Source organism: Epinephelus lanceolatus, chromosome 12, assembly GCF_041903045.1.
Source record: "Epinephelus lanceolatus isolate andai-2023 chromosome 12, ASM4190304v1, whole genome shotgun sequence".
NCBI classification, from domain to species: domain Eukaryota; kingdom Metazoa; phylum Chordata; class Actinopteri; order Perciformes; family Serranidae; genus Epinephelus; species Epinephelus lanceolatus.
In genome coordinates, this window is record NC_135745.1 from 36,286,575 (window position 1) to 36,430,753 (window position 144,179).

Below are 144,179 nucleotides of genomic sequence, written 5' to 3' on the forward strand. Positions count from 1 at the left end.
CTGCCCGGTTTCACCAAGGACTGGCCAGGCTCTTAGCAGCATTGAGTGCCACATGCATTGAGGTTATGTTCAGGCGACGACACCGCAGAGGATCAGCCAGGCTAAGTTATCTCTGAACAAGCCATCCATTCTGCTGCTTTCTGATGGAAGAATACTTGGGGGCTGTGTAATTATATTGCTTTAAATGAACCCCTGAGAACGCCCCTGCCAAAGCGCCCACAAAGTCTCACACTTGGGCGAGTGTCAGAAACACATCGCTTGTGTATGCACTCATGTGTGTAGCTGCGTGTGTGTGTTTTGCTGCTTAGGCTGGCGTTAAAAAGGGAGGCCGCAGTGGTTCTGATACGCCTCACAAGTGAATTTAATTAAATCATAAATATGAGCTGGAGGCCGCCACCCAATTTAATGTAATGGATGATGTGGGCCAGTCCATCTCTGGCAAAGCAAAGTTCTGGACCCGTTCAAATGCCCTTGAAGCTTATTAAAAGTGCCTGGCACGGGGAGATGCTAGCAAAGTTGTTTAATGGATGCCCAGCTTGCATTCAGTATGACAGTTAATGTTGGGCCGTACCATCTCTGCCTTGGACGAGGGGTTGCGCCGCCATTGTGGAAGCCTGTCACTGCAAGAGGCCCTGTCCATTCCTCATCTGATCCTCATTATAGTAATTTAATAAAAGCTAACAGATGACAGACAACATGCGCATTTGATGTTATGCTTTGAATAAGAAAATTGAATAAGACAAGCTTCAGAAACCCCGGTTACACATATGTATTGTAAAATACCGTGTGATCATTTTCTGTGACAAATGGGCTTTAATATTATCACCCAGAGGGGTCACATTTCTTTTTTTATATACTGCACATAATAGATCACAACTGTATATATAAGAAATTACTGTGCTTCTCTTATTTATGTTTGATATGCATGCAATATATGATGTTACGCCGTATTTTATATATACAGTATATAATAAAATACAGTATCTGCTGTGTGTTTACAGCTAGAGTTCACAGTCATTTGTTCTCACAGTATAACCTAGTTACAATGAGCTGCAGCACTGAGCCTTTTCAAAACAAAACTGAAAGCTTCAACAAATGTTATGCTGCTCGCGTGTCACTGTTGATGAATCATTCGCCGGGACAGACAGATGTTGTAGCATGGGTTTTGTCCCATCCGGCAAAGACAGAAGAATCTTTTCCTCGGTCTCCCGGAGCGCTGGAGGCTCCCTAAATAGACCTAGCGCAAGGGTGTGTAGAATGGGACCGCACAGGGTGATGGGTAATGGAGTCATTAATAACACAGACCTCCCTTAAGATGCTCAGATGTTTGTTAGCGAGCGCCACGAGGGAGTGGGGAAAAATAGGATGCAATTTGATACAATGAGAAAAAGCAGTGTAAGCTTTTGATGATGATCGTGTTTATGCTGTCATAGGTCTTGTCTGATGGGTTAATTGTGCTCACCAACACACGGCTACGCGAGTATTTTATAATGAAGGGACAATGAAGCCATTTCCTCATACAGTTTTTAATATTTCCATCACATGTGCAACACAAAAAAATGAGCTCTGCCAAATACAGAACTCCATATTTGTACAATACATTTTAATAACATCGGAGATAACTGTCCTTTTGCTGCAGGAGATGGTGATTTCCTGTAAACTGTGTACGAACAATTCTCAATCAAAATGTCAAAACATTAAAGTTTTATACAAAAGTGCATCTCAGGTTCAATGAATGCAAAACATTTACATAACATGATGGTTGTAAAGTTTTGTATGATGCCACAGTGGCTTCCAGCTTGAGCAGAGAGCAACGGGACACTGCAAAGAAACAAGAGGGAGTACTCGGGCACTCTCCAGGAGAGCCAGGGACGGAGTTTTGGAACTACGGTACATCCCCAAAAACAGACTGAAATTATGTTCAGCCTTCATGACCCCAAATACAAATGGATTTACTCCCCCGCTGCGGAAAAATATGTATAGATAACAAAACATGAAGAGAAAAAAAAATTCCAGTAATCTCCAGGCTTCAACGAGCAGTAAACATTGACAACAGAAATGTACAGGTTGAGTCGGTGGGCTGGAGATTTCCCCATGCTCTGAGAGCCACATGGGAGCTTCACGCCTCTGTTCACGAGCCAACCAGAGGAACTAGCCTTTTCCAAATCTGTGTCACTGCGTTTGCATATATCAGCATCCTGTCCTGTTTTTCTGTTCTCTGTGTTGTTTTTTCTTTTTTTTTTTTTAAATTTTGCCTCTCGTCTGAACTCCAGCGCAGGTAGTGCAGATTAGTCGCACCGCCGTTCTAAGCTGGTCCTCTGGCAGCCATGTTACGACGGACACACAGACAAGATCTCAGCCTATGCTGGTGAATCAAGCTTTTCTACCCCGTAATGATTGACCATGTTAGGATACAGAGTGACATACTGCGCAGTAGGAGTGGTGCTGATGAAAAGAGTCCTCCTGACGACACTCTCTGGTTCCTACAGCTTCCTACGCTCTCAGTGGCACCCTGTTTCTCCTTTACACAACTGGTTGAGTCCCATCTGGTCTGATTGACAATGTCATTGATATTTTTTTTTTTACCCCCCTTCTCTTTTTTTGGACAAACATTTTGAACTGTACATTGGCAAATACTGTATAAGATTGCAATATAGCTGTAGTTAAGCAACACATGAAGAATTCTATGTACAAACAAGTTGGCTTTTTCTTTATTTTTGAAATAATGGTTAGTAAAGAACGGAGAGGGTTTTCTTTTATGTTCTTTCCCCCTCTTTCTTTTATTTTCTTTGCTTTGCTTTTCTTTTTTCTGGCTGTGGCATGGTTCCTTGCGGTGAAACTGAATCGAAAGTTCAGTGCGAGACAGTCGGTGGGAAACTGCACTGGCGGTAATTGGCGGTCAGCACATTATTCTCTGCGTCATGTGATCCTTGTTCTCGGCCACGGCGCTGATCTTTGCCATGTTAGCTGCTGTGCTGAGTCAACGCGTGGTTCTGCAAGGACACAAAAAGAAACAGAGGAAGCATTATGATCACATACAACAAATGGACCTTTCATTTTCCTACGCTTTCATTAGAAGGACATCGGGAACATGTTTCATCTCCCATACTAAGGACACTACACGCTGAAATGTGCTTTAAATGTTATGATTGACACACACTGACTTTTGATTACCTTGACATTTCATTATCCTGATCCAATTAGCTTGCACAGGAGTCAAATCTGTGTGTGGATCAATGGTCGTTGGCTTTGAGATTAAGCATAGTTAAGTCGTGGTCTAACACAAAGGCGCAAGACCACTGACAGATAACATCCCATTCCTCAGAAATCCTGCCTCCTGATCAAAGCCTGTGTCCATGGAAACAAATCCATAACAAGGCACTGACACACCTGATGGAATATCATCCTTGGGGTCTTGTTTATCCAGCGCATACATGTATTGAATGTGCTGCAAACGTATAGTGCAGGAAAAAAAAGGAAGTAGAGAAATGCTTAATGTGCAGGTGAGGCCGTAGACAATTTGATCCTCCACGCTGCTGTAAATATGTAACGGTGCACAATTCACTATGACAGGATAACGAGCTGACAATATCGCTCTGTTTTGCCGTGTCTCCCAAATTTATGCAGGCACACACACAGATCGTTGAGAGTGGTTGTAGTGGGGCAGCTGTGCCAGGTTCTTTAAAGGGAGTGTGGACCAGGGGGTGTGTAACTGGTGTCCCTGGTGGGCTGAATCCAGGTCATCTTTTGAAGTGACTGCTAATCCCTTTAATGCAAACTACATGCCCCACTTGCTGCGCTCTGTTTAAAACACGGCCTTGGACTCTTGAAACTGGCATGGACTAGACACACCTGTCACAGAGTCGTCAGCACGCATGCATGCATACACAAATACACTCACACCTCAGTGCACACATACATTTTGTTCTGCACATAGGCACAGGAATAAGTGTAGGTGAAATGACATTTTTACCGCCTAACTAGTGTTAAAGTGAAATAGTGAGGAGGAGATCTAACATGATTACTGCAACCTCAGTGAGGAGGTTTACCAAAGCAGTCACCTTCAGTCCTGTTGGTGCAGAGTCCCTTGGGCAGCGCTGGGAGACGACTATTAGCCCCCCTTGCATTCATTCCTTCCCTCTTTACCCTTTCAGCTGCCTCCATATAAAGCATTTAAACACCTCGACAGCTTTCCTTTCAGCTAGGGCGATTACTTCCCGACAGGTGGGGTAATAAGCTGTTTGACGGGGAGCAGGAGTGTGACCCCTGTAAGGGTTAGCGTGGCTCGCCTGGGCCCTGCTCTCCCTTTTTTAAAGAGGCGGCCCCGGACAGCTCCTCTGCTTCCCTCTCTCCTCTCTTGCTGAAATAAAGCTCCTTTAAGTGAGTCTGGGAGGAGACTCCCCACGGGACGCTCTCCCTCTTTCTCTCTCACTCCCGCCCCACCTCACCTCCTCCCCCTCCTCACACTCCACCAACCCCCTACCCCCCGGTGAAGACATCCTTGGCGTTGCTGAGGAGGGACAGGAGCACGGCAACCTTATTAATGAATGCGGCCCATTACCCGTCAGCCTGGCTCCTCGGCGACTCCCAGAAGCCCCTGCAGTACGTGACTTCAAATGGCAGGATATTGACACGAGGAGAGCAAAGCGGCTAGGACTGAGTGTGTGTGCCCGTTTGTGTGTGTGCGTGTGTGTGTGTGGAAGAGAGAGAAACAGAGAGAGAAAAATTGTGCTCAACTGAGTGTGCATGCCTTTGTGTGAGTGTGCCAGTGCGTCTAGGTGTGTGTGTGTATGTGTGTGTGTGTGTGGACCCCAAAGGAACGTAGCTCCTTGGATATAATGTAGGGCTCGTAACAGCTATTAGAGGGGAAAATAACCCCTCTGGGGAATGGCTCCCCCCTCTGCATGTCCCAGCTCTGTCTGACACACACTGCATTCTACCTTTTCCTTAAACATGCCAGGAGTTTTCTCACTGAGGGCTTTCTCAAGGACGGTGTTAAACGACTTCAGTGGCTGTGGCAGCCATGCAGACTAAAGGGAAATAGAGGAAAAGAGGGGGGAAAAAAAACGTTGAAAGAAAATGAAACTGATACCTTTATCTCTGTGGATACTGAACTCCGCAGAGTAGCTATAAACTGTTCTGTGTATGAGTATGGAAGGTGGAAGGGAGGGAAGAGGGAGGGGGTGAAATTCACTTTCCAATCTTCATCCTTGTCAAGTTCTTCAAGTACCTCTGCACCGGCGCTGTGTAAGTTAAATACTTACAGAACCAAACCACAAATGTCAAATTAGATGTGAAACTCATAATTCACATCTTGTGCAGGAAAATGACCAAAATGTCCACTGCCCCGGCAAGGAGGATGTCACTAATGGTGTCACACCAGAATCGCTGCAATTTAGGATTAGATGCCCTCCATTAAGCCTTTTAGCTCTCATCCTAACTCCCTCCTTCAATGCCATCCTATTCCCCCTGAAACTCTGCCATTCCTCTTATCATCCATTTCCTTCCCTTCTATCCAACCCTTAATCTCCTCCTCGATCCTTTCAACCACCTGCTGGCCACACAGGCCTGCTGCAGGGCCCAGTTACCAGCAGTGTTCAGGTAAACCATAGCAGTCAATTCTCCACTAAATTAAATTTTGCTCTGATCAATAATGCGCACCCGCTTCTCCCTTATGAAGACTGGCTGCATTGGCTCGGAGCGAGCCTCTTCCTCCTCTTCTATTCTCTCACCGGCTCTGTGCCACCGTTAAAACCACCACTTTCATCTGATTACATCACCCTGCTGCAACGCCCTCAGGGGTAGAAGAAGAGGAGGGGGGGAACATCCGGCGGGGGTCTTGTGTACCCATGCAAACAGGTGCAACATGTCTTAGGAATTTAACACTGCTGCAGAGGAGGGAGAGGGTGAGAAAAAAAAGGGGAACGATTGGGGAAGAGCAGAGAGCGAGAAAGAGCAAGTAGGCTGGGGAGTTGATTTATTAACTAATCATTCTTTATGTCGTTCCCCATTGCTCTGGTCTCCATCGATAGCACCCGGTCTCCAGTGAGGCAACAGAGGTGCATCTCTTACATCAGCTCTGCAAGGAAGTCCAGCAGACCAGCAGACACTTTCTCTCTTTCATCTGATCCCGCTGCATTAAAGACAATCCTCACATTGTCCAACATCACAGAGAGAAGATGTAAAGCTTAGTCACAACGCTAACAATGTTTGATTAGCATAATGTTAATACCTGCAGAGCACATGTTAAGCACATTGTGTCTGCTCTTGTACCTGGCGTTGTGCGGTGTGTACCATTAAACCCATTCTTTATCGAGTGGTTGGAGAGCTGAGTGAGCAGTAATGACTTTTTAAGCCATGGCCTTTTCAAGGCTTCTCTAACAAACAAAGAAGTGTGCAACTTGAAACTTGAAAAGAACAGAATCTGTCGCATTATGTTGCCCTCAAATTCTGGGTGCTGTGCCTTTAAATTCTCAGAATTTCTTGACAATTATATATCTTATATGTTGCGTAGAAATGTTACAACAATTAAAATTAGTGCACAAACTAACACTTATGGTAATAAAAGCATAAATAAATGCGTTAATGTTGACAAAGCTGTTGATTAGCACAGCTGAAAATACTGCAATTATAACATTTTACAGTCTGTCAATGTCATGTAATGCAAAAACAAACAGAAAAACAATATGTCACTGATCTATAATCAATTTTCTTGATGCATACAGGGAATAAGAGGCACAAAAAGCCAACAGTGAGGCATAAAAAAACTGCAACTACAGGCCAGCTTGTTAATATTTTCTGAGAATTTTGTAACTGCAAATTTCTGACAAAAGAAACCATGATACAAAGTGTAAAAAATAATTCACATTTTGCATTAGTAAATGATTATTTAAGTCATTTCTTTGTGTCTGTTGACATGCTAGTTGAACCAAGGATGTATGGGGGGGGGCAGAAAATGTTGAGCATCAAACACTTAATTTTCTGCACTCTGGTGAATTTCTATGCACCAAATTGTGCCTTTTCTGCATCAACTTAAGGTGTAAATATCTTTAATTTTTTCAAATAAAAGTCCTCTGCTACTTTTATGACTTTATAGGGGGGGTAACAAATGAACATGTTCTAAATATTGAGGGGTATGTGTCCCCTGCGTCCTCCCTGAAATATACTCCTATGAGTCAAACAGTAAAGTATAGCTTTGCTAGTAAGTCTTAGTTACAGTAAAAACGACTCATTAAAGAAACTATTTAATTAGAAGAGTTAAGCACCTTCATTTTAACCCCTGCAGCTAAAGTGTCTTATTCAGTTTATCTATAATCAAAAAATTTGAAGGAACAGTCAAAACTGTAAACATCCCCCTCTAAGCTCTGATTAAAAGTCTTATCAGTCTGTGCTGAGTTTCTCTCTCACCCTGCATGGCTGACATACGGCAAGCCTGCATAGCTGCATCTGGAGCACGGGGAGTGTGCACAAAACCACTGAGACCTGTGCATACCCGTAGTCATCACTCAGGAATTTAATTAACGCATAAGAGAACGTCATCAAATGATACTAAAACAAAGAACCTGTGGTCTTTTCTTTCAAACTGCGGGGCGACTTTAAGCAACGACGCGGGTATTTAAGCTCGTTCATGTTTGTGTAATGATCGAAAGACGGACAGTTATGACCCCGTTGTGTAAAAGTTGTGCCACTGTGTGAAGTGTTTTCTTATCGCTCAAAACTGCTGTGGAGAAAGACCGGAGTGCTGCATTCTGCCTTGATCTTTAATGGTGTGTTGAACTCGGTCCAGTATTGACTCAGTCCTCCCTTTGTGCATTCCCTACTGTTGACCAGTCCACTGAGGGAGTAATCCTTTCCTGCTCTGACCTCAGGCCAGGCTTACTGCTGGCTAGTTTAGCCAATGAAGAACACAATCAAATAAATAAATAATACAGCAGTTGGCATTCTCCACAGTCATCACTTATCAGGCCGTAGGGAGGGTTGACCCCAAACACTGTTGTGCCACAACCGGCCTGGTCTCCTTGGTAACAGACTGTCTTGTTTGAAGTGAGGTGCCCGGGGAGTCGTGGTCATACAGTAACAGCACCAAGCCGGGGTGGAGTTGACAACGGCGATGGATTTCAATGTCTTCCATGTGTGTCATTTTGCGTCCAGTGATATTCACACTGAATGCTTGTAAAAATATATAATAAATCCATAATGTTTCTTTGATTAGATGTCTAACTACCCCGACCAAATGCTTCTGAGGTGTAACCGGAGATGACGGACCACCCTTTTTGTGGGCTGGTGCTTTGTAGCTCCAAATGATACTCATTACCCTGTCTAAGTAGACAAGTGAATGGTACTAGAAACACACTATGCAGTGATCCCGCTGTTTGACTGAGGTAGCAAAACAACTGCACAACTGCTGTGTTATTATGGGGCCTCATTAAGTGAGGAGAGAGTGGGAGACGGGGAGAGGGAGAGAGGGAAAGCAATAGAGAGAGGGCCGGCGAGAGGGAGAGAGAGAAAAAAAAGAGAGAGGTAGAAAAAAGAAACACAAGAGAGCGATACAAACTGTATTCTGAGGTGATAGCAACACACAGATGCCTTTCCAGCCAAAATGAAGACTATGACTAAAGAACCCAATTAAGGGCTTTCTTAGGGGAGCCATCTTGGGAGGGGGATGGGTCTTCCTGGGACATGAGCCCTGGGCTACATCCTCTAATTAGACAGAGCGAGGGGGGAGGATCTCTGCCTGTCACTGGGAGGGAGATGGGGTCCATGGGGTTCCACATGTCAGTCCCAGAAACAAAACACAATTACTCTCACATTTAACCACTTCAGTCAGGGACAGACTTTGACTAGGGATGCTACACAGCGTCTAGCCCCCCCTTTCCCTCCCTCTCCTATGCTGCTAGATATGCCACTTCACAAATGCGGAGATTTTTGAGGACTAAATTTTCTCCTGCATTTCCACGCTTCTGTGGGAAGGCGAGTGTCGATGTGCACTCTCATGTTTTCCCACCGAAATGGAGGCGTGAATCAGAAAATTAGTTTTTAATTGACCGGTGTCGTTCAACGTCCTTTTCGAAAACTGAAGAGTTAAATTACTTTGGTGTTGCGGCGTGTGAATATGAAATTCGAGAGGGAATAATTGTTCTAATGCTGTTTATTTTGGCCTCTGCTGCATTTTGTTAACATCAACAGCATAATAGACACTCGAAACATCAAATCACTACAGGCAGTAAATTAAGCCTGTAGTGAATTTTCCTGAGAAGCGCTTAAAATGGCATTTATCAAAGTTGTTGAAAAAGTCAACTAAGAAAAGTAAAGGAGACATGTTTGAGGGAGAGATCCGGTGATGGATTCTAGCACAGTACACCAAGCGTCTCCTCTTTGTTTGGATTTAACTTTCCCCAGTGGTGCAACACAGGAAAAAGAAAAAAAAGAACAGCTCAAAGGCTTCTGGGAGTTTTTGTCATGTCTCCCTCCAGACAATGTGTTTGCATGCACATATCAGACCCTGGGAGAGACAGACTCAAAGACAAATACATACAGCACGCACACAGATGTATACACACACACACACACACACACACGCACACACACGCACACACACGCACTGAGAAAGAGAATATCCTCCCAGGATCATTAGGTCTGTCATGCTGTCTAATTCTGATCCACCTACAAAACTAGAACACCACTATTGTGATACATCACTCGTCATCTAAGGGTGTTTATGTCCCCGTTTACAGTGTGTGTACAGTGTTGTACATAATTATAAATAATCTTAAATATTAATGATGGCGCCTCACAAGCAGCTGTTTTTTTTCCTACTCCTTTCTAATTCATTGTTCTTTTATTTTGTAGTGCAACTTTTTTGAAATGGTGACAGAATTCTGAGCACCTGGGGTGATGAAGAAGAAAACAAGTTGTCATATAAAAGGAAAAAAATATATATACAACTTTCAAAAGCGTGAAGAGCTGTCATACTTGGCAGATCAAGATATTCAAGGAAAATGGGGTGTTTGAGAGCCGCTTGGGGACAAACACATGAAGCTTTGCTTTTGTGCGACACTTTTGGGACGCGGGGCAGTTGGGGCGTTTCTGGGGGCATATTTTAAAATTCATAAAAAAAAAAGAGGAAAATATAAAACTTCTGGGGAATTAAGTCTCTGTGCTTCACGCTGAAGAGTGCCAAGAAAGAGGGGGGAAAGAAAGGCCTAAAATGTTGTTTTGAAGAGCCATCATTCATAGAATCAACTTCAGGTATTTCATGCGTTATAATATCATAAATATGCAGCTCACTGGATAAACACTTGTACATTTAACCCTTTTCATGCACTTGTTTCCTCTGCTCTCTTCCCTACTCCCTCCTCTGTCTCCAATTGTCCATCTCTCATTTTTTCTCCCTATTTTCTCTTAGACGGACGTTATGACATGCATAGCTGTTTACACCTGGTGACCGTGAAGCCTATAAATATGCTTAATTAAAACAGTGGAATTGGTCACAGCTTGGCAATAATGGCTATCACACAGGGAGAGGAGAATCTCATTTGTGTGGGGAAGTAGAACATGATGCAGATGTGCTCTTGTCACTTTCAGCACTCATTAAGGCCAGGGAGCTTTGGATTGTCTTTGAAGGAATCCTTTTAAAAGACACTCCAATTAAGGTACGTGTCCTGCGGGCGTCTGAGGAGAGGGAGAAGTCATACAGTAACCCAGTCCTTCCACTCCTCCGTCGATCGCGGCACGACTTAACACACGACTTACAATCTCGTGTCACTTCCAAGGAATGATAATGAAATTGGAGGATGGAGGGGACACAAAAAAAAAATAAAAAGACAGCCCAGCTTAAAAGGACCGAGGGAATCTCGCGCAGAAAATGTCATCTTCGCTGTTGTGTAACTTCAATCTCATTGTCTCGTCTTTGGAGGAATTGGGATCATTGGGAGAGGAGCCTCTGATTGCAGCCCTCCAGTACGCCGCATCGCTGGAGGAACTGAACTTGTGTGTTTCTTCACAAATGAACTGCACTCAGAGAAATGTCAGATTTAAGCTGTGGCTAATACTGCGCATCCATCAGTTAATGAATCTGGCTAATTAATCCAGCCTAGCAGCATTGTCAGTGGCTCAGTTCTGTTCGCACTACTGTATCTGAAGCCAACGCGAAGGGAGAAGGAAGTTTATTATCAAGTTTCACATTGCAATGTGGCCTTTGCTAGAACCCAGGGACATTTTTTTCCCCTCATAAGGGAGCTGCTGCTTTTAAAATGACAGGACAGTGAGTCTTATTTGGAAGAGAGGATGCAGTGAAGCCATGTCTGCTAGCTGCTCGAGGGGTGGGCAGTAGTTGAGGGTCAGTGAGAGCACTGCACAGCCAGCCCGCTTGCCCTCCCCATAAGCACCTCATGAAATATCTAGACTTTGCTCCATATTTTAATGGGGTGAGGGAGAGGGATGCGCAGGGTGGAGGCTGTGTGAGCATGTGTGATGGTGGAGGGGAGTCCTCTGGAGAGTTTCGAGGGGAATGGTGGTCTGTGCATCTCAGTGCTTATTTTTTTGTCTGTGAAAGAAAGAGGAAAGAGGGAGAGAGAGGGAGAGCAAGAGAGATTATTCTCCTTTGGAATCTGGATTCTGGGGCACACAGGCCCAGGAGTCAGTCAATCTGGCCAGTCTGAGGGGGGCGGCCGGGCGGGGGGTCCTAGGAGGGCTGATTAGACGGATGCTCTCCCATCATCCATCTCGACAGGCTGGCGAAAATTGGCTAGCCCCTCGCAGGGTAGAGTTCACGGGGGGAGGCGGTGGGGGAGGATGTGGAGCGGTGCACTGGATACCTGTCACAGCCTTTGGTCTGTTTCAGGATCTCAGCAGCAAATTAATAAAATATCGTTCCTGCTTCCCTTTACCTGCCGTGGCAGCTCTCCCTCTCGCCGTTCCTTCTCCCAGCTTGCACTGGCCCTTTGACCCCTCCGACTACTGCGAGAGATGAGGAGCCCAGGCAGCCTGTGAGTGGGCCAGGGTGTCAGGGAGAAATAGGGAGAAACTCCAAACTCTAGACCCGGCAAAGAGAGAGAGCTTCCACTTCTCTCGCTGCTGGAAGACAGCTCCACTTCAGACAGACTGACAAACGACTGCCCCATGTCAGTGAGACATTTTGAAGTGTGATGCATGGGAAATGGCAACTGCAAACAAACAACAACTAAAAACAAGACTCCAACCTGCACTGTTTGTTGGAGGCTTTACTGTAAGTATAGACAGTCGAAAGCAAATCTAACATCCACCATTACTAAGTTCAGGAGTTGCATTTAAAGATGAAGAAAAAACACTTAAAGTCTCAGTGAAATGTAACTTACTGCTTCTTTAGCTTTGTCACTGTCAGGCCGTCCTAATGCATTGTTCGTACGAATATCTACAAATAGTAATGTACCACAAATCATATATAACCCTCCTAATCATGACCCACTAATTTGTGTATAACCCACATTGGAAGGGCTGTGTGTACGTGACCAATGCACTGACAGGAGTAAAGAAAGGAATTAGTCCCAGTAAGGAGGCAGGCTGGGGTGGTGGATGGGTCACAAAACACAGGACTTTCCCCAGGAGACTGGTGTTTAGAGCCATGTGAACTTTGAGTTATTTTAAGGCATGTTGTCATCATTTTTCTTTTCCTACAGCCAGCCAGAATAACTTAACTTGCCTGAATATAACCAAAGTAACTTTGCTTTTCTTAAGCTAAAGGCACCCAACCATGTTTCTTTTCCTAAAACTACCCTTCATAACTTCATTTGGAAAGACCTAAAGATGCCCAACCATGTTTCCTGTCCTAAACCTAATCTTTGTAACTTTTACTTTACTTTACTTAACCTGAGTAACTTTAGTTGCCTAAACTTAACCCTTTCCTAAACCTAATCAAAGTAACTTTTCTTGCCGAATCCTAACCTTCGTAACTTCATGAAAACGCCCAACAGTGTTTCTATTCCTAAACCTAACCAGAGTAACTTTACTTGCCTAAACCTAAAGATGCCCAACCATATTTCTATTCCTAACCCTAACCCTTCGTAACTTATACTTTCCTTAACCTAAGCTGAGTAACTTTAGTTGCCTAAACTTAACCCTTGTAACTTTACTTGCCCAAATCTAAATACACCCAACCATGTTTCTTTTCCTAAACCTAACCTTCGTAACTTTTACTTTCCTTAAACTAACCTAAATAACTTTAGTTGCCTAAACTCAACCCTCTTGACTTAACTTGCCCAAATCTAAAGACGCCCAACCAAGTTTCTTTTTGTGAACCTAACCTGTAACTTAACTTGTCTGAACCTAATCAAACTAACTTTTCTTGTCGAATCCTAACCTTCATAACTTACGAAGATGCCCAACAATGTTTCTATTCCTAAACCTAACCAAAGTAATTTCACTTTCCCTAACCTAACCTAAGTAACTTTAGTTGCCTACACTTAACCCTTGTAACTTAACTTGCCAAAATCTACAGATACCCAGTCATGTTTCTTTTCCTACACCTAACCTTCGTAACTTTAGTTACCTAAACCTAATCAAAGTAATTTTTCTTGTCGAAACCTAACCTTTGTATCTTCATGAACACGGCCAACAATGTCTCTGTTCCTTACCCTAACCAGACTAATTTTACTTGCCTAAACCTAACTTATGATAACTGTATGTTACGTACATAATGTCATTCGTGGAGTGCTAATTCGTTAGACATCATACAAACTATTGTATGAGGATATGTTGGTACTGTTAGAAAATTCCCAGGGATACGGAATATTTAAGTGGTGTACAGTTACAAGAGGGATTTAAAACAAATCCTTGTGTGTGGTCTTAAAGTTTTGGGTGATATGGAGCTACAATGAAGTGGACTGTTGACCCCACACACACCTCCTTCACCGTTAAATCAGGAGGACAAGGGAGAGGTGAATGAATTAGACCTCCATTGCATAGTTTTGGAAATAAAAACAAAGGTTTTGCCCATTGAAATCTACACACACACACATCTCTTTTTATATCTCTCCATACTGGTCTGTTAGCTACTACACCCCACAAATGGTGAGGTGGGGTTTTATATGACCGGTGTGGCTCGCTAGTCGCCCAAAGTCTCATTTGAATGGATCAACTTCTGTAAGTGCCCCTCAATGCAGGATGAGTCATCAAACATTTGAAACCATTTCACCTGGTTTTACAGAAAGAGCAAAGACATATTTGTTGTTAAAATACTCAGATGCTGTTTTCTTTTTTGATAAATATTTCTCAAAAGTAACAAGAGATAAGTGAGCAATTAACACGGGGACATGGGATTAAAATTGGGAAATGTATTTTTCATTTCACTGGGTCTTTAAGAAAGCTTTGGTCACAGTATAAATAAACTCTGACACTGTGTATTTTTATGTATGAAGGTGATAAGAAACAGCACGCATGCACACATCTATAAGAGCTACATATGTGTTTGAGAGAGTGCAAGCATGCACTCACAAGGGACTGCCTTTAGAGCATGGCACAGGTTGAGCGTAATGATCGTCTTATCCCCCAAGCTCATTGCTGCTCTCCTTTCATAACCCCCTGTTTCACAACAAAGTGCCATAGGTCTTTCATGTTCTGCTCTTGTCTTTTCACACACAGTGTAAAACAATATAATCATGCATGAAACAACACCTCCGGGAGGGGGAGATCACTTCATTCCAAAAAATGTCAAACAAAAAAAAGTAGGAAAACATCCCCAGGTTATTTGAGATTGTTTACAGGTACCTGCAACAACCTTTGCTATATAGAGAATGCTCGTACCAATGAGAGATGAAAATGTGATAAACAGGAGGCCTTGGCATGAATGAAAAGACTCCACGTTGGCAGTTTGGTGGAGCACGAGGCTTGTTAAATAACCTTCTCTGTGGTGGAGTTGCGTGTAGGTGGATCAGGACTTGTTTTATTCATGGTTGCGGTGCTCAAATGACCAGCAGATAATGATCACATTCACCTTCCTCCTGGCAGACACACGCCTCTGTGTTTACAACCTGAATCTCAATATGAAAATCGTTGCCGATCAATGGGCAGCCAAGCCCTGGATACTTCCTCTGGCTACCCGCTAATACATGGTGCAGCTAATCCAAGTTTCAGATAGATGTGGTCAGGAGCTTTTGGTTTCTATCTGTGCTTTAAGGTGAATTAAGAATAATTTCAGTGATTGGACTGAACGCGGTTATAGACTACTCATATTTTAATGATTCAGTTTCAAAAGGTAATAGAAAAGGATCTGGATATGAGAAGTGTGCCATGTGTATGGTGGAGAATCCCCCAAACAAAACAGAGCTGCTTGAAAACACCACCACAGTGAAATAATATAATAAGGTCTGTTTCATTTTTTCAGGTTCTCCAAGGACCAGAGAAAAAGATTGCTAGAAAATGGATTATCTCTCTAACGTTGCCAGTTCATAAGTCCAACTACTAACTTTGTTGAAGGGCAGATACGAGTCTCCCAGAGGACAAAGCTCATATTTAGCCATGAGGCCTCCTCTGTGATTAGGAGGGGAGATGCAGGCATATTGACTCAACTGTGTTTTTGCCTCTGCACTGTATGTAATTACCTCTTCAAAAACGAACATTCCACTAATCCTCTAATTCCAGATATTTTAGTGCTCTGCTGGTCTAATAAGCAAATCAAATCATATCTGCACATCACAAATGAGTTTTGGAAACGGACTGAAATAATTCCTTCTGAGTCTCTCATCCCAGCCGGGATGGAGGGGATAGCCGGAGTGTGGTGAGCGGTGTTTAGTGTTTGTTAAGCTGTCATGTGTGATTAGCGGTCGCAGCTTCGGCTGGTGGCCCTTTTTTTTTTTTTTTTGCTGCGCCGGCCTGAGGCTCACCTGTAACTCTGTCTGGAAGAAGAACTTCTGCGGGCACTGCGAGCAGTCGTAGATCTTATCCTCCTGGCCGTGTGCAGAGAAGATGTGCTGCTGGAGCTTATTGGCCTGGACAAACACTGCTCACACATAGGGAAAGGAGAGGAGAGAAGAGAAGAAAGTGCACATTTTAAAGACTCTCCAAGTGTTGCACATACAAATCATCGCTGTAAGATGCTCCTACTCTTTGTAAATTAGAGTAGAGCCTGGTTGCCTGCATTAAGGGAACAAAGGCAACATCCTAATTGCATCTGCCTGAATAAAAATTGAAGACAGGCTATGTCAAATGGCAAGGAAAATTACTTAATTACAAACAAATGAATGCACTATCAACAACAGTAAAAAAAACACATTGTTATGGGCTATATAATTGAAAAAAAAAAAACAATGAACAATTTAGATGTTAACAGTGAAGCTAGAGTGGTCATATTCATGGCACTAGTGAATGCATAATGTTTTGGGAATAATGATGCTCTTTATTTAGCACTACTGTGGGGACAACAAGCCAGAAAATAAACAACCACAAAAAATTGGCATGGCTTCAAGTGCAAAACATGGCCTCCATTAGTCTACATCGCTAATTATATTGACAATATAAATATTCATGGGGTTGCACTACTTATTCATGCAGACTCAGACTACATTCGCCATCATATAAACACACAACTCGCTGGCACTTAAAACATATACCATACATTTGTGCTTTAATTAAGCCATAGTCCACGTCGGAAAGCTAAGGGGGAGACAACTGTGTGTGTCTTGAGTGAATGTGTCTTGCATGTGTGTGTGTGTGTGTGTGTGTGTGTGTGTGTGTGTGTCTTTGCATTCTCCAAGGAGCACTTCAAACATGCCGTTTGTTATCCCAGACCCTTGTGCTTTAAGGATGGCTGTCTAATCTCAAAGGTCTGGATGCTCTGGAAAAGTTAGCATGTGGGGGCTTCATTTGAATTTCTTACAGCTCAAAATAACTTTTCTTCTAATGCATGCACCGTGGGGCCACAAGGAGAGGGAGGGGAAAAAAAAAAAACACACACACAGCCACAAAAGGTGAGGTGTCTGTCGGAGATGGCTTTGGGGTCGCTGCAGCCCCGTGGCGGGGCTCTGCAACATTAACGTGTCCCAATTTGAGCTCACCTGGGAGAGCGGTTATTAATTATTGAGCTGCGTACACTTGAGACGCACTCGGCTTCATTGAATGTCACACTCCTGACCTGGGAAATAAAAGTTTAGATTCAAAGCAGACACACTGTGGCGATGCTTTCAGACTGCTAATGCCTGGGTGACAGCTGTCTGTGGAACATGGCAGCATGTTAACCAGAAATGAACAAACCTCCGCTAATGAACAAACAACAACTCCATGGTCCATTTCTGAAACTAATGACCACAACAATATGAAGACAAACATAATTGCAGATAGATGGCTGGTTTTACAGTCGGTTACAAAACATTGCCGCTCAAGGTTAAGGCCTCTGCTATCGCGCACGTTCTGTGCCTCTGCTATGCTCCAAAAACGATGACAATTTTCTTTGTGGGGAATACATGCTCTGAAAGACAAAATGCGCTGATAAACAATAGCCTTTTTCTTTAGCTGTGTTTTGTCTGCATATACTGTACAGAAGCAGGTCACAGCAGCTGCAGGAAGCCTTCATTATGTCTTTGGCTAGCGGAGGAAAAAGTCAATACAGCAAAAATAAAAATGGATTCGAGACTTGGGGGGCCTTCAAATACTGTACAATAGGGCCAAACACAACTGAGATGTCAAGTTAGCTGATGCTCGCTGTTTACATGCATATCTGGTCCGGTTCCAGTAAGAGACACATTTAATCAGCTATGCATTTATCAGTTTATAGCTCTGCATTCATTCATATGCAAGCGGATAATGACAGCTGATTTAAAGTGCCAGAGCCTAAAATGCACTAATGGCACTTACAAGTCTCCTGCAAGAACAATAAATACTAAATGGACTTAGGACGTTTAGGGCAAAGATGTAAATGGAAGCTCAACAACTTTTTAGCTAATTCATATAATTCTGTTTTGACATGTTTACAGGCCTGGGTTGTATTTACGATGGCTAAAGATGATTGGGAAACACAGAGTTTGCCTGTATCAACTGTGGTAACCATTTAATTAGTGGTAAGAGTTGAAATGAAGACTCTTTCTTTGTCTTCATTATCAAATTAGCATGGAACATGTAATAAAGGGATAAGCTGAAATGAGGGGACATTGTATTGGTATTTGGCAAATATGAAATATGCCACTGCAATGCCCATTTAGAGGAGGAACAGAGGCATGTCTTCCTAGAGGGTTAAAATGAGGACATAGAGAAACGGGAAAGAAATAATCCAAAACCACATCCAAACAGGATCAGTGGCTGGCCATTGTGTCTCTCCCTGCTGAGACTGAGAGAGAATAAGGGAGGGAGAGGGAGGGAAAGAGAGAGAGAACTTTGTGGAGTTTGTTGGCCGTGGAGCCAGAGCAGAGCGGAGCCGAACAGAGCGCTGAGCCGGGTTGGGCGTCAGGGGTGTCAGGGCTGAGGGGGCTGAGGGGCCAAGGTCTCCTCGCTGTGGGGGATATTAAGCCCTCTGATTAGATCTCAGGGGCCGCCCATGGCAGACGTCTCCTTTACTACAGGCCCCAGCTCATCTTTATTTTGGCAGGGTGGTGCTCTCTGCAGGCTGCACTGCACCAATACTAAGCTGTTTGTGCAGGGAGGGAAAAAAAGTTTATCCTTTTTTCCCCCTTTCTCCTTTTCATTTATTTATTCGTCTAGCCTACATGTGTTCGTTTCTGCTTAATCCAAGAGTTCACAATGCAGAGGCTGATCCAAGTGTTCTGAGGCAACACAAACAAGTCGGCTGTGTAAGTTGATTTGGCGCTATAAGCTGATAACTACTAATTTTTGAGTTGAAGCTAAGCCCATGTCGTTGTTTTTCAGGATGTAAGATGTCATAATTCTCACATCACGCACCAGCAGAACGTGGGCAGCAACTAAACAAAAAGCCAATTAAACTACTGTATTTGTCAGACTCTTGCGGATTTGCATCCTGTAGTTTTTCAAGTTTGTACTTCACGCTGTGACATAAGTAAAAAGAAAAGCGCACACACACGCGCACGCATACACACACGTACGACTTTCATCAGGCACACTTTCTTCTGTTTTGTTTGTCTTAAGCACATATTCCCAATCACAATTTCCACACCAGCCCTCACTACTGCTCCTAAGGGTGCAGGCAGACACTTCTAGCTGCAGGCTCCCCCACTTCTGAAACCTGTCAAATCTGTCCTGGGAGAGTCAGCCTCTCTCTCATCATCCAGGGGCTTATGGACCTCTCTCCATTTACCCTCCCTCCCCTACACAGTTCTCTTTTCCTCCTTCTCTTCCCCCCTTTCATCTCACATCCAAACTTGCCAGTTGCAACCTTCTCAGCTTCCTCCAAGTTTTGTCTCCTTTTCTCCTCTATTTTGTCTCCCCTCATCTGCCATCTATACGACTTACTTTTCCCCATTCTTTCCTCCGGTCTGTTTTGTGGTATGGTTTGTCCTCTCTCTGCGTTCCCTTCGGTGCGGGTTGAGGATAATCAGGTGTGTCAAAGAATGACAATCGCTCCCTGCCTCCCACTGAGTTTTTGGGTCGCAAGGGGGTGGATCAAACTAAAACATGGGCATCAAGTGGGGATGATCTTTTGAACAAAGAGTAACCTTGTAAATCGAATGAGCTCAGTGACCCAGGCACTATTACTAGCACCACCTAGTTTGATCAAAGTTTTGCTTTTATGTTCAGACTCGTCATGTTTGTAGTAGTGATCCTTTGTAAGTTGTGAATAAACTTTTTGGAATAGTGACTCATCGACAGCATCTCGTTCACACTGACTAAACAAAATGTGAATTCTGATCTTCAAAGTGGGCTGCTTTGTGTCCAGGGACGAAAAGGAACTATTATAGTAGTACCTGCACTTTACATTACTTTCTATCTAGAATTCAGAGAGAAATATTGTACTTTTTTCACAACATTTACACTCCACTACAAAATATCACTACGTGGTGAGTAATGCTGTGTAATGAGTTGTTTTATTTGTGTAATTTTATACTCACAATACTCAGTATTTACATGTTTTCTTCAACCCTGTCTTCTAAAAAATTATGTTTATATGCTACTAATCTGTTTCACCATGTGTGGTAATGGTTTACGCAACAAAACCACTTAGGTTAGGGTTAATTAAAGATCGTGGTTTTGGATAAATGCGACTAAGCTAAACACAGTTTGCTCCAAGTCACTGTTGACTTTAACAACAGTTATCCGAGGCCATAATCATTCCCTTACCTTAACTAAGTGCTGTGAGTGCCTAAACATAACCGTAAGAGGGTAATCATGCTTTAATTGCTGATGTGGTTGGAAAACAAATTAAATACTGTGTCGGTGAAGATTTTTCTGAATCGCTCAGTATTATTTATGTTTACATTTCCTTCAAAACAGGTTTGCTTTTAAAATAGTAGTAAAAAATGTAAAATAGTAGTAAAAATAGTAGTAAAAAATGTAAATTTTTAAGACAGGTACGTGTAAAATTGTGAATAAAGGTGCTAGTTTCACTTAATTAAAGCTCTCAGTACATCGTCCACAACTGTTTATGTCTTAAAACCAACAATAAAGTCAGAAACATACTTAAAATAAGCCTGCTAACACTATATAAATTTATCTAACAAGATCCTCTAAGTATAGTTTATGTTAGGGTGCAAAAGTAGTCTCTTTTCTCGACTTTATGCCAGCCTCAACTTGAAGAAATATATTCAAGGACAGCTGTCAGCCAAACTTTCAGTTCCTCCTTTTCCTCCGAGTGCTCTGACTTCACTGTGCCTGTCCCCTGCATCCCCAACAGAGGGAGGCCTTTCAGTCCATACATACTCTCCTCAGCCTGCCTTCCCTACCACCATAGGCCTTCGCCCATCTGTCTGTCTGCTCTGCGACCACTGTCCTGAGGGTCTACTCTGTCTCCCCCTCCTCCCCGCTCCCTCCCAGCATCCCTCTCTCTCTCATGCACCGTGATCGATATGGACGCGGAGGGAGAGGGGGGACCTGTCTGTCAAAGCCGGCGGTGGAAAATGAAGGCTCAGATGAAGGAGGCATGCTCTGTATATTAAATGCCCAGACCCCTGTGAGTGGTGGAGGGGGGTTCGGGGTGGGGATATATCAATAGGCTTCTGCTAAAAGAGAGATAAGGCCAAAACAGCAATGAGAGAAGTAGAGTGGAGGAGAGGGAGGGGAGGAGGAGGGAAAGAGAGATGTGGAAAATGAATAAGGAGCTGAGTAGCAAGGTGGATGAAGAGGTAAGAAATGTGAGAAAAAGATATTTGAGCAAAATGTGAGCTAATGATGTTAATTGGTGTAACAAGTGGAGGAGAGACAAATGAGTTTTTTAGGGAGACGAGTGGATAAGGAGGAGGGGGGTGGTGGGGTTGGGGTGCAGGAAGCGCAAAAGAGGGAAATGAGCTGAGGACCCAAAAAGTGTGAGGAAGAGTAAAGAGCTGAGAAGGGAGAAAGAGTGAAGAGCTGAAGTTAACGACTTTGCAGATTTCATTATAGAGATAGTTAACCCTGTTGACACTGAAGGAGGGCGCTATCCTCTCAGGAGGAGTCCGGTCCTTCCACCTCCACGCACAGAGACAGATGAGATCATTACAGCTATCAGCACCACTGCCATCCACAATTAGCACATCTCCTTTTCTTTCCCCACTCCTCCATCCCCCATCTCCCCTCAGCTCACACAGTCTTCCCCCCTGCTCTCTTTCTCCCCCCCCCCCCCCCCTCACCTCGTGACACTTCTTTGGCCTTGATTTGGAGGCAATTTGACTAAATAAAAAGCCACATGCAGCAAACTGTTCTCAGCTTTAGCCAGCCTGCTTGCTTGACCTTTCCCAACTCATTTAGAACCTATTTGCCTTTTCAGCCTAAAAAAAAAAAAAGACACGGAAATGCAAATCTTTGCATATAAGGAATGTAAATGTCTCTAAAATCAAATCTATCGTTCTAATCTTTCTATCATTCCGCTGGGTTGAAAATCCACGATACACACACTCTCATGCACACAAACGCGCTCACAATAATGCGTACCTGTAAAGCAGACCGGACACTTGAAGGTTCCTCCCATGCCCTCAAAGCTGTGCTCAATCAGGTGGCATTGAAGCTTCGCCGGTGAGTCGAATGACTGACTACAGAGCTTGCATTCATGGTTCAATCCTTCCTCTGCAGAGAAGAAACAACAACAAAAACACAGGAAATCATAAGACGCAAAATAAGCAGAGCATGAATGGCAGAGATCTCACTCTGCTTTGTTTTATTCTTTCTTTTCTTCTTTCACATGAAATTTAAATTTAACAAAATTTGCAGCAAAGACCCCTGCCTGTGATTTTCATGAGACGGGAAATAATATAAAGTGTGATCTGCTCCCATCAGGCATAAATTAGGTGACCAGCCGGGTTTCTAATCGCCCAGACGAGGCCTTGCACTTTGAACATGGCGAGCGTCGTCTTTTTGATTAACTTGCATGCAAAATCATTTATTTTTAGCAAATTAAAACAGATTTTAAAAGAGTGCTGTTCACAGTCATTTGTGCTCTGGAAGGTGAATCAAAAATAAATAACAGAAGAAAGAACAGTTAAATAGTCTCATTTCAGATGTGCAGAGTGTCAATACTTTCACTGCAAATTTTTTTTTTATGTCACCAAATAATCTCGTCACGTCTACAGTGTACATACACTGACTGTCAGGGCTGCCAAAACAACTCTCCTTTACAACATACTGACATGTCAACATTTTTAATACAGTGATACGACAGTTATTTCAAGAGCACGACAGATTCCCAGTTTATCTGCTTGGCATTAGAAATCCCTCCACGTCTATCTAAACATTACGCCACCTCAGCCAAGGCCACTGATAGCTTAAATAAATGTCGTTCAGACTGTGAACCTGAACACTCATTTGCAGCACCACGATGTGCTGACTCAGGCTTCCAGAGAACTGCCCATCTCCAGTGCGTCAATAAAAGGCCCATACACTCTGCCATGGGGCCGGACTAGTGCTCTATCAAACTCCTGCCAACCCTGACATTAGGCCAGCTACTGCAAGGGGGGGTGGGGTGGATACACCGGGGACTCATCTAGGGTTTATCCCCAGGTCTCTACAGCCCAGTGCCCACTGCATGGGCCCTGGGTACCAGAAGCATGAATACACAATCCACCTAACCAGCTGTGCCCAGCTCGAGCCCTGGAGGATCCAAGTAGAGGGTTAATCGAAGGTGCTTTAGGCAAATCTGGCAAAACATGCCTGCTGAAACACAGTGCTGTACAATAAAATAGTAGCCTGCACTTCAAAATGTGTTCACCAGCAAATCTGTTTGGGGGAAGGTTTTTATATCTTTTCTTTGTTCACTATCACCTTCGTATTCTCCTGTTTTATTTTAACTTAAAGCTCACCTGATATGTGGATATATAAAAAAAGGTAATATCTCAGTGTCTGCACCGATTGATTCTGACCAGCAGTGACAACTGCAACCCTATTTCCAGGCAGACAGGGGAATGGAAACATCTCCTGCAGTGCCAAAAGAAACAGAGTATACATATTGAACTTTTTACTGTAACATATTTCCACATGTCCTTTTACAACTTTTCTCAATAACATAAACATATGGCATTGCATACTGCATAAGGCGGTGGTGTCCGCAGCAGAAAAAAACAAACCATACAGTAAACTGTGCATCAGCACAAGCTGACAGACTGTGTTCCCTCAGCAAAAGGTAGAGGCCGATCAAAGCAGCTCACGGTGCTTTAAAAGGGACGAGTTGATGATGTGTTCTGCAATCATGCATTTGACAGATGAGATATTCTGTAGCCTACATATGCGTCTGAGTGTAGCAGCAGGCATCAGCAAAAGAGGGGGAGGGAGAGAGGGAGGGAGGGTGGCACGAGTGCATCCACGCAGCCGTGCAAGAGGATCACTGCCCTCTTTGATCACCATTCAGTTTGCTTGTCTGTGTGAGGGTGTACACTAAGGTCAAGCTTGCTGCAGGGTTCATAGATCTGTTCTCCTGCCATATGCGCAGCCCTCATTTGACCCTGGTGCACAACGCTGTCCCTTTGGAGACCTGGCCTGCTTCATTATGCAGATAACTCTGCACCTGCCTGACTGACCTTGTGTGCGTGCATGTGTGTGTTTATGTCTGTGAGCAGGTGCATCAAGGGAAAATGGCAGAGAGATATTTACACAGCGTGCTTCAAAATTCTAAGAATAAGGCCCTGGTGTTATTCTATATTTTTCTTATTGCCAACAAATACCATTAACGGATTAAAACCAACAGTGTGTTAGTCTGTCTCTGCTCTGTCTGTGGCTCTTGGGCCCAAGCCTGCTCGTTCCCAGTGAAGAAGTACACCTTTAAAAACAAGTCACAAATATATAATTTCATTTTTAAAAGAGGCTCAGTAATTCCCTAAAACAACTGGGCATTGTAGCTTTTAAATCGTGCTTTTGCTGGGAACCATTTTTCATGGATTAATACACATATGGTGCGCAGGCAGGATAGTGTATTTGGGATCGACTCAAAATAAACTACAGTGCCCATGTTCAGTCGTAATGTAGGAACACAGGTGTGGCTCATTGATGTGTTCTAATAGTTTCTGGACAATAATAGAGGTCTACGGCACAGAGCAGCGAGCAGTACAGTGTGTATTTGGCTGCACACACAGTACTTATTAGAAGGATTAATTCACTGTTGGGTCTGGTGTTTTAATGGGATTTTGTTGAGAGTTAAAGAGAGCTGTATATATGTGTTTCAGCTCCATTCTCCATGTTTATATACAATAATAATCTGGAAGGATGCTACGTAATACCCTGTATAGCTAGATATAGACAGATGGAAAGAGACAAGAGGTTGAGAGAGCAATAGATGTGTGACGGAGTCTGTTATGAGTACACAGTGCTCTGTTAGCCCCTGTAATGCAGCCTGTGTAGGGCTGGGTTTGTATTCAGCAGTGTTACAGGGGTTGAATCAAGCTGGCAGCCTGTTTCTTAGTGAGAGCCAAGGGAGGAAGTCAGCTCGATCGCCCCTATAGCTGCCTCATTGGGCTGAGGTCACTTCCTGTCGCTCCCTCAGCCCTTCTCCAGGGCTGCCCAATCAGCATGGCCCTGCGTGGGCCCCCACCCCTCGCTATGCACTGAGCAGACTCTGGATATAGTTACAGGGCCACAGGGGACTGTCAGCCCTCTCCCTCTATCCTCATCTCTGTCTCTCTCCCTCCTCCGACTCTCTGTTTCCGAGTCTCCCGAGTGTTCTCCACTGCCACCACCCTGTCCCTCTGCACTCCTAAGAAAATCCTTTAGATGAGAACTGCTCCTGTGCCTGCTCCCTCTAAGCATCCCTGACACCAGCAAAGTAAGCCCATCTGCATATCCACAGGGTCTCGCGTTCCTGTGGCTCATGGTTTATGTATTTCACAGCTCCTTAAAACACAAACGCCTAATATCTCTCCCATGTGGAGGACAGGAGAGGGAGAGGGAGAGAGGAAAAACTACTCTCAAAAAGAATGGTCTTTATTTCTCCGCGCTGTTTACTTTTTTATCCGGGCTGAAGTTCATGTGCTGTTGAAGGTTGTTTGGGACACTGGGGCTTGCAGGTCTGGCTCGCATAGTTTAGTGAACTATTTATGTAATAACCACACAGCTGCAGCATATTGAATTCTGTATGTTTAAGGCAGCGTAAAGAGGTGTGTGTGGATTTGATTGAGACATCTTGGTCTGAGCGTATGTCATGCACAGCCATCAGCTGACAGTGAGTAAAAGAGGGAAACTAAAGTAACTAAAGACAGTCTAACTTTCTGATAATAGTGTGTAGTTAAGTATAATGCAGGGCATTGCTTAATTAAAAACTCAGCTTATTCCGTTCCAGCACCACCACTCCCCCACCACCACCACCACTACTGCCCCTTCCTCTATTTAAACAATTCTGCTGAGGAGCAGTTTGAATTGGAGGGGAATTCAGGATCACTTTTAGCGTTTGGCTTTGGAAAAGAAAAATCTGATACTTAGATTTACACTCCTCTCTGGGGCATAGTGAACAGTTCTCTGAAGCTCACTCTTAGAGGGACCCATGCTGCTTGTGTCGCCAAAGCAGCGCACTCTAACAAATGATATTAAGGACATCAATCAAGGCACTTCTTTGCTGAAAGTAATGAGTAAACAAGTGGAAGAACAAATTGAGAATATTTAGTAGGCAGGAATGGGCTGTTGTGGAAAGGCTGGAGACGGAGCTACCATAGCAAGCAAAGTTGGGAGAGTCAGACTGATAGGTCAATGCACTACCAAATCTCCAAACTGCTAAACCCTGCCATTAAGGCAGAAATAACCTGCTCGGAGCAATCTTGTTTATGAGGAATTTCACCTTTAGCAAGAGTTTGCTTTCCGTTCTACCATCTGTTTCGCAATATTCAGCCTGATGTTGGAGTTGTATGTTAATAAACCAAGAAGATTTGGTTTTCAGCGGACTCACTGCTGTATATACAACCCACTGCGGGATTGTGGATGGTAGCAGAGTAGACAGCTTCAGGCCTGTAAACAGTAGGTGGGTTTACTTCTCTCTTCTCTCCGCGGGAACTATCCATTAACAGATAATGGGGGGAAAATCAGAGTGATTAAGGCCCAGGGAATTATGGGTGAATACAAATTGACTCCACCTCCGTGTGGTGTGCTCTCTTGAGGTGGAAGCACTGCTCATAAGGAACAAACTCATTTCAGAAGTACTACAAGGCCCATTAAGGCCTGGAGAATGCTGCAGATGGGGGTAGGAAGGTGGTAGGTGGGAGCGCAAAGGGATGGACTCCCCCTGGACCAAAGCTGATTGGAGAACTGGCGCCTGGGGGGAACATTACTAATATCTATTTCCTGCCTCCGCAGTTTGAGAAGGACAGAGCGAATCAAGTGCAAAATGTCAAAATTAAAGTACAAGATTTAATCATGGCACCTTGAAAATTCACCCCATTCTATCAAAGAGTTAATGTATTACACGAACAGTGATGGAAATGTGGTCGAGTGCTAGCTAATAAAATCAAAGAGATTGGAAAACTACCGCAGCATGAAAGGGGAAGCTTCACTCCAGTTTGCCTGTGGGGAAGTGGGCATGTAAAAGACACAGTCTGTGTCTGCAAAGAGAAAAGTGCAAAGTGAAAGATAGAGCTAAGCGAGGTACCAAAGCTCTCATGTCAGGGTCCAAAGTTCGGTGCGTGCCTAATGCTGTTTTCCAACCTCCAGCGAGAGAAGGAGGGGTGAGGTGTTGGCTGTGACATGTCAGTGGTGGTGACGCCCTCGCACAGCGAGAGCAAAGGATTCTGGGGGAACATGTCTCTGGGAGAATGTCAGCTCTGATGCATGGCAGCTCGTTGGAGGTGCTAATCAGAGCAGGGCTAGGCTCCTGCTAGGATCAGCCACTCTGCGCCTACATTAACCGCCTCACAGCTCCCCTGGCTACTGAGCCAGAGGTAGAAAACACCAAACTGACAGGTTTTTGTGTCGAGATAAACATGCGTAACGCTTGAATGGATGTTACAAAAGGTTTAGCAGACTAGAACACCTTTTGGAGTTCACAAAACATGGGGGACAAAAACATAAGGACGCTCCTTTTTCTCCCTAACATAAACGCACTGAGCAGACATTTCCACTCGAGTTATTTGCCAAGAGCCCCTGTGCGTGTGTTTAGCTTACTGAGATTTTTTACTCCGTCGCAGCAAATAAAGAAACTGAAGCCAAAAGTCATTGTTGAAGCATCAATATCAGAGACATGAGACAAAAAGGGCACAGCTTTACAATGCATTATTATTATTACATGTTAAATAATTTTATGCCAAACCTGAGGCCGGATGTACAAATGACAAAATAAATCCATGTGCCACTTTGTACACGGAGGTATTTATAAAGAACATGCTATGCCTTGTGTTTCTCTATGCACGGCTTACATTAAGCGTTTATAAGCTTTTATGACTCAGCTATGGCAGCATGGCAAACAGTGGCAGAATATCACAGAGGAAATAAATTTTTATCTTTCACATCAGTCACATTTCATTGAATAACATTTAGAGATTATATGTTGACATTTTTCATTCTGCAAGTGCATTTTTTTTATTGTAAGTAAGCGTGCACAGTGTCACTCAAATCCTGTCGTAAAGGAGTCAGAAAAACACACGAGTCAGTCCTGCACAAGATGTCAAGATATGAGCTGTCTGAAATTTTAGAGAGCCCTGGCCAAAGGATTTTATTTATTATCACCTCAGATTTGGTGCATATATGTATTTTTAGACTTGAAACTGCACTGAATGTAAAATATCACCCTGGAGCTCGGTAAAGGGAAACGAGCTGGTAAAACCAGATGAGGCTGGTGTTTCAGCAGGACTTGGCGCTGCTTTGAAGGATACTCTGCCATTTTGTATTTCGCCTGGACCACATTACCAGCTATTCTTACTGCTGAAACCCACAATGGCTAAAACTCGGTCAAATGAACAGTGTGTAGGTCACAGAGGCAGAAGAAAAAGCAAAAAAAGAGAAGGGAGAAATCCACAACAACAAAGGCGAGAGCCGAATACTTGTTAACGAATGATGTGTAGGCGCTGCAGCTGCAGGCAGGTATGGAGGTCCGTTGGGGACAAACAGTGCAGGCTGCTGAGATGGATTGCATGGGAGCGCCGGACCCCCTGCAGCCACACAAACACCATTCTGCACTGAAATGCTCTAATTTACTCTATACATGCCTATTCTAAACTGCTGGGCTTTTTTCTTGTTAGAAGGAAATAAAGGTCAAGTGACTACGCCCTGACTTTCCAAGACTCTTGTGCTCAATGGAAGTTGCTGTGCAAAGTGAGAAAAAAAAATTAACAAACAAGCAAAGAAAAAGTAAATTAGGCAAAGAAAAACTTTCTGGCAAGCAGAGAGGAGAGAAGAAATGAAGTGTGAATCTAACCAGAATCTCTTTCAGGTCTCAAAAGAGTGAGTGGCCTGAATGTAAAAAGTTAATTACGGGCACATGCCCGGCTTTTTTTGCAAGCCTCACTGTGGCATTGTCAGGCTGAGGTATGTGGCTCTATGGGGTCTGTGGTCCACACAAAGGAGCAGGGAAAGAGAGCGTTGCGGAGAGGCCCCTTGGCTGGGCTCACGGCATGGAACACTGTACAATTAGCCAGCCCCTGCGTTCTGCCGGCTTATAATTATCAGTGCTTGCCTTAATTGACTCCCTTAGCCTGCTGCAGAGGGACCCCCCCCCCCCCTTATACCCCCTTCCCCCCTGCTCGACGCAGGCCGCCGAGTGCCACGCCGGGCTCTCCAAAGTCATTTAGAAAAGCGCTCATATTTTCGACACAAAAAAGGGGGAACATTTGGTGAGAGAGAATTCATCATCAGGTGTCTAGAGGTTTTCCTTAATAGAAAAGCTGAGTCCCACTGAGTGCGCTCCGTGTAGCGGCCAGCCACGCATGCTCAGGACCAGCAAGCCGCCATTCGCAGCGGGCCACGACACATTAGCATAATTTTATATAACACAGGCACCCGCGCTGGAAATTTAATACATCTCAGCAAATACGAGACAGGCGTTTTGCATAATTTTTTTTCTCATTCTCCACCTAGCTTCCTCTCTCCCTTCTATCTTTCTGTCCTCGCTCCATGTCTCTCTCCTGTCTCGTCTTCGTCTTGCCTCGCTCCCTCTCTCTCACTCTCTTGTGCTGCCACTCTCCTTTGCCCCCGCCCCCCCCCCCCCCCCCCCTTCTACACAACCACCCCTCTCTCCTCGCCCCATGGTGCTGCTCTCACTAGGAGAGGGGAAGTTCATTACCTCAGCTAAATCAGAATTAGTCCCTTCATTTTGACGGGGCGAACTTCATTAGAAAGGCCCTTCCTTAATCCAGCAGGGAGAACTGATGAATCTACATGGGGGCAATAATTTGCTTCACACAGCACATTCAGCCACTTCCTCCACACTGTTTCCCCCTTCCTTTTCTCCGTCTATCTGGCTTTATGTACTTATGGTTACATTTTTATTAGATCTACAGCAAAAAAAACCTGAGAAAGGAAAACACCTGCATATAATTAACTAATGGCAGCAGAGAGGGTGTAAAGAATGAGTTATGCTGTTTGGAATGTCCCGTCTCCCCAACAGGCTTCGGGGCCTCTGGAGCAGCCATGGCTGACTTGGCCAGCGCTCAAACACAGGCTGAGTGAGCATGGCCGACAGCAGAGGTAACTATTCAAGATGATTTTACAATGCCATGATTGTGTTCAAGTGTTTCAGGATACACAAATCATTCCTGCATGAAGACAGAATTAAAAAACAGGCATCAGGTAAATTGCTGTTCTGAAAGTTAAAGTCTTGTATCTTTTTCTTTGTTAGTTTTCTTTCTCTACAACACAACACGCAGTTGTGCAAGGATCTCCAAAGAGACGGAGCTTCAGCAGTTGTCCAGATCCTTAGAACAAACTGGAGAGCGAAGAGATGTGAATCAGGACAGACAGCCCCTGACTGCCATACCACAGCGCCTGGTGTCAAACAGATGTGCAGCTTGGCAGCTACGCTCCCCAGAAAACAGAGAGCCTACGGATTCCAGGGTGGCGTTGAGTCGTGCTGCCCTCCCCCTCTCCCACCGCTCCCCCGTCCCCCAACAGTCCCAACTACCCCACACTGTGCCCCTGCAGTCTCCCTCCCTCATCACCTCCACACAGGGGTCCCCTGACTGGTAATCTCGTCCCTCGAATGTGAAATCTCCGACAGCGATGCCCCGCGCTTTTACCCCCTACCTCCATGGCTGATGGGTAAATTGGAATGGCGCACCCTGCTGGCGCCGAGAGCTCTGAACAGACAGCAGTACACACATGCTGAGGCACCCCTCACACGCTCTGTCTAATATAGTGGACATGCACACTCTCTCAAGGCTGCAATATCCATGCACAGACACACGTCCACGCACGGATGTACACACGGGAACAAACACACGCAGTCGCACGTTCACAATAAGCTTCAGGTAAATCGCAGCCTCGTAAACACACACAGATGCAAGATAAGTGTTCCATGCATGATCTGTTCGCCCTCATCTGCATAAAGATTGAATATACGATAAATAAACAGATACTAGGAGCTGAGTCAATATATGTTCAAATTTAAATGTGCATCATCTGGAAAGGCTCAGCTTGGGTCCTTGTGCAGAAACCGCACCTGACGTCTGTTGCCATAGTTTCTATTATGTTTACAATATAAGACTAAACACACATAACAGAAAAACTGTGCAAACCGCAGAGTAAAAAAGCAGCTAGGTCCACAGCGTGTGTAATAAGCACGGCCAACTTGGTGTTTTTCAATACTGTAAAACTAATAAATACAATCAGTGCAGAGGCTATCTGTTTTTTTTTTTTTTTTTTAAATGTGGCCAGGCATCAGGGTAGGATTTCCCAGAGGGCTGGTTTAGCTGTCTGAGGCTTCCACTCCATCTATCTGTCTATTTTTCCTCCTCAGTCGATGCTCTGAAGCATGCGTGAACGGTTGAGTCCACCCTCAAATCGCAGGGACGTCCTGAAATAGTCAATGGGACCTGAAGGGGCTAAAGATCACTGCAGAAGAAGCCACAGAGGCCTTCCTGTCAAAGGCAGTGCTTTCAGGGGGCCAGGGGTGAGGGGGAGCCAGAGGGAGAGAGCCAGAGACATGACACACATTTCATTACACTTAAACCAACTGTGGGTTCAACTTAGAGCCCTGGATTTCCAATGGCGTCTCAAAGGATGGAGTAAGTGGAGGTATAAGAGAATGGTTTTTACAAAGAACACAATGGGTAGGTGGACAAAGGCAGGCAGCTGGACTAATTGCTTGGGGGCTTGTAGGAATATTTTTCTAAGTACTTCTGTTTAAAGCTCAATTTAGTGGCGTGCGTCACTCTGGTGAACATTAAATGTAAATCTCTTCACTCCAGCTGCAATTAGAAAGGATATTATGATTAAGAGTTATGTTTCACAGTGTTTGCATATATTTGTAATTTATCTTTTAATAGCTAAATATGTTTTGCTCTAATTACAACTACTGTAACACATTGCTTTAACAATTTTATAAATTCTCCCGCTCCTGTTATTCACCTTAAGGTAAGCATCAGAGGAATCTCCTCTCCTCTGTGTTCGCTGCCGCCTGTGTTTAATTTCTACCCATAAACACAACCTTAGATGGGCCTTAGACGAGAGCGGAGAAAACAGTACTTATCCCAGACATGCCCAGAGTGGTCTTTTCAGTGAGAGCTCTCCTGGCCTTGTAGAGAGACTACTTGTCCATTAAGACTGTCAGAGGATGCTCTCAGAAATGAGAGGCCGTATCTCTGGAGAGGTCTGCAGGGAGCATGCCCAGACGGGGGCTGGGGTTAAGGAAGAGTGAGCTGGATGGGCGTAGCGCAGCGGGTAATTCTGCACAGGGTGAGGGGAATCTGCGCAAAGTTTCTTCACTCTCCTCGCTGTGGTGTACATTCTCTCTCAGTGTCGTACTGTAACACTTCCCGTCATCATTGCTACATTATGGAAAACATAATTTGCAGTCTAACCTACTTTGCTTTACAAAGAAACGTCTATTTAAAATTCCTTGGAGTATTATCAAAAGGGCTATAGAATTACAAAACGCTATTATTATTGCTCGCTTGGGGGGAGCCCTCGCTCATTAAGCTTCTAAGATGTCGTGGGTTTTGATTATTCTATCAGCTTCATTCTCTTATTATAGTGACAAACTCCTGCTATTTTGTTGCCAATCTCCTTCCAGCTGTCATATCCTTTGAAAGATCAACAAAAACCTTCAAACACACTTGTGATATGTCTTCAAATTCACCAGACATCGCTTGATTCCCCCATTGAATTTGTAGGATTAACTTGAGGAAGAAATGTCTCATATTTCTTAACTGGTTGCTACGTCTGACATCAGAGTGTATGAGATTCTAGCATACTGGTATTGTCCAGGGGAGGGAACCCTCACTCTAACCGTCAGCGCTCCTCCAAGTGGGACAGAGATGATTAAAACACACCATGGCTGTGACTGACAGACTCCCCACCGCTTCTAGAAGATGACATGTCTCCAAGTCACACAGAAAAGCAACTCCTCTAATTTTAACTCTGACTACAACACCGACCCCCTCTGTCAAAACCCACAAAAAAAAACAGCCATGCTGAGATTCTTAACCACAATAAAAGTGATAACAACTAAACAGAGAAATAAGTTTAAAAACAACAATGGGGAGGGTGGAGACAAAAGGGGTGAGAAGGCGCCATTTCCCTCAGGTGCACACAAACAGCAGGAACCTGTGAGCTTGTGACAACACCTTCAAACATTTCTGTTACTTTCACAGAAATATCTGATGCTGATGCTCCAATGTGATGCTTCCGCAGCAGTCTTGTCCCAGCGCACATTCGACTTGGCAAGCTCTTGGTTACCAAAAAGAAAAAACACTCTCCTAACGGACTGTGTTTGACATTTGTCATGACAGGAATACAGTGAGAGGGAAAAAAGAAAAGAGGAGCGAGAGGTGGGAGGGGAAGAGGAAAAATGGAGGAGTGGCAGAGGGGTGATCGATGTGTGAAATTGTACGTGTGAAAAAAATAATTCGGCATTCTTTGGGTTTGTTGCAATTTTCATTTTTCAAAGATAGGGAGGACAGAGGGGGGTTTCCTGTTATTGTCACGTTGTGTAGAGAGCTCAGGGTCGCGTACTAAATGATTCACAGAAAACGGAATCTTTTACATTGGCGTCAGCAATTCAGCCAGGCGCCCTTGTGGGGGAATTCTTTTTGTGTGTTTTTATTGAAGTCTGCACTGAGCGCGCCCAAAAGCTCTGACAGGGGGCCCCCGAGGGCGCTTGTCTTCACCTCCAAATCATAAGATGGAGAGACGAAGCTCCCTCTGTGCTCTCAATTATACCCCTCAACACCCCCCTCTCGCACACAGACTCGCAAACCTGCCCTCCCCACCCAAAAAATAAAACAGAGGCAGAGAAGAAAAGCCTTCAGTAATACAGTCCCAGCGGAGGGCTCCACGATCGCTCTGCGCTGCTGGAACAGCTGACAGGCTCGATGCGGCGGGTCCATTCCCTGCGGTCTGTCAGAGTTGGTGCTACAGCATGACGGTTAGTACTTCTCCGGGGATGTGCCTCCTTTGCTTGCCCCTACGTGCCCCTCGCATGACAGGCCCCTGCTCTGACCCATGGAAGCACCGTGGCTTTGCCCCAATTACTGCTGCAGATAGGTGTAACTCTGGGTTACGTACCCCCTCATGTCTCTTCACCTTTCCCATTCTCCCCGGTGAATGGGAGACCCATCTGAGGCTCCTGGCACATTCAGAGGAGGTTGGGGGGGCAGAAGGAGGCGTGGGTGTTGCAAGAGGGTTGGTGTAATTTGATCAGAGGGCACAGCTGCATAAACAGGGGTATCGAGGAATTTCTGTCTGCTTGATGGAATTGACTTTGCATGAATGGCCCCTCTTTTCCCCCCAAAATGGGCCATTTTCCACATGTCTCAATGAATATGACAACAGCTTCAGCAATATGAGCGTAATACTGGAACTGCAACGCCGGCTAGGGGTAGCTTGAGTCTTTTCTCGAGCTGTGAAATTCTCCCTCTCTGGCTGTCTTTGCTAAAGACCTCATCCAAGTCCTGCTGCCTGACCTGTCAAAAGCAGCCCCATCCTCTCTAAAATGCCCAAACAAAATAAACCAACAACCGCTGGCAGGGTCAGAGGGCAGCTGCTCTGGGTGCCTGGACTCTGGCGGGCTCTCTGATTGGTGGAAAGGGCAGTGAGTAAAAGGGAATCTTTTCAAAGTGAAATCTCCAGCTGATGGCTTAGAGCTCCACACCCCACAGTTTGTTTCTCTTGCTGCTGTCAGGAGTTTTGCCCGAGCCATTTGGAAGGATTAGAAAAAGTGGGGGAAGAAAAAACTCAACTGGGCAGATCGTGTGTACGGTTGGGTCTGAGTGATGGCTCCAGGACCCCTCGGAGAGTGATAAACCTTTGACCTTGACAGCCCCCTGTGGTGACCCCTGACCTCTGGCTTTGTGCCACAGACTCGGTGAGACAGGTGCAGGTAGGAGAGTGACCACACCCCCACTGTCCAGGCAAAAATCTCCCTCATCTGACCTACCTGTCCTGATGGTCTGGACTCTCAAACTATGTCAGGAAAAAAATCTATCACCGACCGGAGGAACAACAGCTGATTTGGCTGAGTAAACCAGCATTTGCATGGGAAGCATGCACATATTAGATTGTAACAAAAATGCTGTTTAGCAGAAAACAATCACACTGCATTTACTAAATCAGTGCAGCAAAATCTATATCAATAGATTAATATATGAAACAGCTAAAAGGGAAATGGAAGAGACAGGCAGAGACTCAGGTACTGGCTCTAAATGGAAGCTGAGGAAGATTTTCAAATGGATTCACTTCCTTTTTAGAAAAGCACTTTGTAAAATGATACTCAATGTTACGTAAGAAATAAAAATGTGAATATTATCAAATTTGAGGTGCGTGGTGAGTGGAGGCACGGTGACACGTCACGCGGCCTCCTTTTTCTGCTCCGCAGCGGGCACTAGCTCCAAGGTCGCGCCAGTCCGCGCCAGCCTTTCTGCAGATCCATTTCCTCTCCCTAGGCACTTCCCTCATGTTGTTGGCCCAGTGATTCAGTGCCTTGCATTAAGAGCAATTCACCTGCCTCCGGCGTCCCAGCGGCACAGGTCCCCTGGGGAAACCAGGTGGAGCATAAAAAAGTTCCACATATGGTAAAGTCAAGCTGCTCGGAGGCTGCCGAGTGTCTGCTGTGGGGATAGAGGCTCCTAAAAGGCCCAGCTGGTACTTGGAAAAGGGCTTCTGCATTACTACACCTCAGTGTCTGTTTGGGCTCCCCTTTGGAAAGTGTTGGCCGGCGCACATGACCAGCCATTTTAGATTTCTCCCTCTACCCTGCCTCATCCCTCGCTCCCTCCCGCCTTCCAACTGGTTCTGTATCCAATTGAACATTTGGTCCTCCACTGCTGGTTAATCAAATTCCTCCATCTGGCCCCCCTATCCCTGTGGAACACAAAAGGTGCAGCCTGAGCCCGGGTCCAAGTGCATATTGGGAGGGAGGAGGGGGATGGAGACAGGGACTGCCTACCTAACTTACACAGCCCAGTCAACTAGATCAGGTAGAGAGCACGAGGCCAGGCCTGATCGTTTTGGGCAAACAGGAACAGCTTGGGACTAAGTATCAGAGCCCTGCTGTTCATATAGAGCTCAGGGACGGCAGTGGGTTCATATGACAGTAGGAGGGTTTTATGAGCTAATACCTCCACATACACTGTAGAATACAGAATAGAGTGGAGCGTAAGTACTACTGGCTACAACAGAAGGGAAGCACTGCCCTGACACTCTGATGTTATTGAGTCTCCGTGGCAGTAGAGGGCACTGCTCTTAGAAAAAAACACACTGCCTAGGAACAAAGACAAAAGGGAGAGAAAAGGGAATAAAGACATTTATGTTAAAATTTGATTGTTGTCTTCCTACACTGCTTCCTTGAGTTCAAAGTGTGTCAGTAACTAAGCAGTGTCTAAGCCTGTACTCTGATCAAAAAGAGCTATCTTAAGATATCACACAAAGCCAGCAGTGATCTTTTAATCCCCCAGAGAGACTGTGTAGCCTTCACAAAATATCTCCTTAACTACATATTTATTAGAAGAGACCTTTCAAAAAGCAGTCCTGCCGCACAAAGTTAAACAGGATTTTAAAGAGCAGTCACTTTCACAAAATGCTTCCCTCACAACAGTGACATATCCAGCTGATCACGTCTGCTCTCTGCTCTGATTCAGCAGGAGAACCTGAGGCGAGGTGAAGACGGGGACATGAAATGAGTCACGGATACGGAAACACATGGCATCTCAAGTGCTAGCTCTACCCGTCCGTAACATCTATTGTATGATTTCTATTCATGTCCAACCATCCTTTCCCCTGCCAGGTGGCAAAACATGTGTCAATAATTAAACTGCTTTTACATAACAGGATACAGGAACACAATGCAATTTGCTCCCCATATTTCATTGGGCCTTTATGAAAGCACATGAGAGAGTGTAATTAATCAAACCACTGGAATATGTGAACGGCAATTTCCACTTAATGGCACTTACAGGGATTGGGTCCCTTAAGCACCACGTTCTGTCTACCAAACGAGCGGGATTCATTTTCATCTTCATAGTTCAGACAATAAAACCTGGCGTGGATGTTAAACAACACCCATTTGACATTAGGAAGTCTGAAAAACAACATCAGATTGGGTCCGTGTGGCCTGGTCTCGTGCTTTTGGACACACCATAACTGCAATATGCTTAGCTCAAGTTAAAGGGATGCTTTGCCAATTTTCAACCAGCTTTGCATCATTATAACGTGGGTAGTACGTGTAAATGACCTATGGTAAACTCCCCTCCATCTTACTCACGGCCAGATCTCCCTACTCATGTGTCAGCTCAGATTTAATCACACAAAACGCTGGCTCTAGGGTTCTAGCTACAGATTGTATTACGTATCATTGTATGCCTGCCACCACCGACACAAAGATGATAGAGAATAGGCAACGACGTCATGGCGCGTTGCATTCTGAGTGGTAGCAGCCATACTTTAGGACACGCTTCTTCAACAGAGGCAAAAAACAAGAATGGACCAGTCAACATTCCCTACGGAGAGAAGCTAAACATGGAAGCAATTTTGCAAAATGAATTGAAATAATCAGCCTCAATCCGTACGAACACAAGAAGTGGTCAGACGATCGCAACAAGCTACCAAATGTATCGTTTCTGGACGTGTTTTCCTACGCCATTTGTGATGTGAGTGCTTACACATTAGTGGGCCTGCAGATTTTTAGATTTGTATGAAAGTAGGTAACCTAATCACGACTCACTACACACATCTCGCTGTGTTGCCACTTTAAAATAAAGAAAACAACATCTTTTCCCAAGGCCAACACGGCATCACATCTGGTCGTTAGAGTTCGTCCTTCACTTAGGTCACATTTTGGTTACCGTTAAGTTCGTTACTATGCGTACTTTCTAGCCAAAGTGGTGTTCATGGTGGTGTTGTTGCTGCTGCCAATGCTGATGTTCTTTCTACACTGTTTTGGACTAGTTTCTGTCACGATGATTAATGTTAGCTGTAAACATTTGAGGCTATTTTAATTGTTTGCTATTTTTAATCATTTTATAGTTATGTCAATATTATTTATGTCTTAGGTACAACCCCAACCAAAGCAAACTGTGTGAGTTGAAGCCCAAACCTAGTCTGTCAGAGATCATCACATAAAATACTGAGCCCGAGCCTGACCGAACCTGACCCCACCAAAAAGCACTGGTCGGCTTCTGCTGTGCGTCTCTCGCAGGAAATGGACTAGCTTGGTGGATCACCGTCTCTCCACACAGTATTTTCTCGCTAGAGAAGCTCCCTGCTCTGGCCAGGAGAAAGGACAGAGAGCCCAGTACAGAGCCTTGCTGCATTAGATCAGCCACCAGCAAGAGCATTTATTGGCCTAGGTTGTGATGTAGGTTTTCTACCTCTTGAGCAAAGCAAATGCCACACCCCTTTTCCTCTGTTCCCTCTCATCATGTAGCACCAATTTCATAAGTATTTGCATCTTCCTGCTGCATAGACAGCATAGTTTTATGTACAGACCATCTTTCCAGCAGTGAAATGCTTCCTTGAGGATGAATTGATACAGTCATACGTACGACTGTCATACTTGGGCGTCAGAAATTAATATTCTTTTTAATGATCTTGCTTTGACCTCAAACCAGAGTGTATGTTCTGTATTCACTTAACCACAGGAGGCTAACCGCCTCCCAGCCAGGGACAGGAAGAGGATCATTCACTGCTTTTAGTGGCTTTCTGTGAGAAGATGGTCCTAGTCTAAATGGCACCCATGTCCCTAAAAGTGTTTCTCTCTCCCCCACATCTCTTTCTCTCTCCCTCTGCCTCTCCAAAGACTCCTCTAAGTGCAGCATCTTGTTTCAGTAATTCAGCCAGGGCAGAGACAGTGGAGAGAGGAAAGTAATCGATTTCTCTCTCATTTGGTTCCTCCTAGACTTGCTGTAAGGCCTCTTGGGGAGTTCTGGACTATTGGACAGGACAATGTTATGGGAAAGAGTGTCATTGCGTTTAAGGTCATCGTTACACCAAGGTTTCATTTTGAGTGCGTTTTTATTGGTGTGCGGAACAAAGTAGACAAACAAACAATGCTGCTGCCATTTCCAGGATGGCAGACATCAAGATATGCCCTCCCTTTTCATAACGACGGCATCGCCATTCTGAATGATAGAGAGAGATATCATGCACTACAGCAATATGATCCACTGCAGGGATACACTCGGAAAACTGCTGCTGTGTACCAAGCTTTTAGTAAGGTCCATAGGTAAACCATGTGTCTATAAAAAGACACCATTACTAAATAATTTAAAGGAAATGCCTTTACTGTATGATTACTATTTCTGCTTCATGCTTCACAACATCTCTCCAAAAGAAGGAGTGAAGAAAATGAGAGGAGGGTGGAAAGAGAAAAAGCCAAATGACATGGAAGATTGAGGGTGGAATAATATTGTGCTCTGAGTTTCACTGCAATAATAGACATCGACCATTTGAAATGAATTTCACCTATTTTTCTCCCATATTGAATACTAACATTAAGGTCCAGCACATCATACATTACTACCGAACGTGTTTGTATTACTGTAACATGGCTGCTTATAAAATCACTTATTTTCTAAGGAACAAGTGTATGTTTTTCCTAATGAAGTGTGTATAGCTTTTTTTTAAATGAAACCTTTAAGCAGGTATATGTATAACATATTTACTATGCTATGATATTATACAATATATATATGTATAACATACTATAAACAGTGTTTGGAAATGCTGTAACTTGCTGTAATCCATTACAATTACTTAGAAGAATATGCATATATCAATATATCAAATTACAGCTGCCAGTCAAAACTCACAAAGGGGTTACATCTGAATACCGTGCAACTTCAATTAAAAGCCTAGTCCCAATTAAACACCCAGTCCCTATTACTAGCCCGGTGTAGCTACACATTTTGACAAATAAAGGCCTGTCTCAATCAGAGGCCTGGTCTGGTTGCCAAGCATCTCTTCGGATGTATAAAAGCCAGTTGTTGGCTACCTCAAATTATGTGTCCATTCCCCGATTACCCTGTAAGTTATTCATATTCCTTTAGTACGTAAGAGTCCTCAGATCAAAAGAATCAAAATTATTTCAAGTTGTGCGTATTGTTTTAACAGGATTAAGTGGTGTTGTGTCTGTTTGTCGGATCTACATCAAATGAATGATTCATAATTAATTTATTATCTGAAGCCTAATGTTTAAATAAGTAATATTCATACTGGTTTAAATAAACAATTTGATTATATTTCCCATCTTTGCTGAGCAACACTTTTGTGTGAAAAGAATTAAAGGCCTGTCCCAAATATAGGCCTGTTGATTCCAGTGATTTAAGCAAACAATAGCCCGGGCTATTAATTGAACTTTTACAGTATATTCTTCCCGGTAAAGAGCTTATATGTACAAAGCGTTGGGAGGGTTACTTGTGAAATGTAATAAGTTACAGATAACTACTTACTCTGTTGAAAATGAAATCAGTAAAGTAACTATTATAATTACTTCATCAAGCTAATGTAACTGATTATGTTGGATTACTTTTCCAAGAAACATTTTAAACTGGGCGGTGCCAAAAGAAGGTATTCCCACACAGCCAAAAGATGCAAAGAAAAGTGAATGGTATTTTCTACATACAGAGTATTTACACAAAAGAATATATTCAGATGTTAGCATCAACATTTTAATAACTGTAATTTAATGACATTTTTCTCGGTAACTGTAACTGATTACAATTATTGTAAAACATAATTACATGTTACATGCTTCATACCACATTCAGTTGTTCTGCATCTTTTCACCATGCAGGACCGCCTTCTTTCGGCATATTTCTGGACAAGGTGGGTCAGCAAGGCTGGGACAAATTTGAGTGCATCACCACTAAGGTTGTAATGACTTAGAAGGAGCTGTCTCTACATCCAGACAGGGTCCATTCATTTGACAGTAGGTGCTAAAAATTTTGAGCGTTTTGGATTGATTCTCTCGTTTGACTTTGCACCTCCTCTTGTCTAAGCATTTTGTGTCTGTCCATGCCTGCAATCAGACAACCACATCAAGGTGGGTGACTGTGTTGTCAGACCAAAACAATGCTAAAAATTCAACAGTATTTTCCTTCTGGAATCAGAAAAGGCCTCTAAGATTACTGTATGGTTTTAAGCTTGCTTACCAGCGGTGAAAATGCTCATTGCAAAACCTTCAGCTATTGCCCAGTTTCAAACGTTTATTAGAAAAGTAATCAAAAAGTAATTAAATGTAATATATCACATTACTTTGTTGATTTTATTAAACATTACTTATTAGACAATTAACAAGGTAACTAGCAATCAGTAACCCATTACATTTTAAAAGTAACCGTCCCCACACTGATGATATATTTATAATGTATAATATGATCTAAATAGTCTACATGGGCAGTATGGTGAGTCATTCTGTATGTACTGTGTGTCAACAGTAAACACTCCAGCTGAAAACAGCAGGGAGAACACAGCCCGTCTGCCCTGTAAGACTTCGCATTATTGGGCAGTGCCAGTCAAGCCTTTGCTGAGCTTTCCAGCCTCCCTACCTGCCTCATCAACAGGTCTGCGGTGGGTTTCGCCCCTGTCTCCAGTTTGCATCTCCTCTGTATTTGGGTCCCTTTATGGTTTCTAATCATTCATTCTGTGTTTCAACTTGCCAACGCCAGCCTGCTAAATTCTTAATAACAGTCAGTAACTCTCAGGTTGAGCTTCCATTCATTTACATCTGATTGAGATATTCTTGCACAAACCAATTAAAAATGCAATACAACTACCTGCAGATCTTGGCATGTATTATTTTCAAAATAGAGATCAATCTCGTGTGTCATTAAGAGTGCGGCAGCTGCAATACAAACAAGACAAATCTATCTATTGTTTATTACCTCCTCAGGCTTTTTACCCAGAGGGCAGAATAAGAGAGGGAGGGGCAGAGGTCAGCATAATTACCATTCACTCCCTCCTTGGAGTCAGACAGTGCTAAGACATGCATTGGCAAATTCCATGGCAGCATCGTATATCACATTACCATAAAGCCCCAAAGAGCTAACCTTTGTTCAATTCCATTTGATTCTAAGAGAGGAAAACAGTCTCACTGACAGCCTCATCCACCCTCCGTGTTTCATGAGTTCACTTGTTTGTCTTTCAGTCTTGTGACTGCTCTTGCTAAAGATGTGCTATTCCAAAAATAAAGCGTCAGGGGACATGGGGGATCATTGAATCATCCTGGGTAGAATATCACATCATCTGGAGAGCTTCAAGGTTCAATCTCAAACTGTGCCTGGGAAAAAAAAAGACTGAAATGTCTTGGAAATAATATGCCATGTTTAGCTCCAAGTCACTATATATACATAGTCTGATTCAATAAATATGCATTTCTATGGTTGCTCACATTCTGATTAACAACTGCATTGATTAATTTTGTTTTTTTTCTGTGACACCCTTGTAGTGTGCCCCTGGTATTACAGAATTCACCTGGAAGCTCTCTCCATTTTGGCTTCTGTTGACGAACAACAAAGCACTTGCATTTGCAGCATCAATACACTCTAATATGCCTGTTGACTGAAAATGAGAGCACCAGTGCTGACAGAATGTGAAATACTGTTACTGAGCAGAGGAGGCTTAGTGGCGATGTCTTCAGTCAAGCTTAAAACCAATGGCTTTGGCTCTCTGTGGCAATCTTTAGGCGGCATGGAAGGACAAATGCTACTATAGAGGATGAAAGAAATGTAAAGATGAGAAGGGGCAAAATAGTAAGCAGACACATAGAGGGGGACGCGCAGACGGGAGAATTGTAGACAACATAAACGAAAGAAATAAAAAAAGGGGTGGGCAAAGAGAGCAAAAGAGAGGCAAAGTGGAACGATAGAAAAAGAAAAAGAAAGAAAGAAAGAAAAAGAGATCTGTGAATTTCCCCTTCCTCCCCTGAGACCTCCCTTGATGCCAAGCATTCATCATCCAGCCTCTAATATCAGTTATTCTGTGGCTCCTCTGCTTACAGCAGAATTAATTTCTGCTTTAATTACTCTCATCGGCGGAATGCTGATGAAGGAGAGGGACGAGGCATTCTGGGACTCGGGCCTCATTCCACCGCTTTAATTTGAATGAATTCCACCCGGAGACTCTGGCAAACAACTGGCAGCCGAGCCCCGGGAGCCACTCTGGGACTGCGCAGAAGAGCTGCAGCCATGGCCCCCACCAACCTAGCTACCTTGTGTGTGCGTGCCTGTGTGTGTTTTACTTGCTTGTGCGCATTACGTGGAGCACGTTGATTGTGCGCGAGGCTGAGCGTTGGAGTGAAAAGGTAGGGAGAGAGAACACACAAGACGAGCGAAAAGAGAAAAGGGAGAAAAAAAATGGATTGATGGATTGAGTGATGAGTGTGTGTACAGTGTGTTTACGGTGTTTGTGTGTGGGTGTGCGTGTGCCTCAGTGCGCAGTGTTTGCATTCATATGAATGTACTCAGGGATACGGGGTGAGAAAGTAGAGCTGTAAACGATTTGGTACAGGGAGAGACAGTGAGAACAGATCCATATGGACATGAAACATATGAAATATGAACAACATCACTGACTGCAGCCCACTGTGTAACACAAGTGTTGGTTTGAGAGCAAAAATCATTAATACTTAATTTGATTATTCCAGATATGGCACATCATACTCCCCAACAAACCCCCAGTCTGTGTATCATACAAGAACGAGCAGTATAAAAAGGAAATGACTGTATGAATAGGAGAAGGCTGTACGTGTGAGATACACCATGTTTGCATAATGAAAACAACTGCAGAAACAGTATAATATCACAGCAACCCCGGCAGAGGAGCAGAGAGAGGGGCCATAATTGACTTTTCTCCAAGCCAGCTTGGTAGTTACAGAATGTAGCATATTGGATAAGGATTGTGATTGATTATGTGGGTCTGCCATACCGATTCGTTTGATTAAATGTAACCATGGGTTTCTTTTCCAAGCCCTAATGAAGCAGCAATTTGAAACTGAGAGACTGGAGGAGGCTGAGCCAGGTTGCCTTCAGCCCCACGCCGTCTATCTGTGTGTGTGTATATATGAGGCTTCGAAACAGGAGTCATCACACAACATCCTGCCACTGTACCTCTTTTAGAATACAAGACGGTGAAGTCATTTGATGAAATCAATTATGAAAACTAAACAACTTATTTACAAAAATCTGATTTAATGCCAAAAAACTCTGGTATTAGTGTTCCGCTGCCTGAAATAATAGCAAGATTGAAATTCACTGAATAATTATGTGGCACGAATCTCTGCAGGGACAACACACATTTCCCCTCACAGCAGAGTAACATAACTATAATTAATATGTATGGTGATACTGTATATGAGGACGGCGCGTACGATCTGGGGTTTAAAATATCACTCCAATTCACTCAGTGGCGCTTTTTAACTTCAACCCGCATGACACAATTCATCTCCTCCAATTTTATGTTTCCGAGCCATCCCTCCTCCAGTTCAGCAGAGGGCAGGGAGGTAGGTGGGTGTGACCTCCACTGACCCTGAAACCTCTGGACAGGTGGGCGGTGGCCTACGTGCACTGTCCGTTTTGGCAGCAGCTCTCTTCCACTCCCCGGCAGGGAGCTCAGGCCATGATGAGCAGCTGGGTCGCAAACACTAAGCACATTAATATCTTCTTAATGATAATAATCATTATGGCATAAGCACCTTCCCCCAAAGTGGGAAGGCTCGCAGAATGTGCCAGAGTAGCATCGTCGTTAAGGTACAAAAAAACGGAGATGAAATGACTCTTTTAATGGGCAGCAACTTACAGCCACCAGTATAATGCAGACGCTAATGTAATAATGTGATAATGAGATACACCGAAGACATTAGGGAGACCAAAAACTCAATGAAACCCGTGAATGAATAAATAAAATCTGTACTTGAAACTGGGGTTGACACAATCACCACTGCAGATACACCTTATATGATATATAATGCATCTTAATATAAACTGTATTATAGATATATGTTTTAATTAGTGTCGCTAAGATTTCCTCAAGCTTAAAGTCTGGAGTTACTGGAGTACTTCACCACCTTGTGTCCCCGTGCCTTTGAATCCATGAAGTGCTACAGCATTTCCCATATACTCGCCTCATTTAATATAACTGTCAGTATTCACCTATCATAGGCCATTATCTGTCTCATCCGCGTTCATTATTGAAGCTAATGATCTGTTGTCCTCTCTGCTCCCCATTGAAGGAGGACTACATTAAAAGTCTCTTACTAACTTAATTAGTAATTATAAATGTTAAAGATTAATCAGAGAGTGAGTGGCTTAAGGTTTGCGTCTCTAGGCAGCGGTGGGACAAATGGAGAGACAAAGAGGCCATGTCGCTTCAGTGTTCACACTCCAGCGTCACGCTGGAAATGGAACGAGACACACAGAAGGGTGAAAGTGTGACCATTTTACCTCCGATGAATGTGTGTTTTAGCACTGTGAAAAGACACACATAAAAATATTACTTCAATTTTAAAAATGTCCTCTTCTTTGAGATGAAAGTCTTTCAGCCAAATATAAATTGTTTCCTTTCTATAATCTACAAGCACTACTGTAGTGGATATAATGCTGTTACAGGAAGCAGCATTTAATACGGTAACCTATGATGCATGCAGTACTCACATTATCTCTTTCTAACAAGATGGAAATAGATCCCCTTAATTAAATCCTGGGTGTACACTAATTCCTTACTAAATCTGCACCTCTCTGACAATTCCACATCAGCAGCACCGTGCACTCCAGTAAACATATAAGCACTGATATCAACATTAAACCTTAATAACTAATAAAGCTTTCATCCAGGGAGTTCCTGTGTGATTTCCATTAATGTGGGGGGAATCGCCCAGGACCATCTCCCTGTTTTCCGGAGCATGTTGACGCTTGAGCCGGGGGGGAGGTGGGCCGGTATTCTCAGTGCAGGAGGGAAAACAAGGAGGAACTTTAAGCTGTGCTGAGTTGTGGGATGGAAGAGATGCAAACTGCATTTCTGCCCGAACTTCAACCATATGTGTAAGAGAAATTTGGAGGAGATGTACAAGGCTCGAAGTAAAGAAAAGAGGACTACTACAACAACTCGTAGAGATGAGCAAAGACTTTACAGTAAACAACGATGGGTATCCATTTCGTAACTCTGCCCTCTCTCTCTCTCTCTCTCTCTTAGAGGAGAAATGGCGGTGCTTTGACTGTTGAGCAGGGAGTCCTATCACACAAGACACACAGAGTGGGGTGATGGCGGGGGGCTGGCCGGTGGCCCGCAGCACCTGAAACCTATTAGAGAGCTTTGGAACATTCCACAGGGTTCTTCCACTTTGGCCAGAGGGCATCGTAAAGGTCCTCGCAGAGAGGGTCGCTGCGACTCAGACACCGACAAACAGCCAGCAAGGTGAAACACTAAAACTAGAGTCTGATATGGCAGAGTGTGACATGTGAATACAAAGAGAGACAGTACTTATTGTGGATGTAGATTTCGGGGGGAATGCAGGGGACACATTTCCCTCAATACTTAGAACATGTGCATCTGTCCACGATAAATACATGATACTTGACAAAATTAGAGATGTTTGCTTAAAAATCACTAGAATGCAGGATATTAGGTGTTTGCTGCTCAGATTTTTTGGCGGAGGACCCCCAAACCCCCCATTTTATGTGCCCCCGCTAATGTAGAAACAAAACCCTCATCCTTGGTATCTGTAACAGAGGTGTTCTATCGTTGTTAGGAAGAAAACGTTGCTTCCACCAGGTCTGTAACTTGCCTGTCGTCCCTGCTGAAATGAAAAATGTGCTCTAAAGTCAATGATAACATTTCCTGCACTTAGATTCATAAGGAGTTTGTCTTCATAAAGGAGCACTATGATTAAAACATTTACCGTTGGCAAGCCAAGCAAAACTTTTATCAACTTTTTATCAAATGGTTTGCCATCTGGACTTAAAACAGTAGGGGCCCAATAGTGCGCTGACACTAAAAACAAACATGCATAAACACACACAACCTGCTGCCAAATTTCTTGGAGATAGCCTTATCTTCTCCGCTATGTGTGTGAGTGTGTGTGTGTGTGTGTGTGTGTGTGTATATATGTGTTTTAGTGGTACCAAGGCCCATCTCTTTGGCTGGATCTGTGTCCATGCCTCAGTGTTATGCTCACTGGGTTTAGCTCTATGGGTGTCTGTGGCCTCTCCTCTGGCCGCCCGTGTCCATTTGCTCTGCGGGTATGGCAGGCCTGAGCTGACAGATGGCCGCCCCTCTCCATTCCGCTCCAGAGTAACACAGTAACTGGTTTTTCCTCCGCCGTTGACCTTGCCACAGCCAGCCAGCAATCCAGGCTGGCACTCGGCCTGTCGAACAGGAGGGTAATGAAGTCCAGCGCTGCTCACATGATTATTAAGGCTTTGACGCTGGGGGGCCTTTCAGAACCCTATCCCCCTCCCCTCTCCTCCCCTGTCTGCCATTCACACAGCCAAAGTTCGATGAGGATAGTAATTCGTTACATGGTACTTTGTAAAACCACCATTGTGCGTCATAAAGAGAGCTAAAACTTTTTTGGGGTACTCTTTTGGAGTCTGTTTGTATTCTAAAACAAACCTCTCTCCACCTATGAAGCGTACTTAACAACAATTTGGAGAACAACATTGAGGCTCTGTCCTATTCAGTAGCATATGATAGCTACTGGCGTCCCAGCGTGCATGTCATTCCAAAAACACACCAAGTAAGAGCCACTACACAAAGTTAGATCAAATTTGTCACACTCCTATTGGTGCTGACAACCGCTAAAAGCAATGCAGTTCAGCAGTAGCGCACCACTTCACTCTCACTGCCATTCTCCCTTACCACAAGCATCTCTAGGCACGCTTGGAACCCCGGTCCCATCAGGGCCAGGCTGGGATTTGAGAGGTGTAGGTTGCAGCTCTGACCTTTACTAAGGCAGGACTGTCTGTTTGCACTTCTCCCATAAGCCCCCCTCCAGTCAGACTGCTAAGCAACCCCATCAGACCAGGGGTGCGCATGCACCTACGGCCTTGGTGACATCTCAGAGACCATGGGGAGGTGGAGTAATGCAGAGGTTAATTCTGATCATCCAGTATTTATGGGCTTCACTTCAGAACAAGGGTTGGCATTAACACTCTAAAGGAGACATCCCTCCTGTATATCAATAAAACATAGCCAGAAGCACAGGAAGAACCTCCCTTTATTCAGTCCCTGACTAGACTTGCATAGGAGGTTTCTAAAAGCATACCAGTGATTCCTTCATTAGTCGATGTCTTTAAATTCACAGAAAAAAATGTAGGATTTATACAAATCTGCATGACTGTATCTATTTGCGCTTTAGAGTGATAACTCAACAAATGAGCACAGTTCGGCCAATCACTGCTGTGAATTTGCCCCCAAATCACCATGGTGACATCAACCTACCAATTGCAATGCAGTAAGGGGCAGCAAGTCTTCGCTCGGAGTTTGTACAAACAGGCTGTATGAACTGAGAGCATCAGATATTTTCTCACATGTTGGCCTAGTCTGTGAAGTGTGGGGAAATGTCAGGAAAATCAATAGATAAGGACCACATCAGCCTGAGCTTGTCTGGCCTAGCAACAGAGCATCCCCATGGTGATGTCAATTACCTCTGCTTTACAACAAAAACACCAGGAAGAGCAAAACAGTCTCTGCAATGCTGTAAAACTTTTAATGCAGTCTCCTGGTTACATTGAGGAATTTGTAAGAAACTTCTTTTTTTTTTTTTTTTGTTTTCAATCCAGACAGGTAGGTAACACAGCGAATGTGAGAATCTTATTGATAGCTTTTTTCTTGCAGCTCACTCTGTTTTCTATTCTCCTCATGGACGCCACATTAGTCAGGGAGAGGTATAATGTAACGAGCAGTAAGGTGCGCATAATTGCATATTAGCAGCAACACACTTGGCTGCACGGGAGGTGACTGCGCTAACGAACAGAGAGGCGTTATTAATCACCAATTAATAAAAGCAGGCAGATATCACACTCAGTATATGGCACGCATGGTTTCCTTTGTTTCCACTGGCTGGTCCAAGCCTGTTCTCTTATTTATTTCATAAGATTGATCCTGTTCCTGTGCCGTGTTGTCTATTGAGTTCTGACTCTGATCCAGCCCCCTAGGAGTCAAATGAGGAGTGTTTGGCCATGTTTGTTAGCAGATTACATGTGTGTGTGCTCTATGAATGAGTCCCAGAAACTGAGGGAACACCAACAGACATGCCTAATCAAAGAGGATTATAGGAAAAGAAACAAAGAATGGAAATACTAAATTCTGTTTATGCACCGGGAGGAAAAAGAAGCACTTAATGGAGTAGTAAATGTGTTGCCACCAGGGCAGAGACAGTGATGGAGACCATGTAATCAACATACACTGGCCAAGTTGCTCCAGGGGCTCAAGACAAGAGGATATGTGTCAAGGATAATTTGCGGCCCTTAGCAAGAAACAAAACAAGCCTTCCAGCTTCAAATACTGTTACAGTGTGCCTCCTGTCTGTTCCCCCACTGACAGCCAACGCAGTATGTTTTGCCAGGTTGGAGCATGGTTTATATGAAAATGTGAGTGCTAGATAGTGAGACAGAGGAAAATGGAGAGATAGTGGACTGAGAGAGGGGGGAAAGGAGAAAGAGAGAACAGAGAGGAGGAGGAGAAGCTAGAGGAGAGCTAAAGGCCTCTCACTCGCTCTCCTCTCCAGCTCTGTAACGGCCCACAGTGCCTGCTTCACACAGAGCGGCCAGCTGTACAGCAAATGTGCCTTTCCCTCTCCGCCCCCGAACCTTTCCACCCCTCCAGTGCCCCCCTCTGCCTGGGCCGACCAGGCCACCGGCTCCTCTCTGTGAGAGAAGGCTCCTCCCTGACTTGGCTTCGAGCTCAGTGCTGTCACCGACCCAAAAAATCCGTAGAGGTGACCCCAAAAAACACTTTTCTGGGATGTGGTTTGGTTTGTTTGTTTACAATTGTCCTTCTGAGCGCTGCCACCTTGGCAGTAGCTGCTTGGAATGGACAGGAGTGAGATGAGAATTGGATTGAGAGCAGATATAACAGGAAAGCAAAAACCCTTTTCACCTTTAAAACCCTTTAAGACAGAGCCCATGCTTCAAAACATGTCAGGGCTCTGAAAATCCACACAGGGACATTTGAAACAGTGCGATAAATGGGCCAAACGTGCCCCCCATGAGGCTCCAAATGTCATAGTTTACAGTGGGGTCAAAGTGAAGCAATGGGGTGGCATGATGGCATGCTGATAAAACCAAACAGGCTTTTGTGTCAATGAAAGACCTTCAAAGGTCCTCTTAAAAAAAAAAAGCAAACGACTTTGTGAGAGCACTGTGATGTTAAATATTTTTTTTACATTGCAATTACTTCAGATCAAGATGGCAAATTAAAATGCACGACAGATTTGTTTTCTAATCTCAAAGAAAAATAGAAATAAAAGGTTTGATAGTGACTGCAGCAGCTGAAAGCTGTATAAATCTGTGTGTCTCTAGAGAAAAATCGGACACCCTCAATTCTGTAAGTGAGCCATGCCAAAAAAACTCTAAACTAAAGAGTGGCCAGCTGTCTTCTGGCCTGCTATTAAATTGCTCCTTGGATGGTGGCGATATCATTTTTTTCTCCATAGGAGTATCACACCAGGTCCCCAAACAGAGCGACCAGCTGTACAGCAAATGTGTACTGATCCATCTGGGCCCTAGCAGGCTGCGGCCTCCATCTTAAAACACGTGGGGCCGTTCACAGGCTTGGCTGGGGCTGGTCTGCAACACACCCCTCTGCACCCATGGCCACCTCCTTCCCTTTCATTTACCTCTATTATCATAGTAAATGTTGAGTAGCTGGGCACCAGAGCTGCGCTTTATGTCTGAAGCAGGACCGTCATCGTCTGAGTGTAATATCCATGCATCAAAATGTGCTGGCAGGCGTACAGAAGAGGCAGCCACGAGCACTTTGGACCGATGGGAGGAGGTGAGGGTGGAGGCTGAGTGGTTCGGGGAGACGATTGTATTACAAAGGCAGCTAATATGGACTTGTCTGGGTGAGACAGGCTCAGGTTTTGTTGTTCCATACACTTAGCACTATGGTTATGTCACGGCACATCACTATATATAGAGTTATCAGTGTGAACTGACACCATGGAGCGGGGCATGGATGAAAACAACACCCCTATGAATCCAGCGTCTGCTCCATTACCTACGCTAATAACGCTGACAGCTGAGCGGAGATGACCCCAGCCCCCTGTTTCCCCTCTCCTGTGCAGATGGCCATTAAAAGGAGAAAGTGTCCCCTTTTCAGTAGAGAAGGTATTTAGAGCTTTTCCAAATGAGTATTTTTTTTCCTGTGTTTTTGGCCCAAATTGGCTTTGCAGTGATTACAGCCTGGTTTGAATTTAACCCCATTCTACATAAAAAGGTAGATGATATATAAAACCAAGAGATCAACATTATGTTGTTACACAACTAACCTGATGCATAAGTTTCGCTGTATACCTCTTTGGTCAAATATATTTTCTTTTATTTGATTCCTTTTTGTTTGTTTGTTTTACAAAAATGCAGTCCCTTCTCGACGACTTCATCTTTCTACCAATTTTCATTACAATGAGTTTTGTTTTCTCCATATTTTAGAGATCACAAAGCAAATACATCTAACAGAAACCCTTTTGAGGAGTCTGATGAAACCCGTGATCATGTTGAATACAAAGCAACGGCATATCAGAGAAGTAAGACATCAGACAATAACCCAATCACCTATCCTCCTGTTATCTTAAGCTGTCTGAATTCCACTATTATGGGGGAACTGTGTGCTTGTGCGGCTGACAGACATAAAATAACCAGTAGGGGGGTTTGTTTTCTACCCTCCCAGTGTGCTCCGTGCCTGCCTTTGCGAGAGAAAGGACTAATGCTGGCATGGTACTGTATTAGGCACCCCCAGTAGAATAGTGGGTGAGCAGATCGCAAAGATGAATACAAAATACACACCTACACACTCTCAGCTCGTCTCTCTCCTTTGCAAATACACCGAAGCATCAAAATCACAAATCACATGCTTCTGATTGTTTATGCACAAACAGTGGGTCCCTGATAGAATTGCCTACCGGTCCTGATAGAATTGCCCACCGTGTTTAAATTCACCTGCGCCTAGAAGCGTGTCCCAAACAGAGAGGCGGTTTGGTTCCAGATCAATGAGTCTCTCTCCCACTGAAGACAACAGATAATGCAGTGTAATGAAAGAGCCGCCAAACGAGCTGAATAAATGAATGAATAAAGGAACGTGAGACCGGAATTCAGACGCCTACTTACTGCAGGCAAGAAAACCTGTTTTCCAATTGTCTGTTCTCTACAAATTATTCTGCCTGCATACAAATGACTACCAAAAGTAAAGACATTTTGAAAATGTGGAGGGTTAGTCTTACACCAGCACTCTTTGTTTAGGAATCTTGTGAAGAGCAAAGGAGAAATTTGGAATAATTTTGTGATGCACAATGTAATAAAATCAAATATCCATTTTTTCAGTTGATTTGACGTCATTAAATGCAGAGAGCATGACAGTATTTTACCAAATGTTGTATTCAGATCTCAGTCATCTGAACAGACTACTTAAGTGAGGAGGCACAATAAACAAACAAACAAATTAATGTACAGCAGCAATGTGGAGATTTTTTCAAATACTGTGGAATAATATTTGGAATTTTTTTAAGAGTTTGAATAAAATCTGTTTTGGTATTTAATATTTCAATCATCTGTATATTTCCACTACTTCAAACGACCTCCATAAAGTACAGAGTGGTTTGAAGTGGAGAGATTCTGCTCCACAGGCATGCACACGTACTATATTATACCATTCACATGCATGGGGGAATGAGGATGATGGGTTTATAAATGCACAACACTGGGGATGCAGTTGATGGTCAAAATATTAAAATAATTCCACCTATTTGGTGATGTGATCCAGATACTTGTGAGCCTGAATGAGACAGGGTCAAATATTTTATTACATATATCACATCAGTCCTGAGTATGTGATTCACCTTTTAAAAAACTATAAAAAGACTGTCTGAAATCTATTTAAAAAGATCAAATACTTGTGAAATTTGGTGAATTTTTCTAAACGATTTGTATATTGCATCGATGGCGGTCACACAAAATCATTCCCTCTAACATTTAAATCGCCCACCTTAAAGCCACATTGATTAAATTTATGCTACATCGTAGAAAACATATTTACATAGATATTACACAAGCACTGTTTTTATGACTTTGTTCCAGGAGTGCAACAGAGACCATAATGAATGAAATAAAAAGAGTTATCTCCTACCCAGCATGTGGTTGGCCACATGGACTTGGATGTCCCATTCGCTGTAGAACACCATCTGACATTTGATGCACTGGTATGTCTTCTTCTGAAAATTAGACAAAGAGATGAAGAATTATTCTGATCAACTTAAATTAAAAATGATCCTGAATACTAGAAATCACTTTGGTTTTAACACTTTAACATACCAACACCAAACAATGTGAATTATTCAAGCTCATTGGTGTGTGACAATACCTCTTCAGTTTGTGAGGGACTGGCTCTGGGCATGGGGGACACCTGTGGAGTCTTGAGCTGCCCGCCGTTGCTGTCCCCAGCCTGCTCCCGGTGCACTGTCTGGATGTGGTTTTGCAGTTCTGCTTCAGACTCAAACTTCACATTACAGCTGGAGCATCGTGTCTTGGCAGCGGATGATGAGGATGTGGAAGAGGATGAAGATGATGAAGAGACGGCTTTGCCTTTCCCGTCTCCGGGGCTGAGACTCTCCCCTTGGATCCACGTGGCTGTAGTTGTTGCTGGAGTGGTGGCTCCACCGTGCTGCTGCTGTTGCCTTCCTCCGTTCACCGTTGGACTGGAGCTCTTGGAGCCAGCTGCTGTCACGCAGGATGCACAGAGTCCGTAAGGCAGCCCGTTGATGTCCAGCTTCACCAGATCTTGTTTGGACCGGAAATCTTTCAGGCAAGAGGCGCACTTAAAAGGTTTTTGGGTGTGGTGTTGCTGCTGGTTGTGAGAGATGATATTGCTGCGGACAGTGGGTTGGTGGTTGCCAGACATCGTGCCTGTCTTTTGCATGTGGAAGGTACCATGGATCTTGAGCTCCAATGTGGAGGTGACTGTCTGCATGCACACCACACAGCGGAAACCTGTCAGGGAGTTCCTCAGGTCAGGGTGCATCTGGCAATGTTCCAGGAAGTCCTCCTCACTTTGCAGTGGCATCTTACAAATGCGGCAGCTGCCTGTGTCCAGACTCTTGCTATGGGTGACCTTGTGCTCAGTCAGGGTGAGCAAGGAAGGGAAGCGCTCCCCACAGATAGGGCACATATAGTGTTTGACAGGCCCAAGGTGGGTCTGCATATGTTCCCTCAGCCCAGCCTCAGAGAAGAAGGTGCGAGAGCAGACATTGCACTTGTGGTTGCCCTTGATCATCTCAGCTTTCCTTTTCATCATGGCACTCTCACCTGGGCGTATATTGTGGTCCCTCAGCTGATGGTTAGTGAGGAGTGACTCCATGGTGTACGATGCTCCACAGATGTCACACCCATACATGGGCTCTGCAGTGTCCACCTCCTCCTCACTTCCATCATGGCTATTCTGGGACTCCACCACAGATCCTACTGCTGTTCCCGGACCATGGCTGTTAGTCAGGAGACCATGTAGCTCGGCATCTTCTTTAGGCTGGCCATCCCCGCCACCTACAGTAGAGCCATTAGCACCACAGTTCTGTGCCTTTCCCTCAAACACACAGTGTTTCTCCCTCAAATGCTTCTCCAGAAGGACAATAGCATGAAAGGCCTTACTGCAGAAGCGACAGTTATACTTCTTGCTGTGGGTAGTGATGTGGCACTGCAGCTCCACCTCTGTGCCGAAGGACTCCCCACAAAAAATGCAGCGGTGGGCACGGCCCTGGTTTTCCAGGTGGCTGTGTTTGACATGTAGCTGTAGGTCAGTCTCATGCCTGAAGTCCCAGTTGCAGGAGGTGCAGCGATACACCTTTTTCTCATTGCTGTGCTTGACAGCCAGGTGGAGCTGGGTAGACACCTTTGAGTCAAACACCTCCTGACACAGAGTGCAGCGAAAGAATACAAAGGTATGCATGTCGAGAAGGTGCTTCTGCAGGTCATCCACCGAAGTGAACTGCTTGTCACAGCTCTCACAGATGTAATAAGTGGAGGTAATCGTAAAGTGAATTGTCACGTGCTTCAACAGGGACTCCTGGTTGGGGAACTCTTTGTTACACTGCGGGCAGGTGAGTTGAGGCTGCAGGCCATCCAGATGAGTTTTTAGGTGAGTCTGGAAAAGGTCTAGACTTGTATACTTGGCTCCACACTGGTTACATATGAACTCACTGGTAGTGCGTGAGGCTGAGCTGCCTTGTTTCAACATGGTCTGTTCCACAGAAATTGGAGATGAGGGGCTGAGAGTGCGCAGGGATTTCTTTCCATTGTTGATGTAGTTCAGTGCCAGTGGAATGTTCTTGTGATTCTCCTTGATGTGCTTGTTGAGCTTCAGAACACTGTTGAATATGGGGGAATTGGTGCAGTACGAGCAGGAGTACACCTCTACTATAGACTCCTTGGGGGTTACAGCCAAGGGGGAGTCAAAGCGCAGGCTTCCCCCATCACAGTGAGTCTGACGAACATGCTCCTCCAGGGTCGCCTCTGTCAGGAACCCCATGAAGCACTGGGGGCAGAAGAAGGCATTGCTCTCCTTTGCCACAGGGCTGGGAAAGCCGTGGGAGCAGCGAATGTGTTCCTGGAGGGCGTTGAGGTCACTCAATACCTCAGGGCAGAAGTTACACTGAAGGAGGGCATCAGGCAAGCTGGCTAACAGGGCAGCATGGTCTTCTGCATTGTGGACCTGCTTAAGATGTTCATTGAGATTTAGTAAAGAGGGCAGAACCTCCAAACAAAATTGGCATGTGTGAGCCTGCTCTGGTTTATCCAGATGCATTGTTCGCAGGTGGATCTGAAGCACAGCCAAACTGGAAAATACTTGCTTGTTGCAGTAGATGCAACTGTAGGAGACTTTAGGCTGTTTGGAGGAACGTCCTCCGATGTCTGATGTGTTCTGAGCAGCCCTCTTTCTCCGCCCCCTTGTCTTGGGCACAGGCGGTGCTGTCTCCACCATTGTGGAGCTGTCGACAGAGAGGTTTGAGTCAGGAGTGGTGCTGGAGACAGAGGTGTAACCCACAGTTAGCAAAGAAGGGCTGTTGCTATGGTTACTAGATTCGGGGAGCTGGTGGATGTCCATGTGAGCATAGAGGTCCTCGACAGACAGAAAGTGCTCGGAGCAGATAGCACAGGTGTGGCCCTTCCTGTCTCGGCTGTGGGCCTGGTCAATGTGGGTCAGCAGGGTGCCCTCATCACTGAAGGGCTCATGGCAGTAAATGCACTGCAGGGTAGCACCCAGGGCTCCATCCTCTGAAGGAGAGCACTCAGGGTGGCACTCGGCGATGTGCCTCTGAAGCTCCTCTGGGACATCAAAGCCCTCCTCACAACGGCTGCACTTGCGAGTTTCTTTCAGTTTCCACTCATCAGCTCGAGAAAGGCTTGAGCTGCTGCCATCTTTGCCCCTTTCATGTACTTGCATGTGGCCGTGGAGAGAGCTGGAGGAAAGGAAGCCTCGACGGCACACAGGGCACTTGTGGGGTTTGTTAGAGGCGTGAGTTTTCATGTGGATTTTGAGGTGATCGCTGCGGGAAAAGGCAGAGTCACACTCTCCACAGTGGTACTTCTTGTCACCGGTGTGTAGCTTCACGTGTCGATCTCGACTGCGCTTGTGCTTAAACAAGCGGCTGCAGAAGGTGCAGCTGAAAGGGAGTTTATCGCCGTGGCTCTGTTCGTGGCGCTTGAGGAAGCTTAAGCGGCTGAAGGACTTGTCACAGAACTGGCATGGGTACGGCAGGCCGGGGCCCCCTTCATCCTCCCCAAAATCATAGTCCTCGCAGTGTCCTGGAGAGGTCTGATCCTTACTGGAGGGAGATGATGCCGGCCAAGAACATGATGGGTCATCCTCAAGATCAGCACCGTCTGGAGAAGAAGACAGAGAGAAGGAAAAAGAGAAAAGAGGGTATGTGGGGTAAGTCAGAGGAAAAAAGATGGAGAGAGGAGGAGAGTGTGAGTCAGGGAGGTGTTTTGTAAGACTGTATTAGCAACTCATTCGTCTCACTCTTTCGAATACAAAAGGTGGGCCACCGTGGTGTTATTTGTCATAGTAATTATAAGGTTGTGGTGTATGAATTTAGAATTCTTTGCAACTTAGACCATTTTTTTTTCTTTCACAGGAAACAATACCTCTCCTTAGGTGTTATCTAAAAAGTTACACTTAAATATGCAATTTAAAATATAATTAGTGAAGAGAATAAGTGGAAATACTTTTACCACAATTAACCTTGTATGTGGCCATGTAATGGCTTAGCCCACTGTGACTCAAAACACAGTCTCTCTGACATTTAAAGCCAACACAAGACAATGGGTGTACTTTAGGATGTAAGCCCGGCATGAGGTAAATTAGAACATTTCTATTATTCCTGAACAATTACTAGAATATTTTTGAAAAACAAGAGCCCTTGAAATGACCTTAAGACAAGAGAGAGGAGAAAAAAAACAGGGAAAAGCAGTTCTCAAGAGTGAAAGAGAAGATTAAATGTGCAATTTAGACCGCAGCTATGCATAGCCTTTAGGAAGCCTCCACTGCAAAACAGATGATTTTCATGAAACATAGGCCTTTCAGAACATCAGTCAATAGATATCAGATTATAGAATATGCATTATTATCATATTCGTCTGCTTGATCTGCGCTTAGCCGTGAGGCAACTGATACAGGATGGATGAATGTACCATGTGCTGATGCAGAGGGGGGGTAAGGAGGGGACTGGGAAACGGATAGGGGAAGACAACCGAATGGCTAACTCTTTCACCCAAGGACAAGCAGGTGCAGAGAGTGACCAGGGAACACCAGTCAACTGACAATGCAGCCCCCATTTGTTTTGCAATTACTTTAATGTGTCCCTTTTCAGATCGCTTCTTTGCTGACATTCCATTCCCCTGGTTCACTGTACAGTGATATGAATGGAAAACACAGAGCACCACTTTCCAAAAGTTCAAAAGGTTACAGACCACTTCTTCCCGCTGCCGAATTCTAAGTGCTGTGAACTTCCTTACCTAAATAAAACAACGTAATCCCAACCCCTTCAGAAAAAAAACTGTGTCAAAAGGCCAAAACTTGGAATGGGAAAAACAAGAGGAAACTGCAAAGATTTATGAGAGGGACGAAGGAAAAGCACGAGCTCTTTCCAGGATCCAACCTCTGTACTCTCCTTCAGCTGACAAATCTAAGTCTCCCTCTCTCTCTCCCTCTCCCCCTTTCTGTTGTTTTTGCTGGGAGATCTGCCCTTTGTCAGGATATCATGCCCTCTCTGAGCACTTACCCCCATCAGGGCCTATCTTCAGGAAACAGATGGGGTCGGAGGCCATTCCCTTGCCCCTCCAAACTGCTGAAAGCGGCACATTGAGAGCCCACCTCCACACCGTGGCCCTCCCGGAAACCTCCCACCCCTGGCAAGGCGCCCACTCTGCACACACATCTCACTCAAGGAGCAAACCTTGCCTGATTTACTTGCTTTATCTCTCATACACGTCTCAATGTTTTCTCTCTCTCTCTCTCTCTCTCTCTCTCTCTCTCTGGTTTGAGGGAGGATGGGTGACTCAGTGCTATGCCCTCCTCCACAGAGGGGGCGGATCTGCCCTCACTCATACTGCCTCCCAGGGTATAGGAGAAGAAGACAGTGCAAGAAGAATGACCCCAGCCAATGCCTTACAGTCAAACATATTGGCTTGGAGACAATAGTATAAAACAAACAAATAAATGGGCCTGTATACAAGGCTAAATTAAATTCTACTGTCTTAAATGAGCATGTGTTTGCCTTGAGACATTACGATGCTGTCAGGACAACCTCATTCCATTTTTTTCTTTTTGGTTTGTTTACTTAATGTATATTATTTATCTAGTACCTTAGCTCCAATAACACACATACATGAAGCCGTATCTATGGGGACACGTGGGAGACGCAAACATTGCTTTAGTCCTACTAGCAGCTAACATGTTTAGATGGGCAAATTGCTATGTTAATATTAGGTTTGGGGAATGTTACAGAAGCTGCTGTACACTAAAACAATACTATACAGATTAATAATCTTATTAATTTGCTACTACTAAAATGATTATTATACTGGTGTCATTTTAATATGCTGTGTGTGTGTCAGAGTGTCTGAATTCAGCCATAGGTGTAGATTTTAGGTAGAGACGCAGTGGACATGTCCCCATCAATACTGGTTTGGTAAAAGCATGAAAGTAGCAGATGAGTTTGATTTTGACAAAATTAAAGACATTTACACCATAAATTGATGCAGCAAAGCCACAAATTGGTGCATGAAATTCACCAGAGTACAGGAAATCAGCTAGTTGATGCTAGGAATTTCCTTGCAGGCGATCCCCATTCTCTCATTTCATGTGTCACCCCAACATTAAAATGAAACCTATCAATGCTTTCAGCAGTCCTTTGTCTCACTATGTTGACGATCAAAAAGAAGAAGATTGCATCTGTTTCGAAGACATTTAGAGCTGAAACTGTCCATTTCGGGCACAACTGTCCTCCGTAGTGAGACTTACTATAGTTTTACTTTCTCACACATACACTCAGTAATATACACACAAGAGAGCATCAGTGCACACACTGCACACACACTGGCAGTAACAAACATATAGATGTGCAGACATACATGTACACATAGAAGACACAAATACAAGCGCAATGGCCGAAACAAGTGTGTGAACAACTGTAGATGAAAGAGCAATCTTCCTCAGGAGACCTCAAGAGGAAACAGAGAGAGAGACTTGTTTTTTTCCTTCTTCACCCAGACAAGAAATGCCCAGGCCTCAGCAGCAGCCTGAGTAAATAAAAGAGCGGGCCTTACTTCCCTGTCTCTCGGGCCGGGGGCCTGTGCACGCCAGCACTCTCTGTGCTGCTGCCAAAGGGGATGCTGGGGCCTGAAAAACTACACCCTGCAGCTGAAGGGCTGTCTTTGTTGGTCTGCCAAGGCCTTCCTGAGCATCCTCCAGCCAACAGCCTGTCACGTCCTGGGAGGAAGACCTCCATCTTAAGGCCTGTCCCTCTCTGGGAGTTCTGTCCCTACCCCCCCTCCCTCTTTCTCTTTTAAATGTCTCCTATATGGAACAAAACAACCTCATTTGGAGAGCGCCTATAGGGGATGGCATAAAATGTGCCATAGCCATATTTACTACTAACATATAAAATCTGCCTCGGGCTGCAGCACATGAAAACTTTTTTGGGAATTTAAAGAAAAAAAAAAGTGTAGCCTGTAAAGCTCAAGGAGTCCATTTGGTTAATAAAGACATTTTTAACACCTTTATACAAATTAGTGTTTCTTTTCTTTCTTTTACTGCAAAAGCAACCTCTAAAAATCCCCCTTCACACGCAAGTCTCAGTTTCCTCTAAGCCAGTCTGAACTGCTCTTTGTGCACCACTTCCTCTATGTTCATTTATAGCACCCTTTCCCAGAGTAAATACTCCTGTTCAAATAAAATCCTTAATGCTGGGAACAGGTAGGTTTGCCGTTTCTGCACACAGCGGCAGCAGCTTTCAAAACCCCCGAAGAATGTTTTGATTTATGCAATTAATGTATTTGAGAATTAGCAAGATATATGAATGTATTTCTAAGAGAGTAAGTCATTAATTTTCCTGATGACATTGTTTCCCTTTGGACTACAATACATATGGTGGAAAATACTGTCTCCAAATTTTAAATGCTAAATAATATGCATAATTTGAAAAGAATTAGTGTAATTTTATTCGTGGCGGACAGATAACACTCTGTCATAGTGTGAGCCATGCGCAAGTTTAGAGGGAATATGATTTTAGTGCTAATTGTGTGTGCAACACAAATGCATCTGAGAGTTTGGTTTGTGGAGCAATTTCTTTAGTAATGGAATTAGAGAAAACCTTAATACCTACTTTTCTCTGATTTTGTGCCACAAATGAAAAAGACAGACAAAAGAGGTGGAATTAATTCTCAGCTTAAACGTTTTGGGGATGTGGTGGAGAAAATACAAAGCTTAAAACAGAAATGGTCTTTTGCCAAAATACCGTATTTGCACAGTGAAGGACGTAGGTTTTGTTTCAGGGTCGACCACCATAATATTTTGAGCATCAAACACTTAATTTTCTGCATTCAGGTGAATTTCTATGCACCAATTTGGACCTTTTCTGCATCAGTTTATAATGTAAATGCCTTTAATTCTGTCAAGATAAAAGTTTTACTAGGGGGGACAAATGCACAGGTTCTAAATATGGAGGTTGACGAAATCTACTCCGGTGTGTTCAGTGCTTAGCAGGGGTATTGTGTAAATTTCTAACTCAGACACAGCTCTATCTTGCCATTTTAAAATGTTGTAAAATGTCTTTACAACCACCAGCTCTACACACTGATATCCTCAAACCAAAATAAAAGAATTTCCATTGCAGTATAAATTTTAGATTCTCAACCGGAATGCCTTGGCTTTTTATTTTTTTTTTAAATTGTAAGGAAACACTTACATAAATAAATAAAGTTTTATTTTCATCATTATTTACTTACTTACTTTATTTCTTATCAGATATTTTGACATTTGTTAGCAAGTTTTGCCCTGAGCTCACTCAAACACACACAGTGCCTCCTAAACAGACATTTGTTATTCTATTGTTTTTTATTTAGTAATACACCCTCCTGAAACCTTTCAGGGACCATGGTTTGGGAATTACTCACTGCTGGTGCCCAGACCTTTCGTGTCTGAGGTCCTGGAAGCAGTTCAAGATGGCTTATCACTGCCTGACAGCAACAGAGTACACCTCTTCTATTTAGGAAGCCAAACTCTTATCCAGGTCCAGGACCTTATCTTATCAGAAAAGTGTTTTTGCTATCACTCATCTGCCACTTCTATAGCAGAGCTAGACTTTGTTCAAAAGCCATTCTAGTGAAGCAAAGCATGGCCGTGCTTTCAGCCGCCAAACCTTATCTTCCAGTGTGTTGTACCAGAGATCTGTACGTAGTGGTTGTCATAAGAGATGTGTTTGTGTGAGTGTATTTGTGGCACATTGGGGATTGGGGATTCAATGAATAAACAAAAAGCTGACAACTTGTCTGATGTAACACCGTGACCCCACTTCATATTCAGAGAGGGGATCTTTTTACAGTTACTGGGAAAAGTAGTGAGCCTCTCCCATGAGACAATGCATGTGTCATCTCAACGCTTTTCCTGTTCTGATGCCCAAATAGCAATGTGTGTCTGAACAACACACTATCATGTACGGCCCTGTTTGTGACACAACCACTTAAGATCTAATAGAGGAGGTGGTGAGAGAATTTTTTACATTAGCTAAGCCTCCAATCTCTCTGACTGAGTGAGAGAGAGGGGGAGAGAAAGAGAGAGAGAGGGGTGGTCGATTTTTTGGGACTAATTCCAGTCAGATGAACGAATCACTCAGTTGATTCAGGACTGAGAGCTCAGAGGACGCAGAGCTGTTGGAAGAGGCCCAGGGCTGGGCTTTACTCACAGTAGTCCTGCTACATCCCTGTTTTAAGACATCAAATCCAGTCAAAATGAAACACTGATAATTCCCAGTAGCTGTCAACAAAAGTGCCAGGTGGCTAGACGTGGCTTTTTGCACTGTGCAGCTGATTAACACACACAAATACGCACAAGTAGAGGTATTTAAAGGAGCAGCTATTTGCCGCTCAACCTCAGACATAGTGTTGTCTGTGCGTGTGTGGGTGTGTGCGTTGTGTGTATACTAAGCCTGTCTCCCTCTTTTCCTCTTTTTTTCCTTAGCAAACACAATATATTTTTTACACATCACTGAGAAATGTCAGGTCCCCCCACCCCCCCCTTGCTACAGATCAATCAAATCCACTATGCTACAGGATGAGAAGGAGGGGTTGTGACTGTGAGGAGCAACGAACAAGGATGCTATCTTTTACTGAACAAGGTAGCAAAACAGTAGATGAAATAAGGATTCACTTCCCGGGGTTTCATCAGTGCCGTAGCATCGAGTTACTCTGGCCTAACATCATGTACACAACGCATTTCCACACACATTCTCTTGAAGGAGAAATGCACACACCCCCAAAACTGCAGTCAATGGGGATTTTTTTCACACAGGGCCTGACACAAAGAGCTGGAACATCAAGCGCTGTCCTGACTCTGTGGTCTGGGTGTCCATTATTCTGGCCCTCATGGCTCTGTCTCTCAACCATGGGGAAGCGGCAAACTGTCAACTACTTTGTCCACATTACCCACGTCCCCCAGCTCAGACAGGAGCACTTGGTCACTGTCCCAGAAATCACAGTGCCCCAGTGGCGTCCCAGGAAAGTTAGACAAATGGGAGGCCAGAGGAGGAAAAGTAGGGCGGCCAGTCATCCTTTACTAGGCTTTTTCTTTCCATGATAGTGAGACACAATGAAAAGTGGAATTCCATTACTTATCGCAGAGATGTGTCCCTGCTACACTGATGTCTTTCCACCAACACGGACAAACTGAAATCAATACTAATGATGACAATCAATAATAATGTTTCTTGAGATAATGCCGTGCCTCTAAAATGACGGAGGATGTTTGTGCTTTGGGCAGGGTCTGCCTCTTTTTTTTCCTCCTGTGAAAATCTGCATCATGTAACAATCCATAACCGCAGTGTTTGAACTCTGAGAGCATGACTTACTGCCGATTAACAGATTTCTTATCCTCCATAACAACTACATACTATTACAACATATGAATGCCACACAGTGGATGACCAGACCTTTAACGATGCTGTTAATCAAATATTTGACTGTTTTAGAAATATCAACATTTCATTTGAACAAAGGCATCAAAAGTGGTGGATTGTACAACTTGTATGGAGGTTGTCTTGTGTTATTACGTTTTGCCAGTGGTCAGTTTTTACTGCCTGCATGCCTTAAGGTAAGAATCTCTTACAGTAGTGTAATGATAACCATAATTGGCTTATATAATGATAAGTCAAGCTTTGGACTGTTAATTAGCCTGATAAGGTTGAGTTGTTTTGATTTAGCGACTGCTAGTCATCACTATTTGGAGGTAACGTTAGGTGTTAACAAGACAATCTCACTCCCAACTCGTCAAATACTGACACTGATACTTGATCAGTGACCCTACACGTCAAACTATGACGCTCTAGCTATCCCTCCTGCGTCAGTTTTGGATGCTCAGGGATGGGGTGTTGATTTACGGCTGTAACATGCATTGTGTCTTTTTAAAATAAACATCCATTTTCACAGGGAATGTACACTTTCTGCTTGTTAAAACATACAGTCTCTTTCCAAAATAAAATTAATGTAAGTTACGTTACCTTTGAGCAACAAAAGCATGGGGTTAGGTTAAGAAAAGACGTCACGGTTTGCCTTAAAATAAGTATTTTTGTTGCATATGTGACATATGTCTTATTATGTCTGGTGAAGTACCTCACTAGCGTAGCACATATTGAATAACTCGACTGACTCTTGGTTTCAATCAGGAAACAAACAGCAGTTTTAGAGGTGAAAGTCCAGACCCATCCTCCACATGTGTGGACTTTCTCGCTGTTTATTCTATGCTAGTTGCTCAGGGGGTCAAAATATGCCGCCACCTGGTTTATCTCATACCACCGCTAAAGGGTGCCTCAGTGCACCTGTATATGACGTGTTGGGAGTGAGACCAGGTTTTGTTAACATTCTTTCCATGGCATCTGATGTTCGCTAGCGTACCTGTTATTTCAAATTCCTCTTGTATAACATTACTGATGTTAGCACTCTGGGACTATTTGATTAACGTGACTAATGCTAGCATTTGTCCGACGATAACAAAAGTTGAGCTTCTCATCCAAAGTGCCAGCTAACATAATGTCATGTTAGCCCCTGTTGGTTTCAGTGTCTGTATGCTAAAATAATAAAAGCAAAGCTAATACTGTCATAACCACAGTGTGATTAAACAATTTGCTTATGGATTTGTTTCAGAACATGAGACTAATTCTTCAGACACCAGTGTATTCATTTAGCTAAACTAGACCTATGTTACTTATGATGAAGCTTAACAGAAAGTTTGTCACAGTAGCCTTATTGAAAGGGGGGAATGCCAAGCTCAGTTAAAACAACAAAGGCTGAACTGAAATTACTCTTTTCTTTTAGTTGTAGTGGTTGTAAAATCAATTTATAGACATCACACAAGCATCATTTAATTGGACAAACAGCAGTTCCAACAGCTGCGAAGAGCAAAAACCACATTATTCTTTATCACCTTTTCACCCCTGTTGCTGTTTGTTGTGTATTTCTCTTGTAGGAGAAACAAGTGTTAAGTCAGAGCTGGGCAAAGTCACCGAGGCAGGGTTAACAAGAAATTAAATTGTCAAGAGTGCTTCATTTTGCTGCTTTCAAAATTAAATCTTTTTTCCTCAAAAGAGAAAAAAAAGCAAGACAAGAGAAGGGAGACATTTAATTACACCATTATTCAAGAAAGGTGACTTTGGAGTTCATAATAGGTTACTACTCAGAGTGCAGTGGGTGGGCTCCTGGGCTAATGTTGAAGTCTTATTGTTTCGGTTGAATTTGACTTGATTTGAAGTGTCTGAAATATTAAAAGTGAATCATACTGGAACCAAAATACACTTCACAGCGTGCATTTCATTACCTCTGTGATGCTGGATATAGTGTTTTTACATTACAAATAAATGTATGTTAATTGGATTCCGACTATCACTGCAGCAAAACTACAATTCAAATAAGCAGAATAATTTAAATGGTCAGTATGTTATACAGTATTTATTCATAAGTTTAAAACAGGCAGATAAATTGGCGATGAGCAGTAAGACCTAAAGGCGCTGCAATGCAAGATGGTGAGAGGATGTGTTTAGGATGTAGGTGGAGCAGTTTGTGTGTGGGAGAGCGGTGGTGGTTATGGTGTCATCTCCTGTAGGAGCGAGCTGCAGGTGGTGTGGAGAGGAAGGACAGTTGACCACTTCAGGTAGGGCTAGAGCACAAACAGGAAGGAGACTGTTCCCCAGGTCTTGGCTGGACCTGCAGCCACAGTGAGCCTCCCAGGGGGAGAAAGGAGGATGACAATCTGTCCCCCAGCATGCCCCTTCACCGCCTGCCTCACTGCACTGGCTCTAAGGGAGTGCTGGGCCAGGTGGGACTGGGCTGGGCTGGGCTTCAATCGGCAGGGGAGCCTCTGTGTGTGTGTGTGTGTGTGTGTGTGTGTATGTGTGCTGCTCCCTCAACACTGCGGCAGACCAGGCGCAGGACCCAGCGGACAGTCAGCTAGCCAGTCAGTCAGTCAGCCACTGTGAGAGATGCTGCAGCACTGTGCTGTACTATGCTACGACTCTATTAATATTTCCTCACTGCGCAAGAGTTTACTTGGATGCTCTTTTATTTGCCTCCGCTCTTAGTTACTCACAGAAATTTGATTTATGTGATCAGCTTGGAGAAGAAAAAAATTGTTGTGCGCACAGAAATATGCTGAGTTACTGTATGGTTGCTTCATTAAAATAGGGTTTGCTCTGCAAGTTTCAAGAGGCGCTATCCATTACTTAAAACCACGCACAGCACACACTGAATTCGGAAAATAGGGTCTAATTCTTTTTAATCAAACCACCTCGTTGTGACCCATAAAACTTGGGCTGGACTTCAACTAACAATTATTTCACTTCTTAAGGATAACTTCAGACACTTGGATCTATGTTTCAGTGCACTTGGAATATTTTTAAAAGGGGGCAGTTAGTCTGCCAAATGTCCATAAAAAGTCTTATGTCAACACCTCTTTTTTATTTCAACAGAGGACGAGGAGAACGGCATGCATATGGACAAACAACCCCAGATGCATGTGTTAGCTTAGCATTAGCATTTATCAGAAAAGCCTAACCCTGCCTCCTGACCCATGACCTTTGGTTCCCCTGTTTAATACACTGTGGCTCTATTTGATATCTCCTCAACGCCATCCCAGCTTGTCAGTGGTAAAACAACTGGAGACAGCCCAGGAGGGAGAAGAAAACATGCATCTTGGAGAGGAGAGCGGGAGGGGGAAGGAAAAAAAAACAAGCATCAACTCAAGCAAGACGATGTATTTTCATGCATCCCTGTCTTAAATGTCAAGATTTCTTAACCCTCAGTGACTGCAGCGCTGACACCTCTCCAAGGTTCAACAGAAACCGCATTCATTAATAATTAGCTCAGCTGCGAGAACAGGGAGTGAGACCGAGAATGAAAAGACCAAGCAAGAGGGCTAAAATTTAAACTTCTTGTCCTTTCCCGAGAGACTCAAATTTCACTACAAGTTTTTTTTCCTCATTCTTCTTCATTTCTTGTTTTCCTGGTGTGTTGGCCAGAATCCCGCAGGCGGCCCATGAACGAGCGATGCAGACGTCGCATCAGCCTCGCTACTCCCTCCTCTCCTTAATCATGGCTCTAATACCCTCCAGATGAATAAACATCTTCATCCCCTCTCCGTTAAAGCCAGAAGGCTCCTCCACTCTCGAATCCAAGAAAGGCAGAAAGAAAGAGAGAAAGAAATGGAGAGTTGAAGAAGGAGCACAGGAAAAGGATGACAGATGGAAGGGTGGATCAATGTCGAAATGAACCAACAGCAAAGTAACAAAGCCACGGCAAGATTTTCTGGTTCTTCCCATAATTCGTCTGATCTATTTCCCCCTTGACACAATTATCACAGTCCTCCTAATTATTTTTTCCCCTCTTTTAACAGATTTCTAATGTCAGGCTGTGTTTTTTATGATCATGTTTGTAAAGTGGAGGTTTTTGCGAGCTGTTGTGCAACCTTGTCGCCTCAGACTGTGTCCACAGACTTGCACAGGAAGGGGGAAGGGGGCGGAGAGGGAGGAGGCGGGTGGGGGGGGTTGTCTCTGGAGAATGGGCCAGGCCCCAGACCAGCACTTCCCTGGCCCAGTTACTGTGCCAGAATACTCATGACATGTGTGTACAGTATGTGAGCGCAAATGGCAGACAGATTTAGGGGTTTGCTTTGTTTCCCCTTCTATTGTTTTCTGCCGGTATCCAGGCAGCTCATCATCATATCTTAATACTACTAAGCATTATGAAAACACGCGGACGCAAACATGCACACCCTCACCGAATGAGGCAGTTCCTCCGCTGCCCTCGCCCTCATCTTCATTTGCAGAACAGGGCTGGAATATGAGGCCTGAATACAACCAGACAAATGACTACAGGGCATTTTACTTATTCATTCATCACTCCACATTGATTTATTCCTGTTTATCTATTTATCAGCTGAAAAAAAAAAACTTTTCCTCTGGATTGTTTTGCTTAAAGTTTACATGCTGAGGTACTTAGTGGAAAACTTTCAGGGTCACTGTAGAAAAATCCCTAAAAGAGATTACTGAGGTTCATCTTACCCTTGAATACCCTCCTCTCACTCTAACACCTCAATGGATACTTCTCCTCTCCCTATTTACACTCGGCCCAGCACTCCTTGGCTTAGTAACCATTTACTTAGTTACACACCACCACCTGGGAGGCTATTTATGTCTCTCTCTGGAGAGGAACTCGGTCTGACTGCCAACCAACACCCCCATATGAATTATCATTCATTCAGTACAAGTAAACTTGAGGAAAGACGTCAGATGCTCATTATGACTTTGGAATCTGCTTATACAACATTAAGTGAATAAATCAAATATTAGAAGTGATAATAAAAAGACTGCAGTATGTTAAATCTGTTAGGGTTTTTTTGTGGATGACTTTTTCTCATATGCAACTCTCCTGCAGTAACAAGGAGTTTTCCCTCTTATATGCGGTAATCTCACGTCTATCTGAATATGCAGCTCACTGTGATGAACCCATTTCAAGGATCATCATTCCAGAGAGTGAATGTAATAGTCCCCCAATATCAGTTATCACTGACAGCAACATCCATATCAGCTAATTACTTTTCATTGGGCTTGTAGACGAGAGGACATCAGCCTTTATCTGTATATGAAAGGAGAAGACATTACTATTATGCTATTACGATGAAAGAGCTGGTGTTACCGTACCACTAATATAGAAACGGCATACAATGAGGTTGTAATAAAAACCTGTGTCACTCCTTCTGTGGCTATCTAACATGGCTACTTTAAATATCAAGAGAATATAACCAATAAGGTGACCTTTAATTACATTTGACATGCAAATAAGTTGACGAGTCAGGGAGAGAGTGTGAGAAATACATGTTCTAAGATTACCATTGGAGGACTGATGACACACACATAACACATAGAGCCCTACTCGCCTGGTAACAGGATCCATGCAGCTTTTTTTTTTTTTTCTATAACCAGCATATATCCAGCACAAACAGAGGAAGCCGATAGGTCAGAGCAATGCTTTCTCCCTTGCTTAATTTGTATTTTCCTTAGCGTTCTTTGGGTTAGTGAGGTGACTGTCATCTTCCGCGGCGGTTCATTGTCTGAGGGAGGAGTTGGAGTTGGGGAATATAATCCCACGCACTATGCATACAGCAGGGAGGAAATATGGGCACAGAGGTGGCGCACGACCCCCTGGGTAATTTGTAAAACATGAGCCATGGCACCCGAGCGCCATGCTGATGCTAGGGTCAGGTGACTCAGTCACAGGTGCACCATGGGAGGATCTCTTGTGAGGAGGCACACCTCCCACAACAGAGCATGGTGGGCAACACAATGTTTTCTAAACATGGAACTCTCTAGGAAGTTGCCTCGGTCTTTATTTTTAGGAGTGTACAGAACACTGAGAATGTAGCAGAGGTGGTAGCAAGATTGTTTTTCATATTTTTGTTTTCTAGAGCTACTTAGCCGCGTGATCAGCTCGCATCTGCAACCGAAGGTGTTACATCAATAGATCCCTGAGACACTCAGATTTAGGGAACATAATAGCACAAGCACACAGCACATATTACACATGCCTGAGCCCACACATGTCGCTTTAATAAGAAGTCTTGATTAGGATTCGGCAGACGTAACATCCCGCATGCACGGTCTCTGCTTTGCTAGGCCTCAGATAACCTTTATCCTATAGGGTTTAATTAATGTCAGCCAGTCTACTCTGCCTTTCAGAAGGAAACGACTTATTCCTCTGCCCTCATGAAGCTCAAATCCCTCTGTTTCACTGGTGAGGCCGGCTGCCTTGTTTATCCCAACTACAGGTACTGTTCCCTATTAAGGCCAGCACTTGTTACAGGGAAAAGGTTGAATTATTTACCAACAGTAGACGGGGAGGAAGAGAAGGAGAAAGAAGCAGAGAGAGAAGCATTTCATACATGGGATGAGATTTTTATGTTGTCTATTTTTTATTTATTTATTTATTTTTTTTGAGGTTATGAACAAGGCGAGATTAATGATCCATGGACATTAGATACAGGTGCTGATTACTAACGAATAAGGGCAACCTCACATACAGTAAGTAGAAGATACAGCCATACAGGGATGGGTAATTACCCCCCAAAACATTAGGCATCAAATCTCTTTGATTAAAAACACCTCACAGCTCGTGCTTAAAAAGCAGGTTGATTTATATATTTGGTCATGTGTAAATAGATGAATGTGTTTTGTTAGATACCAAGGGTGCCTGTGTGCACTCTTCACCCAGGGCAAACTGTCTGCATTCTATCTGCATCTCAGCCTCTCCGCACAATACAACAAAACATACAGAAAACAAAAGGGAGCACAGAGGGGGAGAACGAAGAGACAGACCAAACAATAAACTCAACCACAAGAGACAGAGTTTGACTTTGTGTGTATGTGTGTGTGCGCGTGTGTATCGAGGAGGGAGACAGAAAGGGAGTGGAGAGGACGAGGGAGATGAAGACAAATGCAAAAAGGGAGAGAGACAGAGGGCGGCAGAGAAAACGAAAGACAGAGGGAGAAATCAAATTTGCAAGAACATAACAAAAAGCTGTATCTCCAACAAAAGAGAACACACAAGGGTATTTGTCTAGCTGTCTGCACCAGCAGGATCCTCTGAAAGTTTATTAAACTAGAACCCTTCAAGAGAAGGCAGAGAGTAGTAAACTATACTACTGGGGAGGAAAAGAGAGAGGGAGAGGGAACGGGAGCGAGGGGGGGTTGAAAAAGAAAAAAGCTTGCTTTTCAGCCTCTGTCTCAGAAATTCTTTTATTTCAGCCATGCATTAAGTAACCTCCCCACTGAGTTCTGCTCCCCTTCCTGGTGTGGATAAAGCCGTCCCTCGGGGGAGCCGCTGGTAATTTCCAGCTTCGCCAGAAACTCAGGTATTAGAAAAGACCGCTTGGGGACCTGCCACAATATACCTTCACAATTTCATACGCTCTGAAAAAGAGGGAGCCCCTCCCTCCCAGCCCACCCCCACCCTCCCAGTAAACCCCCTCGAGGGTCCCCAGTTCAAATTTCTGAAGTGCAGACAACGGGTGTATGTATGGGGGAGGGGAGGGTGGTGGTGGGGGGCCCGTGGGACTGAGCACCAGCAATAGAAAATCCACTGCATAGAGGAGAAAAAAGCATTTCCTCTCTGGTCTGGCAGGAGTGCCTTTTTTCCCCTGGCTCCCACCAGAGGCTTTTTACAAAACATGTGTTGCTGACATGTTGACAGATTGCTCAGTGAAGTGTTAGGCGCATGCACACGGCTGGCCATTTAGGGGGACATGGCTTCCTACCCAACATCCTCTACCTGAGGCACCATGTTTTATACATCATCCCCCAAAGAAAAAAAGGAAACAATAAAAGGTAAGGGAGTTGCTTCCTTTGTGAGAAAAGCAGAATATCAGAGAGCAGAGAGAGACTGCGTATAATGCTGCCTTAGCTGAACTGCGGCGATGGGGAGGAGCGACGGAAGTGAGAATAAGGGAGGGAAATGGTTTCAGGCAGGAAAGGAGATAAAGCAGAGAGGTGGGAAAAGGCGCTTGAGGATGCATGGTATGCTTATGTGCAGCAGGTGAGCCTGTCAAATCAATAAGGAGCCAAAAAGACCCCCTCTTTGTCTTCCTGTGCTGAAGCCACCAATAGCAGGCGGGAGGATGGAATCTGATCAAAGGCCAGCTTCCAGATCCAACTTTTGCTCCTATCAGGGTATCGACAGCACACGTCTTAATCGCCCTGCGGCTCCAAAAGTGCTGCCGTGGCAACAGGATGGAAATGGGGATCATAATGTATTCATGGTGCCGGCGACCTGGGGGCTGCGGAGCGCGCTCTCTGGGGACCGCACTTTACCCAGAGCCAGACGTGTCTGGGCAAAATCACTCCACACAAGACAGCAGCAGAATACTGAGGAGCCATGACAGGATGGAGGGAGGGAGGGAGGGAGAAAGAGAAAGAGGGGAGGCAGCAGAGAGAGGGAGCTACGGATAGAAATGGAAGATGATAATAGAAAACAAAGACAGAGGGGTTAGGACGTTAGAGGTAAACAACGGCCTCTGAGTTTACAGTAAAGGAAGGAGGAAAGGTTGTATTACTCCAGGACTGAATAGAAACTTCAAAACACAAAAGATCTGAGGCTCGAGGAGGAAAAAAACAGGATGTGGTTGGTGGAAAGGGGCTTGCTGGGATGAGTGGCTCTACCTTGAGAAGCCTGATGCTGCTTGACCAGGTGGGTGGTTGGCTGGGAAATAAATTGCAGGGGAAATTGGTCCAGATTATCAGGGCCACGAAGAGACATGGCCCTTTGGCCACGGGCAAGGATGGATAAATGGCTGGATGAGTAAATGAACAGAGCGATAGAGAGGGGGGAAGATTGATGGCTGAGCAGATGGATGGTTCAGTTGGATTGAGAGTCCAGATCCCCACCACCCCCCATGACCACCCATCCTATCTGCTCCTGAAAAAATAAATGCTTACATTGGAGATTCATCTTGCGGCTGAATGTAATGCGCTCTCTGACCCTCTCCACCCTAATGATCTCCCCCTTCTCCTCACACACACACACACACATACATGCACAAACGCATACGTGTTCCCAAGCTCACACACACCCACAAAAAAGCTCACACGCACAAACAAACAAACAAACACAAAGCTATAGCCTGACCTGCTTTTCCTCAACAGGAGGGCAGCTACAACAGGCACCATGCCAGGTAAACATCCTCAAGCCTTGTGCACTCACTGCAGAGGGTAAAGCTCAATGCTGGAAACACACTCTAAAATACGAGGAATAGTCAATTATGTTTAGGACTGGGAAGACATTCTTAGAATATATATTCCTCTTACATGGCCCTCCTGCTGTATTTAGAAATAAAATATATATATATATATATATATATATATATATATATATATTAAAAAAAGACACAACTTTTGCTGCATTTTATACCAAGGTTCCTTCTGTAACAGAAAGTCATAACACTCCCCCCTAGAGGTGATGATTCAAATGTATTAAGTCTCCAAAAATGAGAGGATTCACCTGCAGACTGCGGTGCGTCCTACTGCACTAACTATCCTCCACACGTAGTACACCCTCAGGCATTCAACCTAGGGCCACAGACAGCTCCCCTGTCTGTCTTTCCTCCTTTCCTTTAGCTGACAGGTTCTTCTGACTGCTAAGCTCCAACACGGACCTCTGTGTTTGAGATGACTGTGCAGAACAATCAAGGGAGAGACAGAGAGAAAAGAAAGCCGGAGAAGGCATGATGAAGAGTCGGTGAGAGAGAGGAGTGCGGGCGGAGAAGAGGTAGAGAGAAACAAGGACGTCAACAACTTGTTCTCACAGAGAGATGACCCCTGGCCATCCCGAGGCATCTGGTTTATCTAGCTGTCTGGGTAAGCCACGCACACACCTAATGACTCCAGCCTGGTCCATGTCCCATAGGTTTTTTTATCCCGGATTACGGATGGGGAATGACAATGGGCTGGTAAACTACTGTGCCTCACGTCTAGGAGCTCATATCAGACAAGGAGTTCTCCATGATGAAAAGACCGGGGTGAGTTGAGAGCAAGGTTCAAAGTTACCGAGAAGTTATGGCATTAGTTTCTGAATTCTGTTTACAATATAATGTAAGATTAATGTCTCCTGATGACACACCAAGCTGTCGGTTGGCTGTCGGTGAGAGTCCATCACCATAATTTTCGCAGTGTGTCCTGCGCCGTTGGCACTAGTTGGCCTTTGACTGCTGTTTTTTGGCCGATTCAGCATGTTGAATCAGTGTCGGAGCCAACGGACCCAAACGGTGAGAGAAATCCCTTCGATTGGAAGTTCAGCTCAGTGCACAAAGACATAAACGGAATTGAGGAATGCAAACAAACGGCTGCAGTCAAGAGGGCATGAGATTGAAATAAACTTGTTATATAAGGTAAGATTAATTTTTTTAGCCTTTGAGCGCCTTCCTAGCAAAAGTTTGAAATTGTTCGTAATTCTATATAAAACACACGGTATCAATTCTTTGTTCTTTCAAAATCGGGTTGTGTTGTTCTTCCAGTTTCTCTTCTTGAATGACGAATACAGACTACAGACACCTAGCATGGAGAGTTATTTCCTCTAAAATAGGCGCAGAAATATGCTAGTTGGCCATTGGTTGTAGTCTTCACAGTGTGTTCAACTGCAACCTTATGTCCAAGACACATGCAATGTAAGGCGACATAACAGTCGGCCTTCATTGCCACTAGTTCTTTGATGTTGGTTTGGTGTGTCTGGGCCTTTAGGTTTACGACAACTATATTTTTAATGGTGTAATATCGCTGATTTGTATGCATCATAAATAGTGTATGACATCTCAAACTGAAGGTCAAATATACCCATAACTCTGAGCATAATGTCTGGAGCCAATATGGAGATGTAGTTTGGACTCTAACCTCCCTCTTTTTTTTCCCCTCATGTTGCATGGCGCTGCTCAACAGACCTCAATCTACTTCTGTGGTGGAGATTAGTAATCATCTAGGGTCTTCATATTGATGGCCAGGCTCAGCTTGTTTGCATATTTACTGGCCTCAGAGCCCAGTCGCCTGAGGTGAGAAGCAAATTACATTTCTGCTTACCCCCACGCTCACAACTCTCTCACACTCTTTCGATTTCAATCCCTCGTTTTCGCCTTGTTTTTTTTCCCCTTTCCCAACCTCGTTTCTCTTAACATGCTGATCAGTCATCTTGCAGTAAGCATCCTTGCCTGCCCTGGTTGCATCCGAATAGCGGTCTCATTTGGCTAACATCATCACAGCGTAATCTTGTTGGAGAGAGCAATCAGTTTACTTTGGAATTAGGTATTCCGTTGGCGGGCCCGGAGAGAGGGAAGGCTCACAGGGTTTAAAGGATGCAAACGAAAGCATGCTCTCCAGAATACAGTCTTGAGCCTGATTGGGTGATAACAACCCACACAGGCTCCATGTGAGAGTAATGAATGGCCAATGGGAGGCCTGAATAATAATGCAATTGGATTAAAATCCAATCACACGATGGTTTTGTCTGTTGACTTTGTTTGTGGGGTATGTTCTACAAACCAAGTTCATGATGAGAAAGATGCATCATGCTTTGACTGGGGGCACATAATGTCCTAATATACAGATTACCACTCTGTTTACTACAGCCCAATCTCTCTTGGCTGTCAGTCAGTCCTGGAGGATTCTGTTGATCTGATTTGTGTGTGCATGCGTTGCATATAGAATGAGCTTGATAACACGATGAAGTGATAGTAACAGTTGCATGTTCTTTGCCGTCTTAAATCAGTAGCTTACTTAGAGAATGGCTACCACAGGTGGCGAGTTACTATTCAATCAGGGATTTTAATGTCTCGGTTTATCGCAGAGACATGTACCAAGCTGGCACACTCTGCAGCCTTGCGGAGAATCCCAGCCACTCGTTGGGAGGCCATCTCTTAGGAGAGGCTCTCTGATCAAATCGATTGACTCCTCCAGGATGATCGATCAGCCAGGCAGGTTGGAGGTGGAATAGATTAGATGACCTTTACATTCTCAGCGGTGATGGGACCCCCCACTGTCCACTGCTCTTAACATTAAGAGGACATCTCTGTGTTACCTGACAGCATGGCTTTACTGTCAAACCATTACATTCTGTACCGACACACAATGTTCCCTCTGCCAAAGCATAGTCCAGCTGGTGGCCTTTGAGACCTTAAACGACACCCATCCTGCCCATAAAACTAAATTTATGAACCCACCTTCCAGTCCGAAAATGGCAATTAGCACTAAGGAACAAATGTGTTACTTCACATGATATTTGAGAATCCCTGTCCTTGTGGGTGGCTGAACTCCCCATATCCTGAAATATAGGAGTGGCTGTTCCACGGAGCCCTATAGCAGCCCCCACCCAAACACTACCCCCTGGCCAACAAAAACAGCCCCTGGGAGGGGTAGAGAAGAGGGGGGAAATGTTGAGTCGGTGATAGTGTAGCCCCAAAGTTCCTAAACCGCAGTGGCTAGCAGGATGCCGTCACAGCTGGCTCCGCTCCTTCCTGTGGGCCTGCTCCATGGAGCTCAGCCTGCTGGGAGACATAAACCTGTCGGACTGGTCACTCTTTCCACCGCCCTCCATCTCCCTCCTTCCTCTCCTCCCATTACTGGCGAGTTTGGCAAAAGCCATCTAAGGAAAAAGCCCTTTGGGGATCAATGTGCAGAACATTTCCACACAGACATAAGCTAAATCCTATGACCTTTTCATTAGGGAGTATTGACATGATTCAAAAAGCCCATGGATGTTTCTTTAATGCGTCTGAGAACAAGGTACGTTTTGGTTGGTGAACTTTTCTTTGTCTCTGAGCCATGTTACATCCTGTCAACTCCTGGTGTAAATTATCGCAGGGAAACATGCCACTGAAAACCTCTTTGGCATTTCATATGCTAATACTGAGTGTTAATTACAAACACTCCCGTTTGTTCATGTTAGACACTTCACACGATTGTTTATAAAGTCAAACCAGAGCAAGGTAACACTCATTTGCCACATAACACACCAGACACCTGTTAAGCTGCCATTTGATCAAAGGATATTGGATTACTGCAAACTAAAGTGTAAAAAAACTTAGCATAACAGTGTATTTTACTACTTAAAAGGTACAAATAAACCAAACCTTGCACAGCAGATTGTACCTTGCAGATTCAGAGAAAAGACAAAAAAAAAAAAAAAAAATCAACATTTCACTAAACATTTGTTAGAAACCCGAGCCCAGAATGTCCACAAAGTTTTTAAAATATATTTTTGCCTTTTCTTTGTGCCTAGTTATGTTTCTCTGTATCTGCTTCATCATTATTCTGGTGAGCAGTCCCACGTTTGAAAGAGAAAAAAGAAAATCATTTGAATTCTGGGGACCCAGAGGAGAGTGAGCAAAACCCAGAGGTAAGATCCAAGCTCGCTCTCCGTGCCCTTCCGTTGGCTGCCTACCTGGTAAACATCTCCACAAGCTCCTTGCTTTCAAAACACGTCAACCGGTGCCTATGTACTTTAGACTGGCCGGCCAAGCAGGAATTGAGACTTTATTTGTTTTTTACTTTTTCCTGTCTCTCTTCCGAGCCACCGCACATAACCTGTCTGGCATTAATGATGTTGTTAATAAAATGCGGTTGGTCTGTGGGTGGATTTGCCTGGCAGGCCTGGTGCCTGTCCTTCTCAGAGATAAGCCCACTGCTGGCCTTATCTACCTCCCACAGCCCCACCCAGCAGTGCCGTGCACTGGACACACAACCAGTCAACTCATCACTGGCTAATTACCACCTCTGACTGCCTTACAAAGCAGGCCTGGACTCACATCGCTGCTGCTGCTGCTGCTGCTGCTAAGATTGGCTCTCTCCTACCTTGACTGTGTCTCTCTCCACTTCTTTGTCTTTTACCCATCCCCCTTTCTATCTCTGTCCTTCCCATGTCTCAATAAATTTCACTTGTCTCTCCTGGCTAGTTTTGTCCTCTTCTACTCTTATGTATTTGTCTCAGCCAACAGACTATTAGAGTATAAGCGGCGAGTCTTTTGGCAGTATTTTCCAACTGTCACTGAGAACGGAATATGCAACAGCTACATTGTGGGTGGTCAGGTAAATCCTGTGTCTACCTTCCAGTGTATGTCTTTGCATTTTCAAAAGGACTAATGCCATTTATGTTACAGTTTCTCAGTATGGGCTTACGCCATTTGTGAGCCGGAGTCAGTTCAGTCTCATAGCTTCAGCAGGGCAGCCGAAGTCACTTGTGTTACAGAGGGAGGGAGCGGTTTCTTTTATTCAATTGTTTTCCACTTCCACGAGCGTGTGCCAAGGGGGAGGAAAGCGCCGGCTTAACACGCTCTGCAATTCAACACGGCCAGACGCAGTCCTATTAAGATTTAATGTGCCATTCTTCTGCTTGTGCCGCTGAAAAAGACTTGCAGGCTGAGGAAGAGAGTGAACAAAGAGCAGGCAGAGCCAGGGCCAGGGAGAGATGAAGAGAGCAAGAGAAACCGAGACAACCGCTCCATGGCCAGGTCTTTGTCACACGACTGAAGTCAGTAGTTTCAAAGGGATGCTACATAGTGGAGGGGGAAATAACAACACTGTCGTTGATATAGTGTTTTCACTCAGTGCGTGTACTTCCAGGTGAGTACATGAGATTATCTCTGTTATGTCCACATGTCACCCCTGCTATTGTGGCTACCTACTTAAGAAAGAGGTCAACTGGATGAAGTTACAGCATGTGTTTACCCTCTTGGGCGATGAATTATGTGTCGTCTAAAATGCAAAGTGCAAGCACGCAGGTGCTGTGAGGGCGCGTGTGTGTGAGCGTGTGCGCAATAATACTTGTGTGCGTTTGCATGCCTGAGTGGATGACTGATTGAACAAGCAAGTACATGAGAGACGGTGTGTTTTGGATAGAGGGGGATGTGAATATGAGGGAGGCAAGGAGTTTCAGTGCTGGCCATCATCATCTCTGCCATGAACACACAAACACAGGCATAAAACGCAGGCTCCTCTCTTCTTATTTTGATTGTTTTTCTGCAGAAAATGCAGTCCTCGTCTGACAAAGACCAATAAATACTTTATACAGTGCATAATGTGTGCGGTGTGAAGCACTGGGGAGAGAGAAAGAGGGCGTCCTCACGAGGGCATATGCTTTGAATTCCTAATGACACTCCTGTTAACGTTACTGGCACTGTCACACAGAGAGGAAACGCACAGGGATGCTACGCCGTGGAGTCAAACATCTACTTTAATACTCCCTTTCTTTCTCAGCCTCTCTTTCTCTCCTTACCTATTTCTCTTCCTCCCATAGACACTCACATAGAAAATGCCCCCCACACAAACACACAGGAAAGACTCAAGCCCAATTCTGAGAGCTCACTCTAGCATGAGGTCTCTTTTCAGTGGCTGCGTTGTGCCAGAAGTAGCTATTCTCCCCTGACCGCCTCTCCTCCTTTCAAAGCCTTGTAATCAGTGTGCTGCTCTTTGTACCAGGATGTCGCAAGACGCCCCGGCAAAAACACAGCAGAATTTCTGATGAACGGCAGCAGCTCAGAGTTCGGCTAATCAGGTCTTGCTCATGTCCCTTTTCTCTTATGTGAGCCCTTTTGAAGCAAATAAAGTCTTTGCAGTTTGGCACATTCTTCTTGGCAGCCACAAAGCAGCTGTTGGATCAATACACAAAGTTAGTTGAGAAAAAAAAAAAACACAGCGCAACCAATAGGAGCCTGTTGGAAACAGTTAGTATGAAACGTGGACTGCCAGGAGCCTGTTCATAGTTGAGGGTATTACTGAATGTTTCCATGCTGCTGACCCAACGACTTGATGTAAATGAATTCAAACACTTCAAACAAACATGTCGAGGTTGGGAACGGGAAGAGGAAAACATATATCAGTGGGTTTAAAAAATTTGTCTGGCTCCCCGTCGCAAACAGAGACCTCATATTAGAAATTTGTCTAAACTATCATATTGCCATCCTCTTCATTGTGGGGGGATCTTATTGTGTTTCACACAGTATTAATATTTCATTTGTATTTTTCTCATAAATCTGAAATGTATTTTATTGAAGCTGAGTGCATTTTGCAATGTCTACAGGGAAGAAGAAAGGGGAAATCTACATAATATAAATCCATATATGGCCCAGTTATCTCTCCCTCTCTCTCTTTCTCTGTTGCACCCTCTCTGATTGATTCCTTTATCTGAGGGAAGCAGAAGACATGCTCTGTTTGCTCGCACAGTGGCCGGCAGGAAAACAGAGAAAGACACTTATTAAAAAGGTCATCTCACAGAGGGTTAAAATAGCAGGGCACAGATCTCTCTGGGGGGAGCAGCCATGCCCCTCCTCTAGTGAAGGACACAAGAAAAGGTGTTGCTCAAGGGAGCTGGACCCGTAATGAAAGAATGGCCACAAGGCTGACAGCCCATGTGTGCACTGGGCTATTCAAATACCTTCAGAGACATGGAATCGGAGAACTGACAGTGAAAGGCTTTGTGAAAGTGCAATCTTTTGAATTAAACTCGGAGCTGGATGTGTTATTTTTATTTACAGAGTGGGCTAGCTAGTAAACACAAGTTGAAATGAGCTAAGGAGCAAGGTATTTCTTTGGCGAGTAGGTCTGAGGGCATATTTCCTTGCCTACCAGTGCAATCTCATATCTAGCAGATGAACATGTCTTGTGCCAACTGAGAACAAAAGTCAAACTGTAGACGCTGTTTCTCTTTCTCCGTGAAGGATCGGTAACAATACAAGGGTGCACAGACAATACAGTGAGACAGTGAGACAAAGCATTTGTGAAGTGTTTTTGGAAAGGCCTATGGAATAGCAGTGCCTCCAGCCTCCTGTCTCCTCCCCAGGGCAGCCTAAAGCCCTGTCGGCAGGATGCTGATCCCCACACGGAAACCTGATCCGCAGCCATCCTGGAGCCGGAGGGGGGACGGGGGAGCGCTCTCCCCCCGCGGAGCCCCTCCACTTCTGCTCCAGAGTTAAAGGGGTGCTCTGGGGGAACATTCCTCTAGCCCTGCCCCAGCCAGCCTCCACTCTCAACTCTCTAGAGGAGCATTCTTCCAGCCCTGCCCTAGCCTTCACTGGGATCTCCTGGGGAGCATTCCTGAAGCCCTGCCCCAGCCCAAGACGGGCTCCCTGGGGACGCATTCCTGCAGCACTCTCTCTCCTTCTCTCTCCCCATCTCCCTCCTTCTCCCTCGCTCCCTTTCTCAGACTCTCGCCTTCCTCCGCAGTCCAGCATTAGCGCGATCAATAGCACCGATCGCATCAGGGACACGAGGCAATCCATACCCATGCGCTCCCTTAGCGCACTGCAGTGGTCACGGCTTAAGTGCATGGAAAGGTGTTATACCTCTGCCAGACGGGGGGGAGACAATGGCCGCCATTGATCGCAGTGACATGTAACATCTTTCTCTTTTCTCTCTGTCCATCGGGCGTGGTCCACATGCAGCTTGAATCTGTTTAGACTTTATTTTAGTCTGTTCGTCTCACTCCTGGGGTGAAACTTGTGTTTTACTTTATAGACGCAATGTATAATGAGGCCCCGAATAAACATGTGAGTCGGTGGTTTATATGGGCATGTCTGGTTCTGGTAATACACTGTATACGCTTATGGGATATCAGCTGGGGGGGAAAGAGTTCTGTCAGGGAACAGCAAGCAAATCTCCATATGTGGATTGGTTCCAGTCAAGCACTGCAATTTGTTTACCAAAAATAAAACATTTGAAATTGTAAAAAATGGAGGGTTTAGCAGGTGCTGGTGGTTGATTAGAAAATGGTTCTAATAAAGGATCCATCTGTGAGTAGAGACTTGATGTAAGGCAGATTAATTGGTCATGGATGTCTACATAATGCCACATAGGAAATCTCCTCCCATATTCCAGAGAATACACAAATACACACACACACACACACACACACACACACACATTCAAAGTACTTAGTATGCCATCTAGAAGTTTCTTTTCTCCCACTGTGTTTGAATACTAATAGAGTGTTTCTGCGCAATCACAATACCCTAATGGCAATTAGATTCTTTTGTTTGGTTTCCACGGGGGCTCTTATCCAAACTGTGTTTTTTTTCATCATTGAGCAATTAAGAGTTATTTGTCCGTAAGACTGACATTTATAAAAGCCGGGCTTAATTATTGAAAAAATATGGCTGAGTCAGTCATGACCACATTACAGCAGGGCTGAACATAAAAGGCCTGCCCCCAAATCAAACACACCACTCTTATTGCATTACTGACTATCTCCATAATAGTACACCACCAAATAAGAATGTCTAAAGAGAATTTTAATTCAAGCAGTGTTGGAGCACATTCCCCTATGACTTCCATAATACCCTTTGTGTTTTAATTTTCTAGGTTTCTGAAACAGACTGTCCACAAATCTGTGCTAGCTTCATGGATTTAGGTGTTACTTTGGGAAAAAAAGGGTGACAAGAGGTTCTGCACTTAGTTTCCCTCAAACCAATGAGTGCCTTTGTTGGATGACAGTAATGTGAAAGTGAACAGTGCATTGATTTTCACACCTTTCGTCGACTGAGCGTCACTTTGGATTTGCACACACATGAGCGCACCGGAGGTGCACTTACATGTAAACTAGCAGGCTTGCACACACAAAGCCACTCTTACAATGAACATGCATGCATTTCTGCCTCAATTAACACCGATGTGTGTGTGCTGGGGGGGGGCATGAAAGAATGCACACGCTTATATACACACATACACACACACAAACAAATGTTCGTGAGACTGTCTTACAGTTAATGGAAAATCTTTGTAAAACTCGTGGGATATCTACCCTATAATTTGTGGCTTGCTGATTGTGGGTTGCAAAATATGAAATCAAACTGTGCTTGAATGTAAACAGAGAAGAGACTTCACTAGCTTTCTCATGAGCACTGCTTTGAGTTCGCTTTGAAACGATAAACGGTAGCTTCTGTGCAACATCAGAAACAGTAAAATTACATTTTAGCATGTTCTGTTTCTGCGCCACATAGTAAAAGACATTGTGTATGCCCAAACATCGGGAAATGTGTGTCAGGTGGCGTTTCTCAGTGCGGGCCCATCAGGACGTGTAAAGGAGGACAGCAAGTCCAGGAGAAGCACATGGAAACCTTCAGTTCACATCATTAGTTCTGTCTGCCACCTTGTCAGGGTATTTATAGCGCTATTCATCCATCAACAGGTCAATGACACAGTCTGCCAATGGCATCCTTCTCTTTCAGTCCCACTACTACTGCGGCTAGCTAGCACTGGGACCAGCTGAGGGACTTTCCTAGAGCAAGGATCTGTTTCCAGTTGGTGGTCTGGTTACTGTGGGACCTCGTAGCTGCATGTTATACTCTAGTGAAATGTTAGAATCAGTATAACGCTGTATAAAATGTTACACTGAAACAGGCAAGGACACAATGCACATACTATAAATACACATACTGTAGCCTTCAGTGATCTATTATAAGGACACATGGAGGCCTATTTGTATGTCACGCCTGTAGATATTGATGTACAGCTCATATAATAAATGTGCTATGTGTGTGAGGCCTGTGTGTGTGTCTGTGTTGTTGGATATCTACCAAGGAAGCTGGTAGTCTGGTGTTGTGCTCCCCTTGGCGCAGTGTACTAACACACATAGTGTGGCATATTCTCTGGTGAAGGCATAGAGCGAGAGTGGGAGTGGGAGAAGAGCTGAGTGGCAGAGTGGAGGGGAGGCTCGGTGGGCTGAACGTTGTTTACCTGTCAGCTGGCATTGATTAATCTTGTGTTCGGTGAGATCGCTCAGCGACTCGAACACCTGCCGGCAGCTGTCGCAGCTGTGCAGCGCAGGCTCCTCGTCCTCCTCCTCTCCCTCCTCTCCTTCCTCTGGAGAGAGCAGCCTCTTCCTCAGACGCCCGGTCTCACCATCCTCCACCACCCTCTCGAGGGCGCACTCTGGATCTGCCGAGCCACAGGAAATGACAGCACCACATAGTCAGAGGGGTGACCCACACAGTGAGGTACTACAGCTTCCTCTGGGTGACAATAAAATGGATTTCTAGACTCTGGATTTAATAAAAACAATAATAAAAGCTGTAATAAAAATGCAGGTTCAATTTGGGCCTCTGTAACTCAACCACTCATGCCATAACAGAACTGTTGGGCAGGTGAGGGTGAGAGATATACAGGCACACACAGACAAGGTGGCACGGTGCTCGCACACACACAAATCTAATACACACATGCACACACACACACCTCTGTTATTAGAAATGGTTTTACGTTGTGTTTGCCCTGCTTCACCCAAGCAAAACTTCAGTATATGAAACTAGACTGATGGGAATATGTGTAGTTAATAAATCCTGGATTGCAGTTTTGGCTCGACCAAAGAAATATGAAATTCCGCCAGTGAGTGCTGAATTGCATCAGTCAGCGTCTATCAAAGGAGACAGACCTTGCCATATTATCCAGACATCTAGGCCAGAACTGTGGATGTATGGAGAGTAGCACAGTAAGACACACAAAACCGAGATTGGTGTGTGTTAGGCTGTCGTCACGACACACTTCCCTAAATTATTCAGCCTTGCTCGCAGGCAGCCGCGGGTCGCACACATCAATATTCTCCAATCCATCTGCAGTTTTGTCTCTTGTTGGCTTTGTGCTGCAGCAGTGCCAGGGGTGGGCGACTGACTGAACCAGGACTACGAATCATCTTTCAAGATGCCGGCCTAATCTTAAGTTCTTCACGTGACGCTAAAATATTCGGACAACAAATCAAACCTCGCATTGTTCACTCACAGCGCACCATAAACATCTTCACTCGGAAGCATAGTAAATCTGGCTTGCAGCAGCATCTTATAAATAGGCAGCATGGCCTGCAGCCCTCTTTCTCCCCTGCTGTGACCATTACACTTCACAATAAGACTGATTAAAAAGCCATACTCACAATCAAACAATCATGTCACCCTGGTTAGGGCTTTGTGGGAGGAGAAGAGCCCTTGCACTTCACTGGCAGCCATTTTAAGCCCTACTGATGCAAGTGTTCCTCAGCTTGTCCTGAAACTCCGGAGGGGAACGTTAGGAGGAAGCCTGTTTTTTTCGCCTAGCACACAGTTAACAGTGCCCAAAGACAAAGGCGTGTGTGGCATCAATGCGTGCAGGTGTGGGTGCACATGTACCTGGTGTCTGTACACATAGGCAGCCATTTTAAGTCATCCTTGTGTAGGGTGCTCTTAAACTGTGAAAATTCCTTGAGGAAAGGCGTTCCAGAACTCATCAAGGCCACCCAGGATTTTTCCTTTCCCCCACTTGCGCCAAGTATTGATGTAACATCACACCCTCCATTGTCCTTCCCTCTTGGCGACTGAGGCTCTCGGAACATGCCCTCTAAAAATATCAGCACTGTGGTCCCCGGTGGGACCATGCAGAACAGAACAGAAGGTGTTTCAAGAAAATGAAAATCCCAACCCAATCCTCACAGATGCAGGCCTTTCTTGCTCTGGGGGGAAACACTTCTGACTGAGGCCAAAAGCCACACAATATAGACTAATGATTCATCCACAGACACAGACACAGAATTCACAATATGCACTGCAATGTGAACACTTCACGTCTTTTTTTACAGGGTGCCTGTGGAGGAGGTAAAGACTTTGATATTTTTCTTCCAGCGGCCTTTATTAATCATTAACTCCCCTAATATTACAGCTCAGTCCTGTCAGAGAAAACAACTGATGGCTACATTTAAGCCTCTTATCGTTTATCGGCAATAATAATGCATCTCTAAGTGCAGAATGCAGATGCATTTTATTCTATCCATCTTAAGATGATATTCTCGTGTGGTTTCAAGGGTAACAGATCTACGATAATGACCAAAGGAAAAAGGGAAAGAGAAACTGTGAAGTTAAGGAGAGATTTAAGGAAATACTTCAACCACAAAATGATGATTTGTAATCAGTTAGAGATGCTGTGTCACCTTAAACTCATCACAATAACTTCCTCTCGCATGACTCCAAGCAAAATGGCAAATTTATAGATTTAATGATTGATTGGGGATCGTGTATTACAACAGCAAAACTATATCTAAACATCCGTTTACAAACTTGCGCAGTGCAATCCAAGTCTCTTTTATCCAGTCGTATGCTCACTACTTTCCAAAAGCTAAAAAAAATCTCAGTATGTGGAGTCTGGCTTTGACGAGAGCAGCTCAGTTCCTATTATTAAGGTTTTAGTTAAAATGCATGTGTTTGGGAAGTACTGAGCATACGACTTGGATTACACTGCACGAGTTGTGTGAGTCTGTAACAATAAATAAATATGGTTGCCATTTCCGTGGAGGCATGCAAGAGAAACATCAAATTCAAGGCAACATGGCATCGCTTATTGATATACAAATGGTCATTCTGTGGATGAGGTATTCCTTTAAACCCAAAGAGCTATATGCACGTCCGAGTTTGATTTCCACTCGCTTGTTTTCGAGTGACAAGTTTCAGCTCCAACTTCCAGTGAATCCAAGCAGGGTCAGCGCTCTCAGTCGAGCTGAGTGACCTCCGGTGCACCACTGTGATGCGGCGCTGGAAGTGTAAACTACTACACGTTTGGGGGTGGCGGTTGAGGGAGAAAGGGGGGTTGGGGGGGGGGACTTGACACGGCAAGGTCACGTCCAACCCTGGGATTAAAGAGCCACGTCAATACTGAGGTTTCTGTGCCTCTGGGCCTCATACAGTAATCCATCAGATCAGGACATCCTCCTCTACCAGTCTCTACAGGCTGGACAGCAGATCAATACCAGCATGCTTGGAATGGCTGACAATCACATGTGGAATATGGGGGGAAGATGTGTGGCATATTGAGAATTTTTCATCATGCCTTGTTAATATTGTTAATCAGCTTGACAATGCTGGTGCAGCAGGTAAGGACAAGAGGGAAGCTACATCGACTGTTGATCCATATCCCGATAAGGTCAGCTCAAAGCAAGACGATCGTAGCTCGGACTGAGAAGCTATTCATAAGGGGAACATGATGACTGAAAGATTTTTAAAGATGTATTTTCAATCTTTATGGTACTAAAAGTAGTTTTGTGCTGATAAAATGAGGTTATCTGAATGATGATTGACATCGTTACAGCCATGTATTATCTGCCTGAGTCCAAGTCCATCCATCATACACACTCATGTCTCTTATGGTGCCCTGTGACATTTATCATGCCACAACTTTCATCTTGTGAGTTGAAGAGTCCCCTGGACCCCCCACCCTTATATTATTGAATATTTCTGCTCTTAAATATTTATAACCTTTTAATTGATATTCCCTTCTCTGCTCCATCGGCCCCACCAGGGACCTGTGGTCCCTAGCAGGGAGGCCTACACTCGTCCCCCCACTGTCTGGCCCACACACTGAGGTAGGTGGAGACACTGACCATGGGGAGAGGAGGAGGGGCATGAGTGTACAGGAGGACTTGAAGAAAGAAAAAATAAATGGAGTGGTAAAGTCAGGCCAAGCTGCAAAGCCTGAACTTTACAGCATTCAGATCTGAAAAGTTAACTCTCACCATGAGCCCTGCCGTTAACCTCACTGGAGATCTTATGTCTAACCTTAAACTTAAAGATTAAGTACGGAAAAGAGGCAGGGAAAAGTTGTTGTTGGGTACTGAGCCATTTTTGAAATGCAACATGTGATGGATGTCAGTGTTTTAAACTGCAATGCATTCAAATCAAGCCCCAAATCACTGAGCGCAAAAAGCGTGAAATCACTGAGGGCTATGTTTTTACTTGCCTGTAGATACAGTATGTCTAGCTCCATCAGGGTTTAGCCTGAGTCTTTCTTTGTGCAATGAAAGACCTTGGTGTCGAAAACATCATTACCAGCTCACCCATCTCCTCATTTCCCCATCATTTCCCAGAGATCCTGATCCTATGATGCCCCCTCCCCGGCAAACCCACCCTACAACCACCCACCCCCAAGTTCGAATTAAGAATTTATTTTAACCAGCGAGCAGCTTCTGTCGACACATGTCGGCGGGCCTGATCAAAGGTGAGTGCGCTCCTTTATCAGAGTGAGGGAGGCTGTCAGAAATAGGAGGACATTAAGATTGAATAACCTTCACACGGTTGCCGGCACCTCATTATTTAAAAATCTAAAACTTTTGCCGAGCACCCGCCATATATAGGTCACACTACATTCTAATGCCACGTGTGCCTCCGAGTGTATCCTCCTCTGTGTGGATGGGATTTGGGGGCTCTCCACTTAGACCGTCACATCCACTGATCCCCCATCATTAAAGAATGTCATGATCCGACGACGAGGCTGTGCGCTTGACACTTGCCAGATTGTTAACGATCCTCAAGAATTTGCATGGGGGGGGGGGGGGGGGGGGGGGCTGTGTTCATATGGTCGGTGCACGCAATTTGAGCTATCTGCTTCAAGTCCCCCAGATTCATATTAGGGACTAATTGCTGTTTAATATTTTGGTACACTTGAAATTTTAAAGTAAATTAGCAGAGGTGTTTGTCAGAAGCGATTTCTCTTAAAAAGCTAAACTCACAACAAGCTCAAAGTTGACAGACAAATGCTTCCCACCTTATTTTAAGTTGCCAAAAAAACCATGCAGTACATTTATGAAAATTTTATGATGCATGCTGAGATAAAGATAAGAGCAGCACAGAGCGAGAAGAGGTGCTCAACAATTACAGGAGGAGCAAGAACAAACAATGACGACAACACATAGAGCACTACATGAAGGAAGCGCCGCATATAATCACAGGTGTACAGACGGCATCAGCCACCATTAAAATCTCTTCACCCCAAAAAAAAAAAGACGTGAGCACACAAAGAAGAATGGAAATCAAAGCGGTTGAATGAGAAACAACATTTGAACGCACCAAATGCTCCCTTTCTCTTTCCCTCGCCCTGTCTCACTTGCTCTCTCACAGGGAGTGATAATATTGAACGGAGCGCCTTGCTATGCCATTAGTGCAGTAAAACATCAAAGGAAATGAATAATAGAGAATATGATTTTCTGAAGTGGTGGAGTGAAAGAGTCCTTTCCTCTTCCTGCTGTAGTGAGCCCTGCAGTACATTGATCTGTGGGCAGCCTCAACCTCAGCCAGAGCCCGAGTCTCAGACGCCGCACCACTACGCTACACTACTCCGCGCTACGGCACCTTGCCACCCAGACACCCCTTCAGATCTCTAGAACACTTCTATTTGCCTCAGTCCACTCCGCTTTGACAGAGCTGACACCCTCTTCCAAAAAAAACGCCTCAATCTGACATAGCCGAGAGCGAAAAAGAAAGAAAGAGGAAAAAAAGAAAGGGATGTATATATAAGAGAGAAGAAAAAGCACGGAGCATGTGGTTATAATTACACACAGGCAGCGCAGTGGTAAAGCCAAGCTGCAGATCTTAAGCCTGCTCGACACTCTCTGGGTAAAAAAGCGCACTGCCTCATTAAATCTCAGATATCACACTGTTCCTGCCCCTCTATACTATGCATAATACTGTCTATCTTTTAGAGGGCCTCTTTTGTTAGCATTTCTCCTTTGCCTTTGCTACATATCAAACATGAATGAGAAACAGGATGCAGGGCCTGCAGAACGCTTGCAGAGTCACAGAAGAGCACAACTGGGGGTCTACTTATGAGGCAGATCTTGACACCATGTCTGATAAAGCCCTTTGCTTGTCAGGAGTCTAATGGCTATTGTGGCCGTGTCCGTCAAAGTGGCAAATGCATGAAAAGCAGGTAAGCTTTTCCACTGCTTTTCAATTTGACGTTAAAAAGGGCTTGTTTGGGCAGCGGTTTAACCATAAGGATGAATTACTGCTGCTACGATAAAGACACACGAGCGCTGCCGCAAACATTTTAAAAGTTGGAGGAGACAAATTGGCAAATAGCAAGAGAAATCACCCGGCATCTTGGAAGTTTACCGTCGCAAACAACACTTTTCTCATTGACCATTCGTCAAGCTGCATCCTGAGAGGGGGTTAAAAAATAAATCAGTCAGACGAAGTCAAATGAGGAAAGTGAGAAATTAATTTGTGCGCCCTCCTGATTTCTCCACAGGCAGACATCGATCATGTGGCGGCTGTCTCCCCTCACTCTGGAGATAGAGGTGGTGGAGGGATGGGGAGAGGGGAGATTCGTGTGTCTGAGGGGGTCGTTGTAATCAGGCACACTCATTAGCTCTACTTTGGCTCTGGATGACAGGAGGTCTCCGAGGCAAGTCTGCCTTTTATGCCCAGTCCTTCATCCCTTGAGCTGGGGTTAGAGGGGCTAAGGAGGCAGTTTCTCTCCACAGAACCACCCACCAATAACCTATCGATACACATTAACCCAGTGGCAGATCTATTTTTTCCGGAGATGAACAAAAATGTTACGAAAATGTTTACTGGCATATCTGATCGAGTACACTCTGAGGAGTCGATCGGAATCATGTGAGAGGAATGAGGATGACGCCAAAGGTTAAAAACTGCTGTGTTCACATGGAATCAGACGATAGATGGAAGATGGACAACATCTTCTGGGCGGCGCAGGAATAACAAACAGTGCGATGGGGTGGCAGGACAGTAAAACCAAACACGCAGAATGATATGTAGCCATGGTGACACTAATGTTTATATTAATATATTTAATACAATTATTTTGTGTTCATTATTTCATATAATTGTCCAGATCGCCTGTGTTTTCTCTCAAAATCCAGTTTTTTAGTTTTCCATATTTTATCTGTGAACTGCAATGCCATCTACTGTGACGCTGCCGGTTTTCTTTGCCGGCCTCATCTAATTTCATCGTCCTGCTCTCCTTGCTAAAATGATGTCCAGTATGTTGTCTATTGTCTGCATGATTCCATGTGAATGCAGCATGAGGCCTGCGTCTGTTAAAATGTGCTACAATTGAAGAAACCCACATCTACTTCTAGATATCTGCGAGACATTAAAGCGGAGAGGGATTATGAGCACTAAAACAATAATACTGTAGTCATAAGCAAGGGCGTAGCTTTTGTAATGCAGGGTTTGGGTGTCCTCCACCGGAAACTTTTGAGCATCAAACTCTTAATTCCCTGCATTCTGGTGCATTTTGTATTCACCAATTTGTGCAATTGGTAAAATTCTTTAATCCTGTCAAGTTAAAAGCAGTTTGCTATTTTTATGTTTTCAATAGGGGGTGGACAAATGCACGTACTAAATATTGAGGGAGATGTGTCCCCTGCACCCCCGCTGAAATCCACACCTATGGTCATGAGCAGCTGAGAAAAGCTCGGACCTATTATGTGGTGCATGCTCCTGTATTTTACACAGGAGCACTCAGAAAGCTATGGGTAAATGCTGGACTAATGTGGCAGCCTAGGAGTACCCAGGGTCCCCAGCCTGCTGGGCAAAACCATCCATATCGGGTTTAAAATAACCACGCCTGAGACTTAACCTTTACCAGAGACAAATGAAATGAAAATATACAGTGTGGCGCATCAGGAGCAGGCTTCATTCATAGGGGGCTTTCTGCTAGCCTGACCTGAATTACTGCTCTGTTCCTGGAGGGCCACTGTGAATGGCACGCGTGGAGACAGGACACATTCATCTGGGTAGCTCTATTCTACATCATACAGAGGGTTGGGAAACAAAGAGTGTTACAAAAAAAAAAGCGGCAGGAACACACAGAAACACAAGGACAGCTATAAGCACACCTGCATGTATGCATGCACACAAACAAACACCGCTCTGCCCTTCTCACATATACAATCATGCAGCCATGCAGTTTAGAGTACGAGCCTCAAAAACAGGAAATACATACTTTATATCACTCTGAACCCAACAAAGATTTTACAGACACACACACGCACAGACACATGATCCACTTTCCAGCCGAAAATGATGAAATATGAAATGGAGCATTACCGCTTGGAATGGCAGTCTGCCCAGGACTGTGCTGGTCCTCTGTCACATTGTCTTCTACTGCCAGAAAAAGAGAAGGGGGGGAGAAGAAGAGGGAAAGAAACAGTTAACAGTGAAAAACAAGTTAGACACATTGAGATTTCCTTCTTTTTTATTATTTACTATTGAGATTTTCTGTATGGAAACTCCAGGAGATTTCAACAGCTTTCGACAGCTCAACCTGTGGTTTGGGAATCCACACAAGCCTTTCATATGTATGAGGTTTGGCAACAAGGCAAACAGCCACCCACGTAAATAACATATTGGACTGGGTAATGACGTGATGAATTATGAACGTCTCCCATGAAACGTCCTCCCAACATCAACAGTGACCAAGTAAAAAACACCTTGATGACTGCATTAGTAAGAGGCTTGTACAGTGCCTTGGTTAGCTAAATTAGACGGGTATCAAAAGGAAGATTTGTAGATTCCAGCGTAAATATGGACCTGAGATCCAAACTTAAACGCAAAGAAAACATACATTTATAAAATATACATTCACATTACGTGTCCTAACAACCAAAGCAGCAGCAAAAAGTGCTTTTGCTCTTAAACAGGACGGCTGACAAAACAGTGACAGCTTGATCGGCACTGAAATCCGCTCATTAGGCGCATGGCAACTAAACCGCTTTTGACTTTTTGACAACAGCATGGCCTTGAAAAACACGACTTCTGTTTAGTAAAAGGTAGGAACCTTTTACACTGGAGCCTTTTTGGAACTGGTGAGAGTTCCTTGTGGCATGTCAAGTACAAGAAATGAAATGGATTTTAACAGCAGGAAGAGAACAAAAGAGTCTCCCACCTGTTCCATGTAAAATGAGGGTCTCACTGAGGACTTCTTACGCCTCTGCGTTCCACCCCTGCAGTTGAAATGCATTCTCCATTATGTCTTTTCTTTTTAGCCTTTCATTTTCCTGGGCAAAGAGGAAGGGGGAGTCTGACAGGACCTCCCAGTAGGGGAGTGTGGCAGTGACTGCCAAAGCAGAAACTGGCGCACTTTTAAAATCGCACAAAATATCCTGTACTTTGCATAATTAAGGCAGGATCCTATGGTGGCAGAAGCCTTTCCCTCAGGGGAGCAAGAGTCAGTGTCAAGCAGGGTGTCAAACCTCAGTGAAAAATGAAGAGGAAAGTGTCGAGCTGTTTCTTATGAAGATGGCAAACGACGGAGCAACTATGTTTCGCTGTCAGGCCTTGTCCAGCCAAAATTGAATTCCAAAGAAATTCCTATGAGAAGCTTTTATTCAAACTAACCGTTGTAAAAAAAAAAAGAAACACTATTCACTCAATACATAAGAATGTCTCTGATCGGAAATATTTCCCTTAGTAACAATTATAATTGATGTACACAGAAAAAATATGCTAAACAAATGGGCCTGGCAATTAATTAGCAAAATCAATTAAAAGTGATGGAATAGACATAGTTGGACACCATGGAGGTATGTCCCACGGAGCCGCCAAAGAGGACTGTATCAGCCAACACAGAAACCTTGTCCTGTTAAAGGAGGCCTTAGTGACTGACGCCCTGAGAGTTTAATGAGTTTCTCCAGCACTGTTGAGCGCCTTGCATCTAGGATCATTTAAATGGGCTGGGGATGGGGGTCCTAATAAATCCCCCATGGTTCTATCAGAGATTGGTGGTGGGAGCTGGAGTTTTTGTTTTGATTACCGTCCCTGTTGGTGAGATGAGGGAGTTCAGGCAGAAAATTCTATTTCACAATGCCATAAGAACTTAAACATTACGGCAGTTTGCGATGATTTGTCACCACTGTGAACTTATTAAAAGTTTTGTCATTTAAAGTAAACAAACCTCCATCACGGTGCAAATTCTTTTCTCATTTGCACCTGTCTTCTAGATAATTAATAGCTAGCCAGGAGCGATCATAGAGGGCGAGCTGTCAAGTAAGGGCAGGCTCCTGTGATGTTTCATACAGGCTGGACATTTGATCAACAATCCTAACGCAGCGCAAATCCAAATAGCTGGACAGTTTTAATTAAAGCTCGTGATCACTTCATAATGACAATAACTGCAGCTGAATAAAACTCCAGTCCACATTGTTGTTAATGCATCACCGCTATCAGTTAATTAATGTTTGACAAGGTACAGTGTATCACTCAGTCAGTGACAAACTGTAATCATGCTGCTAGGTTTTGTTGATACAATACCAAACACACATGGGACCATTTCAGCGCTGCTCCTTTGATTTTCAAAACGCGGAGCAGGAAAAGACATAATCCCACAACAAGTGGCACAGCATTAAAGGCCACTAATTAACACACTGGCCACACACAAAAATGAACGCCGAGTAACTGTCATTATATTGAGAGTGACAATCCCCAGGACAGGACATTTCCTTTTTAGGGATGAATTAATTTTCCACAGCAAATCAAGAAGCACAAAAAAAAAAAGAAGGTAAAAAATACGAAATTTAAAAAAACAAACAGATTGATCACCACACGCACGGCCCATGATACACCACACCTGCATACAACTAATGATTTAATAGACATGAATACGCAAAACATGACAAACTCTCAGCAGCTTGGACCTTTCCTAATCCATCAAATGAATTCCTGCTGTGTAAGAGAATAGAGTGAAGAGCGCGTACATGCACACCAACACGTGTGTATAATTACTGTACATTTTTCTGCTTTTATTTGCCACGTATTTGTGTGTGTGTGCTTGTGTGTGTGTGTGTGTGGGGGTATCTCTCAAGCACTTCTCAGACATAAAAAAAAGAGCCCTGAGTGTGTTCCTGGATATGCGTGACTCATCTGCTTGGTTACAGCCAGCTTGGACGATACAGTGCCGAACACAATGGCTGTGTAATCCGCCCTGACTGACCGGGAAGGAGACGCTCGCCACAGGGACTACAACTCAATTTAGCTCGGGTCAAGAGGTCAACCCTCCTCAATTAGGGCTGGGAAGGGAGGGAGGAGGACACACACTGCACATGAATAACTTTCTTAATGAGCATTATTTGAACTGGTGATTAGTGTCATAAATAATTTGCAATAGAGGAGCATGTTAATCACGTTGCATAATATTTGTAATCCTTTATATATTGCCATGTACTGTAAGCAAATCATGAGAGCAAAAAAAAAAAAAAGAACTCCACTGGTAGCAGCAATAAAAAAAAACGTCATGAATCAATAATCCCTTTATGCAATTATTTCAAATTTAGCTTCTGAGAAAAAAAAAATATTAATGCTATTCAAACAGGGAAACGAGACAGATGCAAATAAGCTCAGCAACGTATCATTTCATTTGCAGCAGCGGTGGAAATCAATCATTGTCTCTGAATCAGAACTCTTTCTCCATGTGGCAGACAACCCATGACAACAGGAGAGACACATGCCATGGAATAAGAAGAGATATCGGCCAGCTCCCGCGACACCCAGTCCAACACACTGAGCCGCATGTCAAGAGCACTGACAGCCGTGCTAATGGGATTTTTCCACGGCTCCATCATAATTTCCTTAATGATAATACTAACCATATTTTTGTGTCACATTAGAAAAGTGTTAATGGGTGTTATGCCACAGATCATTAATTGTGAACAGACTGGAATACTGCAGCTTCCTATAAACTAAGAATGACGTAACTGTTAATAGACATTTTAACATGGGGGGAAAAAACAAAGCGGGATATTGTGCGTTTTTAATTGATCTAATTAAGAGGAGGCCTTCATTACATTTAACATTAAACACACTGAATACAGTGTGTATTTAAAATATTCACATGAGCGTTTGAGTAGTTCTGATAAAAACACTTGTGCCATCACACGTTTTAGTTCCACAGGCCTGTGCTCATAAGGAGTGAAAGGGGGAGTGGTTATGCATCTCATAACAGACACGGTCAAGTTTCTTTTCTTAAAAAAGAAAATGACAATTGCGGGTTAAAAAAAACATCTATTTCAGTTTTGCTTGACGGGTCAAATTTCAATTTTATTCACTGTTGGAAAATAAACTTCAGCTCTCATCTCTTTATGTATGAGAAGATGATTTTTTACTTAAGACACCATGTTAACTTTCTTTTTAAAAGGCCCTTCACTGATTTCAAAAACTGTTCTGTGCAGTTTACATTTATAGTATAAAATAATATTTCCTTTCGTGTGTAGCCAAGCAAAACTCCCGAATTCACTTGTGTGGCGACAAATTTCAGCTCCTCAAAATACATCAAATATTTAAGGTGTACATGACACGGCGCTGATTTCATGACAACCTCTCTACTTAAAGTAAATGGTGCAGAAAATATATTTATATATGCGGATGACAGACCTGGAAACTTCCCCCCTCAGCCAATAAACACATCAGGCTTGAGACTGTCATTTGTGCTCCAAATGAAAATATCAAGCCAGCCTCACATTATTCAGGAAGTGCTGTAGGACAGGCAACGTGGCAGTCATCACACGCTACATGCAGGATTTGGAGTGAGATCCTCCTTCCTCGCTGCTCACCACTGACTGAGGCAATGTGCTGACCCAAAGCCTCTGCACATCAAAACAAAATTACAATGTGCCTACAGTTGAGAAATGTAGAAGGCTCAGGATTGAGTAAATGTCAGTGGCTGGGGTGAAGTGTTTGCATATAAGCGAATGATGTATGGTCTTGTCCTGTGCCATTTATTCCCCCAAGCAATAACGTAGCCGGATCTGTCTCTCAGACTTAATTGAAACGGGACTTGTAATGTTGCCCTTTTCCTCGATGGGACCAAAAACATAACCTCTGACTCCCACAAGCAGCCAATACTGAGGAAGTGGGTGTGTTGGGGTGCACAGGGGAAAAAGAGTGCCAACTGTCACAGCATTATTTTCTCATCTCCTCTATGTACTCTCCATGTCCATGCTATCCATAACAGTCCCTAAAACACCGCACATGATGCCCGTTCTCTGCCTCCATGTTCCACCGGCACCTCTGTTTGTTTTCCCTTCTGCAGAACAAAGTGTTCTTTCTGTGCAAAAAAAGCACCGTCCACATTGACCACTGCCTCAAGTCGGCAGAAGACAACCTATAAAAAGTGAAACCTGAACTCTGCAAACGCTTGCTTTTGGTGAACACGTACAGTCCGTGCAGACGCAGGCTCACACACGTGCATGCACACGAGGACACGTATGAAAACATGGTGCCACTTTGGCGTTGACAAAATAAATTCTAAAAAGTCTATGAATAAAAAGACAATTCCTCTCTTCTGCAAACAATAATGGAGAATTCAGTGTCAAGCAACTATTTTAAAAAATGACAAGCAAAGTTATTGTGGACATCTGTATAAGTGTATCTCTGTCCCCGAGGAAAGAGATAGACAAAGAACAATAAATAACATCTGCCTGGCCTTCCTTGGATCTGATCCAAAACAGGGAAATATCTATGACGTATCTGCATTTCTGCTCCACTTCAGCAGTCGGTATGAGGACATAAAAGTCGGGGATGTTTTGTGCACCACATTTTTCCAATTTAAATTTTACTGACAATAACAAAACAAACAATGTCATCACTCTGACTTCATTTGCATAGTGATTTGCTCACTCTCTATCCCTCTCTCTCGCACACATAGACGTACACAAATCTTGACAGATGTTCCTCTGAATTCACACACTCACACACACACACGCACACTTGTAGCATGTAGACATGCTTGCAAGAGACGATTATATATAAGTGATGTGCCTTTTGAGAATAGCAATTGTCACACCAACTAACAACAGAAAAAAAAAAAAGTCAATGCCAATCTGGTCTGAGAAAATAGGGAATCTATGTATAGAGCTGTTTACTGTGAAAAGAGCAGTGCAGGTCTGGAAACAGAATGTGACAATTTTAAGATGTGCATGCACTCAGATTTCCCCCCTCTCCTGGGTATTGATTTAAAATGGTGGCTGCATGAATGTACTACCGCAGACCATGTAATCTTCCTTTGAGATGAAGACTTCCGAGAACGAAAGGGGAGAGAGAGAAAGGGGTCCACAGACCACAAGCTGGGAATGTGAAATTGTGGACAATTATTTGCTGAGCAAAATACAATGCCTGCCAGATGAACTGGAGCTCAACCTCCAAAAACCCAGCAGCTCCCCCACCAAAATGCTACAGAGAAAAGTAGTGTGAATATGTGTGTGCATGTGTGTGTGTGTTCATGCATGTTGCTCTGTCTCTATTTCTCCCTCCCCCCCTCTTCGCTCACCCTCTTACACACATGTACACTCAGACACAAATGCACGGTCGAATTACCACCAGTCCGAATGCCTCAAAAACGACAAAAAAGTGTTTTTAAAAAAAGGAAAAACAACAAAAATCACACACCTGGTCTGCTGTGTGTCTCTAAACATGCTGTGCTGATTTCATGTGGCATAAAAACATCATAAAAGTTGTGTTGTTTTGCAGCTTTGCCTGATAAATCCAGATGTTTACAACTTTTTAACGTCCAATTAGCACTCAACACCACCTCTAATTTCTCCTTTGTACATACACATGCACACACATACACATCACAGCCCTCCCTTTCCCCCCCAACATATAAAATGTTTCCTCCTTAGTTTCTCAGACAGGGGGAGGGTCACGTGACTCTGCACCCCATTCCATCAGACGGCTTAAGTTCCGACCAGGAGCGTCTTTAACACATCCAGATGTTTTGCCAGCGTCGCGCTGCGCTGTTGCTCTCCAAATCATCCATGCCCTGCCCTTGCACTTTAACTATCATTACAATACAGTCTGAACTGTAGCCGACCAGCTTTTCCCTGATGCCAAGTGCGTAAATGCAGTCGATATCATGCGCAACATAACAGGAAGAACACTTCGAAAATGCGTAAAAAAAAAAAGAAAAGAAAAGAAAGAGAGGTGGGAGACAGTTACATTACAGTGAGCGATAAGTTCAGTTCATGCTCGTCTAGACTTGTCATCACCTTAAAATAAAGAAATCATCTGAGAGCCAGCAAACATAGGCTTATCACTTACCTTTCAGTGATCTTGGTTTAGCTTGCTTGCGGCGCGACATCCTACAGAAAAACGCTGAAGTTGCTCAGTTTCTGTCTGATAATTTGTGCAAGACGGGATAGTCTAAAGGTCTAGTCTCTCTAAATTTCACTGGCCAGAATCGCGGCTGCCTTTTTAGCATTACAGAAAGATGCAACTTAGCCCCAAGCCGCGCGGTCGCAACACGAGTTTGCTGTTATTTTGTGATGAGTAGGTGGATGTTATAAAATCCAATTTACCCCGATCGGTACAGGCGACTCTATTTAGTTGAGCTGGGTATCGGGAAAAGTGTGAGAATATAGTAATCCCCGTCACGCGCTTCCATTCTCCGGGAAAACACACACGCGTGCAGGCATGATGTTCGTTTAGAAATAAAAGCGGAATATTTGCTTTTCGCATCTCATCTCAAATGCATCCGCGTGAGAAAGACATCAGCAAAACGCCTCCTGTGAGAGTGCAAAAAAAAAAGATGCAACAAAACCAAAAAAAAAAAAAGGAGGAAAAAATGATAATTACACTTTTCACTTCATATCCACCTAACAGCATCAAAACTATTATAGACTCTTCCTTTTCTCACTCCAGTCAGCTAATCATGAATTAGGTTCGGAATCTGATCTAAGTCTACGTCTAAATTGCTCTTAAAAGAGGATGAAGAAGCAGAGAGAAGATGGAAGCTCCCTCCTCATCACAAACCTGCAAGGTCTTGGACTGCGCTGTCGCTCCGGTAGTCCACATAATAATGGAAAATGGAAGCAAGGCCCCCAAAGCCATCAGGATGGCTCCAGAGGGGGCCCCTACCCCGCAGGGACTCGCTCTGTACGTAATCACTGAGGAAATCATTGTCAGCCTGCCTGCACTCACACACAGACAGAGAGGCATGATTAAAATCCTAGGGATCATGGCAAGATGCGGAATGCTGGATCTGCTGGTCCCCGGATCCGGAGTCGAACTCTAAACCCAAAGTCGGCTTGCTCACCCTGGCGTCTCCTCTGCCTCAGCTCGCCGTCGGCCACTCTCCGTCTACGGCAGACGGACTGGTCCCCCTTCTGGTAGAAATGGTTAAGCAGAAATACATTTTCTGTGTGACTGTTGACATATATGACATGTAATGGCATGCGTAAAATTTGGGGATGATGTGTTTATTTGCACATGGAGTTGTTTTCATCATTTTGCTCCCTGAGTTAGATTAAATAGTGCCATCTTAATTATTTGAAAACTATTTATACAGAACTATGTTCTCAGATTTATTTGTGGTTGAGTCAATGTTACGCCCTCTCCTTTTTATATATAATAGGATTTGTTTTTCTTTATTTTCTTCTCATTTCTAATCATCAGTAAAATGCACTTTAAGGTCATTTAATTAAAGGCCTATTGCTGTGTTAGAAAACATCACACAGCCTCTTTCTCTCACACAATAGTGCACTGGAATACACCCTCACCTGCACGAGGGTATCCAGGCCCCATGCTACCCCTGCTATGTGAAAATGAGATCCAGAGAGGAGTCCTGCAGTGGGCTTCTCACTCTGCACTCTGCCCCTCCGCAGCCTGGAGGTAGCCTCTGCCAGGGGCCCCATCTAAAAATCACAGTCACGCTACTGCTTTTCCCACTTCCAATGCATTTCCACTCTGGCTGATTTCGCAGAGGCAAATGCATGAGGAGACGGAGGGTCTTTTTGCCGCACACCTATAGGGAAGGAGAGAAACAGTCGATAGGGCAACTCTCAAACACGAGCTGGTGTGGAGGAAGAAAATTAACAACAACCTTTGATAGCCTTTACCGAGGCGGAATTTAACTTTGTTAAAGAAAATTCCCCATAAAAGTTAACCAAAACTATAAAAGTTAATGATGTGAGTACATAATAAGGCTGCTCTTATTCTATAGGGTATTCCCACCTTTTACTTTGGAGTTCATAATGAGGCCATATACTGTTATAGACATCTGAGGTAATCACCTACAGTGGCACAAAGTAATAAATGTAAGAGAAATTCAGAGCTTCAGAGGAGATGCATCTATTAGCTGACAGTCATTATTAGCCTCTTATTTTAAAGAGGCCTTGTTATTTCGCCTCTTTTTGTCCCTGATCAGAGGCAGACGTGAGACTTAAACATAATAAATGGGGACTTATGACCTACATATGATCTCCAGGCTTTCATTCTGTTTGCTCAATTTGGAATCTTGTAATTTCATCTGCACCCTTTGCTTCTCAAATAATTTCCCCCACCCACATGCTGCCATAAAATGTGTGCAAAAGATCAATAAGACAAAGTATGACACGGATTGACGTGATGTGCTTTGGTAAATTCAAAGCTCCTGCAAACTACAGTAAAGTTGGTAAACACGCACATATGAAACATCTATTTGTAGGTGCTTGGAATCTGTCAGGAGGTCTCAGCTGCCTTAAAACTTCAATCTTAACAATGCTCCAAAGTTCTCCCTCTCTGTCTCAGCGCTCTGTCAGACGGCTCTCCCAAAGTTTTACCACCTTGCCTCCCCCCCATACCTCTCGAATGCTCTCTCAAACACAAACAAACAGTGCTCTTCAGTCCTCCAGGGCTCTTTGCTACTTTCATTAGTGACAAAGTAACTGGGAAAAGGCTTGACTTGACTCAGTGCTTGCACTTCAGTCTCTAAGTTACAGTACACTCCTGCTCAGAAGTTGTTTTTTTTACCTCTTCAAGTGGAAGAAACCTCATGTGAGGAATGTTGCTCATGATGCTCCAAAAACTGTCTGACACGACTTGTCCCTCAGGGATAACTTTATAAATATGGAGAGGAGAATCAAATATAAATTTTTGGGAGCAAATAGGCACAATGAAAATCAACAAAAATGTTTTTGTTTCAAGTCTCACCTCTGAGCGTTAGGGAAAAGGGAATCAAACAAAGATAAATAAAAAAAATGTGACATGTTTGTCATAAAAACGATGCCAGCCAGGAATTTTCTATTCAGCATGTAGCTATATGATACTGCAAAATTAAGCAACTGATTTATTTGTGTGGGCAAACACGCTGCATCTTAATACTCAGTCGTTTAAAAAATTAATTAATCCACTCTGTAATTGTCTTGTCCTTCAGAAACGCTACACGCAGACTGCAAGCTTTTGATATTCTCTCAAACGCACAAAGGCACAGTCTGTTTTCAGATCACCTCAGCTCCTTACCACAGCATTTGTAGTAAAACTGAGCAGTTATGTGGAGATTTTTTTCACCACCCATAGCTTTTAGTTAGACATCGAGACGCCACGGCAAGTGTGTGTGCCACAGCATCAGAGATTTCACTCTGCCTCTCAGCAGGATGATATGTTCCCCTGTGGAATCTGTGGCCCTCGGGTGGCGGGACCCTTCAGCAGTTCTTCCTGACCTGTGGCCTGCTCACCCTCTGTCCATTTGGCTCCGACTGCACATTGTCCAAAAAAAAAACAAAACAAAAAAAAAAAACAAGTAGTAACTAAACTTTAAAACTCAGAGAAAGTTTTAATCCCAATGAAGTGTCTCCTGTAGAAATAATAATCACTGAAGGCTATTTAGTAGAATACTCTTGCAAATGGTGAAAAACGGCGGCTTAAAAGCACAGTCGGTCAATTACGCTCGTTAGAACAGGGCAGATACACAGACATGCATGTACACCAACCACACACGCATACACACACTCTTGACTTGCCTCATTAAAACCCATCCAGCTACTAGAACTCAGAGATGTGAATGTTTCCCTTGAGGAGTGGGGCACGTTCATTTTGAGAAAGGCAGAAGATTCAACTTTTTTCTTACTTGCTTATAATTACAGAGATTGCTGGAATGCATGACCCTGAGAATAAGGCTGAGTCCTGGGAGAGTCCACCAGAAGCATCACCATCTTCAGTCTTGCTCTCCATTGTGTAACTCCCTAGTTGGATGCCACCCACACCAGGCATGAGTGAGGTCGAGGCAGTGCCCCCATCACCAGAGGAGTGCTCCCCGGGGACTTTAACTCTGCTCCAAAAAGCCAAACTCCTGAGGCTGAGGAGAGAAAAAAAAAAAGAAAAAATCAAGATAGCGAGTGACTGAAAACATTGCCCTCTCTGAGCCTAGCACTGAGACATACTTCCACAGTAAACTGATTAAAAAAAGAACAAAAACAACACGGAGAGCTAACAATCAGATGGCTTCAGAGTTGGCAAGCAAGGGTGAGTGCTGCTTTCCAACTTCACTGTTATCCAAATTGCTGGGCAATTAAACACTGGAGCAAAAACGTATCATATGTATGCAGTTCACGAAAACATTGTGTCTTTCTCTACAAGGAACTGGTGCATATAATCACAAAAACAATGTGGAAATCACGAGAATAGTCCTTCCACTCGGTGAACAGCCACGCCTGTTTCAAGGAAAGGGCAGAGACGGCCTCCGTGTCTCAGCATCCTTGCAAACTGAAGGATGTCAACAAAGTAGAGGGAATGTTGAGTGAGTGGTCCTCGTCAACAGTGACCTTCCAGCTGGATATCCACAACTTCCATCTTCCCAAGCCAAGGAGCCCCGTGGAGCAACTCCCAAACCGGGTCATTAGCGCAGTGGTGTCACCAGACAGCAGATCACGGGCCAGAGAGGGAGCAAGAGGGGGACTCCTGGCACTGCAGCGGCTGCTGTGCGGTTTGACATTCAGGGCTGGCTGATCTATGGGGCTGGGGAGACAGTGCCCTTGCTCTGGGTCTTCATGAGGAGAAGGTCCTGGCAGTTTTCCCCCTTACTTACTCCATCATAAAACTGAGGTCACAAGATGGTAGATGTAGCCTTGACTTGTAACATCGCGACCCGAGCTTGGGGTGTTATCACAGCGTTAGTGACAATATTATCACCAGGATCCAGCACTGAAAGTCATTTCACATCATCAGCTAGCTGAGTGGTGGCATGATCAAATTCCAAGACGAACTAAAACATCTAAAATTAACTCACATTACTATAATGTCCAGAATATACACCTTTAGGCTGTGGATTTATTCTCTTAATTTAAATTGTCGTGACAATAACCTCCACAAAAGATGTGTTACTGGCATGAGGAATACAATTTAACCACAATGGGGGAGTTTCATAGTGTGATCAAAAATCATTCTAGGGGTTTTATGTCCTTTTCAAATGGCTTTGACCTCCACAGCCCGTCTCCAGCAAATGGTGACCACTATGGCCATGCCAAGAAAGAGGATCCCCTGGGGGCATTACCATGAGCCAAGACGAACATAAAAATCTCCCGGTGAAAGATGGACATTTTCCACTTGGCACCGCAACACAAGATGAAAGGAAAAGATAGCGAACCTTTCAACACTTTTTTTTTTAAACTGAAATGAGAGTGATTTTTTTCTTGCTCATTACCATTCTCTCATTAGGAGATCTTCACTGTAAGATGAGATCAAGCCTACTCACCCTTCTATATTCTGGTAGTTAACTAAGCTGCAGCATGTAAGTGTGCTACAGAGCCCCTTATCATACAGAACATTTTACACAATCAGCCAGGCTCACCTCAGAGTGCTACCAATGTCTGATTACCAGGTTCAGTGGATCTCACACTGAATTAAATAATGTATTCAAGCTATTAAATATATATCATGGCTATAGAACGTGACTAAAGCTTAGTAGCTGTAGTTTTTAGCTATATTAATGATGAAAATGGAATATGTGGGCTTTGTAACCTGGAGAACACAAAACTTGTACTGCTCTTAACTTAACCCAGTGAATTAGGCCTTTGTGAGTTTTTTTACAAATGTGAACAATTGCGTAGTCAATGACTAGAGCTCGGGTGAAAGCTTTTTGACTCTCTTGCAGAGTAATGAGCTGTAGTGCAAATTAAGAGCAGCCATCTTCTCATCAGCATGTCCAATTTACTTCGGGATCGTCCCTGGAAAATAGGCAGCTGTGTGAAATGACTGGTGTGTTGTAGTTGTGTGAAGGCATGTGGATAAAAAAGGCTCTGAAGGATTAGAAGAACCCTCACTCCCAGGCCATGCACGCATTATTCATCCCACCTCCTCCTCCTCCTCCTCACCCCTCTCACCTTCATCACTCCCACCCGCCCACACCTCTCTTGCTCCCTGATGACTCTCCCACTTCCCTGACAGTTGCATAAGCCCCGAGAACCTCTCTCCGGACCACGATGGCGGGAGTTGGGAGTTGGGACGGTGTTAATTAAAAGAAAAGGTTAACACACACGGGGCTGGCAGAAGGCGCATTCAGGAGGCTCCCTTGGTAGAGCAGCTGCTCACTGTTTCCTCCCTTGGAGGCCCCCAGGAAGGGACCAGCAACCAGGGATGGAAACCAGGTGATTGGGGACACCAGGATAAAGGAGTGACTGGGCCATAAAGGATGGAGCTGATTTGACCCTCACGCTAAGGAGCAGCCAGGGGGGTGTAGCGAGTGGTTCCACTCACCTGTCCAGTGCCTCCCTGCTCGGGCCTTGGTTTGGAGCTGATTAGTGTGTCCCAGAGAAGGTCTCACCTCCCTAAACACCGCCCACACACACATACCTTCGTTAGACAGTGGGATGCATGCCAGGCCCATTTAGAGGAGTATGTCACAGAGGTAAGGAGAAACAGACAAAGTGTGGGATGAAAGGAGACAAGGAGAGGTGCTGAAAAGGCTTTTCAAGTAGAAAAAGTCAGACTGGACATCAGCGAAGGGGGTCAAAGGGTTATGTGGGACTGAAGACGCAGAGAAGTTGAGTCTCAGAGAATTAGCCCATCAAGATCCTGCACAGCTGTTGTCGCTGACTGCACCATGTGTGATGTACTGTCTGTGGGAGATCATTAAATAATGATAAATTATCACTTCATATTGCTCAAATATGCTGCATTATTTTCGAAAAAAAGAATATTCATTCGGGAAAATAGTTGGCCTAGTTTAGGAAAGCTAACATTGAGATAGGTGTTTTGCATCAATTGGGAATAAATGATAAATGATCACACTTAGCAGCAATATTATAAAGATTAATTCATTAAAGTAAATTAAGAACACTAAATCTGTTTAATATTCCTTAAATAAGACTAAATGTTCTAGTACCACAGTTTAATCTTTGCATTTTGGGCCTTTGTTTTCACTGTGAGCACGACAACACACAATTACCCCCCCCCTTTGTAAATTCTCTCACAAATGGTTCACAATGTTCTTTATCTTAGGTCAATACATTGTGACAGTCAAACATAGCACACTGATTGCCACTTAAATTAATTCCTATAAATACTCATGAGCTTTTAAGGCAAACAAGAGGGAGTGAAACAGTTTTTCCTTCCTTTCCCCCCCAAACAAGCAGAGATAATTAAACATCTATCCTCAGAGAAGAAGCGTTCCCACTGGAAGGTTGTTTGGTTTAAGGATTTGCTCAGTGGTTTGACTCGCCAGGGACTCTCCATTTGAGTCTCAAGGTTTTATATCTCTAACAAGGCTTTAATTGCCAAGGTAACAGACCACCTGATTAAGCCTGACAATAAGTCTGCTTTATCTGTGGGGTAGGAGTGAGCAGAATAGACTGCGGGGATGAGGAGGAATATTCAAATTCAGTTATCAGCGAGTCATGTATTCATGCCTAGTAAGGCTGTTATTTTCATATAGCCTACAAGCACAGAAACATATTGTATGGTCATGCACCTCGGCGGTGTGAACTTGCCTCAAAAATTCTATTTACTGCATGTCAACTTTGGAAATGCACAGTACTTGCAGGAAAGATCCTTAGTCTACTGAGAGTGTGGAGGAGGCGGCACTCAAAGCCTCAGGTCCCATGCCATGTGCCCTCCTTATTGTAACGAGTGCATTTCTCTCCTCAAACTCTGACTGGTGAGTGTGTCGAGGAGGAGGGGTATTCTTCAGAGGAGACGGCGAGCGTCTGGTGGTGAAAAACTCTGTGTTAAAGTCCCATCTCTCCTGTCAGAGGGCTGACACGGGGCATCCAGGGACGCGGGGCCTTTGGTGCTCTGAGTCTGGACACTGGCCTAGTTTCCCCCCTCTACTCCCCCCGACAAACCCACCACCACCTCCCTCCTCCTGCAACATCCCACCTACAAAACACTCCTCAGCCGCCCCATCTCATCTGTTCTTTACTGTCAACCTGACCTCAATGAACTGCCCTCCTCCTCCTCCAACACCTCCTCTCCATCCCTTCACTTCACCCTGTCTTGCTTTCTTTCTCGCTTCCTCTTTTGCCTGGCAATCCTGTTGATATTTGAAATTTTAAAAGTCATCTTGAAAATAGAAATAAGCTGAGGTGCTGTTTCCACTCGGGATTCTTTTCAATATACCGTTTGTGTCACCCCGACACTTTCAAAAAAGCTTAATACGCTACTGTTCGTCTGACTGTCTAGATTCTTGCTGAGAATGTGAATTGAGCTGCTGATTTTCCTCTGATATATTACAAATAATGCCACAAAGGAGTTTCATATTTTTCACATTTAGTGGTCTTCTGGCAGAATTAAGCATTATGACCAACTTAATTATTTTTCAGATTTTGTTTTGGTTACAGCGGTCCTTAAATGCACGCTGAAATGCAGGATTCAAATTGCATATTTTTTCTGGGGCCTCCTAGACCCTGTTTTATTGTGTCCCCTCCCCTACTTCTCAAACCAAACATACGTTCTTGGAAATACGCATTTTGTACTGTAAAAATAACAACAAATTTGTGTCTAGCTTCATCCCAAGTCCACACCATCAAGGGTGGAAAGAGTCTAATATAATACTAAAGTAATACTAAAGTAAAATCCGAATCCGAAATACGTTCTTGATACCCAGGAGCAACTGCAACAGGCTGCACGTACATTCAGCACAAGCACACTAAATTACTGACACTTTAAAGGGACACTGTGTAACATTTTCAGTTGTTTATTGTCAAAAATGCATGTCTGTATTCATAAATATGTCATCATTGGTGTACTATTACCTCCACCAATAATCTGACTTATTTTCGTAAAAGGAGAATTTCGGATTTGTTTGTACATTGTGCGGGTAAGTCGTTTGGGGGGGGTTCCATAATGTTTCGCCATCTTGAGAATACACCCGCCAGCAAGGGCCAAACAGCCCAACTTCGGCGTTTTCGTTGAGAGCCAGGCCAGTGCTGCGTGACTGAAAAGCCGAAGGAGAAGAGCAGAGGCGCTTTGCTACTACCCTGGCACTACTGCAGCGTAACAAAGTCCCACTCTCTGAGCATAATGCAGGATCATGCATATGCAGCATCACAGGAGACGGAATCCTCGTCGCCAAGAAAGCGCAAAAGGGAATAAAAAAAGGCAACATGACCGGCTAATTCAAAAAACAAGGGTCAACATCGGGGTAGACTTTCCCAGGTGGAGAGAGCTGCTGAAGGAAGAAAGTACTGCAATCAGAGGCCAGTGCTGCAGTGATACAAGGAGAGGGATGAGGTGTATGAAGTTGAGCCACTTGTCAGTTGACAAAGGACAAGACGTGATTGGTTTGTTTCGATTTACACCCGCCCCAACAGTCCTACGTTGTAAACACAGCCAGCATGGTGAGGAGGGGGTTTGTCAACTCGTGTCATGTGTGTCTGTGTAGGAGCCTGAATGAATACTCCATGAAGTATCGGATGACATGGTTTGATCAATGTTAGCATAGCTTTTTGGTACACAGCGGCTACCGTTGTTGCAATACGCGTTTGAAACAGTGAGGCCCTAGAGTGTGCTATCCGTTTGAATGCAATATATGATTTCAACGTTAGATGGGAGAAATTCCTACACACTGTGGATTTAAAGACATTTTATTTTACTTGAGTAAAAGTAAAAACACATGTGTAAACAATTAGGCTTAAATAAAAGTGAAGAGTAGGTCAGTTCAAAGGTAATCTGAGTAAATGTTACTGCGTTACATTTTTAAAAGGGATGTTTGTGGTGGTAGTGGGACGGTTATGATGACAGCCTATATGTTACTGTATTGATTAATGAAAGAAAATCGGTAGGTCACAAAATAAATTGCATTAAATGCCAACATATATACACTATAGAACAACATCCCACCACAGCTCCCTGATGTCCAAACCATCAATAAATTCCTTTTTTGTAGAAGGCACTTTGCAGCCTGTGCATACGACCAGAAACACTAAAACCACTTTCCTTAATACAGCCTTATAGGAATCAAACAGAAAAACAGGACAAACATCACACAATTAAACGTACAACATGACCAATACTACATGACCAACAAAAGTTTAAGGACACCACAACAGGTGCAACAAGCAAAACTAAGCCACATAAGTTAAATAGCCTGACGCTAAACAGAAGAATAAAACATCACCAAGAGATGTAAAATAAACAATGTAAACTCAGTTTGTACACACAAAGTAGTGCAGACACAACGCCTTGTTGATGTTCCCCTCTTGAGACTGAGTTTAAGTTTTAGCAAGTGTGTTCTTGTACTCACCTGTCCAAACCAGTCTGTAAGTCTTGTGCACCTTGAAGTCCTCCATAGTTTGCTCCAGGTTCCGCTTCTCTTGCTCATTCATTCTCAAAGCATAATATAACCCATCCACTCAGCCTCTCTGGTCCCACTACGCTCCTAAAGAAATTCAAAACATTGTCAGCTGAATGAGGCTCTGCAGTCACTTAGATTATTGTCACTAACAGCAAAAAGTCTATATGCATCTCACTGAAGGTAAAAGTTTCTCGGTGAACACTTCAGTCACCCCTGACCATCATGAGCCAACATGAGTATCTTAGCATTTCGCATGTTAGTCAGACTTAACACCTGTCGATGACAGCATGGTGGTGTTTGATTTGGGTTGCCTGATGTGCTCAATGGGTGGTGCATTATAGGGATAGTTCATGGGCCTGTATGAGGTGCTTATCTATAGTCAGTAGCTCCTTTTACACTGCCTGTTCCGGGGAGAATGTTACACCATTTTGTAAATAATGCATGACTGCAGAATGGAGGAGTGGTCTCAAGGTAGTAATAGTACCAAAAAAAAATATCTTTATGAAAAAGACAGCCTGCAAGACGGGATCATGACGTGGGGTATGACATTTTGACAGCATGATATGTGTGCAACTCACAGTGGGATATGTAAAAAGTAGCTGTTAGCAGTTAGCGTTTAACTCAAAGAAGAAGAACAGTGCCACAGATGTCTGCAAAATTGGAAAAACAATGAGATTCGGGAGCTCCTCGCTGTCTGAGCAGAGGACAAAATCAGCCAACACATTACAAGGACGGTAATGACTGTTACTGTCACTGCCGTTGTTGCTGTTTAGATAGTGCTGCAGATGCCTATATGGGTCACACTTGAGGTCGATGTTACATGTCACATCCATCATGCCTCTTTTGATTCTGCAAAGCCCCGATGCAATGTATAATCACACACTGGAGCTGAATAATGCCATCGCCGTTTGATTATGTGTGAAAATGCAAAGGAGGCATAAAGAGGGGAGTTTGTAGCAGCCCTATGATGCAATCACTGTGTAAAAAGGGCTAGTGTGTTACATACAGTAGATAACAGTCAGCACGCTCTCTGGTTGACGAAGCAGACAGGACTAGCACAGCAATGCAATGCTGAGAATGGGAGTTAGCAGCTAAATGTATTAGCCACTTAAAACTCTAAGTGGACACTATACTGAGAATATTTTCACAGCTTTAACTTGCTGTCAGACACTGCTTTCCATGGGCACTACATTTTCTGAAATGTATCACTTCAATATTGCTATGCAAAAGCCTAACTGTGCAGTGGACTGCTTTACATAGGTCAGCTGTTCAGTCCAGAAAGTGCTGTTGTGTGATGTGACTGACATGTAACTACACTTATCAACAGATTTCAAAGATGGCGCAGGCTTGTGTTTTTACTGGCTGTTCAGACAAAAAAAAAAGATGTGGCTACTTGCACTGAGACAACTTGGTGTTTGTAGTAAACATTTCTTTCAAGAGGATGATGTAATGTTAAACCACTGCTGAATAATCCAGAGAGACACTTGCTGAGGAGTACTGCTAGCTTTCCAGCCATCAGGTAAAGTAACAGTTAACTTAATACCTAAAAATAAATGAAGCAACTTACCAAACAGTCGGTGAACTGTGAAGCTCTGGCATCTTCTGATTCAGAAAGATCCTTAAGTTGTGATATAACCACGTCCCACTCTTGGCAGCAGTAGCTCTCCAGGTCCATCTTCATGAGTTTACAGTTTTCACAGTTAGCTTGCTATCTGTTTTAGCCTCCACTTTCCACATAAGTTTCCTCTCTTTCTTTTTTGGCTTGTTCAGCCTCCCTCCGCAAAAATCCTACTTCTCTATACTGTAGTTTACAAAGGTATTTTTGTCTCTATAACGTTTGTCTCCTAATTTTATCAGAAACGTATTTTAGCTAACCGTTTGTTACCAGCCGGCCGCCATTTTGTTTCCTGTGAAAAAACGGCTCGCTGTGCATTCTAGTGATGTGATGTTCGCGAACGAGCCGAATCTTTGAACCGGCTCTTTGAAGTGAATGAGTGAACCGGCTCTTTAGAGTGAACGAGCCAGTTCCTAATTTATTTGTTTTTTGCTTTAATTTACTCTGTATCCATTAATTTCAAATTATTTGATCCGGAACAAGTTGAGAGAGACTAGTTTGTGAGGGAGAAAGACAGTGCAGCCGCTCACTCGTTCACGTCAAAGAGCCGATACAAAGACTCGGCTCTTTCGCGAAAGTCACAGTTAAAAGACAAACATTAAACGGGCTAGTACCAAACTTTATATCTGCGGAGTCTATTCTGGGTCCAAGTTACAATATCCAAATCACGTGATGCGATAAATCAGTAATGCGATTCGTCGTTGAACCCACTAACACCCCCCGCCCCACACACACAGCGAAAAAAAAAACATAAAACAAAAAAAAAAAACGAACGAACGAACTGCATCTTTGAACCGGCTCTTCAAAGTGAACGAGAGTCAAATAATCGGCTCTCACAAGTGAACGAGAAATCCCATCACTAGTGCATTCTGGTAGTTGTAGTATTTCTACTAATTGAGCAAAGGCGAATGCCACAGCCCTTTTCCTTTGTTTTCTCTGTTCATTTAGCGCAAAATTGCTGTAGAGACAGCCCAGTTTTATGAAAAGACCATCTATACAGCAGTGAAATGCTTTTTGAAGGTAGATGGCTACAACTGTTTGTTTTTTTTAACAGTACTGCCTTTTTTGTACTGTAAGTGGTATTTCTGGCTCAGGTGTGACAGTTGTTCTGCGTCCCTCACACCATCTGACACTCAGCCAGTGAATAGAAAACAGAACAGGATTTAAAATATTTTCATTTCTCACTTTTATTTTCTTAAAGGACATGTTATTCACAGGGCCGATTTGTGAGCTGCAGCAGCTGAAAACATGCAGTTTAATTTCAGATGGACTTTACCTCAAGGTCCACAAGCACTTTCAACTGCATCGCAGGGTCTCTCAATGAAGACTGTAATGTGGAAAACTAAAAATAAAAGCTTGTAAGTGGACCTTGAGTTCAGTGGAGCCCCCAACAATCACATTTTTTAACTTAGCGCAAAGGTTGTGGTATCAGAGATGGGACCAAGTCCAGACTTATAAGTCCAGAGTCAAGCCCCAAGTCCTAAACTTACAAGTCGTAGTGCAGTTAAAACGTTCGTTAAAACGAGTACAACCGAACCTAATATAAAAAAAAGTAGTGCTGACATTGCACTTTAACAGCATATAGCACTATTACCAGTACTACAACAGAATAAATCTGGTATGTTTCTGTCCTGTCTTGTTGCATGTTGTAAATTTTGTGAAATAGTATATATTCGACATTGGTGACGTTGTGGACTTTAACATACTTTTTAATCTTTGGGCCAGCAGTCACTGAAGTCCAAGTCGAGTTGCAAGTCTTCTTTTGATTTTGTCGAGTCTAAAACCATCAAATTTGTGACTTGAGGGTCACCCGAGTCTACACCTCTGAGTAGTATCTTAACTTATTGGATAACTTGTTGGGAAGGAGGCTTATACCGCTCCAAAATTAGGCTAAATGTTTGTGGGGGAACAACTGGCATGACCATTTTCAAGGACGTACCTCCATTCTCACCTCAAAATAGAAATAGGTTCTATGGGTAACCACAAGTCTCCCCTAAACATGAGAAAGCTTGTTCCCCAGTAAATGTTCTGTTCCTTGCAATCAATGTACTCTTTGAAATAAAGGTGTTTATTTTTTTAAGGAACCTAACACATGTATTTTGAGAATCACAACAGATTAAATCTGGATTTTTGTGTAACCCAAAATATTAACTGTACTGGTATTAGTCTATGCACATTAAATATTCAGTAATATTAAGAAACCAGTTTGTATGCAATTCCTTGTCTCTTCAGCTCAATATACTTCAACAGCATCGTCAAATTCTTAAAATGCAGTTACTGTTTTGGGTTTTGGTGTGACACAAGAGTTTCAATGTCTCCATCTGGCCACCCCGAAGAAAAATTTATGGGGACACTCCTGCTTGATTTAAGATTGTTTTCTCAAACTTTTTATTGTTATTATTATTAGTAGTAGTAGTAGTAGCATTATTATTATTATATTAATTAAAAGCAGGTCTTTCAGTGTTTTGAGATGATGTCACTTGATGTTAACTTAGCAGTGCTGTATGTCTATTGTTACAGTATGTTCCAGGTGAGACCATTATTTCACTGTTAGTCTCATTGTGATGTAACATAACTCGGCTCTGCACCGACAAAAGCTTGATAACATCTTGCACTATTGACTATTTTGTCAAATTGTTGACACACCCAAATTCTTCTGTCCCAGATCATAGGATTCTCTTTTCAAAGCTTTGCCTGTGTGACATTATAAAACTGCTACTGTATACAAATGACTTATCTTATCAGCCCAAAAACAACATTCAAAGCACCTTTGTCATGTGAACATGTTGTACATGTCACTTCATGAAATTCAGTCTGACATGAGGCGTCAACTCTTGCACTTCACCACACACTGAGCGTATGTGGCTATGGAAATTTTCCATGTCAGGATGACTCTCTCTCTCTTCCTGGCAGGTGTAAATGGTGCAAGTTTCTGTCTTGTTCAACACCCATGCTATTTTGATGTGTTGGCAATCCCTTTGCCAGACCAATAACTCCCTCACACCAACACTACTCTTTCATGCTGCCTGCTTTATTCTCATTCTTGGGGGAATCCTCACGAGATACAGTGTGCCTCTTAATTTCCCCGGGGATGCATGCAGGAGGCATACACTAGTGATTTTCCAGGGATGAAACACCGGGAAAACATTAGAGCAGGATATATCATGACATCTACTGCTGCTAGGTCAGATAACAAGTTAAGTGGGTTCCATAACTTGTCCATGTTTTGCATTTCTCCCCTTTTGTTTGTCTCCCATTTTAGTTTGCTCTCTTGTTTTCCAGGCTGAGGGGTGGAATTATTCTGAACAGCGTAGCATTGAGCAACATGCAGCCAGTCAGCGCGGCATAGTAAGGGAGATTCCCAGGAGACGACGTGGCCCGGTGGGTTTGGTTTGTACACCCGTCACACACTTCTGAGGGGTGACGTGCATCACTGCTCCACTGAGGGAGAGCCTCTGCCATGTTTACTGTCATGTTCCAAGGTATGCTACGTGGCTTCAAACACATCAAACACATCTACAGGAATACTGATATTGGGAATGCCATGGGGAGCCACACAAAAGGTACAGACTCCTGAAAACACACATGCCCACGACTATGCCACAAGCACTCACAAACCCCATATAAACAAATCTATATTTTTAAGGTGGTATTTTTATGTATTGTCAAAATGTCTATGATGTAATACATATTTATATACATGCTTATAAAGTCAGGTCAAATGACTATTTCTGTAAAAGACAGTATTGAATAGTCTCACTCATGCCTGCACTACTGTATCTACAGTTGCCAATATGCCATTTTCTCTGTACAGTGGTTTCCATAGTAACAATGCCAACAGTAGCACCTATGATGTAAAAGGAGACGCTATAGCCAGAGGATTCTTTGTTCAGATTGCGAGAGCTGATTGGAAACGAACATGATTAAAAATGACTGCAGGACCTAAGTAGATGTGCTACAAACAACATTCGAAATCAACAACAGTTTCATGTCAGACTGATGTATGATGTAATACATTCCAGCATAATGTCAACAAAGTGTCAATAACCTGTTGTCTTTCATACACATTAGGCTTTCGGGGTGTGGCGTCACATGGTTGTACTTGATTTATGACAAATGGTCAAGACTGATTTGACTAGCAAAGTGGTCCCCTCCCGGCCTGCTGTGTGTTGCGTTGACGAGGGCTGAGTTGTTTGCTGTGCCTCTAGGCGTGAGGATGAGGGGGAGCAGCCTGGAGTTCCTGCCTGGCTCAGGGGGAGGTTGGACTGGATTAGACGGCTGACAGCTGGGCCACATCTCTGGAGGCGCGGGGCGGAGAGGCCCCCTGTCTGCCTGCCTCTGCACCAAGTGTCAATTTGAGCATGAAGGAAGAATGGAGTGAGCCAAAGAGTAAGTAAGTGAGCGAAGTGGGGCCACTGGTAGTCCTGGGTGGATTGACATCAGCGGTGCATGGGCCGTGCACACCGTTAGGCATCAGGAAACACACTGTTTATTTAGCGGGTTTTGACTGGGGGGCATGAACGTGTGCACACTTGGACAGACACACCGACACAAGACAAAGCACTCTTACAAGGTTGTAGCTCTTGACCCTTCTAGTTTGGGTGGTGTTGTTCATAGTAAGCACTACCCGGTATCAGGGAAGCATATAAAACAGGCTCAGCTATTTGACTTCAAAATACAAGTGTTGCTATTAATTGCATTTCTTTCATAATCAAAGCACAATGTTTTCTTCACAGAATCAAAGCTTTTCAATAATGCAGAAATGGCAGTGAAACTAGCTCGCCTCAGGTGGTATCCTGTACAATTATGTGCAATCAAGATTACAAACTACTTCAAAATCAAACACACTCCTATTTTACTTCCATTTGCAGTGACGGGATGTGTAATTAAATCTGACTTCTCTAAGTGGTTGCATTATTTGATAGGCTGACTTTCAACATTTGCTCCAACTTCCATAAGAGATTTCTTGATAAATTATTTGATTGTGGCATGCACAACAACTGGCATAATTTACTTCAGCGGCACAGTGTTAATATGAAGAATGCTGCAGTGCCATATGAGAATTTTCTATAATAGGTTTTCCCTAATCCTGAGAGACTGCTTTGTGTATTTCCTGCACTGAGACTTGGCTATCACTGGGACGTGGGATGTGGGCCGGAGTCGACTTTATTAGCTGGTGATGTTCTAATGTGATTTATTTTTATAAATGAGAGTGGGGTGGGAATGCAAGTGGGGGTGGAGGCCAGTATGCAAATACGGACCCTCATTAAACACCACCACCACACAACATCATCTGCTGCTCCTCAGATTGCTTGTGCATTAACGAGGTGCAACCAAGTCTGCTACCTAATGACAATGTAATGATCACAGCATTCGTGATAAAGTCATCAGAAGACATGACATTTACACATTCGATATATTAGGAGGAGCTTTGCCACCCATACACTCAGGTGAAACTAAGGTTCCTCCTCATGAATTTATCCATTTGAGGAACAGAAGTGATTAAAATTTGTAATTTATATCAGTGACCTTCACAAACAACTTATAATATCTAGACAAAACTTTGTATCTTCGGTTTTATTGGGTCTTACTTCAGGAGTGCAAGCTCCCCTAAAGGTAATAAATAATCATAATTAATGTATACAAAGAAAATAACAATATGTAGCTCAATGATAAATTGTTTACTTTTTATAGCTCTGTTGTGATATAATGCAGGTTTTACTATATTTTGACTGTATTTACTACAAAAATATGTTGTTTTACATTTGTATTTTATTTGGGTAGTGCATGTATATTATGTATTTGTTAATGGAAGCTGCATTACAAATAATCTATGATCCGAATCAAATTATTTATTTTTTCTATCACTGCTTACATTGCTCAGCTTTGCCTCAAGATTTTGCAGAAATGACCATGCAAGCCTGCACAGCAGTTTTATTTTTGGTCCTTCAAACTTTCTTATGAAGTTGGGATGCAGTTCTCAGGGGATTCTCATGAGCCCATTTCTGTGTGAAGATGTTTATCTTTATGGCTTTTGCGAGAATGAGGAGATTAACCCCATAACAAGCAGACATCTTATAGTTGATCTGAGCATCATTAGTCCACATTAATAACCCATGGAATGGCAAATGGGCTTTTTTTATCATCTTAATTACATGACATCTGAGCTCTCTATCTAAAGATGACTCTCTTTAGAGATGAGACGGGCTCTGTGACTTCGAGGTACTTGTTTTTGTGTGCACATCTGACAAAAAAAAAAATCCTGGTGCTAAAGAATGTGCACGAGTGCGTGTACACACACACACGCACCCTCAGACACACACACCAGCTATCTAAACTAAAAAGGATGCCATTGCCCATTAGAGAGATGGATTGACAGGAGTGCAGAATAAATCTTTGTGGCAGTGAGTCAGAAATATAAATAGAGCACCTAAGATAGATTTGTCTCTGGTGTTGATGAAGTTACCTTTGGGGGTAGAGCTCTATCTTTTTAGTAATGAGGACAACCGCAAACAGTTTGGTCTCCTAATGAGAAATGATAGTTTTGGAGGTGCCATACAAAAATGCCATAGAATAACACCTCATTTAAGCATTTTCTGCTGTGATTCTCAACAAAAATGCCAAAAGTGGGATTCATTTGTGAAAGAATCAGCCCCACCTGGTGGCTTTGATGTACACCATACACTCCTATACATGAGGAGGAAAAATGTAGCTCTACATTAGTATCAGTAATCCACAGCACATCTGTGTATTTGCAATATCTTGACTGAGAGATGTTTTTTTTCAGCTGTCTTGAGTGGTTAGAACACATTTTATCAGAGGACATTTATTTTCAGCACCAAGCATTAATTCAAAAAGAAATATCTCTAAACAGATACAAGAAATCTACCTTTAAATTAAAAGCCTTCTGAGTGTCTCTGCTCTCGTTATCAGCAGACGCACTCGCACACGTCATCTTTTTAAGTGTCTGTAATCAAAACTTCCTTTCCATAACAAAAAAATCACACCATTAACAGCAGAATTATTTTAATTAGATCAATAAACGATGGTAAAATCAGGTAGGCAGGGGAGGGAAGGAATGCTCTATTACCCATTTTATCATCAAAGTGAGTGCTGTGCTAATTATGCTAGCAGCACCCAGTCAGAGCAGCCCACCAGAGACAGATAACAGAGGACTGCCCAGGGTTACAGTGATTGCACACCACAAACTCCCTCTGCACCGTCTCATTGGACAGGTTGGGTTGCTGATATTCATGCAAAAATAGGATGCATAATGATATAGAACAGCACTAAGAAGGTGTGGTACACAATGCATTTTTTTCCTTTTTAACCCCAGTTTGAGAGCTGGGATCCCATTAGAGCTCTATTGCTAATCAATGTGAGGCATTATAGGTTGTATAAATCACACTCTGACACCTGCTGTATGGGTCGTTAACAGAGAACTCACCAGGGAGGAATAGACTGAGCAAACATGCAGACACAGAACAGAAATGTCTGAGGCTCTGGCTGCGGCATTGATACCAAAACACTATTATGGTGATCAAGGAGCTGATCAATGGAAAGATCTGGTACAACTTAGTGAGGTCATACACTAAACGACTATAGGCTTTTCTAATTTAGTAAATCAAATATTGGTTTGCTACAAAGATTCACTCTCAGTCTTGCTGCTTTCTAATAGTGCTATGTAATCTAGGCTCAAATGATTATTTGCAATTTGCAGTTACCAAACAACCACAGACCACCAGAGGTGTTTCTCAAATATTAGAAGGCATGAAAAAAAAAAGAGGTTCCTGTGAAAATTTTTAATTGAGGATGTAGTTATTCTGCCCGAAAAGGCATGCAGGAAAGTGCACACGCAGGCATTTGTAACCTGAGTGTGGTACAGAGGGGGACCATCTGAAGACTCGCAGGCCCTTTGATGTCTTCTGAATACGGGCATAATGCATGTGTAATTAATAAGCCATTTGCATATGATGAACTAGGGCACTTAGTCAATGTTCTCGGGATACAAATACCTGAGGAAAACAATAACAACGGAGAACATTAAAAAAGGGAGTCTACGCAAAAAAAGACAAATCTATGGCCCGCTTCGGATTAGAAATACATTAGCAGCTAATTATGTCCTAATTGCCAATATTTTAGCAGGTGCTTGTACTTAACCAGTGGTAATGCCCTCCTGGAACAAGCTCATCAGGGTTATTCTCAGGTGTATTTCCGCAGTCCTGGATGATTATGATGCGACAAGATGGACTCGTGGTCAAAAAACATGGTAATAATGATGCTGCTGAATGGGACAACAATAACAACAACAAAGCAGCAACATTAATAACACTGATAATAATGGGAACAATAATGGTAGCGATGATAATAATTTAGGAAGAAGACGAAAGAGAAGAAGTAGAGGAAGAAGAAAAACTGACTCAGTGCCATCTATAACAGAATACAGTACAAATGTAGCCGTGACAATTATAAACTCTTACCGGTGCTGAGACATTAGTGCTGAGAGCACACAGTTCAAAGAGGAGTATTAATTTTTTGGCCAAATATTTTCAAAGCAATCAAAGACTCTGGGAGGTGGAATTCTCTTACCTAATCAAACAGCAAATGTAACCCAGCGCTTGATTAAATATTGAGCTTAGGAGTTTCAGATATCTTTTTTCATTGGCCTGCTGGCATTTGGCAGCGAGGGAGCATCAAACTCCCATAAATCCCTGGAGTTGGTCCACTCTGGAAAAGTGCTGAGCCAGCAGATCAAACTGTAGAAATGTCATGGAGCGAGAGGAAATGAACCTCAAGCATACATCAATCGAGAGTCTTCTTCAGATCTGACATTTTAGTTCTTGATGAGGTCCAGATGAGTAATACTGTGGAAAGTAAACTTAGCTTGTGCCTATTGAATCACAGAGTTACGATGTGTTTAGTTAGTGTTTGAGTCCTGCGGTAAAGGACCATTTTACATTTTTACATATCATAGTGAGACAGGCAAAATAATGATGGCTGGATTATTTAACAGCTTCAGTTTCATGGTCCTGGTACTGTGCATGCTGGCTATCACACTGTCATGGCTTACTGGGACACTTGGATAGAATATAGCTGTGACTGTTAAAGGAGCTCTATATGATGTTCAGAGTGTATATGAATCAGGGGAGGTGGCTGACCCGGTGGCTAGCAGCTAACAGTGCTAACAGCTATTTGCTATGTAAAGACACAGTGAGGTAATGGGGTCCAAGGCAGAAAATGAAGAGACGTGACCTCTGTGTGTGTTGAAATCCAAGCTTCTCTGTCTTTTGTTGTGGTAGACGGTCTGGCTGCTGGTGCATATAAGTGCACGTGAGTCCTGTGTGTATATTCCACTGGCTAGCTAATTACGGCCTCCCTGCACTGCGCTCATACGATGGTACTGCTCATATTGGGACAGCGTCATCGCAGAAGCTTAGCCCCCAAATGAACACATGGATGTATAAAGAGAACCGGATACAGCGCTGGAAGCGGGGCCCTGTTCAAATTTATTAACGTTGGTTTGTGGTGCAGGAAGCCAAAAAAGCTAGATTTCTGAGGTATGAAGTTACCTGGATCTTCTGCATCATGGGACCCACAGAGCATAGCCCTTAATTTGTGTTCATTTAACACATGGATGTATAAAGAGAACTGGATATAGCATTGGAGGCGGGGCTCCAGACATGCTAACAGCACAAACAGTGCTAACAATGGCAACAGTGCTGACGGAGCTTACGGTGTTAACCCAAGCCTGCAGGAGAAGCACCAGGATTTGAAGCCAATTTTACATAGTGGCCAAATCTGGAATTACAACGTCTGGGTCCGTCACATGATGCCATGAGGCCCAAGAAGACTTTTTCCCCAACTTAAATTGTAAAAATCTGTAAATCAGTGGATACATTTTTTGGGTGTCACAACCCCCGTGAAAGATTCGTTTCACTATTAGGATTTGATCCACTCGGCCAATAACATTTCGATCACTTTCATCCCTATTCAAGTTAGAGGGCTAAATTGAAAGGTAGCCACTCAACTGGTGGAAGATAGCTGCTTGGCTGGCGGAAGCACTCGCTGTATGGGCCCCACGATTGGAAGATCCTGGTAACTTCATACGTCAGATATCTGGTGTGCATTCCAAATGGCATACTTTGTCTTTTTACTTTTAGTAGGTACTGCAGCTGCCCTGGCAAAGTATGTACTGTTGCATGGGGTTAATACGAATGAATGGAGCCCCGCCTCCTACGCTGTATCCACTTCTCTTTATACATCCATGTGTTCATTTGGGGGTGGTGGGTGCTATGTTTCCGCAATGACACCGTCCCGATTTCAGCAGTAAACAACATATGAGCGCAGTGCAGAGAGGCGGTAATTAGCTAGCCAGTGAGATACACACACAGGACTCACATGCACTTATATGCACCAGCAGCCAGACCGTCTACCACAACAAAAGACAGAGAAGCTCAGATCACAACACACACAGAGGTCAGGTAACTTCATTCTCTGCTCAGGACGCCATTACCTCACTGTGTCTTTACATGGCGAAGGTTTGTTGCTTCATTAATGCTTTGAATATCATCTAGAGCTCCTTTAACAAAGAATACAGTTGTAATATTAATTCGATTTTGATGAAATCTTATTATACTGAGTATTTATGGTAGGTATTTTTTTTACCAGTAGCATCCTGTATTACCTCTCATTACAGTAGTGTTCATTGTTAGTGACAGAGTCCGCTATTCCCGCACTGGATTCAAATTACCACACAAGGGATTCACAAGACACAATGCAGCACATAATCTAATGTTACAGTTTGTAATTTTATCTCATTGATATCAGCCTTACTGTTGCAATTTACTCTCTCACAGCTGCAACAGCTGTGTGAAGTTATTGCTAATGCAATTCAACATTACTCCACAGGCCAAAACACATGGTCACTTTTATTGTGAAGCAGTAACAGGAAATGCAATTTATTTGTCACTCATGTTGGCGCTGACGATGACTGTCTTTCAAAAATGCATCAGTTTCGTTGCACTGTAAACAGATGCACCAGTTACTTTTTCTACTCTGACAAGTCAAAAGGTCTGCTGTTAAAATGGCCTCTGTTGTGTTTTTATGTTTGACTGCGTGGATGCACCCTGTAGGCCGCTATCACAAGTTCAGCTTGCTGTCTATAAAAATTCAGATTTAAGCTAAGCTCTTCTGAGAGTTATAATTCCAACATATCCTTGTGTGTTATTGAAAGTACCCCAAACAATCATACAGGTCCTTTGATATTTGCCTCTTAGTTTCACGAGTCTGAAGTACCATTTTTCCTCAACTCAATATCCAGTGTTACATCAAATATCTGTTCAACTTTTTCCTCCATCTTTTTTTTTTGTTCCACTCCCCACACTTACCATTGTATTGTTCGACCTTGAGTGAGATGCTGTCAGGCGCTTTTTAGAACATAAGCGTTGCAGTTTCCCATAATCCACTGGGAGTGTTGAGGTGAGAGCTGTGGCCCACTAGCACTCTGAGTGGCTGGCAGCGGATCAAAAGCAAACGAGGTTCCTGAGCTCATTCCAATTATAACAGCACACACTATCAACTACAAATACAAACAGCACGTAAGTGATAGCGCTGGTGGCCTGGAGGACTGCTGCCAGAGAGCAGGCAGCATGCTAATCAGGATACCTCTTGCCATGGGCTATTTAGGGAATAGCCTCTTATCCCACCAATTCCCCATGCCTTAGCCAGGGAAACGAAAGAGAAAAAGGGGAGTGAATTCCCTGAGTGCACAATCCAAGGACAAAATATAGAAAATGGATCTTTATCTTTGCTGTCGGCCAATATCCATATTAATTACAAAAAAAAGAAACACATTGCATATGTACTGAATAAAATATAAAGAGATTTGTCAAACACATACAGCTACAAATTATGACCATCCTTCTTTTATTTCCTTTTCTTATGTTAATCTCATCATCAAACAAAAGTTAAATAATCTCCTTTTCTTCTTTTCTTTCAAATCTCACAAAGGCTTTTGTTGATTTCACCAGGCTGGCATCACACTCTCTACCCTATGGTTTAACCTTTGCAAAAGCAGGATGTGGAAAAACAAGATCCTCAGTCATTTGCACATCACTTCACACTGTTTATTGCAATTAGTCTGATTATTCATAACAACATCTTCCCAAGCATCCCATTGTAGTCGGCCAATCCAGGAAAGTGATTTATATCCGGTCGACTGTCATGGGGAAAGGAAGTGAGATGTTTGGAGCAGTTCTGTGGTAACATGCGCGCTCCCCCACCCGCATGGACAACCCCTCAGAGTTTGGCAACTCTCCAGAGCCATGCAGGGGCGGCGGAGTACAGCGGGAGCCTGAGTGAGAAGCACACATTGTGCACTGCGGGACCCCACCAGCCCCGGCCCGAAGGCACAACTCTCAAGGACATGGAGAACTGGGGCAGAGAACTTCCAGGCTTCCCACTGGTAGGGCAGGCTGAGAAAAAAGAGGGAAAGTTTCCAGAGTGTCTCTGTCTGTGTGAGTGTCGCTGGTGAAATGTGTTGTTAGGAGAGATACATGGATTCTCTTGATGAATAAACACTAATCATGCAAATGTTTCCCAAGCATAGGACGGCTCTCCAGAATCCAGTCAATGTGCGACATTTAAATATGGTCCACAGGTGAAAATGAAACTGGGAAATTCATACTTAAAGGTCCAGCGTGTAGGATTTAAGGGAATATATTGACAGAAATTGAATATAATATAATAAGTATGTTTATTTAGAGTATAATAATGTGAAAATAAGAATTGTTTTTTCATTGCCTTAGAATGAGCTGTTCATATTTACATAGGGAGCAGGTCCATGGAGTCAGCCATGTTGTTTCTACAGTGGCCCAGAACACGCACACCAAACACTGACTCTAGATATAGCCATTTTCCTTTTTGCAGTAGCCACTGTAGTTAGCAGAGCCTTTGCGACGAACAGAACAGCATCAGAAAAACGTAGATTTTCAATGAGAAACTGCTTTATTCTGTGTTTTTAGCAGTTTGAATCACCAGGTCTGTTTGTGCTGAAGAGGAGGAGACCTCTGTGAATAATTCAGCTCCTGGCAGAAATTTTCAGAACATCTTGATCTTAAGTTATCAGAGAAAAAAGGTGAACACACATTAGCAGGTGCTGGACTAACAACCCCTGTGACGCACCAAACAACATCCAAGAAACAGTGATTTGTAACATGACACTGCTGTATTCAGCATTTTTACTGGTTTGAATATCCAAGTCTGTTTGTGTTGAAGAGGCAGAGACCTCTGTGGATAATTCGGCTCCTGGTCAAATCCTTCTGAACGACTGGATCTTAAGTTATGAGAGAAAAAAAGTGAATGCACATTAGCAGGTGCTGGGCAAGCGACCTGTCTGCGCTGGGCAATGTTCAAGAAACAGTTAAATTTAACATGACAGTGCTTCATTTAGTGTTTTTGCTTGTTTGAATCAAAGGGTCTGTTTGTGTTGAAGAGGAAGAGACCTCTGTGGATAATTCAGCTCCCGATATAAACCTTCTAAGCACTGAACACTGAAGGAATTCTAACCAGGAGTGCCCATTTGGAACACAGGAGACATTTCAGCAGGTTGCATTTCAGCAAGTTGCCACTTAATCCTACACACTGCTCCTTTAAATCATATTTTGTGTCAAAACAAGTGGGGTCAGGCCGGGGTCACGAGTCATACAGGTGGGTTGTTGTCGGGAAGATAGGGTTAAAATAAAGGAATAACAATCAAGAAGGCCTCGACTAAAACTGTGTCTGTGCACGTAGATGCACATAACTGTGTTTGTGTTTCTATCTCTGCGTATCCAGACTCTGATCTCCTAGTCAAATATAATTACTGACTTGTATGACACCCCAGCAAGTGATACATCAGAATCAATGGCTCAGATAGCCTTATGGTGTCCATGGAAGGAAAGTGTAATTCTAGGTTTTGCAGACAAATAAAAATGTTATCTGGAAATGTAAATTACAGCTTACTGTTGTTGTAAATCCAAGCCTTCTGATACATAATATTTCAAACAAGGTGATAAATCAATGGATGTTTACTGCTGGCAGTGTGCCTTACAGTGAAAATCTAACATCTGAAAGGTTCTGCTGTGAAGTAACGACAGAAAATGGTGTATAATCTGGTTTTTGATATAAATTGTACGAAAGAGGCAAAGTGTTTGACACGGCTGGAGCAAGCGTTGGAAGCAGCAGCCCCTTCTCTCATTGTCCTTCCAGTCAGGAGCTTAGGTTTACTGTGGGTCAGCCCCCTCTCCCTCTACAACAGGGGGAAGGAACCACACTGATCTGAGATGGAGTACCCCCAACCAAACCTTACCACATCGACCCATGCCACCATCCTGGGCCTCTAATGGAAGTCCTGGGCATCCAGACACCTCCCCCGCTCCGACATGGACGTCAAGTAGTGCTCTACTCATCATTGGACGCAGCAGGCCTCACAGCCCTCCTTTTCTCTCCGTGGGACTGGCTTTTTGGGAACATTGCAGGCAGATGTGTCCAGATGAGCACGTTCTAATTTGTGGGCCCAGGTTAATGCTCCACCAGAGGCCCCGGAGGATCAATAGCTTTATTTCCCTAAAACGCCGGCGTGGTGAGAACCAGCTCACGGGGTGCTTTTAATACCGCCACAGTTCCAGTGACGACTGGGTTGTATTGATTGTGCCCATGTGGAACTACGTGCGCCTTCTGGGGAAGGATCTATTTGTGTCACCCTGGGCTGGGATGGGGGCTCCACTGGAGGAGTGGAGAGCTCAGCCAATGGAGGATGCCAAAAACATCAAAACAGCCATGTTTACAGATTACCCAAAGGGAAAGCAAATTACAGCAATTATGCAGGCTGTGGGAATACTGATATCAGCATACCTGCTATTTCACTCAGAGACTACTTTTTATGAGGCTAGAACACATACAAAACAGCACACTCAATTTGATTTGATGGCTAAACCCTCAACAAACGATGGGATTTAAACAAAGCAGCGCACATCAGATGCATGCAAAACAATGTCTTTCTAGGGGATCACCCTGTTTGCGTATGTCAGGTCCAAAAAATCTTTTCAGTTGTTTTGAAACTAGATATAATAGCTTACACAAATATCTGTGAGGCAAGTATGTATCTGGCAGGCATAATGATGAACATGTAATATTGAACATTGTCTCTACCATAGTTTTTTTTCCCAAACAATGGCAATTAATCATTCTTTGTAAACACTGCAAATTGCTTTACAGAAAACTCATTTACCCTTGCAGCATTTATCTCATATATCAGCGCAGAGACAACATACAGAGGAGTCTTATCCAAATCGCCGGCCTTTGTTTGCAGCTGTCGTGACATATTCATGACTGGGGCCATAATAGTCAGATTCCTGTTATATCCCCCAGGGAGAGCAGAGAGAATGGTGTCACATCCAATTACTGCGGCACACTGTAGAGGTAAATCAAAACTCGTGCCATGAACTCTGGAATCTAAGGTGCACACACATACACACACACACACGGCATGAGCATAGCGAGACAACAGTTATATCAACATTGATAGAATATTGGAAAACACATTCTCCTGGTAACTTGGAGGTCATGTATGGATTACACAGGGAAATGGGATTGGCTGGAGGCTGTTGGCTGCCGTCTTCTCAAAACATAAATTGACATCCACAAGATCTAGGAGCAAGTGAGGCAGACAGCGTTTGCTTGAGATTTTACAATTATGGATTTGCTCGCCAGTGTGCAGAAATTGAAATTGCAGATGAGGACGATGATATGCCCCCTATTGGAGGAGGAACAATCGGGTCGCCAAGTTCACCCACACCTTCTCCTTGGCGCCAATAAGATGCGTTTTCTGCGGAGTGAAATGAATGCCTTTGTCTTTTCCTCCACAGTAGTCTTTTGGAGGCCTGGTGGTTTGGTGGTTGGAGGGTATCTCAGCAGTGCATAGCCCCGTTTCACCCTGGAGCGGTGCAAAGCTCCTGCCCAATAAAACAGGCTGCATCCCCAGGGCCCCTCCCTCAAGCCTCCAGTCAGCGCTTGTTTTTGCACCATTTATTTAGTGTGACACATCTCCAATTAAACTGTGGAGGCTGCTGCATTCCCCCCATAACTACCTCTTATACCTCCCCATAGACTTTCTGTCACACTGAGAGTGTGGGTATGAGAGAGTGAAAGGGAGAGTTAGTGGCAAAGAAAGAAAGAGGGACAGGGAGAGAGAGAGAGATCACATCTTGCCTGCCAGCTATGATCACAATGTCATTTTCCCCTCAGTGGTTAGGAGCCTCCTCTGAAAGGTGCCCTGAATTATAATTATCAAAATATTGAACAAGATAATCATCCTCTTAAATGATGCTGCCACTTCACTATTTGCCTTACCATCTTAGAACATGCATGGAGTGATGCTCTCCTGTAAGCTTTCTCTAATAACTCATTTACAAGTACACAGCCAAAGACATCTTTTTTTGCAAGACTACTTTGTAATACTAAATTGCATAACAGAAATCCAAGCAGAATTCCTCCACTGCCTAACTTTCAGCTCTGCGTCCATCAATTTAAATTCATGAGCATTTAAAGGAGATCTTTCAGAGGAGGTAAGAGTCTCCTTGCCACCTCTTCATCCTCCCCCAACGGCCCCAGACACAGTCACAGGAGGAGTGACTTTGTCCGACCCCAATACCGTCTGCGAGAGCGCAGCTGAGGGCAGCAGCTGCCAGGGAGGACTGGTGGGGGAGCGCCCAAAACGCCAGCTCTGCCAAGCAAAGGGGCCGGGGGGAGCCCCAGTGGCAGCTGGGAAGGGTGGGGCGGCCAGCTGTGGAGCAGCAGGATGGTGGGGTGACTAGGAGATGCCACTAAACCTGAGCGGGGGTACACGAATGCACATACAAATTTTATACGTAGGCACACTTAAAAAGTTCACACTTGCTTCTTTTCTTAAAGCACCTCTGCTGCACTCACCCACACACACACGTATACACACACTCATCATCTGCACCAAGGCAACCCAAGCAGTCTGTGGCCCTCTTAACACCAACACCACTCTCCCATCACGTGCTTCGGCCACACATCTGGTGTACCATCTGTATCACTCCCCCCAATGTGACAGGTAGTCCCTCTCCCTCTCTGGAGGGAGCAGAAGGGGAAAGAGGGACACGGAAGGTAATTTTGGGTGTAAATGTGCTCTGGACCTCTCTGGATGCATCTGGACAAAGCAGACATGCTGCTGAGCGGTGCAGGGTCATTATCAGTTGGAAACTGATTACCAGATAGCGGATGAAGACAAAACAATTATATCATACTGTCACATTATGACGGCACCAATAGTGCACATCTTGTTTATGTTGTCGCCATGATGAGTGATTCTATCGCCACAAAAAAGCTCAAATGCTATAAATAACACAAGTCAAAAAATATATTAAAGATTCTTCCAATTTATTGTAATGTACAGTTATACATTGCCATGACACAAATGTGACCACTTGAATGGGGTGCAGGATGCCAAATATTAAAACAGCCATATAAACAATATCGGAGGACAATGAGTTCCTCTTCTTTACGCCGCTGTACATATGGGATCAATAAAGTATGCACCATAAAACAGATATCAAGCCAGTGATATAAAACTGCACAACCAGTCTTTACTGTGAAATTAAGGAATCCATTTGAGAACATTATTTTCACATCTTATGTTACATATTTGACAGTAACAATCTTTATTATTCACACACAACACTATTTGAATGACATCAACTTAGACGTTTATTCAAAGGGAAAAGGGGATTCCAGCATAGTCAAGACGTTAAAAAAATGTACTTGTCAGAAATATTTATTATACGAATTTTTCCCATTCACCAATTTGCAGTCATCGGACAAGACTGAGGTGCTTGTACAGAAAAAAAAAAAAAAAAAAAGCTCCAGAGAGCACTGACTTACAATTTGCAGCAGCATCTGCTACACATCACCTCTTCGGGCACATGGGTCAAATAAAGGCTGATTGCCATTATTCTGTCAGGTTATGTGGTTAACAAAAAAAAAAAAATCAAGATTGAAATTTCATATCGATTTTTTAAAAACTCGGAATCTGTTTTGCGTGTGGTCAGACATTGAGCATGTTCAAATTCCAAGCATGATGTTCGTATTTGTCCTTCAAGGAATTTCCGTGCATGTCACTGAAAGTTTTTACACAAAGAATTCACACAGTGCCCATATCGCTGACGTAGCAGATCCAATTGTATAGTTACACAATTCAACACAACAAAAATAAAAAAAAAAAAGAACAAAAAAAAAAAAAAAAGTGCTGGATGGGATCATCATTTAAAAAAACATTGACACATACACTTCATGAAATAAACAACACAGCTTTAGTACTAGTTTCCAATGTCTTATACAAAGTTAGCTTGATCTAAAAAGCATAAAATATATTTGTACATCATCACATACATCAAGACACGTACCATGGCCTAGCGGGAAGTTTGTCTGGTGCATTATTTCATCTCCGAGCCCCCACACATTTTCCCTACTGCTGGCATTATTGCTTCTTATGAACAAGGAGCTGAAGGACAGAGAAACAATGCACCACAGTAGATTGAAACTGTACATTTAAATCATCTCTGATATCCAAAATTTGTGTTAGCCCGTTTCACAATCTGCAATGCTAAAGGATAAGGCAGTTCCATTTTTAAGGCATTGCTGCTTTGAGACATACTGGACCAGAGGGTGAGTCATGGACTTTGACATTATCAAGTCGATGTAACAGAATACACTTTTTTAGGCAAGGATAAGAGCCCAAAGAGAGAGAGAGAGGGGGGGGAACGTTATCTTGTATTTTCGAGTGTTGTATGTTCGTGTCTGAGGGAATCTCAGTGAGCTACAACCATCATTTAAAGTCTGCTTAGCTGCTGACCAGAGGTCAAAGCTCAGACAGAGATCAGAACAGAGCTGTGTGGGTTGCTGTGACCATCTCTCATTGCTGGTAATTTCCATATTGGCCCTGTGGAGAGAAAAGTGACAGACTCATGTTACTGACCTTCTCAGAGAAAGCAGAGTAAAGCTTTTATTCACAAATCTCAATAGGGTACGAACAAACATCTGTGGTTTCAACCATATCATAATGCAAACCATGATATATGGCTGCATTTGCTGGTATTGACCAGCAGGTGGCAGCATGGCCTCACAACTTGACAGCTCTAACTTTATACCTCAGGTTTCAGCAGCAACATGGCTGAGGACACAAGATATTCCTTATTCAATAGTGGACACTTGTGTGATGATTTTCTAAACAGGGGTCGAAGTAAATTTAGAAAACAAACTATGATTTTGACAGTCTGATATACAAAAACATTTCAATTCAAACATTTGACTGTTATAAGCACAATAGTCATTTAAAACCGGATTAAGGACGCAGCCAAAGCACTAAGCTGTTGGCTGTCTCACTGTAGGACTAAGCATGCTGTGTTTCTGGACCTCGTAACTTACAATTCGACCCCTGGTTAATCACAAAATAAAAAGTAGGACAAAAAGAAGAGAAAAGAAAAAGAGAAAGATGGAAGAAAAGATAAAGAAAAAAAAGAAGAGACAGAAGAAACATAACAAATGTAAATTAAGGCTAGGTGGTCAAACGTCTAGATTGAACGTTGAGGTCTTCACAGCAACCATTACCTTTGCTTCTTACAGAGCTAGTCAGGGGTTCAAATCCCCGGGTCTTTATTTCCTCATGTGCCCCTGAATATTCAAAGATAAAGATATCAAAGTGTAGCTGTGGTTCCCACATAAGACCACAGGAAATACAGGGCAACAAATAGATCTCCCTTTAAACACCAGAGCAAGTTTACATTCAGTTTAAGGAAGAATCCTCTTATAGCCCTCATATTTCACTGAATTGGCAAAACCATATTAGCCAGGATATATAACCAAGACTCAAATTAACAAGTCAAAGACAACAGTATTACATACACTCTTTCAGGAAGAACAGATTTAACCCCTCAATATGATGACAGCATGCAAAATATCCTACCTTCTAACTTCACTTACATTGGTCTCTGTTCTCACTACACATTACATACAGCTACGTCTGGCAACAAACACATTAGGGATCAAACTATGACCTATGTATCAACAAGTCTCTGTGACTGTCTGGTGCTGTGGTTATACTCACCTGGTCATAGCCATAGGGGCGTTGCTGCTGGCCCTGTGGGGGTCCTGGCTGAGGAGGGCGATAGGCCCCATACTGCTGTCCCTGCCCCTGAGGATAGTTAGGATACTGTCCTGGGGCACTTTGGGAGGGGCCTGTGATAGACGTTGACAGCTGGATTTACATTCATGTATGTTTGACAGAGGCAATTTGAAAATGCTGTTGGGCAAAGTCAACACAAACGCTCTAAAAAGCTGCTGCTTCTAACCTGTCTGCAACAGCAGGTTTGGTTTCTGGCACCACACTGGCACTGTTCACACCGGAGGGTTTAGTTTAATATAGGAGAGGTTTAAAAATTTGGTAATGCAAAAAACCAACCAACCAAACAAACCCTTAGGAAGTGGGATACTAAGTACGACACCAATAAGGTTTCACATTTTAACTGAATTTTCAGAAAATTGGCAAAAGAAAATTCAAGTTTCTGTGCTTTTTCTTCCACTACTGTGCAAATATTGCAAATAATATTGGGAGTTGGTTCAAGTAGAGCACTAGTAAAACCTCAAATGAAGGAAAACAATGGATGTATAATAACAGAGGTAGAGTTTTAAACGACCCTTAGAAGATTTCTGGTAACAGCCCTGTGTGCATAAAGCGGGGTTTATATATCTACACTGAATCGACACAGTAGGCTCTGCGTCTACATAAAGCCTACATCGTAGCCTAGGCCGTAGCCTGATGTGCCACTCCCCAGAAATGTAACTACACGTCGCAGCCATGCAGACCTCTTGTCTATTTTTGTAAGCTGAAACCATTTCCCTCAGTGGAAACAAAGCTTTTATTTACTTTAATTTCACAGATAAAATAAAATAAATTCTGAAGACAATAAATCCTCCACAAAAATAGCATTTTAAGTCTTGTGTGTGATTTATCCAGGCTTCATGTGAGTAGAAGGAATCTCCGCTCGTCGCTAACTAACTCCGTATTCTTTGTAGTGAAATCCCAAAGTGTGGATGCTCTTAAGTTACAAAATAAAGTGTGGAACAGGGATAAGTCAATTAAGTGTTCAAACTTAACTCAGGTTTTTTTTGTACATTCATGTGGGGAAAACATGTCCAGATAAAGGTAAGTGTTTGTCTGTGAATGCTGCGAGTTATAGTGAAGCTGATTTGTGTACTTGTGTTTGTAACTGTTGCTGTTAAGCCATGTTTAATGTGTGTTTAATGTGCGTTTAATGTGTGTTCTGAATCAACTAAAGTTTACAGCACTCTGCAGTAACCTCCCCTGCAGACTAGTGTTTTGGAGGTGTAACTGCAGAGTGACACAGACACACCACTGCACAAGTATAAATGCTCACAACAATGTAGGCCATGTGCGTAGGCTACGGCATAACTACATCATTATTTTTTTGCTGACCCTTTCCTTTGCACTTAAATCACATTGACCTTTTATCATTACAACTAACCAAGTGAAAAACTTTGAGATATTTCAAGGTTTATTCTAATTTGTGGTGTTTCCACTTAATTGAAAATGCACATTAAAAGAGGTGGAAACGCACCCACTGACATATGAGCAGTGAACAACACTAGCACCCAACTTGATGAGTGACACATGATAAAAAAGGGGTTGTTGTGAACTTTTCTCTTAACACAGTCCTATTGTCACTCTTGTCACCAGCTTAGAAATAGATGGGACTATCGAACTCAGGTTTAGACTCAAACAAAAGAACCCAGTGTGGAAAGGGACTGAGTTTTGCTCATTAACCATTTCTTTTTCCTACTTGTTCCTCTGAGAACTCTAGGGAATCCCTGTTAGTTTACTATCACTAATGGGCTGCAATAAAAAAGCTGATGGATGACTGAGAGAGGATGGCGGATATGTCAGGCCCATTTGTTTAGGCTGCCTCCACGTCTGACTCAGTAATGAATGAGAATGAGTGAGTTGGGCTGGAGTCGGGCAGTGGTTCCCTAATGCAAGGAGGCATCAAGATTCTGTTGGTCTTCATTAGAGGAGCAGCCTTCATTAAAAAAAGGAAAAAAAAAATCACTTTATCAGCCCCCGTACGCTGTAGCTATCTATGCAGGTGCTGTGGAGGACCACGCAAAGCCTGACGGTGGCTGAAGTCAAATGAGGCCCACGCAGCATCGTTAGGAGCTCATAATGCCTTATGCTGTTGAGCATAACCTTGTGGGGGCCTGCGAGAGAAGGCATGTGTGTGTGCCAGATGGATCTCACCTCACAGCCTCTGCCTCTCCGCTAGCTCATTACTAACATGAGCTCTGGCTCAGACAGAGGGTGAGTGATGGAAAGTTCCAGTACCAAAAAATGGGATGAAGAAAAAGACCAAAGACCTGCAGGAGCCTAAATACTAACTCTGTATTCTTTGTAGTGAAATCCCAAAGTGTGGATGCTTTTGTGGATGCTCTTAAGTTACAAAATAAAGGGTGGAATAAGGATAAGTCAATGAAGTGTTCAAACTTAAGTCTTAAGAGACTTTTTTATAAATTCAGGTTTTTTTTTGTACATTCATGAGCTCCAAAGTGTGTTGCTGAGTCAGGTTGACTACCTGATGAGTGACCTGCAATAAAGGTGCTACATGAGTGGCATTTTGTCTTAATTTTATTTCTAGATTCAGTTCTGGATTAAAAAAAAAAAGAACATGCAGGTCAGATCGCAGGTGTTGTATGATCAATATATATAAATAAATAATACATTTGCTGCTATATATTATAAAAATAAGCAAAAACAATAATTAAATTGTATTTTTTAATTACCTTTGTTTTAAAATATGTTAGTTTTACATGTATTCAATGTCCCAAAATGATCACTTTCAACATGCTGCCTAACCAAGGTGTCTACAGATATAGCAAAGTTAAATTTAAGACCTTTTTTATACCACCTTATATGAAATTTAAGACCAAACCTGCAATGGAAATACACATTATATATATATGTGTGCGTGTGTGTGTGTGTGTGTGTGTGTGTGTGTGTGTGACACATACGTGTAAGTGCTCTTTCCAAGTAAACACACTGATGTCAGTTCAAAACGAACAGTAAGGAAAAATGAAAACAACCGGGTGAGTTTAAGTTTAATGTAAATAGAAAATAAAACCTCATTGCTGTACTGTCCAAAATGCTATTTATTATTGGAAATCTTCGGTCTGTCCAATGATTCTAAACGGTCATTGGGTTTGTCAGGCTGGAGAATTTTTTTCGAATCTGAATTTAAGGCAATTTTAGACTTTTTAAGGCCTTACATTTAAGGACATGTAAACACCCTGCTTACCAAATGATTTGAACAGCCCATGGTGATCATAGGATTTGCTGTTTTGGGTCGGGCCTTGGGGATGTGTCAAGGGTCAGGTTCATATATGTGTGTGTGGGGCGGGGCTGGGTACGGTACTACACGTCGCGGTGCTGCATGTCGCGGTACTAGTTTGGGAGTGGGCCTTGAAAATGAAAGCTGCTGGCATGGCGACTGCTTAGTATCTTGAAATGTTTCAACAAAGATAAAAAGTTCAACCACTTTCAGGAAAAAAAAAAAATAATAATAATAAAAAAACTTCCACAACTTAACTTAACTTGCACATATATTCTTTAATATGTATGTTTTCTAATTTTAGGATATTTACACATTACCTAAGTATTTATCCAACATTTGAGCTGTAACAATTAGTCAATTAATTGCCAACTATTTTGACAATCAATCAGTTTTGGTCATTTTTTCAAGCAGAAAAGAAACATTTGTTGGTTTCATGATTCTTACTTCTAAAAATTTTGAAGCTTTTCTTTGTCATACATGAGAATAAACTGTGTAGCTTTGGATTTTTGGACTACCATATGAAGATGTCATCTTGTGTCAAGAAAAGTTACATTTCACTATTCTCTGACATTTTATTGACAAAACGATTAATCAACAAAGTAAAGGGCAGATTAATCGGTGATGAAAATAAGCGTTAGTTTCAGCCCTATCCAAGGTGCTAAAATGCAAGGAGTATAAAATGTTTGGCTGACAGTCTGCACACACTTTGCCCAATGTCTGTACCCATCAGCCAAAGCTCCTCTCCCACTCCCTCAGAACAGTGTGTCATATCAAACTAAAGCACCAGGAGAAATGCTAATGCGGTGCCAGCCACCACTATACTGATTAAATTTCTCTTCCACCAAGCTCCAATCCCCCAACCATTCATTAAGGTGGTTCTTTAATTCCTTGCTCTTGATGATGTCTTGACATGCATTTGGCACCGTTACATTTCCAAGGGGCAGTAACCACCAACTCACTCAGGAGGAATTAGTATTCAACTGTTAAAAAAAGCTAGCCAAAGAGCTGATAGTGCCTCCTGCAGGACGAATATTCCAGAGGAGGCAACTCACCGTAACCCTGCTGCTGTGGTGGGTAGCCCTGTTGACCCGGGTACTGCTGCTGAGGAGGGTAGCCCTGCTGCTGGGGAGGGCCTTGCTGGTATGCTTCCTGCTGTTGGCCATACTGGGCATTACCTTCAGGGGGGGTGGAGGGGGGGGGGCAACGGCAGGAAATGTGAGCAACAAGTTGACAACTACAGCGCAACAGCAAAGCAGACAGCAATCTCTGAGCCAGCCGTGCTTTAAGAACTCGTGTTGTTTTTTTAAATGGCTGGACTGTCTTTACTTCAAGAAAGGAAAACATGTGTGTTTGAAAGGGCAAAAGGAAAATAGTGTAGTCAGTAGAGAAAAAAATAAACAAAACAAAACAAACAACAAATAAGTAAATGTTAATTGGACAAAGAAAGAGAAGGAGTTGGATCTTTGATCTTTCAGCGTGGCTGCTAATGGAATAATACCACCCCACAACACACCAACATGGAGGAAACTGGCAGTACATCAAGTGTTATATTTAGAGGATAATGCAGTGGTGGCATTTTTACTCAATAAGAGTTGGTTATAAGTCACTGACGCTGCGTCTCTGCAAATCAGCGTGCACAAAATCTGTGTGTCTACACAGAGCGGCCGTCCGCTTCACTTAAATGGAAACTGACAACGTGAATAATCTGCCTGCTGATCCACACATGCATACAAGTCGCATGCCACGGAGTTATAAAACTATTATGGCATTTTTAAATGAGAATAGGACATTTTACCTTAATGCAACTTAAGCCATTGAGACTCACACAAGACTCTGTCCCTGACTTGTCTTTTAATAAGTGGAGCAATTACAGGGGATGGCATTACCGGACTGTTTAGAGCTAACTTATCCATGGACTGCAGCACCTTTCTGATTAGGGTGCACTCTGGCATGTGGATGTTTTCATTAAATTAGAGGCCGCATTGTGATTTTTTGATAGAGCCCAAAGTCACTGACTGAAACTGACATATTGGTTTTGTCATAGTCTCTTTGCATCATTTGTGTTTTAACACAACTCCTGGGCTCTTTTTTTTTTTTTTTTGGTTGATTTTCTCCAAGTGACTGGAGGGTTCTCCTACCTTCTGAGGCTCCCTGTCCTGCGTGACTGTACTGGTCCCCATAGTAGTCTTCCTGCCCTGGGTACTGCTGAGGGGGTCCTACATACACATACACACAACATACACACAAGTAGATTCAAGGTGTTGTTGGATCGGTTGTGTGAGGGGAAGAGTGGAGAGGATGGATTCCTTGCCGCTAGCTCTTGTTAGAAAGCTTTTCTTTTGGTCACTTGACTAGTTTGATAATTGGAGGCTTTAGGTTACATGTTTAGTCATCAAGATGTCTGTGAGCTACAGAAGTGGAAATAGAGGAAATTGAGAAGAACAGGAGTCAGAAATGCAGGAGGGCGGGTTAGGGAGAAGAAAGACCAACACTCACGACTTGCACACTTAACAGACACACTCTGAGGGGAGTACCTTGCTGTGGGGGTCTGTAGGGCGGCATCGGCCTCTGGCCCATGACGTGGTTCCCTTGGTTGACCTGGCCCATCATGCCCATTGGGTTCTGCTGTCCTTGGTAGTGCTGTCCACCACCACCAGGAGGCATGTTATACTGCTGAGAGGGAGGCTGCTGGTGCATCATGGGGCCTGTGGTGCACCAACAAAGAGTTAACTCTCTAACTTGTACTAGGTAGAAAAAAAAACATACAAGCAGTATGTGGCTTATCAAGCGCAGGTGCAGGAAGCACCAATGAGACCGGTGATAAGGCACTGCAAATCAATACAAGCAAAGAGAAACTAACAAATGAGTTGTTTTACCTTGGTTGGGCTGCATGTTCATGTTTGGCCGAGGCCCATAGTTTCCCATGGGCTGGCCCTGGGTCATGTTCATTTGGCTCTGAGCTGGTATGCCCTGGGAAGAAGGGACGGTGTGATTGTACCCACCCATCGAGCCATGGCTGCTGGGGGGCATATTCATAGAGCCACTGGGCATGTTTGGGGGCTGGTTGGGGCCTGGACCGGGACCTTGCATGGGCATGTGATTAGGCCCTGGAAAACAACAGCAGAAATGATTCATGACTCTCTTTTAAAAAACACATAAATATTTAGCACTCATACTTATGTGTAATTTCCATCAAGTTGTGATATGTGCACTGTGTTGCTGTGTGAACAACTGTTGGCTGTGCTTCTATATAACAGGAATGACAAGTGAAAAATAAAACCAATCACCTTGGTGTTAGAGGTTTGTGGTTCACCCAAACAGTAGGTTAGGGTTATAAATCATCTGCACCTGTCTAACCAGTTCATTTGTGTTTGCATCTTCTTTTCATTCACTATTCAGTATTTAAAGCTGATCTATCCACAAAAGCAACAGATTCTTTCACATATAAACGCAGACAGATTTCTATCAGTCACTAACGCCCATGCCAACACTATATGTAAAACACATGCGATGGCACGGGATTCGATTGTGAATTTTCTTTCCCGAATGTTCTGCCTTTTTTTCTCCCATTTTTTTGGGGGACCTTGAATGCAACACCAATCCCGTCTCCGACAAGGAAATAGAAAGCCCGACGTGCAGTGAATGGAGACCTATTATCCTGCTTGAACACAGACGACTAAATTCTTTCAACAATGTGACTCAAAATAATGATAAAATAGATTTTATTGATGTAACATAATATGCTGATGGTGACATTTTCCACCAGTCTGCTGCGCTCTGAGTCTGGTGTCAGTGACACATGCTGCTCTGAGTCGCGCATCTGTCTACTTGCGTGCCGAGGGTTTAAATTTTTAGTGTTAAATCAAAAGTTAAGCACCACTTATCAGCAACCAGAAGTGTTTTTTCGTTTGTGAGTATTTTTATCTTAATTCTGCAAGAAACTACCTTTTCGCCATAATTAGTTATTAGTTATTAACTTTTTGGGACTTTTTTTTCTCTCATGAGCAAAGTCAGTTCATTTAACTCTGAGTATGTTCACTCTGACTTAAGCTCATGTGCAGTGAATGAAAAAAGTGTCATCAATGGAGTGCCCATACTACGATTCACCATGGCAACAGGTAAATTAAAGGCAGAGTCTCCATTTTAATCCGGTGGACATAGAAATATTAATAATTGGGATTGTGAGCTTTGCTGCTGGAGCTTGGCAGGATTATGATAAATTTGTCATGTATATGTCGGCTTATACGCAGACTGTGCATATTTATCTTATTAAAAAAAAAAAGAAGCACGAGTCAGAGTGGGTAAAGTGTCAAAAAGTTAGTGAAATAAGGAGGGATGTACAATAATATTGGCATGTCATCAGTATCAGCCAATATTGGCTTTAAAATGGCATGCTTTTTTCTTGTTTTGCAAAATGAACAAATAACACATACATTGAAAAGCATTGTATTTCATGTCTCCATCTGCTGGTGGGCCATCACGATAAGAGTATGCATGCATAATATGATGTTAATTCCACTACAGAGGAGACGTGATTATCAATAAAATTAGGTCGGGAGAAACACTGATGTATCGATATCAGTTATCGGTCAAATGAGTTGCAACATATCGGCATATCAGGTATCGGCAAAAAATCCAATATCGTACATCTCTACAGTAAAGACTCATTCAGTGTTGTCCATTGATTAATCATTTAGGTCACACTTTAAATAGGCTATATTTGTTAAGTTTTAATCTGACGGGGACAAAACAGGGGCAAGCAACTAAGGATGATAAATATAGTTGAAGATTTAGAAAAAATTTAAATCAAAGATGGAGACATGATTGTAATTGGCTCCAGTAATAATGTGACAATGAAATGCTGTTAAAACACATTCAAACTTTATGCAGTCTATCTAAATAACTCATATTCACATTCTGCAGCTGCTCACTCAGAAATATTAGGCTAGCATATAATCTTAAATATGAAAGCAATTATTTTCAACTGGTGCGACCAATCACATCATGAGTGACAGAATACACCCCAGACGTATTTGCTATTTCAGATATGAGTACAAAGCATCATGGTGAAGCCCAGCTTAGAAGTGATACCATGATACTGTCATATATGCATATTCTCTGTTAGAGCTTTGAATGAAAATCCAGGAAACAGAATGGCACAGCTCATAGGGACAGTTCACTCCCAAAATCAAAAATACCTGTTTTACCTCTTACCTGTAGTGCTATTTAACAATCTAGATTGCTTTGGTTGGAGTTGCAGACTGTTTGCGATATCGGCCACAGAGATGTCTGCCTTCTTTAGAACATATCATGGAACTAGATGGCACTTTGCTTGTGGCAAAAAATACATTTGTAAAACCAACCAAATCACTGCTCAGAAGGAAGCATGCATCTTTTGCTAGCTTGCCTAGCACCACTGAGCTAGCTGACGTTAAAGCTCAGCCAAGAGCTGACAAGACATCCATGTTGACAATATGTATTTTAATTTAGGGATGAACTGTCCCTTTAAGTGGAAATTAGCATGCCAGTGGAAAAACAATCTTGTAGCTGCAACATTCTCTGATTTCTAATATGGTGTCCTAGTCTTTTACCATAATTGACAATCACTGTGTGGAACAGATATCTGTGTCTTTAAGAAACCCTCAAGCCATATTTTTTAAGAACATAATGAAATGTATAAATTCACAAGCAATAACCAAGCGAACAAAACATAATACTTCAGGAGGAGAAGATAACCACAATCAAACGAAGGACAAGTCCAAGACCACCAGCGCTGGCAAATGGGTGACATCATCCTTCAGCAGAGCGACCTCCCTCACAGTTCTGTGGTGTTGCTAGGCAACCCAAGTGAGACAGGGACTGAGGGAGAAGAAGGGGAAAGAAAAAAGAGAGAAAGACGAGGGAGGGAAGTTGAAGAGGGGGGGGGGGGGTCACTTACCAGGCATCTGTCCATTCATCTGGTTCTGCATGTGTGGGGCTGGAGGGCCACCGCTGACCATACCCTCAGAGGGCATGTTGTGACCGTGAGGAGGCTGAGGGGGGGGTCCACTTTGGTTCATCCCACCAGGGCCCATGGGCATGTTTTGAGTGGGCGGCTGCGGGCGCACAACACAAACACAAAAACACACATCAGCAGGCTAGAAATACATCTGAGCCTGAGCCACTCAAAGGAGAAAACTCAAGAAAGAAGCAGATAAAAGCCAAGATCTCTGTGTGCAATATTAAAATCAAGAAGAACTGTGAAGTACCTTAATCAAACAAGTGTGACACAATCTTTTAAAAGATACTGTGCATTTAAAAAGGGAAAATAAATAGGCATGCAGTACAACATGTAGCCACTGAATAGCTTATACTGAATAGTCACAGCCAGGGATCATCAATGACTAATAACGGTGTTGAAGAAAATGCAGTGGGAGCCTATAAGCACAAAGATGTAACAAACTGAGCACACACTATAAATACCTAAATAACAGTCACTTCAGTTGGATCTACTGCAGCTTTACATATATGACGAGGACAACGTGTCTCTAAGCAAAACCAAAAATGCTCCCTTTGCAAACTTAGGCGCAAAAAACAAGTTCAATTGGTGGTGCAACCATAAATAACATCGACAACAGGCCAAGAGGTAACACTGACACTCTGAGGAGTACTCCAGTGCATTTGGATTGAACAACCATGAAGGTGCGGGACTTACACGACACAGATTACACAAAAAAGAATGGTAAAAAAAAAAAAGTGTAGCAGAACCAAGATATAAAAGCAAGATATTAAACCCTTGCATGCTTGCCGTAACTCTGGCATCACTGGGGTTATTTTTCCAACTTTGAAAAGCTTCCTTGAGAACCACCGAAGACATTATACAACTTTTTTTAAAGGATAAGTAATATTCTTCATGACAAACATACTGATGTCAATCTGTTAAACTGCTGGGGTTCCCTTTCATACAAGACTTGGACTGGATTTGACATAAAAATTAAATAAATAAATCAATACATACATTTGCAATTAATCTATTCAGACTTTTAGTGTTATTTAGAGTGGGAAATAACACAAACACCACATGATATATTAGTGCAACATGACAGTTTCTTAACAAATGTAATATTGCACCAACCTCTTTGCTCATAATTGTTCCTTTTATTAATGTTCCTTTATTATTTTTAAGGTGATTTAATTGAACCAATACCCACATATCTTGTATTGGTCATAAGCTAAAACAAGAGCTCAACATTATTTCATGATGCAGAGAGGTGACATTGTTATATACACAATTCAGTCACACAAAACACACAGTATGGACTGATACTCACCGCAGGGAGGAGAGACTGCATGTTCTGATTGGAGTCTGCTATCGTTGCCAGGTACACTAAATTTCTGTGCAGCATCTGTTGATACCTGTGCAGGTGGAGAGTCATCAGTACAGGTTTTGAGTTCATGTGAACTTAAAATTGCTACAGAAAAGAGGAGATTTTAACAACTTACTGTGAACATTCTGCTGTTTTGCCTTTACTCTGGAAGTCCATTATACACTGGATCAGCTGGTTGTTTTCGTCAAGTAACTGCAACAGCAAATGCAGAGATTTATATCACGTGTTTATGTTGTGTGTGGAAACACAAAATGTACAATTAGTGACACGGTGTGATTATATATGGCTGGCCCTTTGATTTCTGGTGGGTTTTTTGCGGTAATTTGCAAACAACGGGGAGGATGGGGGCGTTTAGTAATATGTGAGTGTGCGTTTCTAGCTAACAAAAGACGCGTCTTGCTAGCTAGCTGTCCTTGGCTAACAAAACGGCAGGCCCTCATTCATTTGAAATACAATTATTAAGCAAATCGACAAAAGACCCATCGTCTACACGTGGCGCCCTGACTCCACAGAGGTTCATATTCACCGCGCTTTGACCCTGCAAAATTGTTCCCGATCTATTCACAGTCGGACTTGGATGGGCACTGCTACACAGATTAGCTCAACGGCTAGCACCGTATGATACCATTGCCTCCATTCTGAGACGCGCTAAAAAGATGAATTACCTTTTGTATTCCAGCGGGTGTTATATCACCCTTCCCACGCTGCCTGTGAGGTGCAAATGCCACCGACATGGTGATGATCTATGAAATTAAAGTGAACTAGAGCATAAAAGTCGAAAGTAGCTAACACACTTAACAAATCGGTAGAACTCAGATCAAACAGTTCAGAATAGGATGCAATTTCGTAATGCGGCGGTCCGTTTTGGGGGGTGTACGGCACATTTAAAAACATAGTTGACGATTATTTTTTATTTTGATTACACAAGATGATGTGATATTCATATATAATCCATAAAAATCATAATAATTCAAAAAAATAATGTATATAGTTGAAAGCACCTATAAATTTGCTTAATTGAATTACAACTCCCCCTATTTTTCATGCAGTGGAACAATCCTAATGTAGTCCAAAAGGCCATGGGAAATGGACTGCTCAACAAAAAGGGGGAGCACAGTCGGAGGGTTTATATATTTCTATTAAATATTAATAATAATGCGGACTCTTTTAGGCAAAAGTAGCTGATAACAATGTTTTTAGTCTTAGTTTTACGTGTTTAACTTCACGTAAATTACACACTCATTCCACATTACTCAACCATCAACAAATGAAATGAAACGAGTACATGAAGCAGCATTTTTTGTATTGTAAATTTTAAATTAAAAATATTAATTTCACAAAACAAATCAGAACAGCGACTATTCTAGTAAATATTTTATTTCAACTTTCCTCCGGCGAACCCTCGTTGTGGTATCGCCCCAGTTCAGAGGTCACGCGCAGGCGCTGTTTTCAACACACGGCAGCTTCACAAATCGCTAACTAGCTGAATCATTTGGTGGAAGTCTCCCGTTTTCTTGTGAGTTTACGTGTCTTGCAGTGCAATGGCGGCAAGATACGACAGAGCTATCACTGTATTTTCTCCCGATGGCCATCTCTTCCAAGTGGAGTATGCACAAGAAGCTGTAAAGAAAGGCTCCACAGCGGTAAGTCCTGAAATGAAACTAATGCTTAAGCTAACGTTAGCACACGACAGTTAGCTAACCGGCTAGGCTAGCGACTAGCCGGCACTTTTAGCACTCATGTATTTAGCTTTGTTTTGTTGTTCATCACAGTCTGTTGTGCTCAAATGTTATGAGTTTTAACCACCTTGATAGGCTGCTAATCTGTAACTTCCATAAATAGCGTAACAGTTAACTGTAAATGAAATGAGTATCACTAGCATTATGTCGCTGTGTCACTCTCACAATAGTTTCAGTTTCAGTGTGATTGAGTCAGTTAACGCAAATAACGTCAGTAAATGAGTTTTACGCGGTCAGATAATTACATAAACAAAATTCGGCCAGTAAGGAAGACAGTTCCATTAGCTAACTTTAAGCTTCAGCTGCTTTAGTGACAGATAATCTCTGGAGAAATAAATTTGACTTGGTAGCTTGTATTGAAAGTTCAGGAAGAACTGCCTTTTAAACACTTAAAAATGTATATAACAACTTGCAACTTGTGAAAGAGCAATTGTTTGGGATCAATGCGATTATAAGTAGGTCAATTTTATTCAATAAGACTCACTTGACAGCAATACATGTGTTGATGGGCAGCAAAACCATCAAAATACCATTTTTTTTATTTATTTATTTTTTAACTTTGAGCCTAAACTACTTTTATTTGGCATCATTGCACTTTTTAAATCTATTAGTTATAAA

General features: G+C 43.4%; 3 protein-coding genes across 11 annotated transcripts in view; 1 reads left to right on the plus strand and 2 right to left on the minus strand.

Moving 5' to 3' along the window:
- Positions 1–1,510: 1,510 nt before the first annotated feature.
- Positions 1,511–99,802, minus strand: LOC117263208 (zinc finger protein 521-like). Of its 7 annotated transcripts, none has more exons than XM_033636409.2 (9): positions 99,649–99,802; positions 91,957–92,010; positions 83,831–84,031; positions 53,683–57,194; positions 53,449–53,533; positions 53,065–53,097; positions 22,000–22,131; positions 15,858–15,973; positions 1,511–2,993 (listed from the first exon to the last, which is right to left on the minus strand). In XM_033636409.2, exons 4-9 carry the CDS (start codon positions 56,836–56,838, stop codon positions 2,964–2,966), a joined length of 3,552 nt encoding a protein of 1,183 aa, XP_033492300.1. In that variant the 5' UTR covers positions 56,839–57,194; positions 83,831–84,031; positions 91,957–92,010; positions 99,649–99,802; the 3' UTR covers positions 1,511–2,963. The 7 variants fall into 7 exon arrangements, with proteins under 7 accessions (XP_033492300.1, XP_033492299.1, XP_033492297.1 ...); XM_033636408.2 differs by having other exon boundaries at positions 91,957–92,013; XM_033636406.2 differs by lacking the exon at positions 99,649–99,802 and adding an exon at positions 98,938–99,474 and having other exon boundaries at positions 53,449–53,530; positions 91,957–92,013.
- Positions 99,803–128,417: 28,615 nt separating this feature from the next.
- Positions 128,418–142,676, minus strand: ss18 (SS18 subunit of BAF chromatin remodeling complex). Of its 3 annotated transcripts, XM_033637367.2 has the most exons (11): positions 142,488–142,676; positions 141,938–142,014; positions 141,766–141,850; positions 140,394–140,550; positions 137,332–137,562; positions 136,990–137,160; positions 136,594–136,671; positions 135,508–135,630; positions 131,161–131,291; positions 130,665–130,727; positions 128,418–129,996 (listed from the first exon to the last, which is right to left on the minus strand). In XM_033637367.2, the coding sequence occupies exons 1-10, from the start codon at positions 142,554–142,556 to the stop codon at positions 130,710–130,712; spliced, it is 1,140 nt and encodes a 379-aa protein (XP_033493258.1). In that variant the 5' UTR covers positions 142,557–142,676; the 3' UTR covers positions 128,418–129,996; positions 130,665–130,709. The 3 variants fall into 3 exon arrangements, with proteins under 3 accessions (XP_033493258.1, XP_033493257.1, XP_033493259.1); XM_033637366.2 differs by lacking the exon at positions 130,665–130,727 and having other exon boundaries at positions 142,488–142,675; XM_033637368.2 differs by lacking the exons at positions 130,665–130,727; positions 136,594–136,671 and having other exon boundaries at positions 142,488–142,673.
- A 583-nt stretch (positions 142,677–143,259) lies between these two features.
- psma8 (proteasome 20S subunit alpha 8) overlaps positions 143,260–144,179 on the plus strand; it is a 4,416-nt gene continuing 3,496 nt past the window's right edge. Inside the window, exon 1 of the mRNA XM_033636416.2 lies at positions 143,260–143,465. Coding sequence (XP_033492307.1) covers positions 143,364–143,465 — 102 coding nt within the window. The 5' untranslated portion in view covers positions 143,260–143,363. The remainder of the gene's footprint in view (positions 143,466–144,179) is intronic.

Bases quoted from the DNA above. Each gene is read 5' to 3' on its own strand.
- LOC117263208 (XM_033636404.2), bottom strand. From the start codon at position 98,977: ATGTCGCGCCGCAAGCAAGCTAAACCAAGATCACTGAAAG. The intron at 92,014-98,937 runs GTAAGTGATAAG...TTTTTCTGGCAG, and splicing joins TAAACCAAGATCACTGAAAG to TAGAAGACAATGTGACAGAG. The intron at 53,098-53,448 runs GTAGGAGATAAC...TGTCTCATTCAG, and splicing joins TGTGGCCAACCACATGCTGG to GCTCACAAGTATCTGGATCA.
- ss18 (XM_033637366.2), bottom strand. From the start codon at position 142,556: ATGTCGGTGGCATTTGCACCTCACAGGCAGCGTGGGAAGGGTGATATA. The intron at 141,851-141,937 runs GTAAGTTGTTAA...CCACCTGCACAG, and splicing joins AAAACAGCAGAATGTTCACA to GTATCAACAGATGCTGCACA. The intron at 140,551-141,765 runs GTGAGTATCAGT...GTGCGCCCGCAG, and splicing joins TGCAGTCTCTCCTCCCTGCG to CCGCCCACTCAAAACATGCC.